Source organism: Odocoileus virginianus, chromosome 18 (genome assembly GCF_023699985.2).
Source record: "Odocoileus virginianus isolate 20LAN1187 ecotype Illinois chromosome 18, Ovbor_1.2, whole genome shotgun sequence".
NCBI lineage: Eukaryota > Metazoa > Chordata > Mammalia > Artiodactyla > Cervidae > Odocoileus > Odocoileus virginianus.
Window position 1 is genome coordinate 30,834,301 of NC_069691.1, and position 144,179 is coordinate 30,978,479.

Consider the following 144,179-nt stretch of genomic DNA (forward strand, 5'->3'; position numbering starts at 1 on the left):
ATGATTTAAAAACCTACATATATATATACTTACAAACTAAAACCTTGAAATCGTAAAGAGTACATGCGGGTGGGAAGAGCTTTGTCTCACTCACTTTACCCTTGCAGTATTATTTTATTTATTTTATTTAAAAATGCAGTATTATTTTGACAGATATTAAGCAATGTGGTAACTCTCAAGTACTTTTATCCTTAAGTACTATGTTCAGTAACATTTCATTTTCTTATAAAGACTTCAAACATAACTTTGATTACATATGTTTGAGTTTCTAATCATCTATCATGTAGATTTCAAAATTTTAACAACTTATTTTAAACAATCAAAATGCAACACTGAGGGCTTACATTTGAAATTTCTTAGCAAATGCACACAAAACACTGCTTTTTTTAAGGTTGCCTTTAGCTTGTTGCCAATGCTGCCAAGTAATGTTTTAAAACATAGTTTTTTTCTTTTGATAAATAGTCCTGCAGCAAACTTTCTGAGTCCACAGTCGCCTTACAAATATCTTTCAGGGCTTTACTATTATGCGAATTCCTTTCAAGTAAAACACTTACTTCTGACATGAAGATATCCTCAAAAAATGGTAAGTAGAGTTTTTCAATAAGTCACATGTATTTTTGTATTAACATGACTAAAGTACCATCTCCCAAGTATGATTGTTTTTTAATGCTGAGTTGTAATATATCTGTATTGATTTTGAATGGCATGTATATGAAGCATAGTAACTTGTCTTCATCAAAAAAATGATTAAAGTCCTAATTAATAGGTTATCACAATAACACTATAAACAACTATGAAAATTATTTTTTAAGAAAGCAAAGCATTTAAGTAAGCTAATATCTAACGTCTCTATGCTAAGGTAATAGGCCACCTTGCTCTTTCAGAATTTTTATTAAAACACATTGGCATTCAGTAATTCTTTCTCTTTTCAAATTTCCTTTATTGAACTAAACTGATAAAATAAATAACCTAGTTACAAATTTCAAATATAAAAGTAAATAGTCCTAATTCCACTGGAAATATTTATTTTTCTTCACAGGAACAGTGGTCTCCATGAAAGGGATGGAAAATTAGACCAATATAGAGGTAGAAGAGTAAATACTAGATGTTCTTGGAGCACTGCTATTTAACAATAAACCATTTTTATAAATGTACCTTCAGAACCTGAAAAATAGTGAAAGAAAAAAAATTCAATACAATCATTCCAAGTGAAAGTTACATTAAGGGTTTACATTATTTTTAGCAAAAGCAAATACAAAATCCTATATGATGCTTAATTTTCTTTTTACATCTGATTTATACTGATGTAAAAATACAGGTTTATATCCATGTACTGATAATTCTGAATAACACTTTGATAAATATCAACTATAGCCTCTTTTGAAACTTCTTTCTAAAGCCTAGATATCTTATTGCAACAACAAAAGCACTTTGCAAAGTTTTCAATCAATTAAGAATGTTTCTCTATTTTGTATTTACATAATCCTGAAAAATGTTCTGCTACAGCTATTAAGTTCCTGTAATACAAAACTAAACTATCGGTCTGATATCAAAGCAACATTGTTAAGATTACTTCTGCAACACCTTACACTAGCTATAAAGTCACACAGATACTAAAGGGAGAATTCTAAAGCTAAAATTTTTTCTTCTAGTCTAGGCCTTAAATCCCCAAAACAGTTTCAATATGTCAACCTAGATTTACATTATTAAAACAGTAGAGAAGATCAGTCATCATGAATTAGTGTTAGTAAGTATGTATCCTTGAATACTAATGGGATAGTTGAATGACTATATTGTATATGCTCCTAATATTCCATATGTCACGATGCTACAATATTATTTTTAACTTACACAAATTTAGATAAAGCTAGTGACTTTTTGATTCATATCTAGAGGAAACCAAAAATGCAATGTAATTGCTCGCAATGATTCTGAAAATTCGATGCTGGAAATATGAACCAATACAGAAAAACAATCATTTACAGGTGAGAGCAAAAGTGCAGCACTTTGCACCTGAAAAGCTTACCTCAATTTGTTTTATTTGAACTACGCCTCAATGTAAAAATAATATCAAATGGATGTGGTTTACCAGAAAGAGGAAAAAATCCTGCTGATGGGTAATATGAAAGGTAACTTTTGCAACTGAAAGCAATTCGTTATACCTGAAACAGTTTCATCACCATATTTATTGGCCATTATTCACAGCCTTAAAAATACAAATAGGTCAGCAACTCATTTTTTCCAGTTTTGTCAAATTAAAGTGCACGTTTATTTGCTGAAAATAGCCATATCTAAGTTAATCATACTCAGATGCCAAACAAAATATAAACAATAAAAAATGTGTCAGCCAAAAAGCTACAGGACTGTATCCAATCACTGAATAAGCCTTATCATTGTTTTCATCTTCATTCACAATTTATGAATGCCTCAGTCCTTCTGAATCACAATAGCTTCTAATTGTCATACAATTGAAATCTTAATCATTTGTCCATTACAAAAATGCATCATCATGATACTGGATTTTTTAAAACTTGTAACACACCTAAGACTAGGGGACACTTCTTAAACTGTTTATAGTTTTTAAGCCATTGTCAAAGAAAATGGTTATCAATTACTAATCGTGACATAGCCTCCTAAAAGCTGCAGTCAACTATCCCACACCTTTAGAGGTTTAAAAAACTGCTTCAAATAACAACTCTAGGCTAAGATATTTAGTTAGTTCGTCTGTTGCTTAGTTAGCCGGGCAGCGATGAAAGCCGCCCCCAGGTAAGTCTGTTCGGTCTCTCCACTTTTCCATTTGACCGACCGGTTTAAAATTATATAAATTGTGTTCTTGTAAAAGTATAAAGCCAGTATTTTATTTCATAACACTGTACCTGAAATCTTAGGACAAATTTCAAAGTGAATTTTTGAAAATGACCTTACTTTTCCAGCACTCCTTTCTAACCTACGCCCCAATATCGTCAATGAACAGGTCTCCACAAAATGAACATGTTTTAAAAGTCCTTTAACTTTCATCCCGACCGACTAACTCGAGTCCACGTCTAGATCGCCTTTGTGGCGTGGTCACTGGAAACCTCAAAGTGCGGATCGCGATGCACTAGAGTTTCAGATCCCCAAATTAAGCAAAGGAATGGGTCCCCGGACCACAACCTTCTACTCGCTTGTCTCCCGCCCACTGCCTGCAGCGGAGTCCAGAGGCGCCCACAAGGACTCCTACTGGAGTCCCCTCGCCCAAGTTCACTGCTTGTTTATTAAGGCTCAGTCCCCCCCGCCCCCCAAAGCTCCTCTAAAGCCGGAGTCCACCTCGGCGCGCAAGCAACCAAAAGAGGCAGCAGGCACCCTGGGCAGGGGCGCAGCAAGCACTCCAGGGGCCGCACGGGGGCTAGCTCTCGCGGGCCTGGGCCCTGCCCATCCCTGGCGGCCTCGCCCGGCCCAGCCGCCCTGGCAGCACGCGGGCACCCGCTCTCCGTGCCCAGGGCGCCGGGCTGGGCGCGCACGGTGACTGTGAGCTAGGGGCCGCGCGCCGGCTCTGATGCCGCCCTGCAAACCCCGCCGCAACTCCGGACCACTTCTTCTGCTGGGTTACACCGGTGTGCGGAGGTTAACTAGAACCATTAGTTGTCCGCGGACGAGAGCAACAAAACAAAGGCATTTCGGGCTAAAGAGAAAGCTCGAGAGAGCGACTGAGACATGTACCTGAGTGAGACAGATGGGAGAATACATCATGACTTCGCCTTAAAACGCACTTTCCCGGAGATGCCCAAGAAAATCTTCGAGAAGCAAGAATTTCATCTATTCATTTTACAGTCATCTGAGCCCCGCGATGCGATCAATCAGGACAGGGCTCTGCGCTGGATCACCGCAACTTCACAACAAACCCAGTCCTCCTTAAATAGCCAAAGATTCAAGTTCACTCGGCGTGCTAGATTTCCCGGGGTGAAATCCAATCTACACTTTTAACCCTCCTGCAGTCCGAGCGCGCTGGCCGTGCTCGCCGAGGCCGCCGCCGCCGCCGCCGGTGCTGGCTGCTTTTCGCCTGGGTTTGGGGATTTGTTTTCTGTTTTGCAGTTGTTGTTGTTGTTGTTGGGGGCTAGGGGGTGCGCGAAGGTTCGATGTGGGTCGGATTGGGGTGGTGGTTGGTGGTGAAATGCTTTTTTAAAAAAGGCGGGGAGGGGGGCGCAGGAGAGAGGGCGGGAGGGAGAGCGAGGAGAATGTGTCACCGCGCTGGGAAAGTTCAAGGTTACAGCCCCAAGCACTGCGGCAGGATCCCGGAGTGGCGATCGCAGGCGAAACTTTGCCGCGAGCCGACCATGTGTGTGCGCGAGGGGGGAGCGTGAGCGAGTGCGCGCGGGTGGCGGGGCGCGCGCGGGAGAGGGCCGGGGTGGGGGCGGGGTGGGTGGGGGAGCCGGCAGAGGCCGGGGTGAGGGAGGGGGCGCGAGCGCAGGTCTCCCGGGCGGAAGAGGTTCGCGGCGCGCGGTCCCCGGCTGCAGCCGCCGCCGCCCGCGCCGACTCCTCCACGCCCGGCTGCCCGCCCGCCGCCCGCCTCGCCCCGCGTCTGACCCGGCCGAGCGAGGAGGCTGCTGCTGCTGCCGCGGCTGCCCAGAGCCCGGGGGTATCGGAACGCGCTCCTGAAAAATCCCAAACGATAAATCCCGCTCTCCCGCTCGGCTCCAAACTCCTCTCTTTTCTGCTCTGGGCTCTTTTTTTCCCCTCCCTCTCTCGCTTTCTTTCGTTGCAAAACTTGGAAGTTGAAAAATTCACCGGTTCCACCCTCTGGACCCCGCTCGAGCTCTCTCCAAATCAGACTTAAGGATTGTTTTATTATTTAATTACACAATCATCGCTTTACTCCTCCTCCTGCAAACGCGCATTCCTTTTGCACCAGCCTCTCCACACCCCCCGCCCCCCACCTTCCTCCTCCTCCTCTTGCTTCTCTCCCTCTCTCTCTCACTCATTTGTTAAAGCTCTCATACCACTGCAATAGAACCACAACTTTTTTTTTTTTAATTTTAAATAGATGATCATTCCGCCCTTTGGGCAAGTCCCGCGCCCTTCCCCCAACACGTACACACCCCGAAAACCCGCCCTGGAAAGAGGTATTTCGGTGCTCGCTGCGGACTCTAAGCCGCGGGAATCTCCGAGTGAAAGAAACCCTGAGCCGAACTGGGCCCGAGAAAGGAACGAATGGAAAATTCCCTCACACCCAGGCCGCCCCGGGGCCCAGACTGGGGCGCCGACTCTCGCACCCGGGGCGGGCGCGGTCCGCCGATTCCGCGGGCTGAAAGGAGGAGGGGGAGACGGCGGGGGGATGGCTGAACGAACTTGGACTTAAGATAGTTGGGGCACGCCGGCGCGGGTGGGAACGGGGCCCATCCGGGGTCTCCCAAGCAAGGGCCCGCATCCCGGGGCAGCTCCGCACAAGCGGCGCGCCTCGCCGCGGTTTGCCGCCCTCCCTTGGGGGTGCCCGGTGCACGTGGCCTCGCTCGGAGCGGGAGGATCGGGCTGCGCCGCCGCCTCCAGCGCCCTCCTCCTAGTCCTCCTCCTCCCGCGGCTCCTCTGGCTCGCTCCCAATCCCCACCCCTCCCCGGGGCCCGGGGCGCCGGCGGAAAGCGGCTCCCGCGCCGCCGGGGTGCAGGCAGGGCGGGGCCGCAGCGCGCCTGGGGCTGCGGGGCGGGCGGGCGCGCGCGCGAGCCGGGTGCGTGTGTCTCTGGAGCCCTGCAGAGGCCGCCGCGCCCGCCTCGCTCCCGCGCGAGGCCCCGCCCTCACCCCGCCGCGAGCCGCGGGCCCCGAGTGAATGAACTTGATTTCGGAGATGTGGAGGCCGGCGCTTTGCCTCGCACTTTCTGCGCGCGCGCGCGGGCACACACACACACACACACACACACACACACACACATACAAACACATACACACACACACACCCCGCCCCCCAAATTCCGGTTTTCGGCCAGGGGTGGGTGGGGAAAAGGTGGAAGCAAAGACTGTGCAGACAATGGAGAGAGGAAAAGTGAGTGCCACGGGCTACGCGTCTACCTAGCTGGGGGGCCCCCGAAGGGGACTCGAAGGCCCCAGCCCGGGGGCGGGGCCGCCCCCACTTCCAGCTGTGCTCTGGAGCTGTTTGGAGGTTCTCCTCTGATTCCCCTTTCCTCTTTTTCTCGCTTGCCTCCTCTCGATTTTTTCCCCGCAACTTTCTCTGTCTCGTTTTCTCCGCTCTTGCCACCCCTTCTTTACGCCGCCCCCCGCCCCCCACCAGCGGACTTGAAGGAACTAGTGACTTTTTCCTGCTCCGAGTGGGAGTTATCCACATCAAGCATTTCACAACGACACATCAAGAAAAGTAGGCAGGTTCAAGTCAACCATGAAATGGTCACTTTTTAACCCCGTCCTGTCCTCATTAGGGAAATGCTCAAACACAGTCCGTTTTCAAAGAGCGCTCTTAATGAGGCGAGCCTGCCAAGTCCACCAGCTGCAGCCTCCGTAAACCAAGAGCCTAAAGAAGAAAGGCGGTGGGGAAGGAGGGGGAGTCGAGGAGGCCAGGGGTGGAGGGGGGAGCTTTGGTTCTGGGAAGACAGGTAAAGTCGGGGAAATTTAGAGAACCCACCCCCGCCCCCGAAGTTAACCCTTTAGGGCACACCCCACTGGGAGCGGCCTCCCTGCTCCTCTGGAGGCAAATCCCTAGTCCGAGTTCTGACAACGTTAATTTCTTTTGTGTGGGTCATTTCTTCTTTTTGAAGAGCCAGAATAAAGTTGACAGTCTTTAGCGATGAAAGAAATGAAGTGACAGCCCGGGTTAATCCGAATAAATATTAATTTCTCTCAGAAATGTTTAGGCAATCTCATCCTAGATTTAAAAAAAGAAAAAAAGCCCCAAACATCAGTTTGTATTGCACATTCTGCTGCATCCCTTTTCTCACCCTCTTACCAGGTCTGGGAGGTGGGGGGTGGGTGCAGGGAAGCGCTACTGATAATACCAGCTTTAACTACTGGAGTTTCCCTTTGAACAAATATTCAATTTAACCGGGGTTAATTTACCATAAAAGACATTCCCGTTGGCACGAATGCTCTCCTGTCCTTGAACACACCTCTTTGAATGCCTGGACTCTTACAGAAGCCATTATTTCGGGGTCTCTTTAAAAATCGAGCGCCCATCTCTCTTTCTCTCCCTCCCTCTCTTCTTCCCTCCCTCCTCACCACGCCACCCCCAGTGAAATCTTGGCACCCAGCAAGTGCTCCGTTTCAGCCAGAGATCCCAGAACCAGCCGCTGTCCCCTGGCAGAAGGGGCCCAGTGCTGAGGCCTGGGCAAGTGTCTGTAGACTTCGCCAGCCCTCTTCCCTTCCTAGTTTCCCTTACCAACACAAATCCTTTCCTTTTGCCACCCAGACTAGGTCGCCTCCAAAAGTTTCTCACGAGCTTAGAAAAGAAGAAAGAAAGACAACTCTTAACACAGAAGAGCCCACAAAAGCTACAGCAGCATCAGGGGTGATGAAGCAGCGACAGACCCAGGTAAGACCCCCGAGACCTAAAGATGTCTGGGGCCTCTCAGGCCTATCACTGAGGGGCTCAAACCTCTCCCTGTCTGTAGGGTACTTATGGATGAGCATGGAGGATACTTGGTGGTGGGGCGTTTGATTTCTTTCCAAGAAAAAGGAAAACAAGAAAGGAGGGGGAAACTCAAAGGGAGGAAAAAATGAGCATCAGAGACATCGGGTGCTCAGTATGGGGTGCTCAGTGGATATGGCTTTGACTGTCTTCTTAGGCCTTGGAACCATGGGTGAAATGGCTGACATCCCCCCAACCTCACCCTCCCCAGAACTCTGCTTCTTGTGCAGCCAATACCAGGGTCACTGCAAGTCTTCTCAAGATGAACTCTAAGAGAGCCTTTTGTAAAGAGGGACTGGGGTGGGTGTAGAGCATGACTTCTCAGCAGGACACTTCACCGTCTGTGGTTTCAGAAACGCCCATCTTTCAAACACCAAGTAGAAGAAAAAGAGGAGGAAGTGAGAAAGTACATATAGTATTTTAGCCACTTTCCCTTTTACCCAGCATTTCTGTGCCATGGCATTAAGAGTGGTTTGAAAGTATCTCTGAAAAGCTTCTGATGCTATCAAAGTGGGCCAAACACTTTTTAGACTAGTACTTACCTCCCCTAACTTCTCTCTCTCACACTCACTGAAAGAGTTAAAACAAACCAATTTCATTCACCCCAAAATCTGGCTGGAAGAAAGAAGTGAAAACCTTCTGTAGCAACAGGAAAATCTGATATTTCAGAATCCCTAAAGACCTCCTCCCTAGATCACCTATTCCCTGCCATGCCATCTTATAGAGGAGAAAAGGTTTGTTTTTGGTTTTGTTTTTTTGACAGTTTAATTTCAAGAAGTGCTGGAGTGTCTGTTCTTCAAGTGACTGGATTTTTCAAAACTCAGTTGTATATTTGAAAAAGTAAGCAGTATTACCCAATTGGAGCCTTTCACTGACCTCCAGAGAGGAGCATAACATCTCTAGGGTCTTCCAATATTGATTTCTTTTTAATCTTCTCCTTTCTAAAGAAATTCAGTGACAGGGTGTGAATCTTGAGTAGTTTAGGGAAAAGTTCTTGGAGCTTAACAAAGCTGTCATTTTCAATACACTCGATGACTTTTTTTTTTTTTTTTTTTTTAGCTCTTGCATGTGACTAGAGGGGTGGCTCAACAATTCCACACACCCTGGCTGCATGGCCAATATCAATATTTTAAAACTAAATACAAAAGAGACAGATGACCTCCTGACCCCAGGAAACAGGCCTGCAAGACTGCAAGTATCCACTACACCATGCCCAGGGACCTTTTCTTCTTCCAAATGAACCACAAAAATCATACATGTGTATCCTGGAAAACACAATTTTATATCCACAAGCAAGAACATCAAAAATCCACTCAACAGCACATGTATAAACAACCAACAAGTACTGAAATTGCCTGCACTTGATGGGAATTGCAAAATCATGCCCAGCTCTATCAGCCCTTAAACTACTACTGTCAAATTAGGGTAGCAATTTTTCCCTACTACAAAATCCACAACCGGTTAGCTTCCCCACCCCCCATTGCCAGCGCTTTGCCTTTCACTGAAATGAATAAATAACTGTGGACTTTTTTTCCATCCTCCGGGAGCTGTTCGGTGTCCCCTGAGGACAAAACTAAATGAGAAAAATGACGCTGTTAATAATGTCACTGCTGAAATGCCTGTACTCGACTGTTTTAAAAAAAAACACCGTCCCGCTAAGTGTGCCTACATTTCGGGCACATTTTCAAACCACCACTGAATCTGTATGTAGACTGGCCAGCATTAAGTTTAGCTGGTTTTCACTTCTGTACAGAAATGAGGCCAGTTCATCAACAGAGATTCCCAACTTCTGAAGACATTGCTTTCTGGGATTACAAAGTCAGCAGTTGCCCTGTAATTTTTGCATGATTTATTTTAAACTTTGAAAATCACAGTAATAATTGTCTTGGTTCACTCACAATACTTCAAAACTTACAGGCACTTTCACACACAAACTTCTTTGCTGAGCCTGTGAGAGTTGGAGCTATTGTCATTTTTCAAAATAGCTGACACTTAAAGTAAAACTATACCATCCTTTTATTTCTACGTGTAAGTTGGTTTTTGTTTCCTATCTACATGTACCTTTGTGACATGAAAAAAAAATTGGCTTTAATGAGCTGTTTAGAAAGCTTTTATGCAAAATGGCTAAGTTGTCTTTATATTGTTCATGAAGAAATGTAGAAAGTGCACTGCAAACCAACGTAAACTTTCTGCATCCCTTTCTGTAATTCTTTTCTCGAAAACTGCCTTTCTGTTTCAAAACCAAAACAATCATAATATCACAACTGTTCGTTTTAACTTTCAAAATAAAATTTAGCCAACAATTGCATGATTACAATGATAGAAAACAAACCGTTGGGCCGATACAAAATACATATTGATATTTTAAGTAAACTTTATCTCTGAAATACATCTGAAAAAATTTTACAACACACAGTAAGTTAATAAGTTCCAAAGCAGTAATATTGTCAAACTGTGTGATGTCATAAGCTCCAAAAGCAAAGTTACAGATGTTCATGACATCACATTCACTCATAATTATGTTGCTGCTGTCTGACCATCTTAAACGGATGACTCTGTCTACTAAAGAATAAAAAGAATTTATTTTGGACATCAAACAATGAAACTGTCACCATTTATTGTATGAAACACTCAGCTAATCAATTTCCTATTAAAACAGCTTTCAACAATACTCAGCTTTAAAATTCATCAGGGCCAGTAAAAATCTTTTCCCAGTGCACAAGAATGCAGTCCCAACCACGTACAATAATTACCCTTCTAATACTTTTATTGCCCAAGCGCTTTTTCCTGTGCTCCCCATCAGTGAGGCAGGAATCTGCAGTATATTGTATCAGTGAATTGGAGTGCTTGACCTTTGCCCACATATGATTTAATAGGGACTTTTCAGCACTGGCGCTTTCTCCATCTCTCATACCATTAAATGAAAACATCAAACCTCAAATGTAAAACTGGAAACCACACGTTTTGTGTTTCACAACTCTTTGCAGTTTTTACTTAGATTGCTTAAAGGTCAGCTTCTTCGCCTCACTGTGCTCTGCCCCATAGAGTAAATGTACTCAAAAGTCACACTCATTCTGATTTTGATTAAATCTTGAACTCCCCAGATACACGCTTGCACCCTGCTTATTTACATGTGCATTCTTTCCTAACCACATAAGCATGCGTGTATGACTTTCTGGATTTATTCCATTTTAGGGCTGATTTAAATGTCTGCTCAAGTATGGGTTCACAAGTTAACTTTTTCCCACCCATTGGAAAGTTAAAATTACAAAGGATGGTGTTATAGGATCCTGTCAAAGAAAGTTAGAGTTAATCTTGTGTATTTTGGCGCCTTTTCCCTGCCAGCTACTGTACTTGGGGGGGGGTGGGGGGGCGTTGGAGATCTTGTCTGTCCTGTCTCAAGTTCAGTGGCAGTTCTTCAAACCAAAGGAGAAGATGGCCATGCTCACAGCACTAATAATAATTCCAATCACGCCACTTCGGCATCTTGTGTCAAAGTCGAAACGGGCTTCCCCGCCCCCTCTTCAACCTGAAAGCTGCCAAGTCCTCACACACTCTGCATTCAACCACAGCTTAATGGATGGGATATCGTGCATTAAAATATGTCCCAGACATACTGGCAAAGAGAAGACAGGGAAGAGGGAGACAGACAGACACATACACGCGCACGCACACACACTTTGTTAGGCAGAGGGGAAAAACTACTAGAGTAAAAACACTAGGGCAGAAAAAAAAAATAACAGGAGCGGGAAGAAATACATCATCTTTTTTTTAAGTAGAAGGAAGAGTGCGAAAGGGCTAACAATTTTATCCTGCCACTTCAGAAACAAGGGGGTCGGGGGGAACTACACTTTGGAATGAAGCATGATTTTAAAAACGCCAGTACACCAATCAGAGCTAAATAAATACATTTTTAAGTGAGAAGATGTAACAAATCTGTGCATATTCAATTTAGGGAAGAAAAGAGTGCTCCGAAAAGAATGGACTACAAGGTACAACTAAAGTATCATTTGTACAGTAATTTTTTCCATCATGGGGAAGAGGGTTAGGGAGATGAAGCAGGGAAAATGCTACATTTCACACTGTTTTGGATTTACAGTGTTATCCACGGATTCCCATCATAAAAGTGTGGCATGTACACTAAGGTTGACAAAGTTTTTTTTTTTTTAAGCATTAGGGCTGAAAATCCAACATATGGCTCAACCGGTAAAGCAGAAATGACATTTAGGTTCTCTTTACAATGTACAAAGAGGAAAAAATCTGTGTCTGGGAATAGAAAGGGATGCAAGAGACAAATAAGCAAATAAAATCCTTCATTTCAAAGCTACATACCACCGCATTCTATTGCAATAAATAAGAGATGTTAAGTTTATAACAGAACCCTGGCCCGCTGACTTCACATAGGTACAGATTTGTGGATTTTTCTCAAGAGTTGTTTTAGTGTCGCTTTTGGTTGGTTGGTTTGTTTTTTAAGAGCGCAATCCAGGAGTAGGCTCTTACTTTTGTTTTTAACGATAATTTCTGCGATGCCACAATTCCTGGCCCGAAGAAGAAAAGGCGGTAAAAGTCAAGTCTAAAAACAGGCAACCCCTCAGCCTGTCTGGATTTCCACTTTGCTTCCTCTCACTTGGAGAAGACGTGAGCTTGACTTGAAAGCCGTCCAGAGTGCCGGGTGTGTGTTTGTGTGTGTGTACGTGCGTGCGCGACTGTGCGTGGTGGGTTTTATTGTTGTTTTAGCAGGGCCGCTCCGGGGGTGAGGGCTGCCTCCCCGCCCGGGCTCGCAACGCGCTAAGGCTGATGCACCCGGCGCGGCCGGGAGGTCGCGCGCTCTCCTCTTCCCCGCCCTGGGAGCCTCAGGGCCGCCGGCGGCGCTACCCCGGAACCGCCGGCCATCCGCGCACCCCTTCCGCGCCCGGCCCGGCCCGCGCTCTGCGGCCGCCGCCTCCCCGGCTTTCTCTTTCTCCGGCCCCGCCCCAGCCAGGCCGGCTAGGCGCGCGGGAAGCGCGGCTCTTCGCTTCCGCCTGGCGGCGGGAAGGAAACCGAAAGGAGGAGCCGGGGGCGGGCGCGCGGCGATGCATATTCATCAGGGCGCCCGCGGCAGCGGAGGCGGGAGCGGGCCCGAGTGGGTGTGGCGGGCTGCGCGGCGCGGGGGCCCCTCACGAGTGGCGGCGCGGCTCTTTGTGCCGCCGGGCGGGGCCCGAGCGCCGCGAGGGCGGGCGAGGAGGGCGGCGCCGCCAGTCTGCGGGGCCGCCGGGCTCCGCGCGCCTTTGTGCTCCCGCGCTCTGGGGCCTCCCCGCGGGCGTGCGCGAGAGCCGAGCCTGGCCGAGCCGCCGCGGGAGACGCGTCACCAAATAATAATGGGACGGGATTGGTGCTCTTCCCTACTTGACGCCGGGCTGCGGAGTCCCGTTTGCCAGGCCACGTTTGTTTCGTTGTAAAAGGAATTCTGAAGTGTTCCTCACTGCCTAGCCTTATCATTAAAGCAAAACAACCAGAACACTATTTATAGGCATGCAGATAAATGTCAATAATTCAGGGGTAGGTTGAAGAAATAATTTGGAGAAGGGAAGGGCTACCCACTCCAGTAATCTGGCCTAGACAGTTCCATGGACTGTGTAGTTCATGGGGTCGCAGAGTCGGACACGACTGAGCGACTTTCACACTATTCACTGAAGAAATAACCCCAAAGGAATATGCAGCCCAGAAGTAAACACTCTAGGTGAGATGTTGCTGGCGGGTTCATGTTCATAAAGCTGTTTGGATGAGTGTTTTTTAAACTTTATGTAATTTTTGCTTAGTTTTCAAGTAATGCAGTTATTTTGCGTTTTAAGCATCTGTAGTGTGGTAAAACAATGTTTAACGGTTAAATCAAGTTCTATAATTCTGATCTAAAACTGAAGTATTAAAAGTAAAAATATAACACCCGCCCTAAATTTACTTAATACTAACCCACCTGTGTTGAGAAAGATTTTATTACAGAGATCCTAATTATGTAAGCACAACAGACAACAATAGCTTCAAATATCCTCTAAAAACCCTACTCAATTAGTGATTACTAGTGGGACCGGAATAGCTCCCAATCAATCGTTCTTATCTTTCTACTAAATGTGAGCAAGTCAGTGTTTTAATCCCAATTATATTTATCCTCAAAGTCGGAGAGAACTTAAACAATATTGTTCAGGTTCTTTATTCCTACAGTACACATTATAAAACAAAGACATTTTGGCCTCATTATCAAAAAAAAAGTTTTTCTTTTTTTCTCCCTGTTCCGACACCATCATACACACATATATACATGCATATATTACATACATATAGTATGTACATATTACATATATGTTTGTGAATAGTGTACATGTCTAATTTCAGTAAGTACAAAACTAAACCAGGTTGACCCAGGTGAACTTTGGAAAATGCCAAACTTTAAAGTGGGTTATTACCATTTCCCCATTTCCCTTCAGAAAAAAAGCAACAGTGTATATCTATACAGCTTTGGGAGAGAGGTGAAGGAAACACACATGTATGTAACTCTGCATGTAGCTATAACTTCCCAAGGAAAATTAATTTTTAACATCTATTTTGTTCCAAGTTAGGTAATTTTAACCACTCGGGTAGTATGGCTAAAATTCAGCCTACCCAGGCACAAGCAGCTCTGTTTCCATCCTAGGATTTCCTAATAGTAGTTTCATGGTTCATAAAATCACATTTAGTAGTAAGGAATCAAATATAAAATATGAAAATTCAATGCAGCTCAATTAAAATATATTATTTAGGGTGGTGGAAGAAGTGTTTAAATGAGCAGTGCTATCAAATTATAAGACTTTTATATATGCCTGAGAAAGCTTCTCTGTTGTAATTATTTGAAGTCCATACCAGAATTTCCAAAACTTGCCCACATCTATTTCATGCAAAGAAGAAAAGATGTTACAGAGAGAATCCAGTTTCCTTTAGGAAATATCCTAAAACACAAAATGGAAAAAGGAACAGGAAAGGGGAAAGGGAAGGATTTCCTCTGCTCCTAGTGATGACTTGAATGAATCTCGATTTAGTGTCACCTGTCAGAGAATTTCTTTCTAAGCATATTATTTAGTAGTAGAATGTAGCATTGTATGTCATGTTCAGGATTATAGATTTTCTTTTTCTATTTGCATGTCATTTGTTTCTTTTGACATGTGAAACTCACGAGAGTACTTACTCCTATACCAATCACTCTTCTGTCTGTCAAATATGTACATATATTATAATTAAATGATATCTAAGGTTTATAAACTAAGGAGATTAATTTTCAATCATGTCCTATAGAAATTGGTCTCACTAATTTGTAGTCACTTCAGCAGGTCATTTCTCCTAAATCTTTCAATGGCCTAATAATCGTGGTCTTCTAATCTTCAACACTGATTGATCTTCCAGTTTTCATACTTTCTGATATAAATAATTATATAGAAATTGGAGTGTTTGAACATAGATGCTTCTTCTTAAATTAAAACTACCTTTCTTAGAAGTCTTTCCTAATATACTTAAGGTCCAATATCTTTTTTTATTTAACTTTTTATAAGTTATAACTAATTATTCATTAAAAAAATCAGGGGTATCTAACATTACTTAGGTGTTTTAGCCTTCTGACACATCTAACTGAAGTGATTCCAGTAGAAAAGCTTTTTGTTTTTTCCCTGCCTTTCATTAGAGGCATGGTTCATTCCTTAGAACTTAATAGTTAAGATTCTCCACTACACTGAAACTTTAGATTTTCTATTTTTTCCTAAAGCCAGCTAACTGGTAAAGCAATTTCTGTATTTTTTTCAAATCAAGAATTTTTTTTTAGTGTACAAGCAACATCTGCGTGTGTTTATCTGAGAATAATCACTATATAATTATTTCTAAAAGGCATGCATTATTATAATGCTTTATGTCATAATTGAAGTAATTCCTCTACCCCATCTAAACCAGTAATTTTCAGTCATTACTCCAAAGGTGTTTATTTTATCTTACTTCCCTATTTCTCAAAAATATAGGAAGTGTGTTTTTATTTCTATTATTTTTATTATTAAAGGTTGCACACTAATTTATTAGATTATTATATTTAGTCTATTATACTAGCAAATGTGCAAATTTAATGTATATAATATAGTGGAATATTTACAATTCAATACTAAATAAAACATAATACCAGCTTTTAAAAGAATTGAATGATTACATTTACAATGCCAAAGGGATAAACCTGTGTAAACATTTATATTTCATATTACCCCCAGAAAATAGTTTCAATTACTTCTTAATTATTTTAAACATAGTAGAGAGGCTTAAATTAGGACATTTATAAAGTGCCAACTTCTGGCATTTTTTGGTGTTCCGTAGCTGAGAGCTACTCCATGCAACTTTTATTGAGTAGAGAAGAATGGATATCTAATATATTATTGTATAAGAAGGATCTGGTGACACTTTTTATTTTTCAGTAATTATAGCAATCTTTAACTATACTCCGTTATGCCTCTTCTTTAGACATTGACTGGGAAAATAAACACTGTCTTTGCCACAAGACATAGTTGCTCATCATACGGAACTATATCTGTGGAAAAGACTTCAAGAGATTATCAGATAAGGGCTTGCAATGGAGTCAAAACATCACACTGCCTGGGACAGGCACACCAGGTCACTTTCTAACTACTGAGAGTATGGGTACAAAAATAAATATACATATGCAGTGTTTCTTCTTTCACTAGCTGCATGCTGCACCTGTGCACACATATATCTGATGACATCTGCTAACATAATAAATCTCAAGTGGTTTGTGGTGTCATCAAAAATCTGAGATGGTGGTGTGGCTCACAGCCTCACCAACCCCAGGCTATGGTCTTGTTAAATTTCACAGGCTAAATAGAGACAGACTCAGACTCATTCTGTACATGAATCAGAGGTTTTCAAGAGTGGGTTAAGGTGGTTTACCAAAAGGAAAAAAAAAAAAAAAACCAGCCTCTAGTTATGACTCAATGTGTGAAAAAGCTGCTCTGTGATTCAATGGGGATAAATCAAGGCTATCTTCCAGCTTCAAAAAAATCATTTTTATCTCAATTGTTATGAATTCTCAATTTCAAGGTTAAATTCTCAACCTCTCTTAGCCAATTTTTGGTTTTAAGACTTACTTAAAAAAAAAAAAAAAAAAAAGAGCAATTAAATCTTCACAACTTGCTTACTCACACTTTTATGTAACTTTAGCATTTCAACCATCAAAATGTCCATGAAAAGAAAACAATAAATTTGAATGAATTTGGGCTTCAGCAATGATTACATTAAGCAAAGAAAAAGCAAATGTTTTCTCAAAAAATTTTCAGGATATTTTGTGCCATATGTAAGGTTTCTGAAACAACAGAATCCCTAAGGTATTTTTTTAAACCATTTTCAAAAAACAGAAGCATCTGGCAATCCAGAAATCAGTGAGGCAACAGGATGCAAGAAAGCGCTAGACAGTCTACTGGTCCTTCTCTACAATGCTGGCAGAGGATCATCCTGCTTTTTGCTCAGTGGACCATTTTCAATGAGAAAGTGAAAGTCATGTCCCCTGCATCCACATCCTGGGGCTGATTGTCCTCAGTGTCAAAAGGTACTTCTTGATATATCTAGAACATGGTGGGATTATTTTCACTTTCCCACTACTAAAGAAGATCAATAACCACATTTTTGTGGATTTATTCCCCAGCTACGAAAGTCTAGATGCAGTCCAGGGAGTAGAGGAAAAATGCAATCTTTGTATAGACATGCATCGCATATTTAGTATGGGGTTGGATACTACCCTGCAAAGAGGGATAGATTTTTGAGAATTCCTGCATTTGTGATAAAAAGACCTTCTATTCCTTTGTGCTAATATTCTCCTCTAAATTTGTTTATAAGAAAGTAACTTTCCCCCAGGGTATCTTGAAAGCCTTCAAATAAACACATTAAATAACAACCTTTGGTTTTCTGCTCACTTTATGGGTAGTTGATGTGGATTTATAGAATGAAAACAGTGTTGATAGAAAGCAAAGGAAAATGTAATTAAGGACAATAAATTACCCTTTCTATCCTACCACCCAGCAAAAGCAAAAAAAAAAAAAAAAAAAAACCACACAGAAAACCTTGCATATTATATTCAGAAGCCAAATTAATAATGTTACGAAGCTTTTGATACCACTCTACTTCATGATGTGGGAAATATTTTTATAAATAACCAGGTTGGGGGGGGGGGAAGAATAGTACTATTAGGTGGGACATTTCAGGCACATGGAGTTTACCTACGTGCAACGAAACACTGTCTGCTTTTAACACATTATTGGTTAAGAATGGTTAACAAGCAAATACAGAGATCAGGACAGAAATATAAGTTTTAAGAACATAATTTAATATCAATCACGCTCCCTTTTTCTCCTTTGTCTGGTACCATTCTGACCCACTCTTAATATTTCTTTTACTATGTTTTTCTTTTTTGTTGTACAAGCAAAAAAAGAGCAGAGATATTTTAAGTGTATACTTAGCAAATACAAATGACATCCCCCTACAGTCTCATCACCTATAAATTTGTTTCATTTGTACATATTCCAATCCAGTATTTGCTTTGCTTCCATGCACATACTCTATGTGCATGGTTATAATATTAAGGTGGATAGAATTTTGTCTTTTAACTTTTCCACTTAGTTCTATCATTGGCATTAGTAAAACACAAAACTTAAAATATCAAAACTAGAAGACACTTTTGGGGCTTCCAGACAAGAGACAGAAATGAAACCAGCAACATCCTGCATATTGCCCCCTCATATTTTTAACGTTGGATGTCAATGTCAACATTTGAAAGTTGGGATGTCTTACTTGAAAATCCAAATATCCTCCTGCCCTTGAAAAAGTGGGAAGGAGAAGAGACACTCTGGGGAGGAGTGTTGCACACAGGAGCTTAGGGCAGAGCAGCCCCTGCCCCCCGCCACTCCCATCCCTATTAGATGGCGTGTGGTCTCCACGGCCCCACCACTCCGGTCCCCTTATGCTGGTTACCAACTCGCCTCTTCCTCCCCATCTTCTACAACCTCTGATCTCGGCCAAATGCTCTTCTTACAGTTGAAAACTGGAAAAGGAGTTTCAGAGAGGTCAAGTGACTTGCTCAGGGTTGCAAAGCTAATGAGTAGCATTGCTCACATTGTAAAAGAGACTCCTGACTCTAAAAGAAGCACCCTGCGTATTCACACTCATTCCCAAGCACGTGGGGCAGTGGGATTCTGGGTGCCAGTCCGACAGCCTCACCAGAACTTCCTTGACCACAACCTCCTTTACAGACTGAAATGTCCCAGGTCAGCCACCCGCCACCTATTTGCTCCAAGTCACAATTAACATTTGATGTGCACAAGCCAGACATCTGCACCTCCATAAGTCCTGGCCCTGCTCACACGGTACTCCTGATCTTTCTCTTATTAAAAACAAAACATCAGAATGCAAGCACAGGAAGCTGATCACTTACGGAGGTAACATTCAATCTGCTGCTGTTAATAAAAGTATTACCTAATTAAAAAGTGAAAAACTTTATGATATTCTTATCAGACCTGTCTCAGAGAGGTGTGATGAAGTACCAATACCCTAGCAAACAACCACTTCCTAAAAAATATAAAACTCCCATATCTGTACAGAGACTATTTTTAGACTGTTAAACCAGGACACATGAGTCAACCAAGAACCTGTGTGTGTGTGTGTGTGTGTGTGTGTGCGCGCGTGTGAATTTAAGATTCAGGGAAGTTTTACAAACGTTTTAGAAAATGAATCATTGTCAGCTGTGGTTTAATAAATGGGCTTTATGAAAAATAATAAAAATGTAGACCATTTAAGAATGCCTAGTGTCTGTATCTGTGTGGACAATTCTTAGAAATTTGCCTAGAAAGAGGGACTTGGAAAACTAACTGCTGTGTTTTCACTGCCTTTAAGTGTCCCATGCAGTTTGCACTTGCTTGGAGTGCTTTGACCTCCAGACATAACACCTGCTCTCTAGGTTTTGCTCACAGTGGGAGAAGGCCCTAAGAACACACAGGCAACGTCATGGAGTCACATGTAAATAGTAAATAATTGAGAAGCTCATGCATTATGTACTTATTGAGTCTACAGTTACTTTCTGGCAGACACGAAAGTGATCTATATTCAATCAGGCTCTAGGCTCATTCACAGAAATGGTCTTTTTTGAAAAATTTTATTTTATATTGGAGTATAGTTTTTTTTTAAATATTGTGTTAGCTTCAGGTGTATAGCAGAGTGATTCAGGTATACATATACACCTATTCTTTTTCAGTTTCTTTTCCCACATGGGTTACTCCAGAGAACTGAGTGGACTTCCTTATGCCACACAACAGTTCCTTACTGATCATTTTTTATAGTAGTGTATATATGTTAATCCTAACCTCTTAATTTATACCACGGGGGAAAGGTGGGGGAGGGAGGGATAAATCAGAAGCAGTGTTAATGGTTCTTATTCTGGCCATAGCAGCATCTTACTTGAACATCAATAAGGAGGCCAGACTCTCTGGGCCCATTTTCCCTTTCCCTGAGGACCAGATAGGCACTGTTCTTCTGGAGTATTTTAAATAAGTATCTGCAAACTGAATCCTCTCCTTTGCTGTGACCAACCGCAGCACCTTAATTAAGTGAGGTCTCCCTGAGGGCGATAGTTTTTCCCGTTAGGTTAAAATGAGAGTCATGACAAGTGATAATAATTACCACCTACTGAGGCCCAACTATGGTTGTGCTCTCTGCTCAGAATGTCATATATATTATTTCAGCCCTTTTAAAGATGCGGAACCTGAGGCCAGGAGAGGTTAAGTCACCGATGGAAGGTCAGGGTGTTCCTAATCTCAGGGTTTCTAATTCCAAAGCCTGTGGCTATAGCAGACCAGTACTTGCAGCAAGAACAAGGGCTAGACTGTAGCCACCTCGGTATCACAGGCGTTTGCCTTGGGATGTTTTACAAGTACTCCTTAATGCGTTTTTATCACTCTTCTTTTGAAATTGTCTTTAGAACCCCAGGCACATTCTTCTTAAAATATTATCAATGGGATAGATCTTCCTCCTTTGAATGTGGATTTGAGTTTTGGATATGACCATGATTCATTCAGTGCCCTGTAGTGATTAAAGAACTTATCAAGCTGGGTAAACCAGTTTGGGTTGAAAATAAGGCGAGATGGAATGTAGCGAGATGATTTTCATTCTCCAGCATGTTCTGAAAGTAATGGGATAGAGGCTTTACACTTGGACATAGAGGCACTGAGGTTTGGGGTTCAAATCCTGACTTAGTCACCTAAAAGCTCTGTGATTCTGGGCAAGGCATGTAATGATTCTTAGCCAAAGTTTCCTCACCTTCAAAAAAATGCATAAGAAAATAATTCCCACATCAGGATTACTGTTTGAGAAAAGAATATCTAAAAATACTCTGCGTCAGAATATGTAGGAAGGTGTCTGAAATTTAGTCCTCTGTCAGTAAGTATTTTCTGAATCTATCAGACTATTATTTGTCTCTGTCCTTGTTCTTCCAATGTGGTGAGAGATGATAAACAAAAGTTAACAGAGTTTGTGATAATCACAGGACTTCTGAGGGCCTGTGGGCCTGGTATATAACATTTCTTTGCAATCACACTTGAAGAATCAAGAGTGATGCTTCTAGCTCTCTGATGCTAAGGGAGATGGGTTGAAAGGAGGCTATAATGTGAGTTGAAGTTTCTGGGAGGCAGTTTCTGTCTCAAGTTTACTCCTAGGCGATCTCTAGAAATGTACGAAACATAACCACTTATTAATCAAATGCTCTTTCCGACACGAAGTGCCCTTTCCAGCTCAAGGTGAAACAAGGGGAACTGCTCTTGCGCTCAGGTACAGTTTCCAAACAACTGGCTTAGTGGCAGGCCTAGAATGATGCTACCCAAATGGGAAGCACTGAGAACCCCCCAGAACCCAGCCATATCCTTGGTGTCACTAATCAACTGAATGAGCTGATGTGACTTTTAGGCAACAAAAGAGCACCTGCTATTTCCAGAAGACAGGGTGTGAATAAACCAAACACTTTTCTAGCATAGAGGAGAGAGACTTGGAATGGAGAATGGAGCAAACAGAGAGGGTTTGTGTGGTGGAATTCCAAACTCATATACCTGCTAGGCTTCCCTGTGAGGCCAAAGGGGTGCTCTGAGAGTTCTGGAAACCTTGAAGGAAGATGTTTATTGAAAGAAGGAAAGAGAAGTGTGCAAAGCTTTTTACTGCGTACAATCAGGTGCATCTAGCAGGAAGTGGAGACAGAAGCAGCCTCTGAGGGCTGGAGAGCTCTGGCAGCTGATCTAGAATCGCCCCGGGTTCTCCTTTAGAGCATCCTGCAAGTCTGAATACCTAGGGCCATGTTTCTCATTTCAAGATGACATGTTCGTTTTCACACTGTGACCCTTAATTAACCATCTTAACTCATTTAATGTTGTGTTGTTGTTTTGTCGCCAAGTCACGTCCAACTCTTTGTGACCCCATGGACTGTAGCCCGCCAGGCTCCTCTGTCCACGGGATTTCCCAGGCAAGAATACTGGAGTGGGTAGCCATTTCCTTCTCCAGGGGATCTCCCAACCCAGGGATTGAACCTGCATCACCTGCATTGCAGGTGGATTCTTTACTGTCTGAGCCGCTAGGGAATCCTTAATCTTCTTACCCATCTTATGAGAACAGGTACAATCCTGTTTCCATTTTACAGATGAGAAAATTAAGATACGGAGAAACGAACTTACCTAACCAAGGTCAATAGCTTCCAAGTTTCAAAGGTAGGTTTTGAACTTCGGCAATCTATGCCAGGCCCTTGACTCTTCACCACCAATTTCATGCAAACGTTTTCCTCTACCCTGTACACCCTTCCCCCCCAATACAGTGGCTTTTTGCCCAACTTTAAAATCTCTCCTCTTTACCTGTAGGGCTCATTCTAGGCCCCGCAACTCCATAACAGGAAGCCATAAGTGTGGGTACAACTTAGCATAACTACAGAGTGAAACTAAAGGCCCAAGAAGACTTAGTCGCTAAGGAGAAAAGCATCTTTGTCTTTGTTCTTTGGATCTCTAAGTAACTAAGTGACCTAATGACTACCTCCTCTCTCTTCTCAGCTTTTAAAAAACAAACAATCAAAATTAAAAAAAAAAAAAAATCATCCAATCATTCGGTGGAATATTATATAGCAAGGAAAAGAACAAACTTCTCTACAACAGGCATGTAGAAAAGTGCACATCAGAAGTATATATTAATAGCTAGGTGGATAACCCATACCACCACTGTTCATTTTAAGAAAAAGAAAATGACTGGCAATTAAAAAAACCACATCCTATTCTCTGCCAATTACTACTCCCACCATCTTTCCCAAAGACAGCCCTATTCTCATCTTTAACAATACAAAGTTGTATTGTCTGTTTTTGAACTTTATATAAAAAGGAAGCATATGATATTTACTCTTTTATGTTTGAATGATTTTGTTCAACATTTCATGTGAGAGCTCTTCCTGCTGTTGCAAAAAACAAAGTTGTTTTGTTTTTCCACATTGCAGTATGGAATTCTATTGTATGCACACAACACCACTTATCTACTGTAGACTTGACAACCACTGGGCTGTTTCCAGTTTAGAGCCAATACAAATAAAAGGAATAGAAGCATTCTTCTACATGCTTTCCAGTATATATATGTATGCATTCTCTTAGGTGTACACCTAGGAGAATTTCTGGGTTACGAAGTAGCCTATGAAAATTTTTAGTAGATAATGAGAAAAAATGTCCAATGTGATCGCATTAATTTACACTTCCACTGGGTATAAGAGAGATTTGGTTGTTTCACATTTTCACCAACACTTTGTATCAGTTCCTTTTTATTTCTGGAGAATCGAAATATCTAAATGTGATTTTTTAAAAAGACTTTTTTTGAACTTTAAAAAGTATGTATGTATTTATTTGTGGCTGTGCCGGGTCGTCATTGCTGTGAGTGCTTTCTCTCCTCACAGGGAGTGGGGGCTACTCTCTAGCTGTGGTGTGTGGGCTTCCCATTTTGGTGGCTTGTCTTGCTGCAGGGCATGGGCTTAGGTGCTCAGGCTTCAGTAGCTGCCGCGCGTGGGCTCAGCGGTTGCGACTCTCGGGCTCTAGAGTACAGGCTCAGTAGTTGTGGCATTCCCCCATGGCGTGTGGAATCTTCCCTAACCAGGGATCCAAGCTGTGTCCCCTGCACTGGCAGGTGGGTTCTTCACCACTAGAAGTCCCTCTCAATGTGGTTTTCCTTTGCACTTTGCAGTTGATTAATGAGATTAAGCTGCTTTTCACCTGCCCTCTGACCATTTGGATAGTCTCTTTCGTGAAATGTCTGTTCAAATATTTTATCCATTTTTAGCTGGGCTCTCTCCTTTTTTCTTTTATAATTTGGAGTTCTTTACACATTCTGGACATGAGACTTCTGTCACTTCTGTCTGTTGCAAATTATCTTTCCACTTGCAATTTTGCTCATTTAACGTTATAATATTTTTGTGAGTTTTAAAAAATATATATATTAAGGATTAATTTGCATATAATAAACTGAAATATATTTGAAGTGTACAATTTGATGAGTTTTAACGTAGGTGTAAATTCCTGAAATTATACCACATACAATATAGGGATAATTTTTGCATCTCCAGAAGGTTTTCTATCCCTCATGGTAATCCCTCTCTCCTGTTTCCCACGTCTTGCAAGGATTGATCTGCTTCTGTCATTATAACTTGGTTTGTATGGTCTAGATCCTTATGCAAATAAAATCACTCAGCTTGTACTCTTTCTCACCTGACTTCTCTCATTCCATGTACTTTGACATTTACTCATATTGTTACGTATATCAACAATTCATCTTTTTTATTACTGAGCAGTGTTCTCCTGTGTGTTATGTCACAACTTATCCATTACCTGTTGATGGGCAATTAGAACGGTTAGGTTTGGGGCTATTACAAGTAGTGCTACTATGTACATTTGTATACTAGTCTTTGTATGGACATAGACTTCTATTCTCTCAGGTAGATACCTAGGAATGAAATTTGAGGGCATGTGGTAGGTATCTCTTTAAAGGGTCAACTTTCTAAGGAACTGTCAAACTGCCGCCCATAGTAGCTGTACCATTAACAATTCCATCAGCAATGTGTGAGAGTTCCAGTTTCTCCTTGTCCTCAACAATTTAGTATGATCAACTCTTTTCTCCTTAGCCATTCTAACAGGTATGTAGTGCAGTCGATTGTCATTTGAACATTTGTTTCTCTAATGGCAAACTCTGTTGAACATCTTTCCATGTGCATATTAGCCATTCTTAAATCTTCTTTTGTAAAGTGTTCAAAATCTTTTGCCCATTTAAAAAACTGAGCTGTTGTTTATTGCTGAGTGATTAGAGTTTTTTCTGCATATTATGGACACAAGTCCTTTATCAGATATTTGATTTACAATATTTTCTCCCAGACTGTCGTTTTCTTTGTTCCTTAACTGTGTTCTTTGAAGAGTAGAATGTTAAAATTGTGAGGAGGTCAAAATTATGGATCCTGCTTTTGGTTTCATATCTTAGATATTTTGCTGCATCCAAAATCACAAAGATTTTTCTCTCTGTTTCTTTTGGAATTTGTAGTTTTATGCTTTACAAGGAGGTCCACTTTGAGGTAAATTTTATATATTGTGTAAGGTATGGGTTGAGGTTCATTTTTTCCCATATGGATACACAGCTGTGTCATATCATTTATTGAAAAGACTATTTTTTTCTCCACTGAATTGCCTTTATACTTTTGTTGAAAGTCAATTGTCCATATAGTACGGGTCTATTTTCTAGACTTCCTATTCTATTTCACTGATCCATTTTTCTCTCTGGAGGTCAATAACACACTGTCTTAATTACTATAGCATTATAAGAACACTTGAAATCAAGTAGTGTTAGTTCTCTAAATTTGTTCTCTGTAATATTATCTTTGGATGAACTCTTCTGTTGTTCTTTTGATGTACTCACCTAGTGTTTTGTTTGTTAACAAGTTTTCTCTAAGAAACCTTGAGTACATTCAGACAGATATTCTTCTTACTTAGAGCTGGAAATAACACATGTGCATTTTAATTCTTTCAGTCCTTTGGGCTTAAATGTCACCTTAATTCGAAGATCTTTGATACAAATGCATGAACCCCAAAACGTGTGCAGTTGTTGTAGTATTAATCCAAACCATCATCTGCTATAATGGCAACTGACGGCCAGCTGAGAACCTGAACTTTTTTGGAAACAAACTCTGTAGACTGACCTCTTGGGGGCAGGAAAGCCCAGGTGAAAGGTTAGTGGGAAGGTTGCCTCGATTCATAGTAATTCCTACAAGTTATCAGTCACTGGACCAGCTTTTTGCATATAGCATCTTATTTTATCTAAGATCTCTGTAATTTCCCATCTAGGAATACACTCTGGAACAGGGTCCGAAAACCCTTTTTGTAAAGAACCATGTTTTAGGTGGGGTCAACTTCCCAGTCTTGGGTCAAGGTATTTGCATAGTACCACACAATTAGAAGGGCTTCCCTGGTGGCTTAGAACCTGGGTTCAATCCCTGGGTCAGGAAGATCTCCTGGAGAAGGAAATGGCAACCCAGAGACCCCGGTTTAATCTCTGGGTCAGGAATATCCACTGGAGAAAGGGAGTGGCAACCCCATTCCAGTTTTCTTGCCTGGAGAATTCCATGAACAGGGGAGCCTGGTGGGGCTCCCCTGATGGGGACAGTCCATGGGGTTGCAGAGAGTCAGATATGACTGAACAACTAAATCTTCCTTCTTACACACTTAGAAAAGTTCTGTGCTTGGTTGCACACTCGGCTGTCCCCATGTTGAAACTATTGAAAGCTTTCTTCCTTAAGTGAGCTTCCGAATTTTCATTTTAAATGAAATATTCTGCAGTCAACCCAAACTGTAGGCTTTGCAGGTCTTACAAGTCTCTGATGCACTGACTTGCCTCTGTCCACATTAGAGAAAAGTAGCCACAGATGACATATAATAAGTGAGCCCAACTGTGCTTCAATTAAACTGTATTTATGAACACTAAATTGGAATGCAGTGTTATTTTTATGTATCATGAGATGTTTTTCTTCTTTTATTCCTCTCATTCATTTGAAAACATGAAAACCTTTCTTAGTTCCAAGACCATAGAAAACAAGAAGTGGGTTCTCCTCGGCCTGTGGACAGTAGGTTTCTGGCCCTCCTTGGGGAAAGGCCTGCGCATGTGCAGTAGGTGACGTGGACAAAAAGTTCACATTAGAACAGTTCGTGAATGCTGCAAACCAGAAACAAGCCAAAAGTCCCCACAAAGATAGAATGGTTCAATATACGTTGTGTATTTATATACAACATATGGTTGAAAGAAAAGAAGCAAGTCATAAAAGAGTACATGCAGTGTGATTTTATTTATATAAAGTTCAAAAATAGGCCCGCATAAGCACTAAAACTAAAGTACAAAAACAAAAGCAAAGAAACAATCATAGGAAAAAGAGGACCATGATTCCCTCTCAGGAGGGGGAGATGACGGGGAGGCGGAGACTTCTGAGGTTCAGGCAACGTTGTCTTTCTTGACTTGGGTCATGTTTACATTGTTGTTTATATTTATTCTTCTAACTATACCTTTGATGCAGCTGCTCTGAAATGTACATCTCATCATTTTTAAAAGTTCAGGTCCTGGCGCTAATCCTACATTGGCATTTGGACCCCCATTCCATAGTGAGGGTGGTGGGACGCCCAGGGTGGGGAGCAGTTGCATGCCCAGGCCACATGTTTCCAACTTCCTGAAGCTCCTCTGATATCATTTTGAAGACCTTTGGCATCCATCTGGCCCTGGGCTTCCACATTTGCCAAGAAGAGTCTTGGCTTTTATAGCATTCAAATGTTTTTCTTTTCAGTTTGCTTTCGTCTCAGACACTAATGCTCTCTGCCAAATTCCCTCAAGGTCAAATCTACATTATTATGGGTTCCATTGTCTTGAAGCCTTTCTTGTTTGCAAATTCCATTTTTCCTAATTTCAAAATATAATTATAAATAATTCAATCAGATTGAATTGGGCAGTGGATGTGTGTGCTGGCTACTTTCCCTTTATCCCCCTGCTCTTCAGTGTTTATTCTCTTCTTAATATTTCTACCTTCTGGCTTTCTGTGTGTGCCTGTATGTTGTCACTAACTGGACAGGGCGAAATTGAAAAAAAGAAAACATGTATTCAGGGTTGGAAAGGACATGAATTTAGGAGTAAACCAACTGGAGTGTGAACCTCACTCAAGCTAGCAGCTGTGTGTTCAAAGCGGGTGACTCAACCTCTCTGAGTCTTTTCTTTCATTAACAGAGTGAGGGCTGAAAACTACAAGAGAAAATCATTGTGAGAATGAGAAGCCTATGAAATGTACCTAGCTCTGCCCCTTCTTCTACTGCAGGACTTGTGGAAGATGGGCAGTATATTTTGGTTTTCTTTCTCTTTACCTCCCCCTTTCTATTCTCCTCCTTCCCTTCCATCCTTTCCTTTTGCATGATTTTTCTGCCTACCTCATTAACCTCATTAATCCAGCAATTCTCGAATGAAAGAAAAAGATGGTGGAAATGTTGGGGACAGGAAAAACTAAAGGTGGGAGATTTTTCTCTGAAGCCTGGGGAAAGAGCACTGGACACTTGGATGATCCGTTTCTCTCCTTTTCCCTTTTGCCTCATAGGTCTATTCACACCTAGAAGCCCATGAGCTGTAGCAAGGCTGCAGTCAGAATCTTTAGAGAGGTTAAGAGAGTGCACCATGATTTGAGGGATTAAAAACTGTATTAATAAAACACTTAGAACCTTACCTGGCATACTCTCAGCACTCAATAAATGTTGAATATTATTCTTGTTATTGTCTGATGATTATTATTGCTATTAAAGATAAGCACCCCAAACAGGCAACCAAAGTCATAAGGCCATTAGCTGTCTTGTTTGCCAAATGCCTACCCAAGTTACAAATATAGCAATAGTTGTTTCTTTCAGCATTTCCCAGCCTCCTGTGTCATTTCCCCTGCTAAAGGTTTCATTCTGCCTTTTCCAGAACAAACATCATTATAATCACTTCTTGTTCACATCTCTGATATCCCCATGGCTCTTGTTGCTCTCACTGGTAGTAGCAACACCTCTGAATTTACCACCATCTGCAAATATCATTAGCTATTGTTTATTCCCTCTCCCACACTATTAATGAAGATGTTAATTAAGACCAGAACTAACACTGACCCCAGCAGCAATCCACAAGACATTTATCCAACTGGATAAACTTCTGTTAGTCATTACCCACTGCTCCTAGACATTACCACCACTCCATTCCCTTCATCTGCTAATTTGTAAGAGAGTAGGGGAGAGAATTAAGGGAGCCCAGTATTATTTAAAAATTAACACTCTGATACTTAGGGTTTTGTAAAGAGATTTGGTGGAACATCAGAAGGGCACTTGTCAGCAGTATGTATGAGTGAAAGGAGCCAGCCTCCGAAAGAATTTGGTAACTGCCTGGCTCAGCTCATGGGTGTCAGAGAATTTAGCAACACGCTGTAAGGCTGGAGGACACCGGCACAAATATTAGACTGCTTTTCAGTTGCTTTCTTTTTCAGATGATCAGACTGAGACCCAAAGAGGCAAAGAGACTTGTCCAAGGTCACTTCCCTGGCTCATGCTAGAATCTGAACTGAAACTGGGAGTTCTAACTTCCTGTCTCATGCTCTTTGCAGGAGCCAAGCTGATCATGCTTCCCAGAGGTTCTGTTCAGACATCTATGTTGTTAGCATTTGCCCACTAAATCCTAGATGCACAGAGCAGTGTCCATCAACTTCATCTCTTTGTTCCCAGCAAACCATCTCCTATAGTCTCAGTTCTCTGTACACTTATTAAAGGAATGAGTATTATTCACCATGATGCACTGTGCTCTCGGCCTATAAATTAGTAGTTCTCAACCTTGGTTGAACATTACAATCACCCAAGGGAGCTTTTAAAAAAATGCCGATGCCCACACCACACCCCTTGAGATTTGAATTTAATTGGATTGAGGAAAGACCAGGCACTGGTAATTTTTTAAATCTCCCTAGGTGATTCTAATGCATCCAGGGTTGCAAGTCACCTCCCAGGATAAAGTATTTTTCCAAAGATTCCAAAATTGAGAAGTTTCTTATTCTATAGAATGGGATCAGTACAGAACCACTGTAACTTAGCAATTAGGAGCAAACCTTTCTTTTAAACAGGAAATTGAACTGCTCTTCAAACCTTTTCCTTGGGAAAAATGCAAATTACATTGCCAACTCAGAATAATGTAGTTTGGAATCTATTAATCTGAGGCTGGTGTTTACACGGGGCAATTTTTCCAAACTTAACCTTCACCATGTGGGCAGTAGTGCCAACTGAAAACTCTAAGGTGGTCTCAAAGGGACTGAGTCCTTTACTACAAAATCTGGCCCACTAGAAGCAAAGTCAAGCAGAGGACAGAGAGAAGACTTATCAGTGTTTAGGGGTTTGCTCATTTAGACATTAATACCCATTGTACCCTCTCAGTAACAAATGCCTTGCTGCCACTGGTGTGGCAATGAGGCCTTAGTAGAAGAAGAATGTAGGTCAAAGACAAAATAAGGAGACATAGTCTCAGGCTTCCTGCTGGACAGGAGCCCAAGAAGAATAGAAGACAAGGCTTTGGAAGGCCTCAGAGGCTGCTAGCCTCCTGGCATCATACTTCACGGTCTTTTCCATTTTAGGGGAACATCCCCAAATGACTAAGTGCCCAACAACTGGCAAAGAGGGAAATTCAGAGTGCTCGTGTATGTTGGTACAGGCTGTTCACTGCCCAAAGGGACCTGGTGTATGGGGGTGGAGATCTGAAGTGAGAAAAGGTGTTTTCAGGAAGGACAGAGGGTTCTATTTGTAGTTCACAGAAAGGCCCCACCTGGAAACTGGGATGACTGAAGAGGGAGGGAGACAAAGACCCAACCATACCCTGGTTATAGGTAGCAGGGGGCTGGTGATGAAGACAGAGAAGAAGAGAGGAGAAAGGATGGAAAGTGTTGGGGAGAGGTTGTGAGGAGCTCTCTACCCTCACAGAATATGCTCCAACATCAGTGCCTCTCCATGGTTGGGAAGGTGGAGATAAAACAGGAAAATGTACAGGAAGCCAGAGAAACATGGAAATGGAGCATCTGTAGAAAAGACAATAAGATGCACAGAGAAAGGAAGTCCAAGGTGGGAACATTTTTCACACATTCACTCTCTCACCAGTTGAAGTTAGGGCCCCTGCCACGCATGGCTCATGGGCTTGCCTGCCGCTGTCACAAGCTGGTTCAGCTTTGGGGAAAGAGAGGGAAGAGAAGGCGTCCTGGCAACAGTCCCTGATGGAGGGTCAGGACAGGCGCCTTAACCAGTGAATGCTTCCAGATGCACTGAAGTGTCCTCCCAAAGCACTGCCCAAGAAGCAGCTTAACCAGAGAGTGACTCCTCTAGAGGGGGGAAAAAAAATCAGTCATGTTGACAAGGTCAAAATACCAAGAAAACAGCCTTCCCAAGTGAGCAATTCTGGGTCAGGATCACAGTTCATTAGAACGTACTCTTTTCTGCTTCTCCCTTCGTAGACCTCTTGGTCAGGGTGTGATTTTTAATATATGCCCCCACACAGAGGCTCTCAGGGTACACAGTGTCTAAGAAAACATGTAAAAGATTGGATTTGGGAAAAGGATTCTCTCCCTGCTAACTGTTCAAAAGAAAGGCTCTAAGGACGTGCTGCAGTAGTAGCCAAATACTGCCATCCAAGGACAAATTAGCCCAGGTGGTATTTGGGCATAGAAGGAGCAAGTTACGGTGTGGTCTGCCCTGTTCCAATATTGGGACTCAGCGAGCACTCAAAATTCCCTTAGGGTCTGGAAATTGAGGCAATTTGGATGAAACCAAATCCCTTTGGTTGCACCATAGAAAGCTCAGGGAGAGAGCCAATGGAGTGAGAAAGAAGGAAGTAAGGAAGGGAGGGAAGGTAGGAGGGAGGGAGGAAGGAACACAGCTAGGGAGGACTCACTTATTGAGCACAGACTGCTTGCCAGACATTGCTTTTGGCTTTTTCATTCACGCAATTCCGCAGACACTTTAGAACACCACTGTGAGGTTGGTATAGTTGCCCAGCTAATGAGTGGCCAGGTTATATTCAAGTCAGGTTTGTCTGATTTCCAATTTCCTCTCTTTTCCATGGACTAAATCTACATACATGTACACCTGTGTATATGTACATGCATATGTGTTTTATCACATCAGTGTTTCTTAAACTGCCCTTGTCACCAAGCAACCAAACAATGCAGACAAATTTCCTGTTACATTTCTGTTTTTTATCATGTCCTCAAGCTAATTGGTTTTCCTCTCTTCAGAGTGGCCTCCAGTGTTGTCACCATCAGACTTTGCCTGTATATTATTGAAGCAAGGGAGATCATTTGTCCTGGTTCTGTTGCCTACTCGGCAGGATTTGTTTTCCTTTTTAGTGGGAGGGGCAAGTGCCACTGTTTTTGCTGCCCTGGGACTTCTCAGATCTCCTTTAGATAAACAGCTCAGCCCTCTTCAATCCACAAACTTCTGATAGTTGGAATCTTCCCTTTGCCTTCGTGAAGCTTGGAGAAGCCTTGGAGAAACTTGGAGAAGCCTGGAGAAGCCTTGGAAAGCTTCTTTTCAAGCAGTCATCCCATACTTCTCTTAAAGAGGCACCTCCTAAACAGGCATTGAAGACCTTGCCCCTACTGCCAACAACCTTTGTGTTGTTTTCCTGAGAGGAAGTGGAGAGGGGCTGGGTAGGGGGCTACAGAGTCATGAGGCTGCAGCCCCCCCCCCCCCCCAGCTGAGGCGAGATGACCAGGTTCTCCCCCACCCCGATCCCGAGTCTCCCTGGAGCACACACAGATGCTTCAGGAGGAGATACTATCACAAAAGGGTTTATTAGGGAGAGAAAAGTGTGAAAAGCATGGAGCTGTTGGCAGGGACGCCTGCTCCAAGGTTCAGCCTCTGCTGTCTGCAGGCTCCGTTGATTGATCCTTCCCTTTTTTCCTCCACTCCCTACTTTCCAAGGGTTTACATTCACTTTACAAAGAAAAGCCATCACCAGGCAAAGATGTTTATAGCATTGTATTAAAGTTTGGTGGAGAGGAGGGGAAAGGAAGGAAAAGGCTGGATTGGGGGGGTGGGGGGAGACCGTGAGAGAAAGCAAAGGCAGGCATGCATGAGAGGCCGGAGCAGCGGCCAAGAAGAGGAAAAAGGACTGCCAGGGACAGGCAGACAAAGTGTGCCTGGAGCCTTATAGAAAAAGCGCAAAGACCTGAACCGGAGAAGCAGTTAAACACCCAAGTGCAAATGGACTTTGGGATTCTCCTGGCTAAAAAGGGCTGCCAAGAAAACACAAAATAGGCCACCTTGACGACCCAGAGAAACAAGTTCTGAGAAGGCCGGTAGGAGATGCCCAGAAAAGGGCCAGCAAGTAAATATATAAAGGGCAGAGTATGCTAATATGCTGTGAGCCTTTAAACTGGGGGCGGGGGTGTGAAAGAGGGGGACAGGGAGGGAGAATATGAAGGTCTGAGACGGAGCAACATCAAGTGAAAACAAAAGCAGCACAGAGACAGACCGGGACAACACACACACACACACACACAAACACACACACACAGCCAGACCCCAAGAGAAGGACGCAGAGTCACACGCAGAGACAGACGGGAAAGGACCGGGGAAGGGGGGTGGCGAGTGGGAGTGGGGGGAGAGGGAAAGTCTGCAGCCAAACGCAGCAGACTTGGCAGTGGGACAGCAGGGCGGGCCAGGCAGCGACTGCACTTGCTGCGTCTCGTCCATTGTGGTCTCCGAGGGGGGGAGGGGGGAGTTGTTTGTTTGTTTTCTTGTTTAGGCTCTTTGTCTCTTTTGTTCCAAGTACTGACTTTGCTTCTTTCCCAGACCCTGGGCTGATGGAAGAGCTTTATGGATTTTTCTTAAAGAGACAGGATTAGCTAGTGTCCTAGTATTGGCCGTTTCTCAGTCTTAACCAGTTCCTGCCTAAGTGACTGTTTTCTTCATTTTTTTTAAAGGATTATACTAAGAATGGAGAGACAGTGTTTATGCTGCTTTTTGTGATAGTAAGAATGAACCGGTCAATTTCACCCTCCCCACTAAAGCTCTTCCTGTGGGGTTGCCAATACTGCAGGAGGGGAAAGAGAAAACACAAAAAGGAGAAGAAAATCCTACAAACAACAGTAATAGGGAACATACAAAAATAATTCTAAACACATTGGTAAATGTTCTACTTTAAAAAAAAATAACAACAACTAATCACCAAGATTTGAAATATGAACTTGAAGTTGTTAATAAGCAGAAGAGGGGCTTTGAAGGAAGAAGGATGGCTCCTCATCCCTCCGGTGACACTGCCAAGGCACTGCCCCGTCTCTTGGTGTCACACCGGGGCTTTTCTCAGGCTCCATCCCAGAAGATAAACGGCACAGCCAGCAGGCTCTGGGTCACTCCCCAGCCCCTCCTTGGCCTTCCTGAAAGGAAATGACCGTCCACATGCTGGGGCAGCTAGGTGTCACCACGCTGAGCGCAGAGTTGCTTGCTATTCACTTGAGGAGAGGCAGGGGAAAGGGGTGTCCCTCAAGCCTTTCACTTCTTTGTTTCCAGAGAGACTTCTAGCTTCCTGTCCCAGTAATGGAACTAGGTTTTGGTCTACAGCAGACAGCTTCTGAAGGAAATGAAATTTTAAAACACTCCCAAATTCGTCTAAGTTGGGTTTTCAATACCTCTCTAGTCCTCAGCCAGCCCTTTTCTTAATCTTACCTTCCTCCTCTCCTCTCCTGCCTTAAAATCTCCCAGTGAAATCTCGGGTGCCAGAGATGAAAAACAAATAAATACAGCCCTAGGACTATGGAAGGGTAGGTGGGGGTGGGGATGGCAAAGGGAAGTGGGGGTTCCTTTGTGCAGGGATCCTTTAAACTCAAAGTAAACACCGACTGCAGTGGGTTCTCCTGCCCCCAAGCCAAGTGTGGCTGGGTACCGCTGACTCTTGGGGGGTTGGGGTGCCTCTCCTCCGCCGGCCCTTGAGAAGTTTGGGACTTAAAAGACTGACAGTTTTGTCAACTGCTCACACTCGGGGGTGGCAGGATGAGGAGTTAAGAATCAGGGCAGCTTACACCCACAACTCTATCCACTGCCTTCCTCCTTCTACCTTAATTTTTCTCCTCTCGCCTCCCTCTTCATCCCCACTCACCACGCCTTTTAAAAAGCCGCCACAGGCATCTCACCCGCCGCTGATGCGGTTTTACTGTTACTGCTGGGCTGCCGTTTGAATGGGCCGGGAAAACTCCCGCCTTCTCAGGCCACCCTCCGCTGGGTTTTCTCCTACATAAGCTTGGTGGCAACGTGGGCCAGAGCAGGCAGGGACCAGCCCGGGGGTGGGCGCGGGGTAGGAGGGGGGTGAAGGGGAGAGGAGGTGGGACCTTGGTCCCAGGCAGCCGAGTCCTAGCGGGGCCTGTGTGAGGAGCGCCCGGAGGGAGCACCAAACGAGTGGGGCATGCAGGGCATGTGTTCCCCAGCGCACGGAGGTCAAAGGGAGGAGGTGGGAGGGCGCAGGTCTCAGCTGCTCCCTCCGGTAGCCATTTGTGGGCACCTTTGTTTTGCGTAGATTTTCATGTCCGTGGTCACGCAAGGTAACAGGCAGCCTAACCTTGAGTGCCTGGCAAACTAGAGTCTGATGTTGGGGACGCTAAGGTGGCCGGGCTGAACCCATTAGCCCCTAGGGATGCCCGCAGGGCAGGCGTCGTCTGCGAACGACAACAGGACGCACCCAGCACGTGGAAGGATTGAGGCAAAATGTTGGCCCCATCCTTGGGGAGTAGGGGAAGAGGGGTTAGTACGATCCTCAGCCCAATCCAGTGGGATTCAGAAATGACCCCAGGACCAAGCGTCTGCCCCGCGCGGTGCGCAGAGGATTACGTTTCTCTGCCCCGCACCCGGCCGGGCAGCGCACCCGGGGATCCAGTTTCCTTCGGAATGTTCCCGTTGACTTGGTTTGAAAGTTGAAGCCCCGGGGTAGTAAGGCTGGCTGCAAAAATCTCCAACCACACTAATCCTAGACAAAATAAAAACACAATAGGCCGCAAACCAACCAACTTGGGGCATTTCTGCGGGGGTCTCCCGGCAGGGCGCACGTCGCTGCGGAACCTGGAGGGAGGCAACCTTTCTACCTCGAACTTTCCATGTGTAGGAAGACCTCAGGAAGGTGTTAGAATAGGGTCTCCCCTCTACTGCCTACTCCGTCTCCTAAACTGGTATAAAAACATCCCCGGAACCAACTGCAGCCGCAGCTCTGGCGGGGTAGGGGGCGGGGTGGGGTGGGGTGGAGGCCCAGGAGGCTTGCCTTGAGGCTGAGCTCCGCCACGAATTTGCCCCACGCCAGGATGGAGGGTCTCCCAGGGAGACGAAACCCAGCTGGAGAAATCGCGGCCTGGGAGCCCCTGGCCCCTCTCGCAAGACAACCCGCCCGGCGCGAAGGATGCGTCTCCCGATCCCCGCGCAGGGAAACTGGAAGGCAGGCAGACTCTTGAGCTCTAACAGAGTAATCTCAAAGAAGAAGGAAAAAAAAAAAATCTTTAAAAATGAAAAGGGGGGGAAAAAAACTAAATTTGAACAAAACTAAATTACAAGCCCACAGGTCCCTGCGCCGCAAACGAGGTGGGGGAGGAGGGGGCGGAACGGCCGAGGCGCTGAGCGTGGGGGATGCAGCACGAACTCCGTCCCCTGCAGAGTCGGTGCCTTCGGGGGCTCCACCGCCGCACGCTCCGACTTGCAAGGTTTGGACTCACAAGGGAGGCCGAAGGTGGGAGGGAGAGGCGAGAAGAGGGGTGGAGGGAGGGAGGGTGGGGGGTCTTTTTCTCCTCTCGCCTGCTCCAGGAGAACTGGAGGTGGCAAAGCGTTAGAAAACTTTGGAAAGTTTGGGTAGCGTGGTTAGCGGTGGAGACGCACGGCAAGCTAGCCGTACTGGGGAAGGCGTGGGGGAGCAGGCTGGGTGTAACTGGGACACCAGGTCCTCAGGCGGTTAAAAATCCAAGTCTCCCGGGTCAGGTCCGCCTATGGCCCCAGAGGCTTCTAGGGGCCAGTACCCCGGGAAAGTTTGAGAACGTTTCTCTAGGAGACTGAGCAGGCAGAGCCGGAGTTCCGCGATTTGTGTCGGTGCGGAAAGCATTACCCCATGACAGCTCAGAGCTTGTCTGCCAAAGCGGGATTAGATCCGCTGGCTCAAGGGTTCGGTCCCCCACCTTCCCTCACCCGGCGAGGGCCTTGCGCGCGCCTGGGATCTTTGGGGTGATATGCGCGGTTTCGAGTTGCGCGCCGGGTCTCCATGTACCACGTGCGTCTACGGACTCCGGCGGGCACCTTTGGGAGAGTGCCCCCAAAGGGGAGGGGGCCACGCAGCCGGGATCATGCTGCTGCTACGACATTCCAGCTGGTGCACATCCTTGCTGGAGGCAGGACACTGTGGCCCAACCCAAGTTCTCCCCGCGCCCTGGGAAGGAAGTGTGGTGCGCTCGTTGGAGCGCGAGGCTGCCGCCGCCCATTCCACATACTGCCTGGCATCCTGCTTTTCCTCACTGCACACCAGGGAAAGGCATAATTCAATTATATCATCCAAGTGCAACACAGCCTTTTCCTCTTTTGCCCTGGAGCCTACGACGTTTCGAAGGCGAATCTCCCAATTCTCAAATAAATACCTATCGCTCCAAAGCCGAGCTGGGTTCTCTAGTAACTACTGAGGGGAAAAAAGAATTCAAATCGGATATGAGTTTACAGCCTGAAGCGGCTTATTTAGGCTCATTGAGTGCCATTCCAAATGGCACAGCTCACGCTATTTCGAGAGAAGTTGGAGATTGGAGAGAAAACGGGGTTATTTAAAGTGACTCCCAGAAAGCAACTTTTCTTCCCCTGGCTCCCTCGGTTACCGCGTCAGTGCTCCAGCTTAATGCAGCCCGTGCGACCCAACCTTTGATATTTAAGCCTTGCCAGCTCCTGGGTGAAACTACCTGTTGGGAGATTCCGCAGCCTAGACATTCGGCCCTCACTTCCCCGGTGCAATCCTGGCAGCGATGGGATGGCTCTGGGGTTGGCACGAGAAGGGAGAGGAGCGGAGAGCCGGGAGCAGCGGACGAAGTCAGCTGCGCCTGGCAGTGCCCAGTGAGCTGCGCCCGCCCTTCTGCTCGCTCTCGGAAAATTGGAAATAGTACGCTGAGAGGGGCCCCTGGCTTCAAGGATGGGCCCAAACTCAGCTCGATTCTCTAAATTAGGAAACCCCGAAACGGTGCCGTTTGTACTGGCACCTCGGTGCAAGTCTAACTTTAAAAGACAAAATGTCTCCAGGCGGCTTCCTCGGCGCCCACCCCCACCCCGCACTCGCATACCCTGCACTTTCTCCGGCACCAAAATTCCCCTTACTACTTCTGGAAATTCGGAAAACTCCTCAGACGCTTGGACGCGCTGCAACCCAGAGGCTGCTTAAAGCTCTTGCAGGAGTTGCTTGAGGGAAATCACTCTGTTCTTGCGAGCAAACAGAATCTCTGTATTTTAACACAACCTAACTGGATGAGGGAGTGGAGCTAGGAAGGACAATTTGAGCAGTCTTTGCAGCCTGTTGGAGGAAATTTCGGAAGTTGCGGACAGGGGCTTGTCTCTCACAGGAACCTGTGGCAGGGACAATTCGGGCCGGGCCCTGGGTTTGGAAGTCTCGCTTGGGAAGCACACAGCCAGGGTCTGGCTCACGCGGTTTAATAACATTCTTTCTGGCAAACTCTCCGGCAGATCCCGCCCTGACATTAAATTGGGGTGGACGTGGAGACGCAGGCTGGGCTAAACCGGAAAATTTTCCCCCAGACGCGGAAGGCACGCCGGGTTGTATCTCCGATGCGGGTTTCTGCTTTTTGATAACGAACCCCAGGCTGTTTGGGGAGCAGTGGAATTGGGAGAGGCCTTACGAAGGGGCCGATGTGGGGGGTGGAGGGGGCGGAAAGTCTCTGTAACTAGGGGTACGGTGGCGCTTTATTCTCGGCGCACGCGCTTCCATCCCCGTGGTCACAAAGCACTCGGCTGAAAACGAAATGGGGAGAAATATTAGGCAACTGCAGGGAAGAAGGGGGGTAACCCTCGTCTTGTTTAGGATGCTCGTTTTGACAGCAGAGACTGAGGGGTTATGTAGAAGAAAGAGAATTTATTCGTGAGAATTAATTGCACGGGGATGAGTATTGAGACTTCGAACCTAAAAGACAGCTCAGACCCTTTCCCGCGCCACAGTCTCTTTTTATGATCCTGGCAATATGAGACTGGCCCTTAAGTCGCACTCCTAGTCCCAGACCTTCGTGGCATCTCCAGGCCCCGTGTGTCTCCCTGTGGACTCCTCTCGGCATCCTTGCCCAGGACCTAAGGGAATCTGGAACGACTCTTGCAAGCTTGCCCTTCGCAGGGCGCACACGCATGGGTGGGCTCTCCCCACGCGGCTGTCTCCTCTGCCCCGCGGACCCCTCAGGGGCCTGGGAAACCCGAAGTATTTTCCAGCGCTCAAACTCGGCACTCCTGTTCTATTTCAGTTCAGTCCCAGGGGCACGGACCCAAGGATAATAAACAATGCTGCTTATTAGAGATACAAACGGGCACAGAAAAGAACCACACAGAAAAGCAAGCGCAGAAAGCATTTTAACAAGTGGCCAGACGTTCAGAATTGCCATTGAAATTGACTTGTAATGTACAACAGAAGGTATTCCTCTGAAAGACACTGAAGTTGGAGGAATATAGGTTTGTCAAAGTGTGATGACTGATGGAGCAGTTTTTATTTACTTGGTTTTTCTCTGGAAATCAGGCAGGGCTGCTGCTACCTCTCTACAGGAGAGGTGCCTCCTACCTCCTGCCTCTCTAAGGAACCTCCTTCCTGCTCCCTCTCCCCCTGCCCCTTAGATCGCTAGCCTCATAAAAAAGGGAGCATCTTCCAGGTCTCCCCATACTTTGGTACCCTTATTTCAGATCCCACAAGAATAGAAAACACTACCTTCTCTTTAGGCAGTGACAACACAGGCTTTGGGGGGAGATGTTATTGTAACAGGCATGGTCAGATAATTCAGAGATACAAAAAAAAAAAAAAAAATTTCCACTTTTTCTTCTTTTTTAAAAAATAGAAATGTAGATACCTTTCGAGTCTGACCTCCCTAGTGGGGGGGTGGGACATGGCTGAAGATTCCTCCTGGGGAGCGGGTGAAACCAATTTCTGCCCTGCAACGGCCTTGGGAAAGGGCCTCCCATATGGTGTGAACACCCCCCTTACAATGTCAGAAAATATTCCTGCCTGCAATATTGGCAAGAGGCTGCTGTGACAGGCGGTGCGGCTTTAAATAGGAAGAAGACCACAGGGTGAAAGGAGCCTCAACCTTCCTACCCATCAGACTACCTGCCATCCTGTCCCCAAAGGCCCAGCGCTAAGGAGACTATGAGGAAAAATTTGATTTTGAGCAGGGTGGGAAAGGAATCCATGCGTGTTCTAGAAACAAGCCTCCATTGGATTCTCAGGAGCTGGCTTACCACAGAATAGGTCTCCCCAATCCAGCTGCTGAAGCATTGTCTGAGCATCTCTTCCTTCTATGACCCAGTCTCCCCACTTATGTTGTGGTGATGGTTCAGGTAATGTTGGAAGAAACCTCAGAGGTGTTTTCGTCCAATTCTCCTGGGCAGCTGTCCTTATGGTTGTGTTAAGGGGAGGGTCTAGTCTCCCCAAGGCCAGCCCTGCACCCACACAAAACTCTCAGCCTAGGAGACTGGACTGGGGCTAACCCTGGCTGGGCCTTGAATTTCATCCCCTCTGCCAACCACTGGCAACTCTTTTGTCTGGAAATCATCATGGTGCCAACTGCACCCAAAGAAGAGCCTAAACTATCTGTTCCCACCTCCTCCCACCTCCGTAAACTGATGGCCTTCCCAGAGTGTTGATTCCTGTATTATTTTAGAACTTGTTCAGGTGTGTCTGGCCCTTTCTGCCTGCGCTAGTTGACAACTTTTAGGAAGGGTCTCTGATGAACTCAAGCTTAAGAAACCCCCTTTGCAAAGTGTGTAGCTGAGTTTTAAAAGGTGCCTCAGTCACTTTGGAGGGGGAGGTAAGTTCTGCTCTGTCCTCCCCATAGTTTTCCAAATCAACTGACCTGTACCTTATAATTTTATAGGTGAGGAAACAAAGGCTCAGAGAAGGTAGTTGACTTCCTAAGAGCACACGGTGAGCTGAGGGCAGAGTCTGCACTATACTCTGAGATTCTTGATTTTGAAGTCCGTTTGCTCAGTTTTGAGGGTGTTGTGATCGCTAAAGTAAACTACTGTTCAGGAAGCATCGACTCTGTGCCAGACCACGTGCATGCCAGACACTTTACGTAAGTCATCACTGCAGCAGTTCTGAAGAGCATCATTAGCTCCAATAAAAATTTAAAAATCAAATTATGAAAATAATATGCATAAATCAAAATACAAAGGGGCATAAAATGAAAGTAAAAGGCTCCCACTCTGCTCTTCCCCCCTGCCAAGAATACCACTGACCTTTTTTGCCCTTTAGTGACTCTCTCCCATATCAGACAGACCTTATCATTACTTTATGAAGAAGGAGAAACCAGCTCACATTAGGTGGACTGGCTGGGGCTACCTGTCCCCAGGCTCAGCAGTTCCACTCTTCTGCATTAGCTAAGATGAGTGGGGAGAAAATGGAAGTGAAGAAAGCCAGAGATAAAAAGAAGGGTCAGGTTAGAGTTAATATCACCCCTTCCTTTCCTCTCTTCCTGCCCCATCTAGGCACTTACTCACGCTACAGTTTTTCAGGAGACCAGACCATGGCTCTCTCGGTGCAGATATCCTGAGGCTCATCTGTGACAGCAATTGGGCCAGCAGCTCTCCTCGGGCCCTGGTCGCCTGAGTACTGCCCGACAAGTGCTGCCCCTACCCTGTACTAGCTCTAGGACTGGAGCAGATGTCTTAGGCTTGAGACTTTCCTGCTTGTCTCTGAGAGTTGTTCTGAGGCTAAAATGAGAGGCAGGGAAAAGACTCTGTAAACTTGAAATCTTTCCATGTAAATAGAGCAGCTGCCTTTCAAGGGCCTGGATAGGAACCCTGTGCCCGACTCTTGCAGAACAGTAGATTTTTAGGGATCTAAAGGTTTGCATTTTGTCTGTGTTCTGTCTGTATGTAGGGGCAGGGCTACAAGTGTGTTTTAAAGTAGAAAGGGCTGTTTTTTTAATCCCTGAAAGATGATAACACTGAATCTTTGGTATCTGAGCGGATTTCTTTCTACTGGAGAATAGGTACAGCCAAGCTGTTGAGGGTAGGAGGAGGCAGTTACCTTGCTTGGGGTGCACAGTGGGGTGGTAAGAGGTGTGGCTGAAAGGATGCTTCAGCTGCTCCCTGTGGGTAGGTGTCTACCTGCAAAGGCTGATCTGAGATTGTTCAGGGGCAGGAGGGTTGGTGAAGCTGAACACTGCCGGGGGGGTGGGGGGGGGGGGGGGGGGGGGGGCATGAGCTTCTCAAACCGGTCATTACATTTGTTTGTTATTATTTCTTGAGAGGAAGTGGAGGGCTATTAGAGAATGAATGTGATAATTCTTCCAGGGAGCTAGTCTTGTCTTTGAGGCTCCTTCATTCTGGAAGAATCTTTAGAAACATCCTCAACTGAGGGGCCTCCATGTGACAGCAAATGATAAGCTAGGGCCCGGGTCTCCTAAGCTTTGCAGAGGAAGAGCAGCTGTGGTTGGGCTGGTGCCTCTGAAAAGCCCTATTAGAAACTTGCCCAGAGTCCAGTAATGTGCCCAGATCTGAGATGAGATGGAGGGAGACTGTGAGCATCAGGGAAGAAGGAACGGTTTTAAAATGAATGAAGGGGGCCGGGGAGTGGGTTGGTTCCAGAGAGAAACCATGAAAGGAGTGAAAGTCAGATTTTCGGGAAGGCCCAGCCAGCTGCACAGCCTGCCTTTAATGCCTGTGTCAGGACAAAGGATGCTGCGCCCCCTGGTGGCAGACTGGGGGTCGGCGCCCGCGCGCTGCGGCGGAGACCGGCGGCCAGACCCAAGGACCAGCTGGAAAAGTCGGCGGGTCAGATGCCTTTTCTTCTGTTTGCTAAGGGAGTTGAAGTTGAAATAGCCTTTGCTTTCTCAACTCTGCAGTCTAAATAGAGACGTTGGTGTTAAGTGAGCGGGTTTTGTAATTCTGGCATGCAATTTAGGCCGGCAGGACAATGCCTGTTTAGAAGTAACCTAGTGGGGTGGGAATTGCCCTGGCCGGGAGAAAAGATCGGCATTTAAGCGGAGAGCTGGTCTGAGGAGAATCTTGAAAAATTAAAGAACCTCCCTTTCTCAGTCTTAACACAAAAGGGGCTACAGTAAGATGTTTTAAAATTCTTTTGCTGGGATTTATGAGATAATCGTTACTCTTTTCCCAGAGCCTTGCACATTTGACATTATTGTTATTATTATTTTCTGTTTATGTGAGGGTGCAAATGTTAGGTTTCAGCATCCTGAGTTCCCTGATCCTGAGCAAAGATTTGTGTGGCTCCCCTCCTTTAAAAATGCAAAACAACGCTCTCTTCATCGCAGAAGCCATCCCCTCCACCTTTTGTGGAGCCTCCTGCAAAAAGCCGCAGTGAGTGCAGGTCTTTAGTCTCCACTCTGTTTCTTTTAAAAATAAAGTATGAAAGTTGTGCTGGAAATTATGCTGCTAAGTGTTACATGTGGTAGGTGTGAATGTATGTTTCAATAGTTCCAGGCACAAGACCAAAAACTTCCCCAGAATTAGCAGAATTTTCAGCTATAATCTGGCTAACATTTCAGCAAATAGGTCCAAAGGCCTGTTGGGAGCATGCTGCCTCCAAGGAGCTGTAGAGTTGGGTTTCCACTGACATGCTGAGCCGTCCCTTGTATGGTCAGGTGATGTTCAGTGCGATCAGCCCCAGGAAGAGCTTTGTGGTGGCTACAAGTTTCCTCTCCTAAAACCTGCAGATCAAGTCTCTGAGTAGTCAGTTGTACCCCCAGGGCCATTATTTTTGCTCTGCACTTGAAGTCTTAGCACGATAGAATGGGTACATTTTTTGTTTTTGTGTTTAAGAAACTGATTATAGTGCTTTCAAGGACCACTTGAGTAGCGACCTTAGTAGGCAGAGCTTCAGGGAGCGTGTAGCCAGGCTGGATAGTGTCACTAGGCCATATGCTTCCCCGGAGGAGCAGGGCTGCCTCTCTGAGAGGAAATGGGACGCAGAACAGAGCCCACACATTGTGGATGGCGGCTGCTGAGCACAGGGCTAGCTTTGGCCTGGAGCACTGTGCCTCCCCTTCTCTAAAGTGAATGTGTGAAAATGAAAGTGTTGGTCACTCAGTCGTGTCCGACCCTTTGCAACCCTGTGGACTGTAGCCCGCCAGGCTCCTCTGTCCAGGGGATTCTCCAGAGTACTGGAGTGGGTAGGCATTCCCTCTTCCAGAGATCTTCTCAATCCAGGGATCGAACCTGGGTCTCCTGCATTGTAGGCAGATTCTTAACATCTGAGCCCCCAGGGAAGCCTGAACAGCTTTGTACTGGACCGAACGGTGTTGGGTCCCCTCTACAATTTTAGATGTTGAAGCTCTAACCCCCAGTATCTCAGAATGTGACTGTATTTGGAGATAGAACCTTTAAAAATGTTATTCAATTAACAGGTCAGTAGGGTGGGTGCCCATCCAAGGGAACTGGTGTCTGTATAAGCAGAGTTTAGGAGGCAGGAAAGTACAGAGGGAAGACTCTGTGAAGATACAGGGAGAGCGTGCTCATCATTGAGAAGGAAACCTCAAGACTGAGGCCTTCGAAAAGCCATCCTGCTGACACCTTGCTCTCAGATGCATAGCCTTGAGAACCGTGAGAAGATAAATTTCTGTCATTGAGGTCACTCAGTCTGTGGACTTGGTCACGGTAGCCCTAGCGAACTAATGCAAATGGATTCTCAGCACCAACCAATTCTGTGTTCCATTTGGGGAAAAAAACCTAGAGCACCAAATTTTTCTAGTTTTTGAGAGGGGTTAAGAGTCTTTTGCTCTTTAAATGTTGGCAGCAGGGCTGATGGCTTCACAGACAAGCAATCTGTGTAGTCCCATGAGACTGGTACTCAGCAGGCCTCGGTGCTCGGTGTCACGTGAAATTCTCCAACGTTGAACAAGGGGTTTGCATTTTCACATTGCCCCAGACCCCACAAGCTATGGAACCCGTCCCCACAAGCTATGGAACCCGTCCAAACATGAAGTTTAAATAAAATTTAAACATGGTTAATTAAGAGTGTAGGGGCTGAAACAGAATATGTCTGAGGCTGAATACAGCGTGGGACACAAGTTTGAACTTTTTGTTGCTAAACAGATTATGACTTCCCATTCCCCCGACATCCCTGGGAAGGAATTTGTGGAGCCCAGAGGTTTCTGGGGCGGGGAAGAAAAGTGCACAGAGATACTCCCCAGGTGTGATTCCCTGAGATTCTAAATACATGAGCTGGTGTAACAACATCAATAACAACACAACTTTCTTTTTCCAGGGATGGGCGATCAGAAGCTCAGAATAAGAATATGTTGAGAAGCGGTCTCACAGGAGGAATTAAGTGTTTGGTTTAGGGCGGAGAGCTGGGCTGGCCCTGTGGATGCCTGATGCTGGTAGCTCTCCCAGAGCCATGCACCCGGGCACCTAGCTGGGCTCCAGGAAACTGAGCTGAGTATGTGCCCCACTGTGACCTCCATGACTCTGAGGGGCAGTGCGGCTCCCTGGACAAGCAACATGGAGACTCAACAAGTGACAGGGGAGAGGGCCTGGCTAGACCACACTTTTCCGCCCACAACTGAGGAGCAGGACTCTTTCTCCTTTGGGCTGAGCCAGTCTCAAGATTCTCGAGAGGTTTCCCGTTGGGTTAGAAGGGCTGAGCTGCGAGAGGGAAGCTGGGCTGCCTGTTTGAAGGTGGGCCTCAGCGCTCAACTGTAAGTGAATGAGGTTCCTGAGAGTCGTGGTGCACGCCATGCTGGTCGACTCTCATTTGGAAGGGAAAAGTTTGCCCCTGTGGAAATGAACATCAGTCATCAGGGAGCAGAGTCCCGGGGATATTATGGAGAGATCCTGTTTTTAAGGCTCTGCACTGATTTATAGAAGCTCACTGAAAATATTATAGTGGAATGTTCAGTCAGGAGGTCTGCTTTTCTAGTTCTATTTCTGCCCAGTACTGGCTAACTGGAGAGTGTAAATTTTAAAAGAAATAATTTCATATGCACATTTATGCAAACTCCCTCAGGGGAATGAGTGAAAGACTGTTTGAGACACTCTGAATTTCTTGGAAGAAAGCTGCTGTATAAATTAATATGGAGCTTTTTTTTCCCCCCATCCCAGGTCTGCAAGACAGAACTGGAAAGAACTCCTCCCTTCACTCATGGGTGAAAATGAAGCTCTCTACTGGCCTCTATCAGAGAAGCTAAAAATTTCCCTCTTTCCTGCAAGTCTCCCAAATCCCATGACTCTGATTTCCAGGTCAGAGACTAAGATTTAATTTTTATTATTCTTTTTTATTATTTTTTATACCCGGCTTATGAAGAGTGCCCGAATGATTATGAGCCTGCTGTGGGCAAGGCCAGGCCTTGGGTGTGAGAGGAAATTGTATCACGCCTACTTGGTGATTTGCCCAAGGTCACCTCCTAAATTCTTCTGACAAACAGCACCCTCCTCCATCCTGGAGTTGGCGAGCAGAGTCCTCCTCTGGACTGAACCAGTCCCAGGATTCTTAAGGGATTGAGGTAGTGACCCAAAATCTAAGAGAACTAGAATTCGGTATATGACATTTCTGATTTCATTCCTAAATGGTAGTTCCCTTCAGCATGTGGAATATAAGAAACCTCACTAAAAATTTTTAATTAAAAGGCCACTAGGTTAAGACAGATGAAAATTATGTCCATATGAAAACTTGTCCACAAACATTCACAGCAGCGTTATTCATAATAGCTAAAAAGGAGAAACAGTTTAGACAGCCACCAACTAATGAATGGATAAACAACTTGTGGTTTATCCTTACAATGGAATACCATTTGGCAATAAAAAGGAATGAAATATTGACACATATTAAAACGTGGATGAGCCTTTAAAACATTATGTTAAGTGAAAAAGCCAGTCACAGAGGAACAATTATTATATGATTCTATTCATATGAAATTCTTAGACTAGGCTAATCTAGAGAGAAGATAATAACTAGTGGTCACCAAGGGGAATAGGTCAGAGTGCAGGCATTGGAAGATGATAGTTGAGTGGTTCAGAGTTTTTGTTGGGGGAGTGATAAAAATGTTCTAAAATTAATTGTGGTGAAGGTTGAACAACTCTGTGAATATACCAAAAAAACAGTGAATTTTGCACTTTAAATGGGTAAATTGCATGATGTATAAATTGTATCTCAATAAAGGTTTTAATTTTAAAAAAAGATACTCTAAAAAAACCATTGGTTTATGTCTTTTTCTGAAGTTTATTGCCTTGGAATAGATATGAAAGTGTTAGTGGCTCAGTCATGTCTGACTCTTTGCCACCCCATGGACTGTAGCCTACCAGGCTTCTCTGTCCATGGGATTCTCTTGGTAAGAATACTGGAGTGGGTAGAAGATCCAGGGATCTTCCCAACCCATGGATTGAACTGAGGTGTCCTGTATTGCAGGCGGATTCTTTACCATCTGAGCCAGCAGGGAAGCCTTGGGATAGATATGTCTAGGCTTAAAAACAGATTGTATGAACCAAGAAAAATGAGAATGTGAAAACTGATTTTTATCTTAGGTAGAGAGACTGATTTGCAGAACTACAGATAGCCACAATACCTGTAACAGTTTCAAACTGCTAAAAATTTTTTTCTAAGCCTGAAATCATTAATATCTCTGTAAACAATGATGGGAAGTGGCTTTGTCTTTTTTGTGTTTTCCATATTATTTTCCCTTTCTTAACTAATAGCACCCCAGCGTTCTCTTAAGGAAACACCCACCTCATTTACAGTCCGGGTGATTTGCATGTTGCTCACCCTATGTTTTAGGCTTTATGACTCTGACCTGATCAGGTAGCAGATTCTACCCAGTGGTATTGGTGCTGAATCACACCAGCTCTTCTGAACCCGCCGGTAAATTTTCAGAAATTTTGTGAGCCAGTTGTCAAACATCATCACAATTAAAATTTAAAGCATATGAATATATAATTAAATAAATTATATTTAACATGAAGTGAATAGGTCCTCAAAACTCACCACTTTCTAATTATTTGAATTCATTACTCTATTATCTGTGCTCTTGAGGCTTTTTACATCTATTGGATCTGGATGGTGGAAGTACTATATATATATAGTGCTCCGCTACTGTGCATCTTTTCCCAACTCCAGGTTCAGTGACTTCCAGTTGACAGCTTGAAAGTGAACGTGGTGGCAGGATATACACCACAGAGGTAGGCAAATATCTTATATAAGGACTTTTTCTTTTTTGTCAAGGAGATTGTTAAACATTTACTAGCTAGAGTGGGTTGAATGGTATCCTGGCAACAGTTATGTCTACATCTTAGTCCCAGGAACTTGTCAATATGATCTTATTTGGAGTAGGACTCTACAGGCGAAATTAAGGTTCTTGACATGAGATCATCCTGGATGATCCAAGAAGGCCCTAAATATAATCACGTGTGTTCTTACTTGGAGAGAGAGGAACACAAAAGCACAGAGGAGATATGCAGATCTGAGGAGGAGGCAATATGGTCTTTGAAGCAGAGATCTGAGTAAAGCTACTCTAAGTCAAGGAAACCTGGAGCTACCAGAAGCTGGAAGAGATAAGAAACAGAATCTCTACTAGAATCTGTGAAGGGAGAACAGACCTGGTGACATCTTGATCCTGGATTACTGACCTCCAGAAGTGAGAGAGTAAATTCCTGCTTTTTAAAGCCACCCAGTTTGTGGTCATTTCCTTTGGCTTCCACAGGAAGCTAAGGTACCATCAAACCACGGCAGCACTATTACCTGGTTCAGTGATGGGCCTGGGACCCATGCTAAGACAACGGGAGCTCAGCTTCTATTGTAAAAGAAATATACTCCTTCTCCTAGAGGTTGCTAAGTGGTACAGTCTTTGCCAGAATATTTGCCAAAGAAGGAGAACAGTACAGAAAGTGGTAAAATCGGGATGCAGAAACAGAAAGAAGAGAGAGAGTCAGAATCCAGATAATGTTATTTGAGAAGCTGAATCTATTCTACTACTGAATTTTTAAAATTCTATGAACAAATTAATTTCTTTTCTTTCTAAACCAAGTTCTTAACCAGTTGTTGTTCAGTCAATCAGTTGTGTCTGATTCTTTGTGACCCCGTGGACTGCAGCACGCCAGGCTTCCCTGTTTATCTCCCAGAGTTTGCTCAGACTCATGTCCATTGAGTCAATGATGTCATCTAACCATCTCATTCTCTGTCGCCCCCTTCTCCTCCTGCCCTCAATCTTTCCCATCATCAGGGTCTTTTCTAATGAGTTGGCTTGACAAATATAGACATGTTAATTTTCAGAGCACAGATAGGATTGTAAATACATAAAATTGCTATCATTTCATTAGTTACTATTTAAATCAAGCATAACTATATGTCAAACAGTGAACAATCTGAGATTTATCTGAACAAAGCATGCTTATTTGTTCCACTGATAATTACTGAGCCAAACATGTCTCAAATATTCTACTCAGGACAGATATCCATCTATGTAAGAGCTAACAATTTATTTGCCTGTAAGGAGTTCAGTGTAAGCCACATTAATGAGATTACCAGCAGGATTAACTTTCCATTTTATAGTCCATATTTTTCCAGACAGTACTAAATTCATGTAATTTCATTATTCTTCCTAAAGAAAATTTGTTTAATGCACAGCTAAAATATTTTAACTTGTTTATGAGATTTACTTAAATGTACTTAATTTACTTAAATGTACTTAAATTTACTTAAATGTACTTTTAAGTACATTCACAGATCATAAAAAAAATCTTTTGGAGTTTTTAGGTTGGGAAAATATTCTTATAGTTATTTCCAAATGATGTTGTACCTTTGGTAATTTTGTACATTTCAGCAATTTTCACTTTCCATTATCCTTAGTAATTTTTTAATGTGGGCAAGCACATTTCTGAAAGGAGCAAGCCACAGAAAATCCTAGGGACAGATATACAGTACTGGACTATTTTTAAAGCAAAATCTTTTTTATCTTCAGCTTTTCTATCACTAAACCATTTTTCCAGTTCAAGAAGTTTAAAATTAATTTCCCCCCCATAATCCTATCTCTTACCTCTACTTTCAAATACCTTTGTCTTTTGATGAGCACATTTTGGATGAATTCCCAGTCAACTTTTAAAATTTAATTAAACTCAGCTAAGTTTAACTCAGCTTTAACAGATAGTTTTCTAATAGCTGGTTAACTGGGAGCCCATCTTTAGGAATTCTAAGAAAAAATGGTTGGTCAATGTTGCACGTTGATAAAAGTTCTAATACTGATGTCACGAGCATCAATAAACAAATGCCTGCTCGTGTTGATCTAAAAAGACAATAAACTTTCAAATGCAAGTATCCAACTATTACATTATTCTGAGTATTTTATATTTGTTAGTAGCATTGCTTATCAAAAAGAGACTGAGTATTTTCAAGTCAAAAAACTCACAAAAACCAACAACCAGTTAAAGAACAAGAGAGTAAACCACGCATACACACACACACAGGAGGCACAGAAAATAAGAGATTGTTCTGAAGACAGATACATGAATTAGTCGATAACAACTCAAGCCTACTCTTCTAGGAGAATTCTCCTTCTGTACAAACATGTAGCCACCAATGGGGAGAGACGGATTGGGATTTGGAGGTTAGTAGACACAAACTGTTACTTATAGAATGGATAAACAAGATCCTACTGTGTACTCAGGGAACTATATTCAATACTCTGTGACAAACCATAATGGAAAAGAATATGAAGTGTGTGTGTATCTGAATCACCTTGTTGTGCAGCAGAAATTACCACAACATCATGAATCAACTATACTTCCATAAAATACATTTTTTAAAAAGTAGCTACCAAAATTTTGGGGGTGAGTAGGTTCATTATCAACTTAGAATTACAAGGAACCGTGGGGAAATTAAAACTGTAGCTTTCAGAGTCCCCATTTTTATAGACCCCTAGAAGCCTAAAATAAAAATTGGGAACACATCAAATTGAGTAAAAACAGAAGTAAACACTCTCAAAATAAGTGTTTAGAAAGCTACTAAATAATTAAATATTACTCATTCTTGATAACCCTGGCTATGGAGAATTCAAGCAAGTTTGCTTTTTTCCTAAAGCTAAAAAGAAACTCACCGCCAAAGTTGAAATACAAGGAACCGGAAAAAATCAGTGATTTGTTCCCTGATGGCAACTTTATGCCAGAGATACGAGAGTTTCTTTACACCGAATTGTTTTCTTCCTGTGGAAAACATCGATAGGAATCTAGGTGAATGGATATAATTAAGTAGTTGTGTGGCTCTAAAATGCTTTTCTCCCCCCCATCAAAATGCCTCAGCGTTTTCCCAGGAACCAGAGAGGAATAGCCTTCAGAAGAGTTAGGCCCTCGAGATGTTTCCAAACTGCCTGGAGGAAGGCTTGGACCGACTACAATAGGGAACCATCCTGCCTTGGACACGAGTCTAAATTGATGACCTAATACGTCTTTTCCAACTCTGACTGCCATAGTTTTATGAGCATCAAGAACTGGGCATCTGCCACAGTCAACAAACAGAGCTTCTCCAGCGCTTATACATCACTAGAAACTCAAATATACCAAAATTGGGGGAGCACAGTCTCCCAGGGCTCAGGGTGCCACCTCTAGCTTTCACCAGGTATGAAATGGAAATGCTTCTCTGGTAGGATTATTCTTAAAGAAAAGGAAGTATGTATCACTCTCCATGTTACCTTGCTTTAAAAACTCTAAGCCGGAGCCGACCCAGTTGCTGAGAAACTGGTGAAGAACAGCTTAAGGGTCCCTCTTTCTCAGGTGGTGGTGTCCAATTTCTGCCCTGTAGCCCGCCGGGCTCCTCTGGCCATGGAATTTCCCAGGCAGGGATACTGGAATGGATTGCCATTTCCTCCTCTAGGGGATCTTCCTGACCCAGGGTCTTGAACCTGGGTCACCTGCATTGGAGGTGGATTCTTTACTGACTGACCCACCGGGGAATCCCTCTTTCTCAGGGGCCCCCCTCCAAAGCCCTGTACTTAATTTTGTATTTGTAATTTTGCATTCTTTTGGTTGAGTCCCCTTAATTAAAAAGCTGTAGACCCTTCCCCTGTCCTTATATATAAGGAATCTGTCCTTATCAGTCAGTCAGCCAGTTCAGTCGCTCAGTCGTGCTCGACTCTTTGCGACCCCATAAATCTGTCCTTATAATAACTTGCATCAAATCTTAACTCGATATGAGTGTGAAAATTAAACACCAAGTCCCCTTCATCTTTTATGGCTATCCTCTACCTCGGGCAAGTCACTGTTGATGATGAGGCCTCTTGGTTTGAGTCTCTCGTCCTCAGTCATGCTCTCAGCCACAGCAGTGGTTCAAAATCTGACTGCCATTTAAGCTTATTCTCTTTAGCTCCTTCGTGAAATAACCCTCCACTGTGGGCTAATTATTACAATGGCTTATAGACTCTAAAGGCCAGAAGATTTTCCATGCATGGTCCTCCTTTTGGTTAAGCTACATCCCTGTTCCAACATCAGCTAAGTTTTGTTTTCTGTTCAGGTTGAAGGATGTGGACTAGGCTTCCACGCTTTCTCAACAGGCTCTCTTGGCTCAAGAGACCAAGCCACAAAAACATTTACTTTTTTTTCTGATTACAAAAGTAACAGCATGTATATAATATACATCCATAAATAACTTGAAACCTTGTAATATATAGCACAGAAAGTGAAAATCTTTCCTAATCCTACACAGCTGAGAAAACCAGTTAACATTTTTTTCAAGGCATATATTAACATTTTATTTATTATTTTACAAAACTGGGATTATATTCTCAACTTTGAAGCATGCTATTTTCCACCTAGCAATATGTCTTAGACATATTTCCCTGCCAGTATGTAAAGAGTGATCTTCCTTTTAATCTTCTTTTTAATGGCTCCATGTATCGTATTGTGTGGCTGAACCAAACTTTCCTTAACCAATTGCCTGTTAATGCACATTTGGGCCCTTTCCAGTTTTCCCTGTAAAACAGATTCTTGCAAACATCATTTTACACTTACATCTTTGAGCAGTTGTAGGAGTATTTCTCTATGATGAATTCCCAGAGGGTGAATTATTATCAGGTCAAAGGGTATGAGCACTTCATTTTTAATAGCTATTGCCAAATTGCCCTCCAATAATTTTATACCAATTTACACCCCAAACTACACTGTAAGGAGGAGCCTGTTTCCCCACCCCACCCCCTTAGCAACACTAAAATCGGGCAATTTAGGGATGTCTGATGTGAGTTAGGAGTTAAGAGATTCAGCCTGTGGAGTTTTCTCCCTTTGTGAACCGCTAACAAAGACATCAAAAGTCTCCCCCTTTCCTTGATGAGCCCTGTGCTCTCAGTGAGCCAATACCCAGACAGACATCTAGCTAAGATGAGAAGCAAAAATTCTAACACCTGATCCTTGCGCCTAGCTGGATTAGAGATGATTCGCAGTGAATGTATAAGCGAATGTGTTAGTTCTATAATACTTAATAACTTAATCATGAAAGAAATATAAAGAGCGATCTTGACTTGGGCAGTACTGTTTTAATGTAAACAGCACATTTAATCTTATAGCATCAGAATATTTACCTCTGCACAATTCCTGGAATTCACCCCTATGTTTAGTGGAGCAAAGTCATTTGAAGAATCTATTCTTTAAAGGTATGTGATAAGTGACTCTGAGTCAGCCCATTTAAGAAGAGCACCATTCTCCAACATCCAGTCTGACAGAGCTCATTTTGAGGATTACTATGGTTTATGTGTCCAGAATTAGGACCGCTGGGCACTAGACTGGGAAGAAACTTCAGGATTTATCCAGTCAACAGATTTTGGAAACTCTAGCTCTACAAAGCCTTGGTGTTGCTTCCAGGAGACACAAGTTGACAGAGGAGTAAGGTTGAAGGTCTTAAAGGTTCATGGTATTCTAACCCTAGTTCCACAGGAGCCTCACTTTGATCTGCTTCATATGGTGGGTTATACAGCATGTTATCTGGAGCAAGCCAATCCCTTCCTCTCCTCAACTATAAAATAGACGTGAGAGCAGAGCATGTTAAGAGTAGTGAAGATTAAATTAAATAATTCTATGCATGTAAAGGCCTCCCTCGGTGTCTCAGACAGTAAAGAATTTGTCTGCAATGCAGGAGACTTGGGTTCGATCCCTGGGTCAGCCCAGTGCCTTGCACATCCCAAGGACTCAATAAATGTTTACTAATTTATCATGTGTGATTCTCCTTTGAAAACGGATTCCGCTACTAAAACATAGACTTTGAAACCACCCATTTATTTGTTAGTCTTTCAAACAAAGTGATTCTTTCAGATGGAGTAGTGTTAAATTTTATTTCCCAAGTTCTAATCCAATGATCCTACTCTAAGACCCCAGTCCACTTTCATGGAGACTGCTGGAGGCACTGAGAATGATCGGCCTCCCACACATCAGGTGGTTCCACTCACAAACCAACCAGCTAAGATCACAGCTTCTCCATCTGCATTCCTATTGATTTCTAGAAGAAGTACCAAATGTATGGAAAAAATGGTTTTCTTTGCCTTGTGGGAGAAGGTCCCTGCAGGTTCACCATGAGAAATGATCATAAAGGTTGCAAACTGTTAAAAATATTTCCAAGTTGCCATCTCTTTCATGACTGTGAGGACAATGGAAAGGAGTTCAGAAAGGGACACTTCAACCTTCTGAGTTTGGCTGAAGTTTCTCTTCTTGGCCAGATGTTTTGAAAAGGAAGAACTCAGTCAACAAATGTACAGTCTTATCAAGCATTTTCTTAGGAAAGCTTGTCTTTGTGTAGGGGAAGTTTTCCTAATGAATCACAGACACGGGGCTGGAGGGGGAGAACATTTTCCTCTTCGGTCCAACACAAGACCAAAATCCAGGGAGTAAGGAGCAAAACCTTCCAAACTGTGCATCATTTCTACCCAGGAACGCCTCCCAGCCCCTCACTGCTGCTGTGGGAGAGCCAGACGTGGGTCTGGGGAGGGGCTTCTCTGTGTCAGGGTTGTTTGGGGTCTGTGCTAGACTTAGGAACACGCAGACATAAAAGCTGTAGAATTAAGGGCTGAAAACAGCATTTAATGAAACCCCTCCCTCCAGACGCTCTTGATCAAAGTCTCTCCTTGCACTAAGACAACCGAGCTACAGTTGCATACATAAAACTTTGGCAACACCCTGTCCTCATGGTTTTCAACAGAGGTTTCTAGACCTCTGAAACTGGGCATCGTCCCAGAATTGAGATCCAGTTGCATTACGCATACCAGAAGACACACCACCACAGCCGAAGCCCGTGCAACCGCTTTCTTTTAACCTCGCGTCTGTGAAAAATTACTTTCCAAAAAAATAAGTGAAACCCGATGTCTTCTCCGGGTGGTTATTTTTGCGCCTATGAAGTCAATAAAACTCTCCAGATTTATTAGACAGCCCTGCTGCGGGAGACAAGACCGCTTCCTATTCCCCAGCAAAAATGTGTGCCATGCCTTTCCGTAACCTTCTGACCACAGATTTTCATTTTATTCATTTCTTTTATTTTTTCCCAGAAAATTTGTCAAAACCTTCTAAGATAAGTGGCTTGGCCTGCACCAAAATCCCAAACTCTGGCATCCGAAAGTGACAAAATGAACACATTTCAGGCTCCGCTAGCTTTTCTTCTTTCCTTCCTATTTTAGAGAGACCCCCGTTTCTTTTCATCAGAAACAGCAAGGAGTCTGGCTATCTTTCCTTCAACCTCTCTAAACACTGAATGTAACACCTACCAAGTTACACTCCTGTGGGCATTCACTAACCATGGAATGATGACCATGATGATGACAACTGGAATCGGTTCTATTTACTGTCACAGTATTTACTGAGCCCCTACTGTATATGCTGGGGTTCTCCTGGGTATGGAGATTAAAAAATGTAGAGGATGATATACATTCTTCCCAGAGCTTAGCATTTACTTGGAGAAATAAACATGTAAACAAGTACAAGTCATTTAGTGCGACAGATTTCTTAATAAACAGAATCTTGTGGGATACAAAGACTAGCACATGGAAAGGTAATGAAGGGTTTCTCAGAGGAGATGACTCTTGAGCTGTGTGTTTAAAGATGAGTTGGAGTTTATCAGATAAACTTAGGGTAGGGCATGTCATACAGAGAGGCTACTAACTGCCAAGGACCAGAGGTGTGAAATAGCATGCTACATGTGGGACCTAAAATGTTCTCTGCATTGGGAATGAAGGTCAAAATGTTGTAAGCAACCTGTGTTCATGCATGAATGTGGGTAGGCTTTTTAGGAGAAGGATAAAGATTTGGTGCAATTGTGATAGCATGTTCTGCAGAGAGAGCACAAGGGGTTGAGTGCTATCCAGGAGGGAAATGAAGAGAGCCTAGACCAAGCCAGTGTGATGGTAATGAGAATGAAGATTTAAGAGTGATAGCAAAGTGGAAGACATAAAAAGGTTATAGAATGAAGATTCCCACTCCAGAATGACTTTTAAGCAGTTGTATTTCATTATTTAACAGTGAAAATTACTTCCAAAATACTTATAATATTAAATTATTGACTCACTAAATTTCTTTCTCCATCTACTTCCAAAAATGATTTGCAGTAGGAAAGAGATTGTAGTAGCAGCCGGGACCACCACGTGTGACTATGTAACCTTGGCCATCTACAAACTGACAAGAGCATTTGTAGGGAATCATCTTTAGCTCAGTTATTCTGAATATCATTTAAAGAAATTCATACCAGCACTATCTTGACTACTTTGAATTTTGATTATCCCCCTGTTAATAGGAAACATTTATCTCAACTTAATTGGTACTTTCTTAGATGATAACTTCTAGTTCCCTTACTCATATTTTCAGGGAAGTGAGAGAGAAGGTGGGGCTTCCCAGGTGGTTCAGTGGTAAAGAAACTGCCTGCCAATGCAGGAGACAAGAGATATGAGTGTGATCCCTGGGTTGGGAAGACTCTTTAGGGAAGGAAATGTCAACCCACTCCAGTATTCTTACCTGGAGAACCCCGTGGATAGAGGAGCCTGAAGGCCTACAGTCCACGGGGTCGCAAAGAGTCGGACATGGCTAAGTGAGCATCAGTTCAGTTCAGTCACTCAGTCCTGTCCGACTCTTTGCGACCCCATGAACTGCAGCACGCCAGGCCTCCCTGTCCATCACCAACTCCCAGAGTTTACTCAAACTCATGTCCATCGAGTCGGTGATGCCATCCTGCCATCTCATCCTCTGTCGTCCCCTTCTCCTCCTGCTCCCAACCCCTCCCAGCATCAGGGTCTTTTCCAATGAGTCAACTCTTCGCATGAGGTGGCCAAAGTACTGGAGCTTCAGCTTCAGCATCAGTCCTTCCAATGAACACCCAGGACTGATCTCCTTTAGGATGGACTGGTTGGATCTCCTTGCAGTCCAAGGGACTCTCAAGAGTCTTCTCCAACACCACAGTTCTAAAGCATCAATTCTTCAGCGCTCAGCTTTCTTCACAGTCCAACTCACATCCATACATAACCAGTGGAAAAACCATAGCCTTGACTAGACGGAACTTTGTTGGCAAAGTAATGTCTCTGCTTTTTAATATGCTATCTAGGTTGGTCATAAGTTTCCTTCCAAGGAGTAAGCGTCTTTTAATTTCATGGCTGCAGTCACCATTTGCAGTAATTTTGGAGCCCCCAAAAAACGAAGTCTGACACTGTTTCCACTGTCTCTCCATCTATTTCCCATAAGTGATGGGACCAGATGCCATGATCTTAGTTTTCTGAATGTTGAGCTTTAAGTCAACCTTTTCACTCTTCTCTTTCACTTTCATCAAGAGGCTTTTTAGTTCTTCACTTTCTGCCATAACGGTGGTGCCATCTGCATATCTGAGGTTATTGATATTTCTCCCAGCAATCTTGATTCCAGCTTGCGCTTCATTCAGCCCAGCATTTCTCATGATGTACTCTGCATATAAGTTAAATAAGCAGGGTGACAATATACAGCCTTGACGTACTCCTTTTCCTGTTTGGAACTAGTCACACAAACACCCAAACACACGTGAGAGAGAGAGAAGGTGTTCTTGGCCACACCTACTCATTCGGTTTTGGCAAAGGAAAGAAGATGAAGTGCAGCATTTTGGGAATCAGACGACTCTTAATTTGTTCCCTATGAAACTAAGACATACCTAAGCTCAGTTTTCCCCACTGTATAGTGGACCAACATTAATGTCTATCTCGGCCTGGTGGGCTGCCCTCTGTGGGGTCACACAGAGTCAGACATGACTGAGGTGACTTAGCAGCAGCAGCATAGTTTTGATGTCAGAATTAAATGAGCCTATGAATAGCAAGTACTTGGTACTTGGTACTTGGTAAGGTGACAGGTCTCAGTACTGTCTATGCTGTGCTGGGTGCTTGGAATAGTTTGCTGTTGTTAATTTGGTTGCTAAGTTGTGTCTGACTCTTAAGCAACTCCATGAACTTGTAGCCCCACCAGGCTTCTCTGTCTGTGGGATTTCCTAGGCAAGGAAACCGGAGTGGGTTGCCGTTTCCTCCTCCAAGACATCTTCCCAACCCAGGGGTGGAACTCATGTCTCCTCCTTTGGCAGGCAGATTCTGTACCATTGAGCCACCTGGGAAGCCTGCTTGAAATGGACTCCTTATAATCTTCTTGTTTTATAGAAAAGGAAATTTAAGCTCTTTGAGGGCCTTTATTTATCTTTGTATTTCCCGTCCATAGATTAGCATCTGCCTCAAAACACCTATGTGTCTTGCTAACAGGGATTGCATAATAACCTGTCCAAAGTCAAACATCTAGTAAATAGCATGATTACTATTCAAACCTATGTGTGCATAATTCCAAGGCTGGTGCTCTTTTAATAATTTCCCAGTTTTATTGTATAAAAAAGGACATGGAAGCTGATTGAAGTGCTGCTTTGTGCCTTTGTTTACTACTATTTGATTATCATCCTTTAGGGCTCTCAGTATGTGCTGGGCTGGCCAAAAAAGTTCATTCAGGTTTTTCCATAAGATGTTACAGAAAAACCCAAACAAACTTTTTAGCTAACCCAATAGTTTCCATTCATATCATTTGAAGCTTATTTCCAGAGCATTTCTACATGGGTCAAGATCATGGTTTGTATTTTTTGCTTGAACCCCATATCCAGTTTTTACTGCTCTCCAGAAGTTTCACCTACTAGAATCTATAAAAGACACTTCAGCCTTAACATCCCCAAGCCAGAGCTCATCTACCAGCTGCCCCTCTTCCTTCTCCAAAATTTACCCTCCAGAAACCCTGCTTTCCCTTATGTTTTGGTAGATGACATGTTCTTACACCCAGGCCCTCAAGGTAAGATTTCAGATTCAATCTTCACCCCTCCTATTTTCCTTATTCAACTGGTCACCAAGTTCTATTGTTTCTACCTCAAAAAAGGTATTTTCAGATGTGGCTCTCCCTTTTCATCTCATCTGTTACTGTCTAATTCAGTACAGTGGTCCCCTCTGTACCTGTAGGGGATTGGTTGTAGCCCCTAGCCCCCGCCGGAATACCAAGCTCCATGGATGCTCAAGAATTTTATGTAAAATGACATAGTATTTGCATATAACCTACACACATCCTCACATATACTTTAAATCATTTCTAGATTACTTATACCTAATACAATAGAAATGTTATGTAAGTAGTTGTAAATACAATGTAAAGCTGTGTAAATTGTTGCTGGCAAATTCAAGATTTGCATTTTGAAACTTTATGGAATTTCATATTTCAGATATCATCCATGGATACAGAGGGCCGACTGTACTTCACCATCTTTTGCCTGAAGAGTCTAGACAGCTTCCAAATTGACTTTCTTAGCCTCAGTACTTTCAGTCACCAGCCTTTTGAAGGCAAGATGGCCTTTCTCTAACTTAAAACAGGTCGGACACTCTCCAACTCTAAACCCTTGGGCAGTGCCCCTCACCTTCAGTGTAAGAGGTTATACTCACTACCGTGTAATTATTTTATTTAAAACTGAGCCCAGTCAGGTTTTCCTGCCACTCTTCTCGTGTGTCCTTGGCTTTAGCTCTCCTGAACCACTTGCTCTTCCACAAATGCTGAACACACTGTGGGACTGCCTTTCTGCCAACTGCTTCCTCTGCCCAGAATGACCTTCCTCCCCTTTTTGGCCTTGAAAACGCCTGCTCATTCCTTAAGGCTCAACCCAATATCACAACCAGGGTGAGGCTCTCTTTACATCTCCCAGCTGACTCGAGGAAAATTAATTTTCCTTTGCATTGAACAAAACGCTTCCAACATTTTTATTAAAATTAGTTCTTTATGTCTTAATGGTCCACTTAAGGGCAAGGACTACTTGATTCACTGATACAAGCTTTATCCCAACATTAGGCTAGTTAAGGTTTTATTTTATTTTTTCTGTTTAAGGAAAAAGACCACATTGCTTGCTTGCTTGTTTGTTTTAATAAATGATTAATAGGGTAATTGGGCTTCGCTGGTGGCTCAGCCAGTAAAGAATTCACCTGCAATGCAGGAAACGTGCAGGAGACACAGGTTTCATCCCTGGGTTGGGAAGATCCTTTGGAGAAGGAAATGGCAATCCATTCCAATATTCTTGCTGGGAAATCCCACGGACATAGGAGCCTGGTAGACTACAGTCCACAGGGCTGCAAAAGAGTCAGACACGACTGAGCAACTAAACAACAATAACAACATAAGTGGTAAAAGGAAGATGAGTCAGATATTTGAGACTTTGGTCTGGGACATGGTACATACTCAATATATGTCAGTTAATCCATGAATACCAGGGATTCCCTGGTGGCTTAGACTGTAAAGAATCTGCCTGCAATGCAGGAGACCTGGGTTCGATCCCTTGGCTGGGAAGATCCCCTGGAGAAGGAAATGACAACTCACTCCACTATTCTTGCCTGGCCAATCCCATGGACAGAGGAGTCTGGTGGGCTACAGTCCAAGGGGTCACAAAGAATCAGACATGACTGAGTGACTAACACACACATCCATGAACAAACCTACGTTATAAACACTTAACCTCCCTCCAGGTGCAACTTTGCTTAATAACAGAGGTAAAGAACAGCTATGACAAGGACAGATTGGTCTCAGGATCATATGAAATCCATTAAAGCCAGATCACTCCTAATAGTGAGGTTTCTTTTGACCTGAAGGCTTTCCTACCCTGCTATGGGCCACCCTCAACATAGGATGTTTTAAATGTTTTAAAACCTTTCTTAGAGTTCTATCCATCTCTTCGTTTAAAACAAATGTTCCTCAGTCCTTTCCAACCTGCCAGAGGCCCAACATTTTCTTGAAGTTGTAGATTGCCTTTAATAGCTGAAACCTTTATCTTTTTCTCCTCTATATGTCAACTTTGTAAATGAGTTTTTCTTTTCTGTTGTAGGAGAAAACACTAGTGTAAAAAACCATAATACTAAAAATATCAAAGTTCCTGCTTCTTAGGGTATATAGTCTACAAATTCCTCTTGAAAGGTATTCAGTGGTTTATAGGACTGTTGAAATGAAAGTCAGGTCTCACTGGATAAGGAGTCAGAAACTCCAGATTCTAGTTCTAGCCCCCATCTAGAGTCACTTGAGTGATGGTTGGGCAAGTCACTTAAAACACTAGGTTGCAAATTTGGAGCACCCAGGCCAGACTTGGGCCACAGAAGGGTGTTACTTACTGTAGTGCTTGAATGTGGTGACATTTAATTGGGAAATTCCATATAAGAATGTAGGTTTTTATTTTCTCTCGAGAAATCAGATCTGGCCATAGGGGTCCCAGATTTCTACTCATTTTGTAGTAGCAGACCCCCTGAGCCCTCTAACGTGGCATGGGCTCTCCCGGGCTCCCGTAACTTCATCATTTTCTACTACCTTTAGTCTGCTCCACACAGAGGCGAAATACTGGTTTCTGTTTGTCCATGAACTTGTGCTCAGGGTGATAGTAAAAACATTTAACTACTAAGGCAAGGGACTCATCAGAATGGATTACCTTTGTGCTAGAGCAACATCCCAGGGATATCCTGCTCTCCGTGGCTGACTGATTGTTGGGGGAGGTTCAAGAGCTTCTAGGGCAAGGGCAAGGGTGGCATCACTGCGTGGGCTGAGAGGCTGAGAGCGGTCTCCAGATGCCAAATCTGGTATAAGGACTTTGCTCACCTCAGGAGCACATCTCCTGAATTTAACCTCTGCTTGATCTGTTGTTTTCTTGGAGAGATATATTCCTGTACCCATGTCTCTTATTGAAAACAAGTAAATGAAAGAAAACTAGATTTTTTTTTTAAAAAGCAGAATGGTTTTTCTTGCCCTTCATTGACTTGTTCATTTACCAACTGGCCGCTACAGCATATGCGTTTGATTTCCTGGTACTAACCAGTCTACAAATTCTTTTCCAGCCTAAGCATAAGGAACCTCTAATTTTATCCATTTTATAAATGGAGTGAAAATTTTGCAAAACATCTTGAAGAATTTTGCAAATCATTGTACAGAGTTTATATAAGGTCTAAAACACTATTCGAAATAACAAATCACCAATAAATTATCTCCATTTTCTTATTGGGCTTTTCAATTTTAAAAGTACTCTGATGTTCTTTCTTTTTTCTTTTTTTAATTTAGCCATGGCTATTTTTCAAATGGAATTAATGACCAAAAGCTAGCCTCATTCTCTAATTACAGTCAGAGACACTAGACAGGAGTCGTTCCAGACACTGACCCATCTTGGCTCAGGGAGACGCTCTGGGCAGTTTTACTATGTGCTGGCTTAGTACCTGGGGCCAGGAAACATCTGTTAGAACATGCGGTCCAGCGGGCGCTCTGCTTAATTATAAAATGGCATTGCAGAGTCCCTTTGAGTTGGCTGGCCTTAGCTTCTAATGCTATACAATCAAGCAAAATGCAATTCTTGATGTTCTGTTAACTGAGTATCCAAACTGAGTATTGCAATGCTTTAAGAAGAGTGAAAAAGTTAAACTTTTGCCCTTGCGGTAAAGGTATGGGGAAAAAATGAAACAAAGAAGTGATTTCTAAAAGCAATTGAGAAGCTTAGATCTGAATGGGTATTCCTTAGATAGGCAATGGGGGAGCTGAGGTAGGAATGACTCACGCTTCTAGAATGAACTGTTTATATAGTACTTCCTCCTCTTCATTCCAGGGCTCCTGTTTGGAAGGTCAGGGACAGTGACAATTGAGAAGAAAAGGGAGAACTAGAGAAGAGAGTGAACGCTGGGAGCATCCGGAGTCGTTCACCTTGAATGAGACGACACGCTTCTGTACTGAGTTTATCAATCAGTTATGGCCCAGGACTTAGGGTTAATATTTAGAACACATACACTTGGGAATTCTTCCTAATGACATGAAACTCGTATTAGTCCTTTCGAGAACTTACCTTCCCAAATCCTCTTATACAGTGATGAGAGAACAGAGCCTATTGTCAGCAATGTCTGCTGGAGTACCTTTTGTCTCATAGCTTGTTGTAATCACTTCCAGACCAGGGTATATTTATGATTTACATAATGTTATAGAAGAAGAGGTCTTAAGGGTTTTTTTCCTCTAAATCTTTCTGAATTATTTTAGACTCATTGCCAGGTTTTTTTTTTTTTTTTAAAGGGGGAAGTTGATGAACTTTTAAACATGTCATTACATGCTCCGAAATAGCAACTCTTTGTTCTGGCAGAGTTTCTTGTGGAAATTTTAGGACGGTGTGTGTGTGTGTGTGTGTGTGTGTGTGAGAGAGAGAGAGAGAGAGAGAGTGTGTGTGTGTGTGTGTGTGTGTGTATTTAGAAACAGGTAGAAAAGGAAATGGGTGAAAAGGAACACTTGAGGTTCCCTGATAAAATTAAACACATATTGTGTGTTTCTGTTAGAAGAAAAGTTGGCAGATTTGGGAGACTCTTACAGAACATTTGGAGTAGGTTTTGGAAGGGCAGCTCTATGTTCACTTTTCATCATGTTTCAGTAATTAGGGGTGGGAGCTGAAGGGTTAAGCCCTAAAGCAAGAAAATATCTCTAGTTCAGAAAACAAAGGGAAACTTGCATATTTCTGAAGATGACATCGGATCAGCCTGTGGATTTCAAGCAATTATGCGATATTATGATCCCCACTGAGCATGCATTAGTTGGAATACTGTTCTTTCTATTTCTCCATATCCCAGGGTTGTACACTGAAAGAGCCCTGTTCAACTTTGCATGTCAGAATTTTGAAGGAAAAATTATAGTAAAATATGTTTAAAACAGTGGGGCCTTATGTGAGTGAACACAACATTTTCCAAGGCTTTCAAAAATCCTTCTGCTAAAAATATGGTTTTTATTTTGTTTCTTTCTTATAAATTTTTTTTCTTTTCAGTCAAGATTTTACCTCCCCTCCTTCCTGGAGAAAATCAGAAAGAAGTTTCAAAGGATATCCATAACACAGCCTACATTTAGGGCCTGGGGATGTACAATGGATTTGTTTTAAATGAGACACCCCATGTGGAAAATAAACAAGTGAGAAAAGTTCATCTGTGGATATAACTCCAGTTTCAACAACTGTGGTGACAGTCACACTGTCTGAGTAAATGTCCCCCAGAGTCATCTTGAGAGCAAAATGATTATTAATTGAGGTTTCTGTGAGTTGAAAGATGGGTTGTTCATAAAGGGGAGGAACTTTTCTAGACCTCGAGAAGCTGAAGACTCAGCTCCTGGGTTGTTCTAAAAGGTGAAGTATCTTTTAAAAACTGAATTAATTAAAAATAAAATAAAACAAAAAGCAGGCATGGCAAAGTATACAGATTAGGAATGATGGTGACTGAATTTGCTATTTATTTTATTCCATGACATTCTTTCTCCCAAAGGAGAGAAGTAATTTGTTTGATCAGTTAGGGAAAGCATTTCACAGTTAATGACAGAGATCCTGCCTCTGGATTGCTGCGGCTTATAGGGTGATTTCTCAAAGTCACCAGGGACCCAGGCTCTTTCTAGCTCTCTGCCCTTTCATCCTGCAGCCATGATGACCCTCTAGACATTGCATGTTCTCTCCAAGCATGAAAGAGGAAAGGGTAAGGCAAAAAGGAAAGCCCTCCTACCCTGATTAATTCCTTTTAAGGAACTTCCACAGAAGTACATCAGAACATTTCCACTTACAATTCATTGACCAAACCTTTGTCACAAGACTGTACCTAGCTTCAAAGGAACCTAGGAGATGTGGTCTTTTAGGAAGAAAAATTACTCTCCTAAATGAAATTAGGATTCTATTATGGTAATAAGGGAAGAGCAGGTATTAGATGTGAAACTTGAGGTCTCTATCATACATATATAAAATATCCTTAATGCCAGTATGTTATCTAAGAATTACTGATGCTTCTGTTTGAATTATATGGTGTTTAAGGCACTAGCTTAACAACCCAATTTTGCATTGAATTGTCTCAGTGCACATGGCCAAATTGAATTCTTTTATACATCTCTGATCTTTTTCTCCACTATTAGTGAAGTTTAAGCTACAGAAGTCTGGGAGTACATAGCTAAGGAGCAGAAAATTCCATCACTCTTGAGCCTTCAAATTTAGCAAATAGTTTCTTGTCTAGAAACTATATTGAGAAATTTTTGCATCTTCTACAATCTTTTTCTTCCCCATACTACTGGAGCTTAAATTTCCTACATTTTAAAAAGGTGAACATTTTAGAAAATTTGTGGGTTCATAACTGGAGAAAAGGAAGAAAATATGAAGACTGGCACCAATTTAGAAGACACTATTTCCTGCATGGTTGATTATTCTCCCGTGAATTTCTTCCCTCCCCTCTTAACATTCTACCAATTAAAGATTCACTTTGGTTCCCGGGCATCCCTTTCTAAAAATGTCAGTTTCTAAAAAGAGATGAAGTTATTAGTCATTCAAAAATCAGTGCCAATTACTTTAATCAGGTTGCTTTCTTATTGGCTATGATACAACTTCACTTAATGGGAGGTATTTATTTATCTAGTTTGTTTATCTTGAAAAATAATACACACTGGTGGCAAAAAATTCAAACTGAACAAATAAATATACTGTGTAAATAAGTCTCCCTTTCACCCCAGATTCTAGGATTCATTTCCTTGGTGATGGAACAATCACTAAACATTTCTTGTGAGCATTATCTAGAGATATATTCTGCATGCAGAAGCATACCTAGGTGTAAACTCACATATACATGCAATGCAAATATATAAAAATCCTTTTGTTTTACCCAAATGATCAAATTTTGTGTATATTATTTTGTACCTTTAAATTTAAAAAAATAGTCTTTTTTAATCAGCATATACACCTAGTACATTTAAAAAAACTCTGCTAAAATAGGAGTTTTTAGGAAGGGAAGTAATTCTGTATTTATGGACCATGGAGCATTTGACTTCAATATTTTATTGTGAAATAACTGTGTCCTGGGGCCTATGAAGGAAAATGTTAAGAGAAGAAGAATGGACTGGCCTGGAGTCTTAATTCCTGTGTGTGACATTGCTCCTAGTTCTTAACAATTAGGTTGAATACACATCTAATTTCCCTGGAATGGTCCCTATTTATGCTTGTTGTCCGGGCGTAATGTTTGACCACTTTCATTTGCAAAATGGCCCCATTTTGGATGACGATTATGTAATCACGGTTGTAATAACTAATGGACAAATTGAGTATTATATAGAATCAACTGCAAAGATTAAAAAGGCACCTGATAGTGGGGGTTTGTCTGCTTGGGACCCTGCTCAGCTCCTTACAAGCATTATGATCTGGGTAAGTTCTTTCACTGCTCTTTGCCTTAGTTCCCTCAGCTTTCTAAAGGGAATAATAACGGCCTCATGGTGGAATCATAAGTGTTCGATTAACTGCTGAGAGGGGCTGATCACAACGTCTGCTTCATACTTGCATGTCTTCCTGCTCATTGTGTCTCACTTTTTGCGACCCCACGGACTGTATGTAGCCCACCACGTTCCCATCATGGGATTTCCCAGGCAAGTGGGTTGCCATTTCCTACTCCAGGGGATATTCTTGACCCAGGTATCAAACCCACACCTCCTGCATTGGCAGGTAGATTCCCTTACCACTGACCACCCAGGAAGCCCCACTTCACATGTAGGGTTCAATAAACACTACTTATTATTTTCACAATTTTCCTCCCTTCTCCTGCTAGACCACTTCATGCTTACACCGTATAAAACTCTATGAACTGAGATTCATTTAAAGGAGCAGTCATCATCTCCTAATGATGGACTGTGGTAAAGACATTTAAGAAGAAAAAATAGACGAGTACAGTGACAGTGATTGTTGATTGGAGGGACCCATCACTCCCACCCATTCACAGCCCTACAAAAGAGGGACATTGGAGTGTGGTTTGAAGGTACAGCAGCACTTTGAACTTCAGACTTGATTTGATTTTGGCTTTGATATTAAATGTTTTTCATTTTAATAGCATTAGAAAAGGATGTGTGCATTTTCTCTAGCAAAGAGGAGATATATTTGAAATGAAGAGAAGACACTATTGTAGTCACTTGTACTTCACAAGCAGAGTGTATTTTCTGTTGAAGGAACTACTTCAGAAAGAGGGCTCAGGAGAACTTATAATAGTCATGCAAGATGGTACATATTAACATCATGTGTAACTTTCTATATATTTACTATTTCCCCCCAGTGCATCCCTTCATGGATCTCCTTCTGGCAGAAGCTACATATGAAGCAATGAAGCAACGAATGCTGATTGTTTTTCAGACAACCTGGAAACCCCTGAGGACTTTTCAGTTCAGTTCAGTTGCTCAGTCATGTCCAACTCTTTGCGATCCCGTGGACTCCAGCATGCCAGGCTTCCCTGTCCATCACCAACTCCCGGAGCCTACTCAAACTCATGTCCATTGAATCAGTGATGCCATCCAACCATCTTATCCTCTGTCACTCCCTTCTCCTCCTTCCTTCACTCTTTCCCAGCATCAGGGTCTTTTCTAAGAATCAGTTCTTCGCATCAGGTGGCCAAAGTATTGGAGTTTCAGCTTCAACATCAGTCCTTCCAATGAATACTCAGGACTGATCTCCTTCAGGATGGACTGGTTGGATCTCCTTGCAGTCCAAGGGACTCTCAAGAGTCTTCTCCAACATCACAGTTCAAAAGCATAAATTCTTTGGTGCTCAGCTTTCTTCACAGTCCAACTCACATCCATACATAACCAGTGGAAAAACCATAGCCTTGACTAGATGGAACTTTGTTGGCAAAGTAATGTCTCTGCTTTTTAATATGCTATCTAGGTTGGTCATAAGTTTCCTTCCAAGGAGTAAGCATCTTTTAATTTCATGGCTGCAGTCACTGTCTGCAGTGATTTTGGAGCCCCCAAAAATAAAGTCTGCCCCTGTTTCCACTATTTCCCCATCTATTTGCCATGAAGTGATGGGACCGGATGCCATGATCTTAGTTTTCTGAATGTTGAGCTTTAAGTCAACTTTTTAACTCTCCTCTTTCACTTTCATCAAGAGGCTCTTTAGTTCTTCAATTTCTGCCATATGCAGATATGTCATCTGCATATCTGAGGTTATTGATATTTCTCCCAGCAATCTTGATTCCTACTTGTACTTCATAAGCAGGGTGACAAAATACAGCCTTGATGTACTCTTTTTCCTATTTGGAACCAGTCTGTTGTTCCATGTCCAGTTCTAAATGTTGCTTCTTGAACTTCATACAGATTTCTCAAGAGGCAGGTCAGGTGGTCTGGTAATCCCATTTCTTTCAGAATTGTCCACAGTTTATTGTGATCCACACAGTCAAAGGCTTTGGCATAGTCAATAAAGCAGAAATAGATGTTTTTCTGGAACTCTTTTGCTTATTTGATGATCCAGCGGATGTTGGCAATTTCATCTCTGGTTCCTCTGCCTTTTCTATAACCAGTTGAATATCTGGAAGTTCACGGTTCACATATTGTTGAATCCTGGCTTGCAGAATTTTGAGCATTACTTTACTAGTGTGTGAGATGAGTGTAATTGTGTGGTGATTTGAGCATTCTTTGGCATTGCCTTCCTTTGGGAAAATGGCCTTTTAGGGAAGGTCCCTGGTGGCTCAGAGTGTAAAGTATTTGCCTGCAAAGCAGGAGACCTGGGCTTGATCCCTGGGTCGGGAAGATCCCCTGGAGAAGGAAATGGCAAATCCACTCCAGTGTTCTCACCACACAGAATCACATGGACAGTGGAGCCTGGTGGGCTACAGTCCATAGAGTCACAGAGAGTTGGACAATACTGAGTGACTAATGCTTTTAAAGGAACTTTGACTCAGAGTGGGCGTAGGAGTAGGAGGCTGGAGCTATTCAAAGAGCAGGAACAGGTATTTTCCCTTCATATTCATTTTCTTAAAATTGAATTAGATTTCTATGAAAAGCTGTTTTGTAGAATAACAACCTCCTTATGGTTTTACCAGCTGAGACATAAAAGGCTATTTGTGGTGAGCTGTAAGTTCTGAACGCAGGTGAAAATTCCCTACTAGCTAGTTATTTGAATGATAATGAGAATAATATTTTACATAAACATGACCCATTTAACCAGGGATCTTAAAATCCTTAGGTCACTGTGGTATATCATCATTTTGACTCTGGGTGAGAAGGTTGCCTGAGAGCTTGATTAATTTTCAAATTACAAAATTCCCTTCTCTTCCTTCTAAAGTAATTTATTTTAATTAAGGTAAAAAAAAAAAAAGAACACCATTTGATCCTTTGAGGGCAGGATATAGGAGTATTTCTGGCTTCTGCCATTACTTCTTATCCAAATAAGGTACAATTTTCTGGATATTTTTGCAAAGCAAAATGAACTCAATTCAGTAACAGACTCACCTCTGAGCTACAGGCTAATGGAAAATTTTAAATAAGCTCATAGCACCACAATAAAGAAACAAACAAACAAAACAAACTTCCTTTCACCTAGATCAAGAATGCATCAGGGTCTTTAAACAAGGGGAAACCTGGAAGAAGCAACCGAGGAAATCCAGTTTAACCATACTCCTTACAGTGGTACCGGAGTTATAAAACGTGAATTGAGAGCTTCAGGGCTAAAGATAATGAGCCAAAAACAAACCAGGGACCAGTTGTTGCCTAAAGTATTAGGCAACAGATTTTGATCAAATGAGTTGGTGATATTAACAGAAAAGTCTCCTGGGCAGGTCAGAATGAAAGGGAAATGGCTTCACTCACTTGAGCTGATCCTTAACTCATCTGTCTCGAAAAGAATACAGAAGATGAATCCTCCCAGAGTCCAGGCTCTTTCTCTCTCACTGTACAAGGGAGATGGTGAGAGGGAGTTCTGCCTGAGAAATGCCATCACCCCCAGACAGCCCCTGACTGGACCCTCACACCAGATCACTGAGTCATTGACAAGAGCAGTGGTAGAAGTGGTACCATCTCCGGGGATCTGTGCAGGGCTTGGTGTTTTTCATTGTAGCATCTGATCCGCATACCTATGGTGCAGAGAAAGCTTTTCCATCCCTGCGTCTCAGAGCAGGAATCTGAGTAATGCACACAAAGCCACACAACCAGGAAGGGGCAGAGCAGGAACTCACGCCCAGGTACGGGGAAGCTAAGTGTTGCCACCAGCCCTCCCCGCCTCACCCAGATCTCAGACTCACTGGGGCCCAGGTTCTCTGACCCTGGATTTTGCTAAGTGTGGCCACCTGATTTCCTGTGCTATAGGTCATCAAAGCATCTGCAGAGTGAATCCCTTCTCAGCAGCTTTGGATACAAACTGCAGTGGGTGGTTTAATGCCCCCAGCAGGGCAAATCTCACAGTGCTTGTGGTTTGTGGCCACCTCTGACTGGCCCACAACTTCCAGTTTATTTCAATTTGTTCCTGTTCCTTTTTTTGTCTGAGAAACAGGGTTTCACATCTTGGCCCTTTGTCCTCCTCCCTCCTGTGAAGAGCCAACTGACTGTAAAAGACTTTGATGCTGGAAAAGATTGAGGGCAAGAGAAGAAGGGGGTGACAGAAGATGAGACGGTTGGATGGCATCACCAACTCCATAGACATAGTTTGAGCAAACCCTGGGAGATAGTGAAGGACAGAGAAGGCTCACATGCTGCAGTCCATGGGATTGCAAAGAATTGGACATGACTTAGAGAATGAAAACAACAACAACCCTCTCTTTTGTTCCCAATCTGTAGCTTATCCTCATTTAAAAAACAAAACAAAACCCATGGACCTCAGTGCTCAATCCCAACGTTCTTTAGACTAAAACCCACTTATGAGCAGGTGGTTGTCACAGCAGCACTGATGGACATGTGGAGATTGCTGTAACTAACATCATCCAATAGAACCTTCCTGATGGAAATAATTACAACCTGCACTGTCTCACACAGTAGCCACTTGAAATGAGACTAGTGTGACAGAGGAATTGGATTTTTGGTTGAGTTTTAATTTCAATTTCCTCTGTCCATGGAATTGTACAGGCAAGAATACCAGAAGGGAATACCATTCCCTTCTCCAGGGGATCTTCCTGACCCAGGGACCAGACCCAGGTCTCCTGTATTGCAGGCAAATTCTTTACCATCCGAGACTCCAGGGAAGCCTCTCAATTTAAGTAACTAGTGGCTACTATAGTGAATAGTATGCACAGGATGGGCATCCAAGGAATGTTGAAAGATGGCTACATTTCTGGATATCTCAGGATCTTAGGTTATGCCTGGGGTTCACATCTTACTTCTGGGAAACCCAAGGAAGGGCTAGTTCATTAGTAGGAAGTCCCCAAGGATCCAGAGTCATGCTTAAAAATAAAGACCTAGGTTGGCTTTGAACTGGACATGGGAATGGTAGAAGAAGCATGTCTGGTCTAGTTGGGACTAGAACAGTCTGTGGGATGGGAGATTAGGTCAAATTATAGAGGGAAACATGCAGGACAAAACTTTGAGCTTTTTACTTACTAGCTGAGTGATCTTGGGCAAGTTACCTACCTTCTCTGAGCCTTGAAATTCTCATCTGTGAAATAGAGAATAATCTAATAATGATATAAAAATGCCTATTTGTGGATCTTCTAAATTTGATGTGAGTAAGTACACCGCTGTGGATGCAAAAAGCATTTTCTAAACTGTTGCTACATACTAAGTTGCTTCACATGGCCAACTCATTGTGACCCTATGAACTGAAGCCCATCAGGATCCCCTGTCCATGGGATTCTCCAGGCAAGATACCTCTCTTTAAATAGTAATTATCGTTATTTTGGGCCAATGTCTGAAAGCTCTAGGGAAGCTGTATACACACAAGGCGTATATCCTTGTGTAGGATACATCCAGGTAGCCAGTGGAGCTTTGTAACCGACAGCAAGTGAACACCATGGGAAAAAGGGATGTAATATAAATGCAGGGGCATGGGGAATTTTGCCCCAGGCTCAGGGAAGGTCAGTAATATACTTGGGGTTCAGTGTGGTTAAGGTGACACATCAGGCAAGGAGACAGACAGTGAGAAAGCCCCTGGAAGTGTGGGCCCATAGGAATGTAAGCTTCCAAAGATGAAGACAGCAAAGTAGTGGCTTACATGTAGCAACCATTCAATAAATATTTGGTGAATGCATGAATAGACAAATAATTGTGGCGTGTCTTAAGTCCTCCCAACTCAATCCACTTACAGAGGGGAATGAAATAGCGGTGCCACAATGTTTGGCACAGAGCACCAGCCTTTCATGTCTGTTTCAGCTGGAATAAAGGCAAAAAACCTGAGCATTTGCTGTGTTTTTTTCAAGGGCATTTCAAATAGGCTCTTGTTTATTTCTAACTATGTAGTTTGTCTCCCTTATTATAATCTACAGTGTCTGAGGGCAGGGACAAAGTCACCTGGCTCCTAAGAGTTACCGAGGAAGGGTTTGAATTATCTTTATGAAAGAGTTATAATCTAGGAGACACTTTTCAGATGACAATCCTTTTCAATGCCAAGAAGAGGCCTCCAGACGAGCAGATGGATGACCACACCACTTCAGAGAACTCAACAGAGAAGCTGGCACTTCCGTCCAGTCGCTGACCACGCCAGGCAGACGAGGAGCGACCCCAGAGAGAGAGAGGAGATGGACATCCCTCCACTCTGGCTCCAGTTTATCAGGACAGTGACTCAGCAGAACCACTCTTTCCACTAGCATAAGTGAGCACTGTGAGGCGAGGGATAGGACTGCGTTTTGCTGGCTACAGGGCCATCACAGAGCTGGGCACACAGGAGCCCTTCAATAGGCAGTTGCTTAGCACAATCTATTTGGAAGATAGTTTGGTATTTTCGAGTAGGACAGGCACACCCAGGGCAGAGCAATACCACTCCTAGGACTAAATCTTTAAGAAAGTCTTGCCTAAGTGTATCAGGTTACATGTGCAAGAAAGTTCAAAGCAGCACAGTTTGTGAGAATCCCCAGATGGAAACAACCTAAGTATCTTTCGATGGGATTAAAAAAAAAACAAAAAACAAAAAAAAACCTGTGACATATTCCCTTAGTGAAATATTGCACTGCAACAAGAATAATTGGCATAGATGAACTACAGTTGCAAGACTGGAGATATGCATTGAAAAGAGAATGAAAGTCCAGTAAAGAAAAAGCAGGCAAGAGATAGAAGAGAGAATAGACGTTTCTACAGACAGGGCAACCCTGCAATATTAGATGTTTTACTTACTGAGTTTCTTGGGCTGGGTATCTGGAAGCCTCCCAATGGTGTACAAGTTGGAAGGAAGCAATGAAGAGATATCAGTTTAGCCTTGGGCTCAATAAAGCAATGTGTAACTCTTAAAAAGAGGATTATTAGGCAAGAGGAAGATGACAAAAATTGAAAACAAAAGGTAACAGGCTTATTCCATTCCCAAAACACTTCCTAACAGCTTAATGAAAAAGAGCTTGGGAGCAAATTCACTTAGAAATGTCTGTAATCTGTCACCTATGTGAAGTTTTACTGCTTAGTTAATCTGTGAACAGTTTTATTCATAAAATGGATACTGAATTACTCTCAAGTAAATCTTTTATTAAGGATCCAATACTGAAATAGAAGTGAATCCTAATATGCCATTGATTACTCTTCTGATGCCCAAAATGGGTGGATCTGTTTGCCTTCTAGAGAGGAAGGAGGTATCCCAGAATTAATAATTCAAATAGGGCTGTTATACCAGGAGGAGAGAAAAAGAGTGTCAAGGCAGTGTTAAGAATCTGGGAAGGCTGCCAGCAGAGTTTGCATGATTAGGGTGGATAAAACATAAAGAGAAATATGGTCCAGCGAGTATTGATCTGTTTCCTTTTCATTTTTAAAGGGTGGTTTACTTTTAAACAAAATTGTGTGATTTTCTAGTTACTATAAGAGCATAGATGATTCACAGATTTCTTCTAAAATCAGTTTCTGCAAGCAGCATGCTAACAATCAGAGAATTTGATTCTTATGCTTTTTTTTTTTTTTAAAGCATCTTTCATGATGGCAGAGAGTGCAGTCTGAAGATTTCCACGGGACCTTCTCATCTATGGCCACCTTGCAGAGCGTCACCTACATTGCCATATCTAAAGCCCATTAAAATTTACAAATTAAAAGCCAGTGGGAAAGAACATAATCTTGGCAACTGCCTCTTGGGAAATCTTACAACTGCAAGAGTGCCATGGAAGAGTGCTTTAAATACCATCGTGGTTCATCCAATCTCCTCACAATTGTATAGGAGGGCATGTGGCCAAGGCCTTGCAGGGAAGAGACCAGGGTGCCCAAGCTCGTGATTGGCTGGGGGCGAGTGATGCTAAGCGAGCCACTTAGCCCACTCTTGCTTCATGAGGAGCACGCCACATGCTTCTTTGCACATTCTTTTAAATCCTCGTGTGGCTGGCATTTGGAAAAATATCGACTGCAACCAGACGTGGCAATCCTGATGACAGCTCTTGAAATCCCATCTTTCTCACAGCAACATCTACTGTCAGCTCCCCACCCCTGTCACTAGAGAGCCTTCCCCACCCAAGTTGTGCTCCAAATAGAAAGAATTTCAGATGTACTTGTTCGGCTGCCTCCTCTAAAGGCCTTGACAAATACTCAGGTGGTAAATAGCCGGAGAGAAATGCTGCTGATAAAATTAGTTCAAATATTTCACAGAAAACAAACCTGACACCATCATGACACTTGATAGCTCAGCACTTCCGAACCTTTCCAAGCCCTCTTGCCTTCAAAGCCCAAATGTCTTGTTTTAAATTGCCTTTATTATTTTCCCTTTCCAAAGCCCATCCTTGCCACCTCCTTCCTTCAAAAAATAAAATAAAAAAGAACCAGATGGTTATAGGATTGTCTACCCCAGAATTTTAGATTACAAATAACTGTGTTGAAGGTTAATATCCAAGGTCAGGTGTTATTAATATCTATTTGAATTTTGTTCTTCGGGACTATGATATCATCTGAGTCACCTCATTGATTTATAACATGGTAATCCCAGACCATCATTCATATTCCTGAAATTCTATTCAGGGCTCAGTATCAAACCCTCTCTTTAATACCCTATTTGGTTTTGTCTGATCAGTAACCTTACAGCCCTTCCTCTTATCTCCTCCCCACAGGTAACACTATACCTGCTGTCCAAGATCATTTGATTGATTTTTTTCCCCTACCATCTCCTTTTCCTGCATTTTATTGCAGAAAAAGATTTAACCCCTTTCTTTTCTTTTTTTTTTTGAGAAGTATTTCCATGAGATTTCTCTCCCCAAAGCCTGTTCTCCACTTCAATTTTCTGGTAAATGGCCTCTTGAAGTTACACAGGGCTGCTAACTTGTCTGTATCCCATATGAGGCATCTATTTTCTCCTATGTAGCTGAAAGTCTTGGGCTCAAACCGCCAGCAGGAGCTGACAATCCTCAGGACTTACTATGCACATGCCACGCAAAGGGCTATGATTCTCACCTAATCTTCACAATAATTCTACGGGGTAGCTGCCATTATTTTCCTCACTCAGCAGATGAGGAAATCGAGGTTCAGGAAGGTTTCAGAAACTTACCCAGGGTCATCCAGTAATAAGTACTAAACTTGGGAACTAAGATTTCAGTCTTCTGTTTCTGAAGATTGTGCCTATTATTACTTTATAACTACTTTCCACTAATTATGAGGACTATAACTGATGGGCAGTTTACACAATACAATTATTATACAAAAGCGGGCTCGGTGATCTTTGCAAAACACGTATTAACACTAAAATTATATCAGCATCTGGTATACTTAAAAACTTTTTTTGGTACATCTGAAAATAAAATTTATTTTTTTTTAACCATTTGCAGAGTAGCATGTGGTGATACAGAAAGTCCTTAATTAGAGGAGGGAAAAACCATCAATCTCTTTAGCAACTCAAAGACCACTATAGTTAACACCTTAATAGATATTTCTTGCCATTTTTTCTATGCATAATTTATATATTTGTGATCTTCTGTATACATAAATTTGAATCCTGTATTTCTTCATCAGTATCATAATAATCATTTCCCCAGAGGTATTTCCTAACTTTTCGGTTGCCATAGTTCCCTAACTGCAGTCAGAGACATAGTAAGATCCTGATAACACATGCTGAATCATAAGATAAAATCTAGTCATTCATTATTTTTAAGTCTTCATTGAATTTGTTACATAATTCATTCTCTTTTATGTTTGATTTTTTTGGCCATGAGGCACGTGGGATCTTAGCTTCATAACCAGGGATCAAACCCACATCTCCTACATTGGTAGGCAAAGTCTTAACCACTGGACCACTAGGGAAATCCCTAATCATTCATTATTAGTTTCATCAAGTTATCGAATTGACAATACATATGCTTATTCAAAATTTCAAATGTAGAAAAAGATGAAAAATAAAAGTCTGCCTGTCACTCTTGACTTACAAGCATACCTTCTTATACAGAGTTTGAAAGTACAAGCTCCCAATTTTCCTCCTACCTACTTCTTGGACACGTATATCTGGATAATTCAGTTCCTTAAATTCTGGACTCAAGAAATCAAAGTCCAAAGACATATTTTTCCTCTAGCAAAGGTCCATCTTCTGAGTTTTTGTCTTTTGTCCTGGAATTTTAGGTCTTCAGGTTAGTGACAGGTCCTTCCAAAGAGCCATACTTACAGACTCAGTAAATAATCATAATCCCATACACACAATAATTCTCACATTTTAAAGAGATGCACACATAAAGGACAAGGAAAGAGTTTCATAGAGTAAAACACAAGATTCCACTAGGAAACAAAAGGAGCCTTAAAATTTCTCTTTGCTACAGATCAGTGCGTGACGTTCAGTATAACAGATGTTGGTGTTTCCGTATTCATGCATTTACTGTATTGTTCAGGCAAAGGACCAGCACAGGAGAAGGCAAGCTTGGAGATCTGAGATGAATGTTTTCTAGTGTAGAGATTCTCAAAGTCTGTTCTATAGGATACTAGTATCTTGGGATGTTATTAGATGTTCCACAGAAATGGGAGATTTCCACAGATCAATAAGTATAGATATTTTTAAAAGGAGGAAATGAAGGATGAAATTGACCAAATAACACTTTCTAAAGACTAGAACCCCTGAGGACACACTTTGGGAAAGGATGTGCCATTCTGGCAGCTTTGGCACTAAATAGGTATATGTTTTGGGATTAGGTCACTAAATTATTCATTACTGTTTGGCTCAGCTTACTTAGGTAACCATTTAATTATATTCTCACAGAAAATAAGTTTTTACAACCATTTTGCCAATAACTATTAGAAAGAGATCTTGAAGACTTCTGTAATCTTGAGTTCAGACCTGTGTTCTTTTCAATACGGCTACATCGTTTACAGTGGTGAGCATGATGACACATTCCTCCAGTATTCTTGCCTGCGAAATCCAATGGACAGAGGAGCCTGGCAGGCTACAGTCCATGGGGTTGCAAAGAGTCAGACACACATGAGCACACATGCACCACTGAAATACTATTACTAGGCAAAATGAGGCTCAAGTGTTTTCATTGGAAATATAAACTAGAAAACAAAAAACTTTTAATGAAGAATAATCTTAAAAATAAAAGGTAAGCTATAGCTTGCAAATACATATAACCAACACACCATTAATATTGAGAAAACAGACAATCATTGAAAATCAGTAAGAAGAAACAATTCAATGGAAAAATGAGCAAAGGACAGAAACAGCCAATTCACAAATCACAAACATATGCCAATAAACATATGAAACGACTGCCTGCTTTATCAAGAAAATGCAAATTAAAACAAGATATCATTTCATGTCTACGAGACTGGCAAAAAAATTTCAAATCTTGCAACACAGGCATGTAGATTGGTACAGTTATTTCGGAGAATAATTTAGCAATAATTATTGACTAAAATGTGCTGACTCTAAAATGCAGGACTTTGACATCTAGGTACATTTCACGTTTCACGTTTTAGGGGGCAGTGTTTACCAACCCCCTTTCCATCATGGCAAGTTAGAGAATGATGATATTCATATAACACACTGCAGGTAATCTGACGGGGGGAGGGGGTTGCTCACAGCAGGAGGTGACCCATCCAGGGGTCTGTGCTCCCCTTAGGTCCCACTTGGCTTCCCTGAGGGCTCAGGGACCCCAGATCTCCTACTCAACTGTGAAGCACTGCTGTACCACATTGGCTGGAAAGCTCTGCCCTAGAGAAATATACTCAAAGAGATATGTACAAAGATGTCCACCATAGAGATTTTATTATACCCAAACCAAAACAAAACAAAGTGGCTACAACAGCTTAAAAGCTCATCAGTAGGGAAGTGAATAAATAAATTTTGTTATACAAGGGAATACCATATAGCAGGTAAAATTCACGAACTTGACTACAGGGATAAGTTGCAAAACTGTCATGTTGAGTAAGGAAAGCAAAATGCAAAAGGATCCATATACTATATATCAAAATATATGCATGGACAATTGTAAGACAGTCAAAACTGTACATACTCACATATTTATTAGGTAAAGATATGAAAATATGCATGGGCAGGGTATCACCACCTCCAGGGTAGCGAATGCCCTTGGGAAAGGACAGATGGCAATGGGATTTGAAAGTGAGCGAAGGACTCAAAGGATATGTGTGTCGTCCTATATCTTAAGAAACAAAAGCAAATGAAGCAAATGTGACTAAAAGTTATGTGTTAAATCTAAGTAGTAAATACATAGGCTTCTAATATATTTTCACTGTATTTTTTTGTGCATTTAAAATACCTCAAAAAAATTTTTTTTTTTAAAGCTAGACCAATGGTTCCAAACCTGGAAGCATATTAAAATTACTGAGGAGTTTAAAAAATTTCCCATGCTAGGACCACATCACAGATCTACTAAGCCAGAAACTTAAGATGTGGAGCCTGGGCATCAGTATTATTGAAAACTTCCCCAGTTACTCCAATGTGCAGCCCAGAGTTCAGAATCACTGAATTAGATGATCTCAAAAGTTTCTTTCAAATAATATTCTCTAAGTATTTTAATTGTACTGTTTCTTCATATGGTTTCAAGTGAACACAACTGAGTGAAAAGCCAGGCTCTGTTAATATTCACTGAGACTTCTCCTTCTATCATAACCAGTTATCTTTTATGGCTGCTTGTGCCTCTTTTGTTTTCTAGAACCACATGTTACTCCTCTCCCATTTAGTCTGTTCATCTCTCCCCCTTTCTCCTACCACCTTCCTGAGTCCATCCCAACAGGCAATTGATCCAAGCACCACAAACTTAAGGCTTTGAGTCATTCATATGCATTGCTTTTGAACATATTAAATAGATCCATATGCTTATCTACAGTAAGATAGAGGTTTTTCCTTCAGAAAATAGAATACAAAAAAATCATTCCAATGTGTACACTTAAAAAAATTTTAAATAGGCATCTAAAATGAAGCAGAAATTAAAAGTAACTTGGGCCAGAATTTTGAACATTAAAACATTACAGCAAATTGGTAAAACATACACCAAATATATATGTCTACTTTATATCCAAAAAAGTTACTCTTTCCCTGCCACATACACAGAGACAGCTCTCATAATGGCTCCACTTCAGTCAGAGTTGGATCACGAGTATAACAGTAACGAAAGTGGCCTTTTCCAACATTTCTACCCCTAAAGACTCTTTATTATCCTCTCCAACTTCAGAAATTCCTATGAAGTCATCATCAGCCAATCAGTTTCAAATGGTTTGAAACAACTCATGTAGTCAGCCACACTGAGTTGATACAGAATCAAAGAAATGTGACATTCTCCTTAGCCTGGGCAGTTGTGTCATGGTTAAACGTATGATTTCCATTAGATTTCCCAAAATGTGGAAAAATCGCTTTCAGACCCTCAACACTACCTCCAGGGATACTTATTTTAGATTAGAACCCTAACTAAAGGGCCATTGTCTTGAATAAGCCCTACCAAAATCTGATCTCAGGGACTGTAAGAAAGGGAACACGAAATACAATATATGTCAACAGACCAGGAAAACTTCCAACACTACTTAAGTTTCACTGGAAAGCAGACTGATATCCCAAGGGGAGGGGGGGCAGGGTCAAAGAAAGAAATCATGTCATAGCTACAAGATTAGACAGACCCAATTTGGAATTTAGGTTCTACAATTTTCAAAGGCATGACCTTGGGAAGGTTACTTCATCTCTCTAAACCTCAGTTTCCTCATGTATAAAGTACAGAAAATAAAAAGTTACCACAACCAAAACCCAGATCTTGGTTTCTAATGGTGGTGTTTTAGTCGCTAAGTCATATCACACTATTTGTGACCCTATTGACTGTAGCCTGCCAGACTTCTCTGTCCATGGGATTTTTCCAGGCAAGAATACTGGAGTGGGTTGTAATTTCCTTCTCCAAGGGATCTTCCTGACCCAGGGATTGAACCCAGGTCTCCTACACTGCAGGCGGATTCTTTACTGACTGAGCTACCAGGGAAGCCTGGTTTCTAACACTATTCTCCACTAGGAGGAAACAGGAGTCCTCAGAAAGATGGCTAATTTCAAGGGTGGGGCGAGGACTATCGAATTATGAGCCTGGAGCACCTTGCAGTGTCAGAAAGTAAGAAAATGCTCCAAAAAAACCAAACAAGGGTGAGGGAATGCCAAAGGGATGTAAGAGCCGACTGAAAGAGCTCCCAATGGCCAAAACTGAGATCATTTAATCAACAAAATAAACAATGTGGTATTGGATTATAACCAAAAGTATAAAATAAATATCCTTGAGTCCATAGTGATATAAATAAATGATTGAATAAATAAATGGGAAAGAACAGGCAAATCACTCACATGGAAAAATTCCAAACAATTCATGTAGCTTCTGCCCCCTCAGACATGGGCTATGCACAGAGATTTTCTTCTAGAATATACTATTGTGGCAAGGAGGTAGGGGGTGGGAGAAAACCACCTTTTTTCCAGCAGAGAAAACCTGACAAACACTACTTCAGCCAGGAGTTCAAGCAGCTTAACATTATCAGTGGTAAATCATGTTGAGAGCAGGCACTCTTTTTTTCTTTTCTCACACTGCACAATTTGTGGAACTTCCCCAACCAGGGATCAACCCTGTGCCCACTGCAGTGGAAGCCCAGAGTCTCAACCACTAGACCAGCAGGCTCTCTTGGCTACAATGTGGCAAGAATGGCACTTTACCTCTACGGTCTTCCTCCCAGGGATCTATTACCCAATATAATTATGAGAGACATCACAACTGAGGGACAATCTACAGAAGAAACTTGACCAGGGTTCTCCAAAACTGTCAGGGCCACCAAAAACAAGAAAAGTCTGAGAAACCGTTACAGCCAAGAGAACCTAAGGAGACAGAATGACTAAATGTGCTATGAGATTGTAGGACAGCAAAAGGACCTTAGGTAAAACCTAAGGAAATATAAAAAGTATGGACTGCGGTTAATAATTATGTATCAGTATTAGTTGATTAATTGTGACTAATTGTACTAATTGAACCTTACTAATGTAAGATAATATGGTGAAACCAGGTGAAGGAGTACTTAGGAAACCTCTGTACTACCTTTACAACCTTTCTGTAAGTCTAAAACTATTCTAAAATCAAAAGGTTAGTATGAGAAACAGTTACCTCATGGGGTGGGGATGAGGGTTAAAGTAAATAACAAATTTAAAGCACCTAGCACAGTGCCTGGCACACAGTACAAGCTAACACCTGGGAATTATTGTTGTTTAGCAGTTTTAAGCAGAGTTATTTCATGAACAGTCTTACCAATTCATTCCAAAAGCATAATACTCATATTACTTGGGGAACATTAAGAAAGAACTAATAAATTTTCCACCACCTTAAGTATTTGTGTTTATAAGCATCAAGAATCTTGAGCATCTATGATTTTTATCTTTGCTGGGCAAGTCTATCTCGTTCATTGCTTTAGTTTTCTAACATTATTCTGCATGTCAGGATAGAGCTCCGAGTAATGCATTGAACAACGCTTCTGAATTATTAAACTTGCTCTACACAGAGCTGGGCAATGTTCCTTCTAATAACTTTCCTCCAACTCTGCCTCTTTATCCAATGAATTTCACTTTAGTTATTTGAGGAGAAACGTGTTGCATATACCTCCAGCATATTGGACCATCTCTGCACTGATACAACCCTGCATAGGACCTGAAGATTGCATTTCACCATCTGGTGTTTGCTCCCCCCCACAAAAAAAATCTCTGGCTCCTACTTATACATCCATCCCTGCTACTTTGTCCATTAAGCCTCTGTGACCCTGCTTTCAGCTCCAATTGGAAGTTGCAGTAACCTTCTCTGACTGTTTGATGTAGATTTGCTTTTGAGCACTGGAGCAGTGTTGTACTGAAGGTATCCACGGGGATTCTGCAAGATCTCTCCCAGGATGTCAACTCCCTCTGGGTTGAGGCCAGCTTCAGCTCCACCTGGTAACCTTTTCCACATTTAGCACCAAGCTGGACACATCCAGTGCTCCAGTAAACATTTATTAAAGTGATACTAATTTGGATGCTATCCAAAAAGTAACTGAGGCACTCAAAGGTAGTGATTCTTCTCCCTTCACAGAGATTCCAGAGAGGGCTTTCCGGAGTTGTCTAGGGACTATTCCAAAGAACCTATGATAAAATAAAAGGCTCCAGTGATTGCCTGCTTTTCCTAAGCAGTTTTTTTTTCTCATAGTATAATTCTCCCTCTTCATTTATCAGAATCAGTGTTCTTTTTGTTTCTTATTAACACCAGTTACCATACTCTTGGCTAACTAGCATATATAGAAATGGTTAAACCCAATACATTCCATGTTCTCAACACCACCAAGGAAGGGAGTTTTGAGATTGAATTGCTGACTGCTAAATTATACAAATAGCAAAAATAAGACCCTTATCATCTATCCATCCATCTACTTTCAAGAGCATTTACTGATTGATATATGCCAGCTGTTGTTCTGGGTACTGGAGATTTAGGGATGAATAAGAAAGTCCCTGCCTTCAAAGATCTCCCAATGCAATGGCAGAGGGACAGACAAATAAATACAAAGGCAACATGACAGGTGTCATCATAAGAATAACGTGGACACTGGTAGGTGGAACATACTTTTAATGATGCTTGGCCCCATAAAAAAACATTATTTCTTGGATTTCTTCAAATATTCCCTTGTCTTGCAGGGGGTGTAGAAGGCTGAGAATGAAACCTTGCCTCTGATATTTCCTAGCTTTGACCATCAGCAAGTCATTGAACCATCCAGAGTCTTAGCTTCCTCCTCTGGACGATAGTATCATTGCAATTATCGCCTAAAAGTACTTAAATTTACTGGGAAGATCAAATGACAGATCTCTGCAAACTCTAAAGGGCTGTAAGAATGTGAATAACTATTATTGCATTTAATACAAGACAAAGGAGAACATTTTCAGCTTACAACCTCCTCTACTGCCCCTCGACCCCTTCAAGAATGGAAAATTTTGTATGATCTATTTAATCAAGTTTTACGTTTCTGCTTTGACTCGCCTGATATTGGGTGGCTTCCTCAGATCTCTGGTGCCCAGGTTTCAATGCATTATGTGAGAGAGTCACTGCCTGGCCAATTTTAGGCATCATTAGAGGCTCCACCCCTGTGGCCACGCAGCCACCTGGTTAGCACCTTGGAAGATCTGGTAGGCTTCCAGACCCCTGTTTTTCAGTCTAGTTAGAGATTAATTCGTATTTTATAGCAAAAATAAAAAAATTAAAATTAAAAAAATCAAGAGATGCTACATCTTCAAAAAGTAAGCTTGGATCTTGTTTGCAAAAGGGAGTAGCGATTGAGAAGGTGAGGGAAGGCGAGAGCTGGAAAGAGTGTCGGAATACCCTTTCCCACTGGCTGGCATGGGCTTGGGCGTCCTGGATGGATCCAAAGCAAACAGGCCGACAGGACATGGAAACACATGCTTTTCTTGTGAGCCCAACAAATGTAAAGCTCCCTTAATCCACACCAAAATAAAACTGAAATGTAAGCCGACAGGAGCCCAGACCCAGCGTGACCTCTGCCACAGGGTCCCCGTTCCATCCTCCACATACTGAGGTCCCTGGCTGTGCAGATATTTCACCTAAAAAAGTGCTCCCTTGTCCCGCCCCCCCCCCCCCATATTCTTTTGACATTTTTTGCCACCCAAACAGCATCCCCAAATGCCTCCTTGGGTGACATCACAGATAGCCATGGGTTGCTTCTGGTATCCCATCTGTTCCGGCAGGCCTGGCCTCCGCGAGGGCGAGATGCGAAGCGAGTGTTGAGTGGAGGCTGGGTGGGGGCGGGGTGGGGATCGGGCCTTTGAAGCTGTTTTCTTCTATCGGGCGCTGCAGCTGTCGGCGTTGGCTGCGGAAGCCCGTGATTGTCCTTGCAGCTCCCGTTGCCGGCGGTGCACTGTGCTTTGGGATATTAATTGGGCTTTCATTATGCGAACGTACCCAGAGGCTTTTGCAGTTGATTCCTATATCTATATTGATTCATAAAAAATGCCAATAAATAACAGCTCTCTCAAAGCAGCTCTGCATGTTTTGGATAATGAGTTGGTTTATGTCCCTCTCTGCCCAACCCCCCCCCCCCATCCCCCTTTTTCTTTCTTTTTTTTTTTTTTTTCCTTTTTACCCATTACCGCATAATAGATCACAGAATCTTTAGGACAATGGACAAGCGCATTGGCTAAATCACCTTATTACAGTTCCATATAGTTGAAAAGAGGCTTAATGCTAAATTATCAGATCCCAGCTATTGTGGAAACCAAGGAAGAATAATGCTTCCAAATAACCTGGTGGTGCCTCTGTGCGCTCATTGTCCAGGGAGCTATTGGCACGCCTGCCACCGGAGCGCTCCATTGAGTCAGCAATCCCCTGAAATGAACGGGGGTGGGGATGGGGGGGCAAATTCAGGCTGGGAGTGAGTCTCTTTTACTTTTTGATATATTCGAGGTTATAGGATATTTTAGTGCCTGAGCTTTTAAAAATGTTTTACATTTGTGGGTAACTGTGGGCAAAATTGTTATTAGATTCGAAACGCCCCAAATTAGGCATGTCACAGACGACTTCGGCACGCAGAATTACCGTATATTATCCCACATAAAGTGGAGATGAAAGCAGAAATTGCACATCCGTTTCATTTCACTGAAACTTTTCAAAGGAAGGAAGGATGTTCATTAAAAGTTAACAGTGACACAGCTGTGCAGAACTCTCAGAGAAAATGTCATTGTCACGGAAGCCTGACTGTGACCAAGTATCATTCTCCATAGCAGAATGTGAGGTTCCTGTGGTCTGTTGATCTGTTGATGGCATTGACAAAGAAGAGCAGGGGCCCCAGGAGTGTGGGGATGCAGATGGGTTTTGGAAGACCATTGTTCTAGCTTGCGTGCCATAACTTTAACAGGAAGTAAATCTGATTTTGTTTCGGAAAACTAGGTAGAATCAGAGATCCTAAGAACACTCTTCCTCTTCATTTCTGGGAAGAGGGGTGGATATCATTTCTTTATGATAAGCTTCTATGTCCCATTCTCTGTTTTTGTCTCTCTCTCCCTTCCTCTTTAAATAAAAGGCCTATGGATATTAGATGGGCAACAGTGGAAATACTAAAGAAACGAAACAAACAAAAAAACCCACTGCCTTCTAAAACTGAAGCTTAATAAAACTGCTGTTGCCCTGCTCCACTGCATATTGTTTCTGCGGTATTATATTTGGTTGTCTCTCATACAATCTTTGAAAAAAAAAAAAAACAACAGTGTAAACAACAGAGGCTTAGATAAATATGCAAAGATAACTGAGTATTCCTGCTATTAGATAAATTCCTCTTGAAGAGCTTCACGATGATTCAGTGATGGCAACGGAAATTTGGATAGTAAAAACAATAAGTGCTAATTTTGGAGAAAACAATTCATATTTCTCATTTCCAAGAGATTTAAAAATATCCAATGTGATATTTCTCTTTATAATTTGAAAAATGGGTTAGAAAATGAACATCTTTTTTTTTTTTCAAGATTTGAGAAATTCATCACAAATCTCTATCTGAGGCTAAGAAGAGACTCAGAACCAATTTAAGAAAACCATGATATTCTTCTTCTAAGACCATATGAAGTAATGATTATACCTTGGAACTGATATTCTCTTTAGTTTCATGAGGAAATAAGACAGCCAGCAAAATCATCAAAACCTTTAACCAACTGAGATGTTCCGCTGAAGTTGTTATACAAACGTACCTCTATTAATTAAGGTATATTAATAAGAAGGAAAATAAGATTCCATTCAGAAGGGCACAAAGAAGATGTAATGGGCACGCACTGTCTCTCAGGGCACACAAGATAAAACAGACAAATGGCAGATATTCAAGGGATGATGCCATTCTGTCATTCTTACGGTTTTCTCACGTTGCTCAAATCATTCATCACCAGTATATTTTTTTGTAATGGCCTTCATTTATTTAGTACTCACTATGTCCCAGATTCCATGCAATATACTTATTTGATATAATATGAATGTTTCTCCCACCATTATTGGAAATGTCAAACATCAATGGCTCCCTATTTATTTTTGATAAGGACTTTGGAGTGGGGTATAATAGCAGAGGTATGAAAAGGACAAAGAAAGGTATTTATCTGCATTTTGTAAAATTGTCTCCAGTTTTTAGCTCAATTTCTTCTTAACTAAACTCACAACAATTCAAGCCTTGTGGTAAGGCGATAAACCCCGGAATATCTGTGCTGTTTGTTCGCGGTGAAATAGGTAGTTTCTCCCCCAGCCTTTTCTATTCTTTCCCTATACCATTTCCACACAATCCTGTGCCAGCTCTGTGAAAGCCTGGAAAACCAGCCCTGCAACTGGAGGAACACTTGCCAGAGTGGCCATATTTTCTGAAACTCAAATTGAGACATGTAGCCTAAGAAATAGGGGCATGTGAAAGAAAAACTGACTGAACTTTGTGAAATTTAGACCCTCCCAGAAAAACCTCGGCATGGAGTTGACTTTCTTTAAAGAATTCCTGGGTTAAGACTCAGGACCGCACCCCAGACAACCCCCACGTCAGTAGAAACTGGAATTCGTGCCGCGTCCTGAGTGGATCTCTGACTAGATTCTTGGAGGCTCTGCTTCCCTCAGCTGGGCCATTTGAGAACGTTTGCTCCAGGTCACCCTCACCTGAGTGACTATCTCAACTTCACAGGCGCGAACAAAGAGGGTCCCACAGTTTAAGGGCTGTTGATATATCCTTACAGAGCAAAGCAAGCTGTTAGAAATGAGACAGAACAGGAACAAAGAGTTCCTGTACACGCAAAGTCTCTGCTCCACTCAGAATCAGGTTCTTAGATCCGTATCAACTCAACAGTAACATTCTAGAAAAGTCGTTCAGCCAATGTGTTTGAGAGGTAGGGATTTGATAATTTAGCCACTTGCCACATGTGGCTACTGAGTACTTGAAATGAGGCTGGTGTGAATTTAGATGTGCATGAAGTGAAATACGTGTAGGATTTCAAAGATTTAGGACACAGGGAAAAACTGTAAAATATTTCATGTATAATATTTAAATATTGATTACATGTTGAAATAATATTTTGGATATACATTACTGGAATTGATTTCATTTATTTCTTTTTCCTTTTTTGAAAGTGGCTATTAGAAAAAAATTTAATGATGTGTGGCTTATGTGTAAATTCACATTTAAGGCTTGCATTATACATTTCCATTGAACCTCATTGGTCCAGATAGTTGAACAGAGAAATAGAACACAGTTTCATAGGCCAACGCAACACACTTTTAGAAATTACCTTTGCTTTGCTCTTAAGTTTGGAGTTGACAATAATATGAAACTGCTACACACACAATGAGAAAATATTTTACATGCACACGTTTGTATAGATACGTTTTGACTAGCACCGAGTCACTTTTTCCAATTAAAAAATAGGCAAAGGATTTTTAGATACTTAAAATATCAGCTTGAAATATGGGCTTACAGATATATACTCTTTAGTTTTTAACTTTTACTTAGCATTCTCAGAGTCATAAAAAATGATTTTTCCTTCCAGCCCTCAAAAGATTAGTAAAATAAGTTTACCTGGATTAGATTTTTAAATTCTTTAAATGCAGAAGTTACGTTCAAGTAAAAAAAAAAGTCAGTGTTATACATTTGGGGAATCCAGTCACTACTCTGGAAAGAAATAAAATATTCAGCGGGAGATGTTTAAAGGTTGCATATATATTCTAGGTTTTATTGCTAGTCATAATTCAAGAAAGTTCTTGCCTTTTTGAATTAAGCAACTTGGTAAATAAATATTTAACATTTAATTTAAGCAACAGAGTATTGCCCAAATGTACTCTGTGACCAGCCAACGTGCAGGCTTCAGATTCTTTCACCCGCGTGTTGAAATCGTCTTATATGACAATTTACCTTGGTGCATATAACAGCTAATCGTCTATAAAAAACAAGTACTAGATCAAAGGCAAGAACACACATTTTTCTTCACTAGCAAGTCCTAGGATTTAAAACTTCAGTATCACCTCCGAGGCATGCTTTCATAATGAATAGTATGCAAATAGCAGAATGGATTATAAACAGTAGCTATATATTTTGTTTACTTAAAATCATTTCAATTTATACTTCTAATAAATACTTAATCTTTAGACATAAAATGCTTTCACACAAGGACAGGATTCTTGCTTGATAAGTGGGCAGGGATGCTATTATTTCTTACTCAGAAAACTTAAAAATATGTGCATTCAGAAACATTTTGCCATAGTACTTGCAAACCTACGCTTCTTCATGCTGAAAGAGGTCAGTCCAAGGCTGATACCAAAGGGATGGTTTTGCAAGGAAAAAGCTCCATTTTTTTTTTACTTTGGAATTTTTTGTTGTTGTTTTGGCCCAACTTTGGATTGCTGAGGCATCAGGTAAGAATCTGTAAAATCACCCATCCTCCACACGCTGGGTGATATAGAGCACAGCTGTAACTTAAGTTAACCATCAGCTGAAAATAAAAGCACGAGAAAGCAAACCAACCAAAACCTAAAGGAAACAACATGCTGATCATATAGTCACCTTTGAATAATGCAAATATTAACAGAGAAAGCCAAGCCGGGGGCCTCCATCTCAGGAAGAAGAAAAGCCAGCAAGGAGAAGGCAGTGATTGGGAAATCAGATCGGCTCTTCCTCCTCGGTAGAAAAAGTGGATCAGGACTGACATCTGCTGGCCTCGCTAATGGGATGTACCCATTGAAACAGGGTCTTGGAGAACAAAACATTCTGGTGGGGTGATATTGCATCACTGGGGTAGGGAGGAGGCAATGGCTTGGCAAAGCCTTTCTAGGGAGCCCCCTGCAGAGTGGCCAATCAGCAGTCTTTCCTCCTGTCAGGAGTAGCCTCGGTTTTTTCCTATCTGGTATTTCACCTTCGTTTGGATCCATGAATGTCTTTTAAAATCACCCCAAGAGGGGACAAAACACTGTTTACACAAGTTTCAAGAAGTCGTGGTCAATTAGATATTCAACAGAGATGACAATTTTGAGTCTTTCTCCAAAGGCTCATTGGAAGTTAAATTATTTTAAAAGGCTAAATATTTACCCACAGCATGATAAGATTGGTGGCTTTTAGCAGTACCAAGCTAGTGTATCACTCTCTCAAGCCTTCATCAAGTCATTGTCCCAACTCTGACCTTTGTCATCCCCTCTTCCACTCTCATCATTACTCCCCTGAAATCTTTCTGATTGGGAGATTTTGTCCTCATGAGACCTTGCTTACAGTCTCCGGAGTCTTAGATTTCTAAGCACAGTGTTATCTATCATTGGGAAATGCAAGTTTCCATTGGCTTGGAAGGCATGAGAAGCCTGGGACAGGGTCTACCTTACTCAAGTCATCTTCTATGTACCTAGCATGCTTCCTACTACATCATAGTCACTCAACAGATATTGATCGCCTTACTTAGAAGTTGAATATTCTATGTGCCTTCTTGTTGCTTTTAGGAATGCAATTTCTTTTTGATGGATCTGAACAGAACTAAGTAGGCAAGTGTTAATTAGATATGGGGCTTCCCTGGGGCTTCCCTCAGATGATAAAGTATCTGCCTGCAATGCAGGAGACCCAGGTTTTATCCCTGGGTTGGGAAGACCCCCTAGAGAAGGGAATGGCTACCCACCCCAGTATTGTTGCCTAGTTTTCATTGGAAATAAGCCACGATGCTGAGTACTCTGTCTTTCCCCAGTGCTCACTTCCTTGTTATTTCAGTCTCATCTCTTATACGGGAGGCACAGTCCTACTGTTTGTAATAGTAAAATTAGGTCATGGATTATAGAAATTCTTCCCCAGGAAAATCCTTAACAGGCTTTAACTCAATGATAAAAATGGGACTTGTGGGTCCGAAAGCTTTCCCCCTTTACTCTCTGTGACATTTAAAGTGTGTTGAAAGTGTATGTGACCGCTAGCATATACAGGTGGGTGCCTTCTGGTGTGTGTCTGCATAAATCTCCGGACATAAACAGCTTTATATTTTTTTATAAAACATAGAAAAAAATGAAACCTGGGAAACTTTCCCCAAAGACAGAAGGAGGATAAAGACTGAAACTTTGACTAGCAGGGAGTTTCAGAGGCATAGTAATGACACACCATTTTTAAAAACACTAGCAAAAACTTTAGCCTAGGACAAAGCTGAATCAAATTACCACCTCAAAGTGCATTTTGGAAGGTGGAGGCAAAGTAGTGCATGCAAAACATTAGCTTTCAGATGAAAATTATTAGCTTATGCCAAATGTATACAAATCCCATTTTCCCTTTTCACTTTCTTTCAGTTTCTGTACTTTGTTCCCAGTTAATGCAAAAGAAGAACAAAATAGTTTCACTATTCTTAAGTATAGTTGGAGTAAAAGTTTCTTTTTTTTTTTTAAGATAAAAACTCCAAGGGGGGTAATTCCAAGTGTTTATTCCAGTGGTTAACACTGTTATGGATTTCATAATTTATGTAAATATATACATATTTAAAATCCTCTAAACCCCAGTATTATTCTCAGATTTAAAATAATAGATCTTAAAGAAAATAAAGGGCTTAAATTATTGGGTCATATCATCTCAATATTTATAACTCTAACTTCAACAGTTTTATTGAAAATATGTTAATTTATATTTTGAAAGAAATCAAAGGGGGAAATAAAAATCATCTTGCTCAAAACCTGTGCAAAGCATTTTGCTTTTTATATACCATGGTAACCTAATAAAGACAACGTCACTTGGCAGATGGCGTGGCATGTTAGCCTGAAAATAAAATACTAGATGCCAAAATTATTAACTCCAACATGCTCAGAAATTTTTTAAAAATCAAAAATTAATTTTTAAAAACATTTTTCTCTTCCCTCATGTCATCCTGGAACAAAAAGTACTCAACTTGTTAAAAAAAAAAAAAAAGAAACTCTCAATACATATTCAAAGGCTAGTTGCAAATACCAAGAAGCATTTGAAATATGGAACCTGGAAAAAATCACCTGGGTTAGTAGTCTCTCAGTCCTATTTGAGAAAATTTTGTCCAACACAGAGACTTTCCACTTTCACATAGTTTGAGCAGAACATCTCTTTTGGCTTGTTCTCACAGCTTTATTCCTGCGTGCCTCCCCATATATTGTCAGTGGGATAAAGACTTCCCTCAGCTCTGTACTCCTGAAATCTAAGCCTCTTGGCTATGAAATGGTGTAGTATGGGTATGGTTGGCTCTCCAGCCCGTGATGAGCCCTTCTCAAAGTAAAGTCCTGTTTCTTTAGGAAATAACAGGTTTTTACATGTGGCTTCAGCGCATTCACACTAGTTGACAATGAGCCTATATCCTGGTTCAGGGTGTAAGAGAAGATGTGGGGTACCCTTTCCACTAAAATTTCTCATGCTGTTTTGGAGGCTGACATTGTTATATTTTAATTTTTTTGAATCTTCATTCAAAATCTAAATGATATGAGTTCTTTCCACTCTCTTCCTTTTTTTCTCACTTTCCTAACAATCTCATCCAGTACATCACTTTTTAACCTTGTCTACATCAGTGCAAGTTCTTCCCTTGTGGCTCAGATGGTAAGAACCTGCCTGCAATGTGGGAGACCTGGGTTTGATCCCTGGGTTGGGAAGATCCCCTGGAGAAGGGCTAACCTATGGCGGGTTACAGTCCATGCGGTAGCAGAGCTGAACACCACTGAGTGACTCAGCACCATACATCAGGACAAAAAAAAGTGAGAGAGGAATGCATCTCATAACTTTTCTTGCTAACTAATACAGAAACAAAGATTGTTTTATCTAGAGAGGGAAGGATTAAATGTTTTTGCCCCATGTTGGCTGACTGTTTTTCAAAATATTGTCATGTAATTTCAGTGCCACCCAAAATATCTACAAATGCAAACCTTTTTTTGCCCAAGAGATGTCATAACTCAGGTTCCCAGAAAGGAATTCTATGCTCAAGGGACACAAAGAGATTCCCATGAGACAGACTCAAAGCCACTATCTTATTAAGCAGAAACCTCAAGGAGAACTTTCCAAATAAATGTGCCAATGATATGAATCTCCTTGGATATATATATTTTTTTAATTTCCAGATTTAAAATCCAGTATGTCCATTCCAAAATAGGAAACTTAGAAAATCTTAAAAATAATCTGGCAATATTTACTGGTCTTTCCTTCCACCACTGGCATTCACTTTCCTTTCTATCATGTAGACGAACGCCTCTATCAGAAATCAGGCAGACACCTCTGAACTGTGAGCTTGCTATGTAATACTGAAGCTCTATTGCTCTGTTTGATGTCTTTATAGGTTTCATCAGTCCCTGCTGGCCATCAGAAGAGCCAGGAACAGATGCACTTAAAATAAGCACACTTACTGGGCCAGGGATTCTTTTAGTCAGTAAATATTTGTTGAGTGACTACCAAGTACCAGACATTATTCTAGGCATCGAGATATAGTGGTGAACAAGAAAGGTCCAGATGAAGGCAAACTCAAAATTCTCGATGGATAGGAATCAAGATGATATATATATGTATCATCATATATACCATATATATTATGGCCTACTTTATTCTTTATGTATGCATTTGTGTGTATATACATAATTAATACATATGTATATACTTGTGTATATATACATGCATACAGAATAAAGTAAGTCATTTCCTAAATTTTAAAATACTATCTTGCCAGCTTGCCATTTTTGGCTGAAATTTGCATCACAGAATTGATTTCTTTGATTGAATTGATTCTCTGTGTTTAAAGAATATCTCGTCCTAGGAGCTATAATTGGGGGCAGAATCTGTTGTTCACTATATGATGTAAAAATGGAGAGTTGTTTTCCTTGTCTTTTTTTCTGTAATAAGAGAGTTGCTACATGATCTAAGCTCAACCTCTAAGCTAACCTCTAATATGTTTGCTCTGGCTTTGATTTGGGAGCTAGTGAGTTAAATTAACTAGGAACACACAGAACCCATTCTGGGTGTGGATGGTGTAAAAATAGCAGCAACATTATCCTTTTACCGGCATCCATGTACTAATGACAGCATCCTGCTTTGATGCTGGAGGCATCCGTGGTGAAGCGTCAATGTCCAGCCTTTAGCAGCGATGGCTGTGGCACCCTCACTGTCTTTTGTTTGCCGTGATTTGGGCAGTGGTTTTAGTGTATAGGGGAGACTCTTTGTAGTTTTTCATCCATTTATCCATTCCTCCTCAGCATATCGCTGGACTCCATCTTTCAGCCTCCGTTCTAAGCTAGGTGTAACCTTATTACTAAGTTTTGGCTAATAATTAAAGTGAAAGTTGCTCAGTCATGTCTGACACTTTGCAACACCATGGACTGTCCATGGAATTGTCCAGGCCAGAATCCTGGAGTGGGTATCTGCTCCCTTCTGCAGGGGATCTTCCCAATCCCGGGATCAAATAAAAGGTTGGTATCAAAAGAAAGATGCTACTTCCAAGGTGAATCCATAAAACCTCCCACCAGATCCTTTGTAATCTCTCTGCTTCCATCTGTTAACTGACTGACAATGCCCAGAATAACCTCAGCACAACCAGAATAACCAGATTATCACATGTTGAATATGGCACAGCCTCCATCAGCCTGAGTTCCCAAGTGACTGCAGGGAGTAGATTTTAGTAAATATGAAGCTTATATTGTATTATGCCATCATGATATTAGGATTTATCTCTATAGCAACTAAATTTTCCTAACTAATGTACACATTTGTACCAGAAGTGTAGTGTTTCCATAAAAAAAATCTAAATTCATGATTTTGGGTAAGAAATGAGGACATAAGTGGCAAGGAAACTTCACTTTGGAGGCTGGAAAGATGAAGATCTAGGTTATGCAGTGGAAAAATCTTTGATAAAACTGTCTCTTTATGTAAGTCAGAAGACAAGTCACGTGTATGCTGATCCTTTAGCTCTAGGGGAAAGGGTTGGAAAGCAGAATGTTAGTAGCAATTTGCAAAAGAGTGAATGAACTCAGGCAAGAATTGGCTTGCTTTCAAACAAAAATGAAACTGAATGTCAGAAACTAGAGGTGTTGAAAAGTTGGAAAAATTGACTGTTTCCAAAATTCAAACAGTAAGAAATCAGATTGAATAAGACTCAGCCCTGCAGCTAATATCCAATCAAGGGTGTGGTCTTCCTATCTAAGCTTGATGGCCTTAGGCAGTAGATGGAGAGAGTCATAGGCTCTGGGAAGCAAAACCATAAATCAGGCTTGAGAATTATGACCAGGAAAGAACTTTGGGTACAGTTACTAGCACATGAAACTGATTGGAAGCAAACAGGTTAAAAGTCTACTAGGTTTTTGATGGAATTATACTGCCAAAGAAACCATGAACTTGGACTAAAATAAGGCTTTGAGTATCAAAATAAATTTTGCACCCCTAAATTTATTAGCAATGTATGAGCTTTGAAAGCTACACAGTCTCCAAGGAGGACATACTTTCTTCCAAATTAATTAGAAGTGGCCAAGGAGGGAAAGAACAAAGAAGAAACTTACTGATGGTGGAGCAAGAAGTCATTATGAACAACGGATGAGAGTCTGTCTCAGGAAGCAGATCTAGAGTTTATTCTAGAAGCTTTCCCTACTCATTCCCAGGGGTAGGGTTTTCAGGAAGCCTGCCCATTAGCATTCAACATTTTTATATACCAGTGATCACTGACTATCTTCTCTTTTCCACAAGGGTGGGTTTGCCACAACTATTTTTATTCTTGTTCTATCATTGTATATCAGATGCTTTGGTAGGAGGCAGTAGGTAATTTGTTCTTCCAGGAAGAGGAAGCTGAACCATGATCAGCCATGAACCTGAACCTGATGGAAAATACTGAGCATCCTTAGAGAATCTGAGCTTTGAGCCAAATTCAGTGACAGTTCATGGCAAATAGATGGGGAAACAATGGAGAGAGTGACAAACTTAATTTTCTTGGGCTCCAAAATCACTGTGGACAGTAATCGCAGCCATGAAATTAAAAGATGCTTGCTCCTTGGAAGAAAAACTATGACAAACTAGACAGTGTATTAAAAAGCAGAGACATCACTTTTCTGATAAAGGTCTGTATAGTTAAAGCTATGGTTTTTCCAGTAGTCATGTATGGATGTGAGAGTTGGACCATAAAGAAGGCTGAGTGCCAAAGAATTGATGCTTTTGAACATCAGTTGGATGTTGGCGAAAAGTCCCTTGGATTGCAAGGAGAACCAACCAGTCTATGCTAAAGAAAATCAGTCCTGAATATTCACTGGAAGGACTGATGCTGAAACTGAAGCTTCAATACTTTGGCCACCTGATGTGAAGAGCCAACTCACTGGAAAAAACCCTCATGCTGGGAAAGATTGAGGGCAGGAGGAGGAGGCAACGGAGGATGAGATGGTTGGATGGCATCACTGACTCAGCGGATGTGAGTTTGAGCAAGCTCCAGGAGACAATGAAGGACAGGGAAGCCTGGTGTGCTCCTCTTCGTGGGGTTGCAGAGTTGGACACAGCTGAGCGACTGAACAAAAACAACAGTGACAGTATTTGAAGTTATCTTTCTCAGGGAGGAGGTGATTGTATTCTCTCTGTGGGAAGAAGCATGGCATATATATTTGGTGATAAGAAGATGGGCTGGAACAGAGATCGACTAGCTGTTCCTCTTTCTTACTGGGTCCCAGCTGGACTGTATTTCCTGACCTCTCTCACTGTTAAGGGGGCTTCCCAGCTGGCTCAGTGGTGAAGAATCCACTTGCCAATGCAGAAGTCACAGGAGATGCCAGTTGGATCCCAGGGTCAGGAAGATTCCCCTGGAGGAGGAAACGGCAACGCACTCCAATATTCATGCCTGGAGAATCCCATGAACAGAGAAGCCTGGTGGGCTATAGTCCATGGGGTTGCAAAGAGTCAGACATGACAGCTCACACACACTTACAGTTAAGTTTGGTCATGGGACTGAGTTCTGATCACTAATATGAGAGCAAAAGTGATGGATGCTGCTTCCAGTCTTGGCCTATAAAACCTTCACACGTGGATCTCCACTCCTTCTTTTCTCCCATTTGCTGACAAAATGTTGAAGCTCATGGTGAGCTTGAGAATCAGGTGTGGAAATTGCTAAGGCTCTCATCAACCCCAGTTCATTAGTGATTGCATGGAGCAAGGCCTCATCTTCTCTCCTTTCAAACATCAACTGAAATTTGCATGAGAAATATAGCATCTTGTCTCAAAGCATTGAAATGTTAAAGTTTATCTATTAATACTGATAGTCTGTCAGTATTATAACTGATATACTCGTTGCTGCCATATCATTTTTCCTGCACATATTCTAAGCCTGGTGTGGTCTTGGCCGTTCTGTGAGCCTCTGAATATCCTTCCAATTTATATTTTTATTTGTCACTCAGAATTGTTTTTTCTCATTTGCAACTAAAATCTTTGATTGGTAGATTAGTGAAAAGTTAGTGTCCTTTGCAAAATGGCTGATGCCTAACCATTTTACAAATGTTAAATTTCCCTTTGGTTTAACTGGAAAGGCCAGTTTAAAGCTTCTATTTTGTGAGTCAGTGTTAGAACCAATAACAGAGTCAGATAATATCTCAATGAAATCAACTTGTCTCTGATTCACTGACCAGCCTTGAGGAAAATGTTATGTTATTGGTAAATTGTGATGAGATGGGGAGAGGAAGTCTCCAGTGTTGCTGGGTTGGGGGAGACCTGATGACTAGTTAATCAGGTGCACGCCCCTGCTCAACTCAGGGGCTGAACTCAGGTTGGAATGAACATTAAAAGGAATCAGATGAAAAGCAACTTTGTCCACTTAATTTTTCCCAAGAGGATCATTAATTATAAATAACATATAAAATCCAGATAGTGTATAATAAAAATTCAGAGCCTTCTCAAGATGGGAAGTGACAAGTGTTACTTGAGAATGAAACTTGATACCCAGAAACCATACTAGGATGTAGAACATTTACAGAGGAAAAGAAAAAGCCCTCAGTTCTATGGTATAAGTTTGTCTGCACAGCAAAATTTTAGTAAGAAAAACATGCCTGAAGGTAGGTAGAATTATACCTTTATGGTTATATTTCAGACCATAAGGTTTAGTTAGTTTCACTCCTGGTTGCAAGGAATAGCCAATTACATTAGTTCAAGTAATTAAGGCTTATTATAAAGATTCACATGATAATAAGGGATATGGAATTTTCCAGAAATCCAAGAATAAGAGCCACAGTAGCTAAATTTCATAGATCTAGAACTATGAGATCAGTCAGAATCTTAGTTTATCTCTAAAGATCTCTGAAACCTGATTCTGTATATCTTTCTAATTCTAAACCATGAACATATTTCAGCTACTTTTTATATCTTCCTTCCCATCAACTATCACTGATTTATTCCATATTTCTTTGTCCTATCCCTAGGGTATAGCTTTCTTCCTCAGGGTTCAATATCATGGCTTGAGTTCCAGCCATCACATCCAAGATTCAGAGACCAGGATAGAAGAGGAAATGAAAAAGACAAAAAGAATATTCCACTGTCATTGTAAATTCTTGGAAGCTACCATATAATACTTTTGTTTATATTGTCTTCATCAGAATTTATTTATGGGAGGTTGACAAGTCTAATCTTAATTTTAGATGGTCATGAATCCAACAAAAATCAGATGTTTTATTCATGTGGGAAAAGAACATACTTGATTTTAAGAGGTGAGGAAACAAATGAGAATTGAAGAGGGAATAATAGCCCTTAGAATTGTAGTTTATTTTATTTAACAAACACTGAAGTAGTACTTATTAGCTTTCAGGCACTCTTCCAAAATGCTTTACAAATATCTACTCTTTTAATCCTCATGGCAACCCTATGAAATAGGTGATGTATTATCTCTGTTTTACAGATGATGAGACTAAGACATAAAGAAGTTAAGCAACGTGCCCAAGTCACCTGTTAAATAGCAAAACCTGGCTTTAAACCAAGCCAGTCTGACTCAAGTACTTCCACAAACTTGGGATTAATAGAAGGATGTTACTAGCAATATACTGGTAAATATTTAACAACTGGTTCTCTGGTGGGGAAAAATCCCTTATTTATACTGTTGGCTGTTATCCATGGTGCAAATGCTCTCATCATAGATAAATAACCTCAAGAACATAGATAATAGCAAAATGTAGCCAAATAATTAGGAAGTGGTGAGCTTTGAGTATTTATTAATGTTTTCTTTTTAATGTAATTGATTTAATTGTAAGCTTATATCACTTAATTTTTTAGCACTGGCTATGTTTAATCATAGGTTCACAAATTTTGTGAAAATCTAACAACTGGCTCTTATGAGCAAGTGCAAGTTACCTTCAGCACAGTTTTGCACTGAAGATTGTAGTGACAGAAAGTCAGGAGTCAGAGAAAACAAAGAGGATAAAAGTTATGAGCAGAGAGAGGGTGTGGCTATTTCTGAGTCCCCAGGTAGATGCTGCTCTTGCCCACTAGGGGCATCCATCTACCCTGACGCAGCCATTTGGACACAGAGCAGCTTCCACTTTCTCAAACGTGACATCTCTCCTCTGATCTGTGGCCTCGAATACTTAGCTCATCCTGATTCAGACTCAGAGCACAGATGCACACAGAAAATTATGAATTTAAAGTCGAGTCTCATTAATTTTCTTATCATTTCTGTTGATATAGGGAATATCGGTTTTAACAATAACCAGTCTTTGGGGCTAGTGTTTTGTTAGAGTTCTGTTATCTTGGACACCTTGCAAATGTCAGCAGTTTTTACCAGACCTCTGATCCTTAAAAAAAATGTTGATTAGTGATAAGTAAAAAGTAATGTACTATGATTCTTGGAGATGTCTGTTTCCATTTTGACAGTTTATAAAAATAAGCAAAAATATTAAGATTCTATTCATTTAGAAATGTAAACATCCCTGACCTTCTATTACTTATCACAAAGTCACTGTTAAATGAAGACAAAAATAGGTTTTAGTGAACACATATTACTGGATATTAGCAATTTTCGAAGATAGTTATGGATACTGGTTCTTAGACTTTCTTGGTCTCAACATTATCCATATTTATGATCTACCTGTTGTTGTTGTCAAGTCACTATGTCCAACTCTTTGTGACCTCATGGACTGCAAGATGCCAGGTTTCCCTGCCCTTCCCTATCTTCCAGAGCTTGCTAGAATTCGTGTCCATTGAGTCGGTGATGCCATCCAACCATCTCATCCTCTGTCACCTCCTTCTCCTCCTGCCTTCAATCTTTCCTTGCATCAGGGTCTTTTCCAATGAGCTAGCTCTTCCCATCAGGTGGCCAAAGTACTGAAGCTTCAACTTTAGCATCAGTCCTTCCAAAGAATATTCAGGGTTGATTTCCTTTATGATTGACTGGTTTGATCTCCTTGCAGTCCAAGGGACTCCCAAGAGTCTTCTCCAGCACCACAGTTCAAAAGCATCAATTCTTTGGTGCTCAGCCTTCTTTATGGTCCAACTCTCACATTGTACATGACTACTGGAAAAATTATAGCTTTGACTATAGGGACCTTTGTTGGCAAAGTGATGCCTCTGCTTTTTAATACTCTGTCTGGGTTTGTAATAGCCTTCTTTGCAAGGAATGATAGAAGGATTAGTTCAGTTCAGTTGCTCAGTCATGTCTGACTCTTTGTGACTCCATGGATTGCAACACGCCAGGTTTCCCTGTCCATCACCAACTCCCAAAGCTTGCTCAAACTCTTGTTCATTGAGTCAGTGATGCCATCCAACCATCTCATCCTCTATCACCCACTTCTCCTCCTGTCTCCAATCTTTCCCAGTATCAGGGTCTTTTCCAATGAGTCAATTCTTCACATGAGGGGGCCAAAGTACTGGAGTTTCAGCTTCAGCATCAGTCCTTCCAATGAATATTCAGGACTGATCTCCTTTAGGATTGACTGGTTTGATCTCCTTGCAGTCCAAGGGACTGTCAAGAGTTTACTCCAACACTACAGTTCAAAAGCATCAATTCTTGGGTGCTCAGTTTTCTTTATAGTCCAACTTTCACTTCCATACATGACCACTAGAAAAACTATAGCTTTGACTAGATGTACCTTTGTACTGGGTCTCAAATTTTATTGCTCCTTGTGATCTTGGTTTCTGTTGGTGGCCTTTCCCAAAGCTCCTGGACTGGTGTGGTGGTCAGTCTCCATAATGTCCTCCCAAAGACCCCTCCTGGTACTTATGGTTTGTATAATTCCCTCTTACATGCGTTACATCTTTCCTTATCTGTGAGCGATGGAATATAGCAGAAGTGATGGTAAGACATTTTCTGCTGTTAGGTTATAAAAACACTGTAGCTCCTGGTTCCCTCAGATCACTGATTCTGGGGGAGTCTGACAGCCTGAAAAAGAGGCCCATATGTGAGGAACTGATGCCAACAGCCCTGTGAGTGAGCTTTCCTGGGAGAGGATCCTTCAGTCCCAGTCAAACCCTCAGATGAGTGCAGCACTGGCTGACATTTTAACAGCAACCTCAGGATTGTGTCTAAGCCTGGATTACCCAGCTAAGCCGCTCCTTGATTTCACTCTTTTACTCTCAGAACCTATATGAAATAATAAATATTTGCTGTTTTAAGTTGCCAAGTTTGGGGTGATTTGTTATGTAGCAGTAAATAAGTAAATTAGGGGCTTAGGTTATCTTTCCCTGTGTGTGTGTGTGTGTGTGTGTGTGTGTGTGTGTGTCACTCAGTCATGTCTGAATCTTTGCAATGCTATGGCTGTAGCCCACCAGCCCCCTCTGTCCATGGGATTCTTTTGCCATTCCCTTTTTCAAGGAATGCTCTTGACCCAGGGATCAAACCTGGTCTCCTGCACTTAAGGAAGATTCTTTATGGTCTCAGCCACCAGATAAGCCCATCTTTCCTTATGGTCCCAGGTAGTTTATTACCCAAGATTGCAATCGCTCATTCATGGGTCTGACTCTTCCCTGAACCTTTTCTGCCTTGAGGAAAGGAATTTGGTTGACTACTGAATCTCCATACCTAGAATAGTGCTTCACACAGTAGGTCTCAATAAATGTCATGGAAGAAATGAATAATATGAAATGAGAAAATGGACCTGGTTTCAGACCACACCAGGATTACTGCTAGCTAAAGAGTGAGTCAGCACAGGGCAAGTTGGGTCATTCTCTTGAAGTGTGAGAAATTCACGCTGAACATTCATGTCCTTTCTTCTGTTTTTACTGGCCTCCCTACCGTCCTCCCACATAAGTCACAAGTCAAGTTCTATCTTTTGTCACCAGTTGGAGATCTTGAAGTGGTAATCTGGGGTCTAAGATAGGAGCAGGATTCAGGAGAAAATTACTGCCATAGTGGGTTTCTCCCAACTCTAAGTGAGAAAGAAGAGTTTCTACAATTCTCCAGACTTGGTAGACACTACCTAGAGGCGACTGCTCAGGATGTGGGGTATAGCATGAAACTAGACCAAGGGACAAGACAGAATTAAGGGTGGGACATGCGGCTTTTAGATTTTTTTTTAATTTAGGAACTTTTAAAAAATGCTTGTTAAGAAGAGGCGTAAAGATCAGTTGCTGCTCCAAGTGGAGTGGTGTCTGGTTACAAATGTTCTAGGACTGGAACTTCTGTTTCAAGACCCAGCTCTGCTCACTCCAGGAGGGCCATGTCGCAGACCAGCCCTCTCCTCTCCCTTAGACCATACCTCTCAAACTGGCAGGATACACATGGGGGGAGGTTTTCAAAGAACACCCGAATGGCTCTGAACAGCCAATTACCATCAAGGCACCAGTTCTCACAATCTGTTGATAAAGTCTCAAGGAAACATTATGAAAATTCCAAAAAGCCTTTATTTCTAAAGGACTAAATCTCCAGTGGAGTGCATGATAACAGAGATCCCATTTTAAGGCAGGTGGAACCTTCCTGGTGTGCTGAAAAACCACATCATTTGGGGAAAACAGAATCAGGCACAGTTAAACACCTTCTACTTTATTTTTTCACATACTCAAGAATGTGGGGGAAAGGATGGCCCATCTTGTTATCATTTCCCATGTAGAACTTTTTGGGGAGAAATATAAAGCATTCAGCTTGGTATTGTGTGCAGAGTCCTGAGCATGGAGCTGGATGGTTTGATTTCAAATCTTTCATCTGTTATTTCTAATTGTTTAACCACAGGCAGTTAGCTTTTCTGAATCTCAGTTTTTTTAATCTGTAAAGTGAAAACACTAGTAATTACCCCCAGCACTCACTAAAAACATGTTAGCTGAATCTGAATAGGTTTCTCAAGGCCAAAAGAAATAAAAAAACTGCAAGTGGAACTTAGAAATGCTTGATTAAATCTAAGGCCTGGAGAAAAAAGTAAATCATAGGATGCCTACCCACTTAGGATGTTGTGCAGCTATTTCCAAAGGTAATTTAATATCATTGCAGGACGCATAAAAACAGCATGACCCACGAAAGCCACAAAATGGTACTTCCATTGAACATGTCAAGCTCAGTCTTTTGTTTCTACAATTTCAAAAGAATATTAATAAAATTGAGAATATGTTGGTAAAAGTCACTAAAATAGAGACAGCCCTACAAATGTCTTGCCAGAGTTAATAGGCCTCAAATCCTATTTGGTCCAAGAGTCTGAGCTTCTACTGTTTCCAATCTTAACAGAAGTACTGTTCACTTCTGTCTACTTGGCACCTACTATTATCATTAGGAAAAATATCTCTATCACGAATTCACACAGGCCCCCTCAGAAGTCTAATGAGGCCCAGGTCATGTCCAGGTTTCCTAATAGCTAGACATCATTCTAAAAATGAAGATACACGGAAGCCTAATTGGATATCAGCAGGCGAAAATAATTGTTTGCCTTTTGGGCCCCCTGTCCTTTTTCAGATTGGATGCTTGAGACAGAGTGCTCGGGGCTGGTGCACTGGGATGACCCAGCGGGATGGGATGGGGAAGGAGGAGGGAGGGGGACACATGTACACCCACGCCTGATTCATGTCAATGTGTGGCAAAAACCACTACGATATTGTAAAGTAATTAGCCTCCAATTAAAATAAATAAATTAAAAAAAAGAGGTGACCTGATAATTTTACTTGTGGGTGCCTCTGTTTCTTCATCTGTAAAATGGGGTTTTTTACAGGACAGTTAAGAGAGTTAAATGAATTCATTTACATAAGCACTCAAAGTGTGACTGCTATATAGTACACACTAAATAAATGAGAGCTGTTATTCTAATGATCACTATTAATTTGTAGCGGAAATGGCTTTTATGCAAATATTAGGGATGATTTCAAATACCTTCTCATCCACTAAAGTCCAAAATATTTACAAGGATATACAATGCTCATCGCAGCATTGTTTATAATAGCCAGGACATGGAAAAAACCTAGATGTCCATCAGCAGATGAATGGATAAGAAAGCTGTGGAACATATACACAATAGAATATCACTCAGCCATTAAAAAGAATACTTTTGAATCAGTTCTAATGAGGTGGATGAAACTGGAGCCTATTATACAGATTGAAGTAAGCCAGAGAGAAAAACACCAACACAGTATACTAACACATATATATGGAATTTAGAAAGATGGTAACGATAACCCTGTATGCGAGCTAGCAAAAGAGACACAGATGTATTGAACAGTCTTTTGGACTCTGTGGGAGAGGGCGAGGGCGGGACGATATGTGAGAATGGCATTGAAACATGTACATTATCATATGTGAAATGAATTGCCAGTCCAGGTTTGATGCATGATACAGGATACTTGGGGCTGGTGCACTGGGATGACCCAGAGGGATGGGATGGGGAGGGAGGTGGGAAGGGGATTCAGGATGGGGAACACATGTACACCTATGGTGGATTCACGCCAATGTATGACAAAACCAATACAATGTTGTAAAGTAAAATAAATAAATAGATTAATTAAAAAAATACTTACAAGGATATAAATACTAGGTCCCCTTCAATCCTGGCCCCCCAAGGCTAAATGTTTCTCTGGAGGCCTTCTCTCATCAGCCTTGTATAGTTCTCCCTACACACTGCCAGGTAAGTAAAATCAGGTGGTCTTTCCATTCATTTTCTATTGCTGAATAATAAGTTATCATGAAGTTACTGGCTTAAAAGAATACATTCTTGTTATCCCACAGTTCATGTGGGGCAGAACTCTGAGCACAGCTTGCATTGATCCTCTGCTTAGGGTCCCCCAAGGCTGCAATCAAGTCTCACGGGAAGGTTTGACCAGGGAAGAATCTGCTTTCAAGCTCATTTAGGTTGTTGACAGAATTCATTTTCCCAAATTGTAGGACTGAGGACCCTAGTTTCTTGCTGACTGTTGCCTGGAGACTGCCCTCAAGTTCTCAAGGCCACCCATGTTTTTTTGCCACATGAACTTTACTAAACCAGCAAGCTGAGTCTCTGGGGCCATGATCGCTAGGCAGCTGGGGTCTCATAAGACATGACATGGTCATGCGAATGACATCCCACCAGCTTAACTGTATTCTGTTGGTGAGAATATGGTTACAGGCCCTGCCTGCACTCAAAGGGAGTTGATTATACAGAACATGGATGTGAGGAGGCCACCTCGGAGGTTTTCCATCACTGCCACAGAGAAGAAAGACCATGCCCAGCTTCCATTTAAATTCTCCAGTTCATTTTTTGTTCCAACCACAGAGGTCAGGCAAGGTTTTATAGTCTGTTAATTAGAGGGATGGAACATAGGGATGGCGAGGGAAAGTAGAAAGAATTGAGTTTAAGAAAAGGTCAAAGAAGAGACAGTTACTCTCTCCATGTAAACTGTGGAAGTGGTGATGACAATATCCAAGAACAACTTCTTAAATTCCCAAAGTCCCTCCAAGATGGCTTTGGGGAAGGCAGTCTGAGCAGGCGGGTACCTGAAGTATTTGAAGTCCAGGCCTAATTCAGCCATCCTTGGACCTACAGATTGGAATCATAAGAATGGAAACTGGCCCATGACCATGAACAAAACTATTTGCCATGTGGATTAATGAGAAGATACATTTGACTTTCTTTAAATCCTTAAAGGATTATTATCAAGATGTGTGTGTGTGTGTGTGTGTTAAGTTGCTTCAGTTGTGTCGGACTCTTTGTGACGATATGAACCGTAGCCTGCCAGGTTCCTCTGTCCTTGGGATTCCCTAGATAAGAATACTGGAGTGGGTTGCCATGCCCCTCTTCAGGGGATCTTGCGAACCCAGGAATTGAACCTGAATCTCTTATGTCTCCTGCATTGGTAGGAGGTTTCTTTACCACTAGTGCCAACTGGGAAGCCCTATTATCAAGATACTACCCAATTATTCTCTATATCTTCTGAGAAGGGAATAGGGAGAAATGCGCTCAAATTTCAGCAAGAGATTTGTATAGATCTAAGGAAAAAAGTCTTAACAGTAATGATGATTAATCACTGAAAACAGGCTATAAAAAATGCTATAAAATATCTGTCCTCTGAGTTGAAAAAAATAGGCTAGACACCTATCTAGATGGTGGTCCAAATTCAGTGAAGGAGATGGTCCAGACCTTTCCTTATGCACATAGTAACACCTCAAAAATAAACACTTCGTAATGCCTTAGTCATTACAGGATGCTATAAACTAGGCTGAGTGGCTTATAAAGAACAGAAATTTATTTCTCAGTTTTGAAGGCTTGGAAGTCCAAGATCAAGGTGTTGGCAGATTCGGTGTCTGGTTAGAGCTTGATTCTTAGTTCACAGTGGCTGCCTCTCCTTGTGTCCTCACAGGGCTAAGGGGCAAGAGAGCTTTCTGGGGTCTCTTTTTTAAGGGCACTAACTGAACTGAATCTCACTCATGTGGGCTCCACCTTCATGACCTAATCATCTCCCAGTGGCCATACCTCCTAACACCATCACATCGGAGGTTAGGTTTCAACATATGAATTTACAGGGAAACATTTAGTCTACAGCAATTAAATATAATGAAAATGGTTTGTTGTTGGTGATGGTCAGTCCACTAGTAGTATTTTTAAAACTGAGATCCTTGGACAACCTGTGTCAATTTCACCTGAGGTATTGTTTAAAAATCTGATTCCCAGGCCCATCTGTGGATATAATGAACTAAAAATCTCTTGAGGTGGAGCCTGGGCATTGGCTTTTTTAACAAGTACCCCAGGAAGTGTTTATACAAATTGAAGCTTGTGAACCACTGTAAATGAAATACAATTCATATCTGAACTTGAATTCCTTCATTCCAATCTTCCAATCTCATCCTTACACCACCACCCCCAACCCTAAATTTCAAATGCACAAATATTGTCTCCTCCTTTGAGCAGCCAGAAAGCACCCTGGATCCCCCTGACTTCCATCCCAGATACAGTCAAGCAACCAGACTACATGGATGTATTCAATGCTGCCGCCATGCTGGTTCCCCAGGGAAATTACGTAATAGGTTTCTGGCACATATCACAGTTACTAGAGTTACAAATGAACCTCCATCCCATCTCTCCAGGAGACCTACGTTCTGAGCAAAGCCACAACAATACGCCTGCTGCCTAGACCTCGGGGTGGGAAGTAGGGGCATGCTTGGAAAAGTGTGTGTGGTTTGCTGCATGGAAACGTGGGGTACACCGTGCTACCCACTGCAGAGCTGTAGTCTGAAGTGTGTCTCTACAGACTCTGCTTGAATTTTTGCAGGACCCTATTACGGTCCCCAGGAGAGTGCTCGTATGAAGTCCAAGAAATCGGAGGAAAATGTGGAGCTTACATGATGGACTAATTTCATTTCAATAAAATTCCCATATTACATTCAATGCGCCTGGCTTTATTAAGTTTTGCCATAAACGCTGGGAACACTTCCAAATTTAGGCTTGCACAATTATTTTTATTGGTGCGTTAACTAAAAATGGTATATGCATAAGTCAGAGTGTACATTTGACTTCATCTGGAGAGCTGAAATAAGCTTTAGTTTGATTTATAGTCATTTTACCCCTGTAAATGAGATACAGGAAATCGGGGTTAGAGTTTCTGATCACAGCATTCCTAAACCCTCTGCCGGTTCCATCCACAACTCTGCCATGTATCTAATGAATTTAAATTCCAAATGTCTATCGGCAACCCACAAAGTCACCAAACAAAGAGGCTGGCTTGTTTTCAGACCCAGAGCCATCCAAACTGGTCCAAAAAAATAGAGGTTTGTTGCACTAAAGTGAGACTGGGGAGCTCTCGGTGCTTTGAAAGTTTTTAATTGCTATGGAAAAAATCCTTTCAAAGATTTTTCCCTTAACATGGGCCCCTTGGAAACTTTTCATAGGGGAACTGTAAAATATTTATACAGCTAGCAGCACTGTTGAAAAAAAAAAAAAGCAAGAAAGAAAGAAACAGTGCTGAATGAGAAGCAGACTTGAAGTGAGCCCTGCAGATTCAGGGCGTCCAGGGAGGGGAGGTTCCTGGGATTTCAACCCCTGGGAAATAGAATTAATCCCTTCCAGTTAGGCCTGCAGACAGGGTCGACAGGAGAAGGCCCTCTGTTTAGTTTAAAGCTCTGCCAGTGCCATTTTGAAATGTTTCGTCTTGAAACAAGGAGCCCCACATTCTCATTTTGCACCCATTTTGCACCCAGTCCTGCAACCCAGTCCCAGAGCAGCCGGGCTGGTCCGGCTCACAGAACTCCCCCAGGGCTTCTGTTTTCAGGCACGTCAGTATGGTGGTCCCTTCTCTTCCATGTTGGCTTCTCTCTTGCTTTTCCTTTTCTGCAGGAATCCGTGATTTGGACCCACCCCCATGCCAGTCCTCAGAGGCATCAGCTCCACTTCCCATCGGTCCATGAGGCTGGCATACATTCTGCCTGCGCCTCTCTGTCACCCCAGGGCATAGGAGGTGAACCATCCATATTGAGAGTTTCTAAAAAACATGGCATGGTCTTTGTGACTAGACCAAAAACTGGAGAATTTTAGAGTTGAAAGGAACTGTGGTGATCTCATTTTATAGAGTAAATTTAGTCCTGGAGAGAGGAAGGAAATTTGCCAAGGCTACTTTGTTTGTGAATATCAGGTTAGGGACATGGCTAGCTCATTCTACAACATCTGTAAAAAGGGGTTAGCATGGATGGAGTCTCCAAACAGCCCCCAAACTCCTGCCAACTCCTGCTTCAGTATTTTCTCAACACTTTAATCAACAATGACTTTATTAAAGAGAAGGCTGAAGAGATAATCACTTTCTCAACATCAACCTCTCAAATAATTTTACTTCCTCCCCCACACACTTTATCTTTTACTGGTGAGGATATTTCACAGTTAAAAAAAAAAAAAAGCCAACAGATGTAAATTGCATGACCTCTTCATGGCTCCACCCGACCCATCAGTGCTGACAACCAAGTAACCAATGGAAAAGGAAAAGAAGAACCCAAGAGCTCAAAAAAATCCACAAAGTAGATAATTAACATCAGAGAAATCAAGATTTGGCTACTTTCCATTAGCTAAAGTACTAAGGGACAAGAGGAGATTTGGTCCTGAAAGTTTCTAACAGAGGAGAATGGGTTACAGAGTTACCACAATCTCGTCCATCAGAAGGGACTCTCTTGTCTCAAGGCTGACTTACTTGCCATAATTCAATTAACATACTTCCACTAATTATATATAAGCTTTTAAATGACAGTTTAACAGCAGCACCACAGAGAGTAAGCCATTTTTTTTTTTTCGTTTTTAACTTAATCTTAAATTAATTATAAGTAAATTGCATTGATTTCTTTTTCACATCCTGCCTTTAACTGTTTTGTTGCAGAACTAGCACATAATTTAAAAACTCTGGGTCTCATGTAACACATTTAACACCATGTGAAATAAGTGAGGTATTCATAAACATAGAAAGGCAAGCTTTTCCCTTCCTTCCTTTTTCCTTCCCTTCCTTCCTTTTTCTCTATAGATGACAGTTCTAATCAAATGCTAAATGAGATAATAACAATCACACCAATGGAAAGAGCATTTACTTTGCAAACTCTTGACCTAGAAACAGTATTTTATACATGTCAAGAAATATTTGTTAAATTAATATTGATTATTGGATAAGATGCTTTGGGCATGATAGAAAAAAGCTGAAAAGGCATCAAATCCCTAGTCCCTGATCTCAAAAGCATAAACATTCTTTCAGGGAACAATATGTGAGTATATGAACATGACAGGTCATTCAAAACCTAGTTGAAATTTCATACACTAAAGGAGTCCATAGCATATAGTATATAATAAAAATATAAAAGGAATGCATTGGATGCTAAGAGGAATACCTAGTATACAATATAAAAATGGTAAATCAGATTACCTCTTCCACTGAGGAAGATAAGAAGATGGGTTATCAATATGAGTTATCATATCTACATACAAATGAGAGTTGACAAATGCAAATTACTTGCTAGAAATCAGTGGACAGTGGATGTATCACAACTAGAGATATTTTAACAAAGCAAAGAATGCCATACTAGGACTGAGCAGGTGCTAATTTGAGCAGAAGCACAGATTCATTCTTTAAAAATAATTTTTATCAGAGTTTAGTTGCCTCCCAATGTTGTATTAGTTTCTACTACACAATAGAGTGAATTAGCTATATGTATACACATATTCTCTCTTTAGATTCACTTTTCAAGAAAATATTTTTTATTGAAGTATAATTTGATTTACAATGCTGTGTTAGTTTCAGGCTTACGGCAAAGTGATTCAGTTACATATATGAGTGTGTGTGTGTGTATATATATACATATATATGTATGCTATATGTAAATAGTGTGTATATATATATATATATGTATATATAGTTTTGGGCTTCCTTGATGGCTCAGGCGATAAAGGATCCACCTTCAGTGCGGGAGACCTGGGTTTGATCCCTGGATGGGGAAGGCCCCCTGGAGAAGGGAATAGCAACCCACTCCAGTATTCTTGCTTGGAGAATCCCATGAAGAGAAAGGCCTGGTGGGCTATAGTTCATGGGGTCGCAAAGAGTCAGATACAACTGAGCGACTAACACTAGATATAGTTCTAGCAGATTCCCTGTGAGATACCTTTAGGGTTGACTTCCAACAAAAGTATATATTCTTTGTGCCAAATTATACTCTGTTTTGTATATTTTCATGATTTTTGATTGAATAAAAAATATAGATATGTCAGAATTTTTACAGGTACTTAAGACTCCAAAGACAATTAATTACAGAAGAATTCAAAGAGATACTTTTTTCTCAAAGGTTATTTGTTCCACTTTTCTATCTACCACTTCATCTTATTCAGATCAAAATTTTCTCTTATGCATTTTCAACTTAATAATGTTAGAGGAAGTATGGAAAGCACAGGAAAACTCACCTGCCCAGTAATGAGATCAGATAAACTGGCTGATGTCACTCAGTAGGTCGAAAAAACAAGAGACATTTTTAAACCAAGGTAGCTACCAGGTTATGCGAGGTTTGAATAGCAAAGGAAACGTTGGACAAAGAGGATGGGCCTAACCCCTATCAGGTCAGACTCACCATCACTTCCTTGTGGAAACTGCCACCTCTTCCCCACTCAGACATAAGGCCTCTAGTTGTTGGCTACTTTTCCTTATAGAACACCAAGCACTTGAACTTGATTAATTATTAGCAATCATTAACTGCTAGCTCTTCCCAATAGGCCACCATCTCCCTGACTGTCAGTAGAGCTTATGTTTGCTCACCACCATATTTTCAGTCTGGCACATGGAATGTCTTCTGTAAACATTCTTAGGGAGTAAGAAAAAGAAAGTAGAGGTTTCTCGCTCTGCTAAGGTCTCTGTGTTAGTTGGACATCTTTCAATTTCACCTGATAAGCATCCTTTTAAACTTTAAAAGGCGATAAGGCTTAAAGGCCAATAGGTTCATAAAACCACACCTTGGAAAGGCTGACCTAGAGACAACATTGCCTCACCTTCATTTCTAGACATTCCAGGGAGGGATTCCAGCTGGACTCAGCGCAGATCATGTGCCTAGACCTTGGCTAGAAGGACATGGTCCTTACCTGGCCCAGTCTGGTCCAGTGACCACCTCTGTGGCCAAGAGAGAGTGCAGAGTGCCGTTCCTATCTCCCACCAGTTGTAACACTGTGCTGCGAGGGGAGGAGGACATTAGGAAGCAGAGAGGGGAAGCTGATATGTACATTAAGCAGTGATGTTCACTGCTTGCAGAGCAGGCCAGCAGAGGCTGTGTCTCCATAGTTCTGGTTTCTCAGCAAAACAGTAGTCTTGGTATAGATGGCTTTTATCTTACATATTTAACAGCCATAGGGGTTCATGACAGCTCAAATTACCATTCTTATTTCTATCAACCCTTTCTTGAGGAGCAAGTATGCCCACAGGCCAATAGCAATTTCATTATACAAATTAACTCAAAGCATGCTACCAATATAACTACTTTTGATTGAATGACTTAGAAAATAAAGCCCATATCATGTTTTTGTCTTGAGGAAGACTGAGGGAGCAGGAAGTGGCAATAGGGCTAGGGGGCAAAAACCTTCTACTTCATTCTGAAGTATGCTTTATTGCATCTACCCATGAAAGCACAGAATGACCAGTAATATCTTATTCTTCCGGGACTCTGGAACTCCCACCTGTTTTCCTGGGTGCTCACAGTGTTTTCTCATGCTGAAGCTACTCATGTAAATCAATCCCGCTTGCACAGAGATGTATATGATGGGAGGATTTTTTTCTTTGTGAGTTATACTTTCAGCCCACATGTGGCTGCACATGAAATATCAATTTTTGCCCCACTTTTACTGTGCATGGAGAGTCAGGCCTCTTCTCTGTTTATACAAGGACAGAAGAAAAGTTTGAGGAAGGTAAAAGGGTCGCTGGGCCCATTATCCCGGCCAGCTACGGTTTTCTCTTGCCATTTCCTCTCATCCATCATTGTCCTCCCTAGAATCTCATCTATATCCCTTGAGATCTGGTTGTTTTTCCTAGGTAATGCTCCTTTTAAGGAACCTATTTTAAGATCATTATGTTCTCTGCAAAGCACTTTTGCCAGAACTTTCCTGTTGATACCAGTTTTCTCTCTACTCAGGTTCTGTTTTCACTGTTGAGGCCGTGCAGGGAATATTTGCATTCTTTCTGATTGTGGGGAACGGTGCAGTAATTTTACACCATATGTATTTTTATATTGAAAGTCATAAGATCTTTATTTTGCATTCCTTAACCATGAGCCATCATCCACTTCCCATCCTTCAAAGGGGCAACTCAGGAAGGCCTGTATCTCCACTAGACAGTTCCCAGAGAAGACCAAGAATTGGGTTTTTTTACTTCTCATTTTGGCATAAGGGGATTATTCTTGTTTACTTTGGAATTGTTGTTGTTCTTTATTGCTAAATCGTGTCAGATTCTTTGAGACCCATGAAGTGTAGTTCCTCTGTCCTTGGGACTTCCCAGGCAAGAATACTGGAGTGGGTTACCATTTCCTTCTCCAGGGTATCTTCCCCACCCAGGGATCAAACTCGTGTGTCCTTAAAATTTCTAGCATCTCCAAGTATCTAATTCCCAGGTATTTTGTGCTTACAACACTGATGTCAAAGCTGTTGTCATTAAAAATAAGTACAGGACTTAAAGAGGGTAGAGGGCCCAGTTAGGAAACAAATAAGATATAGAGATATGGGACTTTCCTGGTGGTCCAGTGGTTAAGAATTCGACTGCCAGTGCAGGGGACATGGGTTCGATCCCTGGTCCGGGAAGATCCCACATGCCATGGGGCAACTAAGTCCTGTGCCACAACTGCTAAGCCCATGGGTTGCAACTACTGAAGCTTGTGCACCCAGAACCTGTGCTCCACAACAAAAGAAGCTACGAGAAGTCCAAGCATTACAACTAGAGAAAGTCCATGCACAGCAACGAAGACCCAGCATAGCCAAAAAAGGATAAAAATGCTATGGAAACAGTTGCCTTAACACTTTGCTTTGCTGCCTTAAGGAAGGTAAGATGGAGGAATAGAGGTTTCACTGATTCTGGGGACAAAAGATTTCAGCATCTTTCATCCCTATATTCTTCAGGACACTGTTTCCAGATGTGAAAAACAGTGTTCCATGGTTAAATAGTTTTGGAAAACAGTGTTGCAGAATTCCCAGAACACATTAGTGTATTAAAGGCTCTGCTGGTTTCCCATTAAATAAACCTATTTAAGTTTATCTCAGCATTCCCTAAACTTACTTGAGCTTGAAACACTCAGCACAGTTTACTCAGAAACCACCTGTAGAATGGTATTCCTTGGACCACCAATTAGAAGACAAGGAAATACAATTCTATTATCTTAAAACTGATAATGCTCTATGTAGGTATTGAAGACATGAAGAATTTAATTGCCTTCTTAAAATCATTACATCACTACCTCTGTCAGAGACTTCAGCCCAAGGGTTTACTGACTTAGAGGCAGACCTCTGAGGGTGGGTTCTTGGCATCTTCAGCAAGATAATAGGTGGGGAAGACAGGTGTTACAGAGAGGGAGAGGATTTTTAAAAGTTTTCTTTACCTCCAGGTTGGCCCTGTCTGGGGTTAGGTCTGATGGACTAGGTAGAATTTTACCTAAGGGACATCTAGGCAGGAAGAGGAAGTAGAGAAGGGAAGTCCATTTTTCTAGGGCTGGGAGCATTTCCGGGACAGTTAGAGAAAGATGAAGGTCAAACTGATCAGATCTGTCCCAATTTCCCCTCATGAGCCTTTGTACTAGAGAAGGGGGAGGAGACTGAATAAATAGGGAGTGCTCAGGTCCCCAGTCCTTCCTCAGGGGAGGTGGGGCTTATCCTGCGGCGGGATCAGGTGGAGTATTTAGAATGAGTACTCTCTGCTCTGAGTTTCTGAGTGACACAGATGACCCCCAAATTCCTACTGCACCCAGATGAGCAGTGAGTCTCCCATAGGGCCAGATAGGTCATGTGATAGGGCTTTAAAAGTACCCTCAGCATCCGAGAGAGCCAAGATGTGGGTGGCCAAGTCAGCCAGGAAGGCCGTAAAACCCCGACCAAGATGAGAGGAGTCAGAGTACAAGGCTTACCACCGTTACCTTCAGCACATGTCCCAGCAGGAGCGGAGGGCAAAACAGGGACACTGTGTGGTCCATCCCCCTCCTTCTACTTAACAAGATCATGTGAGCCCTGCTCCCTGCCCCAACTATGTACCTGGGCCCACTCTGTAGAGAATTGGGAAGAAAGGGGCAGAAAAAAAATGAAGACTAAACCACTGCTCGGAAAGACTGAGCTTTACCTATAGGGAATATCTACCTTTGGGGACTGGACTAAAATTTAAACTGAGTTAGACAATTATTTCCTGCCTTTCCACCCATAGGGTGGGGCTTACAAGAAAGGTCAGACTGATAATAAGCAATATAAATAGATTACATTTTCTCTGTACATCTAGATTTTAGTGTGATTGAAATTTCAGATATTGCTGTATCCTTTTTTGTGCATATATTCACAAAGCTTATCTCAGGCCACCTAATCCCTCGTTTTATTTTACCTCAAACTGAAGGATTGCCATAGTACATCAAAAGTTTATTGTGTGAAACTGTAATATTAGTCTGCTTGGCTGTCTGTCTTATTGGCGATGAGCTACTTCACTGCAAAGGCATGATTTCATTCATTCCCTACCCTGAAACACACACATAGAATAACACCTTACTAGATACTCAGTAAGTGTTAGTTGAAATGAATGAATGAGTGAAAGAATGAAAGAAATATGGTCAGCCTCTGCATCTCAGTTGATTCTCTACAAATTTGTTGTTAATTGATGTATAGTTGTTTTACAATGTTGTGTTAATTTCTGCTATACAGCAAAGTGATTCATCATATTTATATATATATATATGTACATTTTTTTATTATCTTCCATTATGGTTTATCACAGGATATTGAATATAGTTCCCTGTGCTATACATCAGCCCTATGCTCACAGCAGCACTATTCACAATAGCCAGGACATGGAAACACCTAAATGCCCATCAACAGATGAATGGATAAATAAGATGTGATTCATATACACAATGGAACATTACTCAGCTATCAAAAAGAATGAAATAATGCCATTTGCAACAACATGGATGGACTTAGAGATTATCATATTATGTGAAGTAAGTCAGATAGAGAAAGACAAATTCCATATGATATCACTGATATGTGGAATCTAAAGTATGGCATGAGTAACCTATCCCTGAAATAGATTCACAGACAGAGAGAACAGACTTTTGGTTCTTGGAGGGCAGGGTGGGGAGGGATGGAGTGGACTTTGGGGTTATCAGATGCAAACTGTTACGTACAGAATAGATAAACCTGGGTGTTCTTTATGATTGCAAAAAGAGAAATGAGGCTTCCTTGGACAGCCTGGTGCAGCCATTTTTCTTTATAACCACAATGTCTTTTCTTCTATCTCCTTCATCTGTTTTCAATGGTTTACTTTCTTTGCCTTTCTTCCCTGGGAACTCTTTGGAAATGAAGGTGACACTGGCCTGGAGAAAGGAGAAGTTGTCTTGTCTGGGAGGGCTCCCAAATCCTCCTGAACTATGACTCAGGAAGTCTTAAATTTGTATGGCAATTTTTGGCTTAAAGTAAAAAGAGAGTATTCTATTTGTAGTCTGATAACTTGCTAATCTCTACATAAATTTTCTGCCTCTGCCTTCATCTTGCACCTCCTCTCCTTTTATCATTGTGATCTCTGTAGGTCAGATGCTGGCTACATGTCTTGTCTGTATGACTTCCGTACCTCCTCTGTGTTCCCATGAGGCTTTATGATGATACATTCTGATGGACTGCAATTGAATTTATGCCTATTTTCTCCTTTAGATTGCAAGCTCACTGAGAGCTTTCTTTTTCTTCATTATTGCATCTCCAGGTTTTATAGCATGGGCACTTAACATATGCTTGCTAAAAGATTAAACCAGGTATTTTGAATCTTTAAAAGCAGGAAAAAGAAAAACTTAATTTCCATTGCATATAGGTCTTTATACATCTAGCTGCTTCATCAAGCCTACCACAAATCAGAGAATGTCCATCCTCATCCTCACTACTCTAGTTGAAGAGATGCCCAGGTATTTCAGGGAGTGCCCAGGAAGACAATAAGAAATAAGTCTATTTTCACCTTCTCACTCTGACTGCTTTTATATGTGCCTTGTTCTGGGAGCCTCCTAGAGTTCCTAAAGATCCAGAACCCCAAGTTGTTCAGTTGGGCTGGGCTCCCTTCAAGACTCACTGCATTGGAGCTAGGCTGAAAACCCAAGAAAGACGGGAACAAGGTTCCCGCCTTTCTGTTTATGCCCCTCCGACAAAAGCTGGAAGAGATGTGCGTTGGTAGCTATCTCTGAAAAAGTCAGTCCTTGACCCCTTTTGGGTCTCAGTGCCAAAGGGAGCCTTTCTCTAGACTCCCCACTGGGGGTAAAGATCTGTGTGTACTGGTGTCAGACCTGGTGTTCCTTGACCTCATCTTATTATGCTGCATGGTCAAGTACCGGTTGACTTAATTGTTTCTTCTATTAACCTGAAAGCTTCATGGAGACAAAGATATAGTCTATTTGTATACTCTTACCATCTCTTTGGGCTTCCTTGATAGCTCAGTTGGTAAAGAATCCACCTGCAATGCAGGATACCCCAGTTTGATTCCTGGGTCGGGAAGATCCCCTGGAGAAGGGGTAGGCTACCCACTCCAGTATTCTAATTGGGCTTCCCTTGTGGCTCAGCTGGTAAAGAATCCACCTGTAATGTGGGAGACCTGGGTTCGATCGCTGGGTTGGGAAGATCCCCTGGAGAAGGGAAAGGCTACCCACTCCAGTATTCTGGCCTGGAGAATTCCATGGACTGTATAGTCCATGGGGTCACAAAGAGTCAGATGCGACTTTCACTTTCACTTTTCACCATTCTTTACCTTCGTTACTTATCATTGTGCCTGGCATATTATAATAGTAATAATTTAGCAGTTATGATAATAACAAAGCTACAGTGAATACTATACTCTTTCTGAACCAGACATTCTTCAAAATGTTTTGCTTATACCAGTTCATTTGATCCTCGCAGCAACCCTTTGAGGGAGAGAAAGGTTAAGAAGATCCCCTGGAGTAGGAAACAGCAACCCACTCCAGCATTCTTGCCTGGACAATTCCCATGGACAGTGAAGCCTGGCAGGCTACAGTCCATGGGGCTGCAAAGATCAGACATGACTGAGCCCACAGTGCACACAAACAGAGGCACAGAGAAGCTTACTAACTTGTCCAAGGTCATTTTGAAAGTAGTGAGTAGAAGTGGAATTTCAACACAGGAATCTGACTCTATGGCACATGTGCTTCACCATTAGACCACACTCCACAGCACCAACTAGAGAACGCAGTACTACAGTCTACATTGTTACCTGGGGTGACAGGCTCATTTGTGAAAGCAGATAGAGTCAGACTGGCCTGAGGACACCACTTTCAGGGGGTTGAGGGGACTCCCAACATGTCAGAGAGCATGGAGTTTATGAGAGAGATATGGAGTCCAAACAGGATGTCATCAGAGTAGAGAAGAGTATAAAAGAGTGAATGGTTTAAGAATATTAAAAAAAAGTAAGGAAGGAAAGTAAGGGGTACAGTTAGAGGTTAATATAAATGTGTGAAATAGGAAGGGTACAGAGATATGTCTAAAGGAGATTTTTTTTAAACAAATTTCTATGTGAAGCTATCGCTAGAATTCCCCCACCACCTCTTCTAGAAAACCTTTAGTTAGGACCTTTGTTATTTTTTAAATTTGGCTTTCTTTAAGTAAGATCCCTTACTGAAGCTGGGAGTCTTACTACACGGAGTTCCAGAATTGACTTAACTTTATAAGCAGTCTGAGTTATGTGAGTTAACTGTCTGCATCTCTTGGGGGAAGAATGAGAAATGGTGATGGTTAAAGCTTGAAAGTGGCTACACTTAGGATATCTGATCAAATTCCCTCTTGTTTTGGATTTTGGGATATGTGCATTCAAGAGACTTTGAAAGGAAAAGAGGGAAGGAAAGGAAAAGATGTGCCAAAATAAGAATAAGAGAAAGTGAGAGAGGATGTAGAAAAACCCGCTTCTTTGATTTGTATGGTGTGATTTCTGAAACTGCTCCAGCCTCTACATAAATCTATAGGATTTATGTGGCTTCATTAATCACACTTTCTTTGAAATGGAATTCTCTGCCTCGGAGCCTTTGAACGTTGACATCCAAATACAATATATTCTTTTAAAATCACCTCTGGATAAAGGCAACGCTGTTGAGGTAATTCCCCCAGATTGTAGGTGGAGTCTGTTTGGTCCTCAGATCTTGATGATAATATGTTGAAAATAGAACCTCCCTTCAGAGAACAGAAGAGTTCTGGCGTGATTAGGATCCCAGTTGCAGACACTCTGGGCCAGGAATCCATGGAGAGGAAAAAAAAGAAAGAAAAAGAGTTCCTTGTCTTTGATGAATAACGACAAGCAGCGCCATCTAGTGACAACTCAAGTTTATATTGGAGTCACTTGGTGACCTCTGCCAATCTCTTTGCTCATTATCAAACAGGCTTGAAAACAAAGAGTTCATCTTTCTGATGGCAAAGTGACTTGAAATCAAAAGCCAGGGCTTAGGTGAAGACATGAGTGTGTTAAAACTTCTGACAATCAGAGTTCGCATCCAAGGCATGCTTTTCAGTTTGCTTTGGCGGGGCTGACTTTTGAATGCTGTTAAGTTCAAAAAAACAACAGAGAACAAAAACTGCATTGCTGGGAAGGGATGGAAGGAAACGCTGTCATCATCACCAGGAGTCACACTAGACATGCATTGCCTTCTCTGCCTCCTCGTATTGCCCTTGTTCTGCTAATCAACTGAAACACAGAGAGGTCAGGTGCAAAGTCAAACTGTCAGAGCAGCAGCAGTGGGATTTGAATCCCCACCTGCCCAGAAAAACTTTCTCTCTGATTCAGCTTTTGTGGGAATTTTTCATGAGTCAGCTCCCAGGAAGGCTCACATTTCCAGGCCTGGCCACAGATCTTCAGCTTTTCAGGGTGACATGATTGAGACAAGTCACAACACCTTAGGACAGGTAGGGGAACTGGAAAGGTGTATCATACTTCCTACTGGTTGAGCTAGAGAGACCAGAAACAGCCCGCACGTCGGCTCTCTGTGTCCGGATCCTGTGGATGAAGTTACAGCAGCTGGTGGTGGATAAGTTAGCTCTTTCTGCCACTCCTGGGGACGCTGCTGCTTCAATGAGTTGGGCCTTAAGACCTCCTGCCCCCACAGAGGAGATGGAAGTCACATCCTAGCCCTGCAAGGCTCCCTGAAAGTGAATTCCACCTATTTTGATTTGGTTCTAAGAAATCATTTTCTATAAGTTAGTGTATTTTTATTGTACAAAACAAACTACCTTCTTTATAATCAGGGACTAGATAGAGCTTCAGCCCGTTTACTGAAGACTTTTCAATTAATGACTTGACCAGAAAATGCCAATTTGTTTTATTTATGGACACTCACTAAAGCATGGAATCAAAAAGACTGGAATATAAACTCTCTTCAATTCAACAGGTTAGTGGTAGAGATCAAGAAGATAGGGTAAACAAAAAAAGATCGGTCTGGCCTACTATATTGTAGAGAGCAAGAAAGAGGCATTCAGCTAAAGCCATAAGCTTATGGTAATAAAGCAAGCATATGTAGTTTTGCCTTTTTAGTCACTCAACTACAGTTACACAGGTAAAATATTTTATTTGAACAAACTCCATAGGCCACTATAGAGATATACCAACATGAGGGACATAGATAACTTATACAGAGAATTAATACTTCCTCTTGCTATTTTAGTTGATGCCCAAGAAAAGAAGTACAAGGAATTTTTCTGACTTTTCAGTGAGCAAAATCATTTCACAATTTGAATAAAAGCTATGGTTTTTTCCAGTAGTCAAGTACAGATGTGACTGTTGGTCCATAAATAAAGCTGAGTGCCAAAGATTTGATGCTTTTAAACTGTGGTTCTAGAGAAGACTCTTGAGAGTCCCTTGGACTGCAAGGAGATCAAACCAGTCCATCCTAAAGGAAATCAGTCCTGAATGTTCATTGGAAGGACTGCTCCTGAAGCTGAAACTCCAGTACTTTGGCCACCTGATGCAAAGAGCTGACTCATCGGAAAAGACCGTGATGCTGGGAAAGACTGAGGGCAGGAGAAGGGAGCAGCAGGACATGAGATGGCTGGAGGGCATCACTGACTCAATGGATGAGTTTGCGCAAACTCAGGAGATAATGAAGGACAGGAAAGCCTGGCATGCTATAGTCCATGGGGTCACAAAGAGAGGGACATGACCTAGGGACTGAACAATAACGAGACAATAACACTGTCATTGATTGGTGAAAACTATAGCTGCCAAAATCATGTGATCCAAACAAGGATTCTGTTAGAGTATAATATTTCATCCATAAAGTTAAAAAAGTTGTCAGGGACTCTAGTTTATGAATGGCTTACCTTTGCCCTGCAGTCCTTTATAGCTGACTTTTATTTTTTTAAGTTAATTTTTTTAAAAGTTGGAGGCCAATGACTTTACAATATTGTGGTGGTTTCTGCCATACATCGACATGAATCACCCATGGGTGCACATCTCCCCATCCTGAACCCCCCACCTCCTCTATCCCCACCCTCTCTCTCTGGGTTGTCCCAGAGCACCAGCTTTGAGTGCTTCATGCATCAAACTTGCACTGGTCATATAGTTGACATTTTTGAGAGATATTTTTTGAAAGATTAGATCAGAGTCACTCTATATCAGCAGGTATGCCTGCCTGCTAAGTTGCTTCAGTTGTGTCCGACTCTTTAAAATCCTATGGACTGTAGCCTACCAGGCTCCTCTGTCCAAGGGATTCTCCAGGCAAGAATACTGGAGTGGGTTGCCATGCCTTTCTCCAGCAGGTATAGGCTTTGGTATAAAATGCAAATGAGCATGGAAGCAATAATGGGGTCTGTTGAGATATTTGTAAAATGCTTTTTAAAAAACCAAAAGTAGATATTGTCTTAAAGTTAATATAACTAAAAATTAGAATTTATTCCTTTTTTTATCATCATATTTTTTTTTCCATTTATTTTTATTAGTTGGAGGCTAATTACTTTACAACATTGCAGTGGTTTTTGTCATACATTGAAATGAATTAGCCATGAATTTACATGCATTCCCCATCCCGGTCCCCCCTCCCACCTCCCTCTCCACCCGATCCCTCTGGGTCTTCTCAGTGCACCAGGCCCGAGCACTTGTCTCATGCATCCAACCTGGGCTGGTGATCTGTTTCACCCTAGATAATATACATGTTTCAATGCTGTTCTCTTGAGACATCCCACCCTCGCCTTCTCCCACAGAGTCCACAAGTCTGTTCTATACATCTGATCACTCAGGCTTTAACAGTTCTGAAAACCAATTTGATATGGGTTTTGGAATTAGAATTCAATTTATTTTAACATGAGCAAGAAAGTAAGATAGGAAACCCAGTGTCAGCAAACTCTCTGTTGATGAAAACAAGCCCTGATATTTATGATCTGCAATCATGGTAACATGTGAAGAGGAATGAACCAGGATGGTAAACTTGAATAATTATCTGGTCTCTGAGTGGATTCTGACTTGTGCTATCCCTGGTTCAGAGTCTGTATTATCACTTTTTAAAATTTCTGAAACCATGGCAAGGACCCTGTTTCCTAATGGAAATCTCACTCTAGAGTTTCTACCAATGGAGGCTGATGGAGGAGGACAGCACCAGGCACCTTGAATGAATAAGAATAAATATTATTTGTTACAACCCTACTACATGCCAGTGTTGAATTTGTATTACAAGCCTCAGTACTACATGTTTTTTATTTGTTTGTACATTATTCTTTTAATTCTTGCATGAACTGCCTCCTCTTCATTCATTTATTTAACTCTGAGTACTTAGGTAGCTTGCCCAAGTTCAAGGGGATTTTTGTCAGAAGACTCAGAAGACTTCATACTCTCACCTGGCCAAGGTGGGAAAGCAGTCAACCAGGGCAAGAAGTCCCCGTTTGGTGGACACAGAGGAGAGAAAACATAAAATGGTCTCTCGTTCAGGCAGTTCCTCCAACTATGTCCCTAAGCCAAAGCAAATCCGGAAAGTCTGACACCCTCCCCTCCCCACTCCCCAACTGCTTTTCTTTTTTCACAAGTCAGCAGAGATGTTAATAGTTTGGGAACTGAACTCATGAAGTTTGTTGGATTAGACAGCCACCAAATGGTGAATCAAGTAATGCAATGGGAAAAGAGTGAGGTGGTTCCAGGCCTGGCAATTTCCTCACTTTGGGACCGGCCTTCAGACCAAGGGAAGGGCACCTTTTGTGCTATATCACTCTATCCCTGTGGACGTAGCTGATTGGTCCAGAAATGGACACCTGACCCAAACTAAGCCAATCAGATCTTTCCCCAGGACTTCCGTGTACCAGCACTCAGGGGCTCTCCTGCAGACAGTAATCCTGTAAGTGTAAAGATTAGGTTTTGCTGCCACCTGCCTCACTTTCTGCCACGTAGAAGTTAGTTTGAGAGAATAAAGATGACGTGCTGAAACTGACATGGGATGAGATGGAGAGACTGTGTTTTGATCATCTTTAATAGCCTGGTTCCTATTGTTTCTGAAGCCCCATTGTTCCTATGCCTCCATCCATGCCTCTCTTTAAATCAGTACATGTCGTGTTTCTGTCACTTGCAACCACTGAATCTTGGCTGACACAGTCTCCTTCCTCAAATAATTAATTCCTTGCATTTTCAGTCTCTTAGCAGAACACAAATAACCTTCAGTCAGTTCATTTCAGTTGCTCAGTTGTGGCCAACACTTCGCGACTCCATGAATCGCAGCACACCAGGCCTCCCTGTCCATCACCAACTTCCAGAGTTTACTCAAACTCATGCCCATCGTGTCGGTGATGCCATCCAACCATCTCATCCTCTGTCGTCCCCTTCTCCTCCTGCCCCCAATCCCTCCCAGCATCAGGGTCTTTTCCAATGAGTCAACTCATCGCATGAGGTGGCCAAAGTATTAGAGTTTCAGCTTCAGCATCAGTCTTTCCAATGAACACCCAGGACTGATCTCTTTCAGGATGGACTGGTTGGATCTCCTTGCAGGCCACGGGACTCTCAAGAGTCTTCTCCAACACCATAGTTCAAAAGCATCAATTTTTCGGTGCTCAGCTTTCTTCACAGTCCAACTCTCACATCCATTCATGACCACTGGAAAAACCATAGCCTTGACCAGATGGACTTTTGTTGGAAAAGTAATGTCTCTTCTTTTTAATATGCTATCTAGGTTGGTCATATCTTTCCTTCCAAGGAGTAAGTGTCTTTTAATTTCATGGCTGCAATCACCATCTGCAGTGATTTTGGAGCCCCAAAAATTAAAATCTGACACTATTTCCACTGTTTCCCCATCTATTTCCCATGAAGTGATGGGACCAGATGCCATGATCTTAGTTTTCTGAATGTTAAGCTTTAAGCCAACTCTTTCACTCTCCTCTTTCACCTTCATCAAGACTTTTGGACTCTGTGGGAGAAGGCGAGGGTGGGATGTTTCAAGAGAACAGCATCGAAACATGTATATTATCTAGGGTGAAACAGATCACCAGCCCAGGTTGGATGCAGGAGACAAGCGCTCGGGCCTGGTGCACTGGGAAGACCCAGAGGGATCGGGTGGAGAGGGAGGTGGGAGGGGGGACCGGGATGGGGAATACATGTAAATCCATGGCTAATTCATTTCAGTGTATGACAAAAACCACTGCAATGTTGTAAAGTAATTAGCCTCCAACTAATAAAAATAAATGAAAAAAAAAAAGAGGCTCTTTAGTTCCTCCTCACTTTCTGCCATAAGGGTGGTGTCATCTGCATATCTGAGGTTATTGATATTTCTCCCGGCAATCTTGATTCCAGCTTGTGCTTCTTCCAGCCCAGCGTTTCTCATGATGTACTCTGCATATAAGTTAAATAGGCACGGTGACAATATACAGCCTTGACATACTCCTTTTCCCATTTGGAACCAGTCTGTTGTTCCATGTCCAGTTCTAACTGTTGATTCCTGACTTGGCTTGGGCTTATTTTTTATTTTCTTAAAGTGTTTTAAATTAAACAATAATTGCAATTCAACAGTCTTCTTAAAAGCATTATTAGTACCAGCCAGCTGAGAAGGTCATTCAGACACGAAGCAGAGGCCAGGCTCGACCCTTTGGAGATGGGGGAGCAGAATTCCTGAGAAATATGGGCCTGAGAGGTGGGGTGGGGCAGGGCAAGAGAATAAACCACAGGAAGAAGAGATTCCGAGTATACAATGGTTTTGAAAGTGAGTCTGGGAGGAAACAATAAACACATTTTTTAGAACATTACACTCTGAGGCTTATCAACCTATGTGTGTATGCTAAGTCACTTCAGTTGTGTCTGACTCTTTACTACCTTATGCACTGTAGCCTGCCAGGCTCCTCTGTCCATGGGATTCTCCAGGTGAGAATACTGGAGTGGGTTGCTATGCCCTCCCCTAGGGGATCTTCCTGACCCAGGGATCAAACCCTCATCTCTTATGTCTCCTTCATTAGCAGGTGGGTTCTTTACCACTCTCACCACCTGGGAAGCCCTGGTCAATCTAGGTCCAAAATCAAATAGAAACTGCTCTCTTTTTTTTGCTTGTTTTGGAGGAGACAGACGATATTTTTTGCAATTTTTTCTAGAATATTATTTATAAGAATTCACTGATTCTGGAAGAACTAAATAGAATCTGTGCCTCTCCTGAGCATGTATGTTTATTTGAAATGCTTTTTAGTGTTACATAAATAACAAACATGAGTTCTTGATAGGCCATCCATGAAACAGAGGCTAAAGGCTTTAAAAAATACTTTCTAGTGAGCAGTAAACTTCATTATAACATGCTTACATTTGACATTTTCAGGCAGTATTGTTCATGTTTTTAAATCCTGGAGAAAGACCCATTAAAGCTGTGTTACTCATATTAATTCAACATTTAGCCATTTATAATACAAACCCCAGTCTTTTGGAAAATGTCATTAAAAAAGTTTCACCATATATGGACATTATTTATTGCTTGAGCCCCATTGTCTACTTAGAATATGCCCTTTATCAGACCCAAATGCCCACTTCAGAGAATCTCATTTTGAGCAACAACTGGCTCCTTACATTATCCAATGAGGCAGGAAAGTTAAATTACAGCCAGTTCATATCATAGAAACAAAATGTTTCCTGCAATTACTGATAAGGGACAGTTCATTTTCTCTCTGTCATCCTGAAAAAAAAAAAAAACCCTCCTAACAACAATTCATGCCTGGTTAAACAGGATTTCCACATCTACCGCTGATATCTTTCCAAATAATTCAGGGTTGTTATTACTGTACAGCCCTGGCAAGGCTCAAAAGCAAGCAGACTTGACGAGTCTGCTCAAAGCAGAGCTTAAGTAGTTGTAATTAATAATAATTACATGCCCACTACACTCCAGTCTTATCATATTATCCGTCAAGGCAAATAAAAAAACCCACACACAACACACTTGCAATAGGTTTAATGCATTAATAAAGACACTCTGCATATGTCATCTTTCTAAAGTTTAAAATCTTTTGCAGCAGTTTCTGTTTTATTGATTTTTATTATTTATTCTATGTCTGGTTGCAAAATTTTATTGGATGGACTTCAGCTTGCGACCTGTGCTATCCTCTTCCAAAAGTTCTCTCCCCTCCTGCCGTGACTCGGATTCGAACCGAGGTTGCTGCGGCCACAACGCAGAGTACTAACCACTATACGATCACGGCAAGCTACAGGGGAGCTGAGCACCAGGCTGTCTTTAAGAGCCATTGCAATATTAAAATTTGTGGAAACACTGCCATCTATTGCCTAAATACATACATTTTCTTAACACTAGTGAAGAGGTTTCAGTAATCTCCAATTATTGAAAGGAACAATAACGAAGTGATTGAACGTGAAATGAATCTTGTCTCCTTGGCTGATGGGCGAAATTGTATTATATAAGACTCACTGGACTCACTGTCAGGAAACGATAATCAAAGTAATCGGACTGCGAGAACCCAGCCTACTGACTCATGCTTCCTACTTTTAACCAATTATGAATACAGATTTCCCACCCTCAACCGCCACCACCAATTACATTGCATTAAATGACATATGAATCTGAGCCTCTTTTGTGGTTTCTCCACCACAAGCCTTCTTTCCATATGCTTAGGCAGCAGAGATATAAAAAAAATATGGCAAGAACAAAATGGACTGAGGACCTGAGTGAGTCAGGAAGACTTGCTCTTCCTATTAGAAGCCAGGGTGAGCATGCTCTGATAAAGGAAAGGCCTTCTTTCAAATCCATTGATCCTTAAAGTTGTTGTTTTTTTTTTCTAGAATATTTGGGTCTTGAAGTCACAATAATGCAAAAAAAAAAAAAAAAAAACAGCTTCCTAATAACATTAGCTTCCTAATTTCTTCCACTCGAAGAAACTGGAGAGCTTCATGCTAAGTAAGATTCAAGGAGGCATTTTTAAGAAATTTCTTTGTTTCAAAAATTAAAGTAGTCTGGACAAGATATTCCCCAAAGGTTGAAAACCATAAAAAAAAAACACATCAACATCCTCTTTGTAATCACTGGAGTGTTATGGGGTGTCTCCTTTAAGCCTTCTGAATGGAGAGGCCCAGAATGGTTGGGGTAGCTGGCACTGTATATAGGGCGGCAAGAACTGAATTCATCTGTTGAGTGGGTGCCAAGAAATCCAGTGCTTCTGAAAAAAGGGTATTTCTGCAGATAAAAGCTTCAGACACAAATGGTCACTCCCTGCCTCCCCTCTGACACCTATATAACACTGCACATGTGCATGCTAGTCTTTTCAGTTGTGTCCAACTCTGCAATGTTATGGCCTGTAGCCCGCCAGGCTCCTCTATCCATGGGATTCTCCAGGCAAGAATACTGGAGTGGGTTGCTCCCCTCTTCCAGGAGATCTTCCCAACCCAGGGATCAAACCTGAGTCTCTTATGTCTCCTGAATTGGCAGGCGGGTTCTTTACTACTAGCACCACCTGGGAAGACCACAGTCCCTTCTATCTTCCTTCAAGCTCTCACAAGTCCATTTTCTTTCCACGGTCACGAAAGTACTGCCCTGAGTCCCTGAGCCTTGTATAAGCAAGGCACGGCTCTCTGGCCTCAACAGGAATACAGGTGGGTGAATCTGGTCAAAGGTCACTCTGTGGCAGGGTGCAGAACACGTCTCCTTGCAGGCCAAAAGGAGGTTCCTGAAACACCATCTTTCATGTTCCACCCTCAAACTCTTTGCTATGGGCACATACCAACAGAACAAACGGGACATCTCTGATTTTGTTTTTGTTTTAATTTAAATCAACTGTCAGAGTACAAACTGTGGAAACAGATTTTCTAAAGTCTGCATGCAGGTCAAGAAGCAACAGTTAGAAATGGACACTGAACAAAGGACTGGTTCCAAATTGGGAAAGGAGTACGTCATGGTTGTATATTGTCACCCTGCTTATTTAACTTATATGCAGATTACATCGGGAAATGCCAGGCTGGATGAAGCACAAGCTGGAATCAAGGTTGCTGGGAGAAATATCAATAACCTAAGATATGCAGATAGCACCACCCTTATGGCAAAAAGTGAGGAGGAACTAAAGAGCCTCTTGATGAAGGTGAAAGAGCAGAGTGAAAAAGCTGACTTAAAACTCAACATTCAAAAAATTAAGATCATGGCATCTGGTCCCATCACTTCATGGGAAATAGATGGGGAAACAATGGAAACAGTGACAGACTTTATTTTCTTTTGCTCCAAAATCACTGCAGATGGTGACTGGAGCCATGAAATCAAAAGACGCTTGCTCCTTGGAAGAATAGCTATGACAAACCTAGACAGAATATTAAAAAGCAGAGACATTACTTTGCTGACAAAGGTCCATCTAGTCAAAGTTATGGTTTTCCAGTAGTCATGTATGGAAGTGAAGAGTTGGACTATGAAGAAGGCTGAGCATTGAAGAATTGATGCTTTTGAACTGTGGTGTTGGAGAAGACTCTTGAGAGTCCCTTGGACTGCAAAGAGATCAAACCATCAATCCTGAAGGAAGTCAGTCCTGAATATTCTTTGGCAGGGCTGATGCTAAAGCTGAAGCTCCAATACTTTGGCCACCTGATGCAAAGAACTGACTCATTAGAAAAGACCCTGATGCTGGGAAAGACTAAAGGCAAGAGGAGAAGAGGACGACAGAGGATGAGATGGTTGGATGGCATCACTGACTCAATGGACATGAGTTTGAGCAAGTTCCAGGAGTTGGTGATGGACAGGGAAGCCTGGTGTGCTGCAGTCCATAGGGTTGCAAAGAGATGGACACAACTGAGCAACTGAACTGAACTGTGGCTCTGTCACTTATTAAATGGGGGAATTTGGGTTGCTTCTTAGCCTATGTGCCTCGGTTTTTTCATCTGCAAAGTGGAGATATTATGGTACCTACTTCATAAAATTCTTCCGATGATGGAATAGGTAATGACATGTCTAAAACTTAAAGTTGGCCTGTCACATAGTAAACACTGTAGAGATGGTAGTTCTTTTGTTTAAATAAATATATTCTCAAAGGAAATTTTGTGACATTCCATAAATTAAGAAAAAAAAAACAAAAACGAACAGGATCATGTTCCCCAGAGACCATTATAAAATAATCTATGAAAACAAAATAAATTAAATTCTGGCCAAATATTCTGAGCCCAAGCTCAGCTCTCAGTTCAAAAGGAAGGTGGGCAATAGTAGGAAAGCTGTTAAAACATAATAGCCTCTAATCTAATCTTTTCCTCAACTCATCTGAATAGCTGGGAGGAATGTGAAAAGGGAAGAACTTTCCCTTCAAAGGATGCAATACTATGGTGTCACAGTCATTACCACCCTCAGATTACCTCACACATTATACCTGTCAGGCTAGGTTATGCTATGGTAACAAAACCCAAATCTTAGTGGCTTAGAATAAAGAAGGTTTTTCTGTTGCTGGCGTTCCATGTTCACTGCTCTGTGTCTCCTGACTCGGAGACTCAGCCTAAAGGAAGAACTTCTTCCAGGAACACCCCTCACTGTTTTACACATGGAAAGAGCTCTTCAGTGTCTGGAACCAATAACTAAAAGCTCTTCTGGAAGCTCATTGGCTAGGACTGGTCACATGACTGCTACAGAAGCGCCAGGAAGAGCGCTGGGCCAGATGCCTGCAAGTCAGAATTGAAAGTCTTGGGTGAACAGCATTCTTGACTTCCAGCCACAGTACTAGTGGAAAAGCAGCTTGGGGAAGTCTGGGAGGATGCAGATTGAAGACAGATATGACTACAGAACAACATTTCCAAACACAGGAGCGAGGCCCAGCCTCTGAATGGGGTTCACCACACAGAGCTTCTCTTTGGTGTGTACATGGGCTTCCTCTTAGTTAGAAATGTCAGTCGTCTTGAGGTAGACTCCGAAATGTTCCCGCCTGTTAAAGTGGAGTGGGCTTTTGTACAACCTCCAGGCTTTCCTCCTGACCAGCACTGCCTTGTTAGAGATATACACTCAGATTTCTTCTATAAACACCAACACGTACAACCCACCTCAAAGGGGTTAAATTGATGGAATCAAAACATGGCTTCTGATTGCCTTTTCAGCTTCTTTGTAATTTATTGATGACTTTACTGTGTCAGCACTCATGTTATTTTCACCCTCCCACTAACATATCTCCCACAGACTTTGACTGGGGACCAGCTATAGTTCAGTCATTTTTCTGAATATTAAAGATTCAAGAGAGAATCAGAGAGATATGTATCACTATTTCATGCAGTTCTGTTTAGTGAGACAGTTACAGGTGAATGACAGATAAATAACAAGATAGAATATATAAGGTGATGTCATGAAAAGGAACACACACATACACCGCACACGTATGTTGCTTAAAGTTAGCTAAAATCAGACTGAAGTAGAGAAAGCCAGGGAAGGCGTGGTACCACTTGGTGGAGAACCAGAGTGAAAGAGGGAGAGTGAGTGAGACTGCTTTGTCCCGTGTCCTTCCTCCAGTCCTTCTACCTGTGTGACCTTGGGCTAGTGACTGGACCTCTCTGGATCTCTATTTCCTCATCAGTAAGGTGAGGGGAATTGGTCTAGAGGAGTTGTCATATTGTTCACACTTCGAATGCAAACACACATTTAATTTAGAGAAATACAGTCACAATCTGTGTGTAGTCACTGAGTCATGTCCAACTATTTATGACCCCATGGACTGTAGCCTCCCAGGCTCCTCCGTCCTTGGGATTTTCCAGGCAAGAATACTGGGGTGGGTTGCCATTTCCTCCTCCAGAGAAACTTCCCAACCGAGGGATTGAACCTGCATCTCCTGCATTGACAAGCTGATTCTCTACCACTGAGGCATCTGGGAAGCCCTCACAAAGAGTACCCAGGTGTAAAGATTTTGAAGTGAAGAAATCAATCAAAATAGATGAGTCCTTATAACTATACTGTTTTCCTTCTCACTGAAGCTGTCCTTTTTGTCAGCTTCTAAATGTCATGAACCTCATTTCCCTGCCCTGGCAACATATTTTAAATACAGAGGGGTTGGTCTTTTGATTTAAGTTGTGTGTAAAGAAGAATTTCTTGCTGGTGAGGAGCATTTAGCTACAGATTTCATTCCCAAAGAAGAAGGCAGGCTTCCCTTTTCAGGAAGTTCTTAAAAATAAGACTTTTAAATAAGAAAATAAGATTTTAACCAGCATTGTCTCACTGCTAGAAGTGATAGAGCAACAGCCTTCCTGCCTTTCCTCTCACTGCCGGAACACAAGACGCTCTTTCTGATGGAGTCGTTACTTCCCCTGATTTTTCATAATGGATTCTAACAGGGGAGCGGGGACTGACAAGAGGCTCTGGGGCTGGGGGAGGCCTCCACCTCCCCAGCTGAGTCCTTCCTCCCGTGTCACCCCTCCTACCTTTTTCCCAGACTCAGCTCTGCTTTCCTCCTCCTCACCCCTCTTCTTAGCTTGCCTCCTCCCTTACTGGGGCTAGGGAAATGACAGTCAGATCCATCACTGGGCTGGAGGCCAGGCAATCCTCTGGGTTGGAACTGGCCCAGTGCCCAGTTTTCAGACAAAGACAGGTTGGGAACCCCCTGCAAAGAAGTCCCCTCTGTCCCCTCCCCTCCCGAGCCCCAACCCGTCAGGCCCCAACCAGCCGTGACTTTATAGGGACCTTAAAACCACTTTTTTTTTTTCCCCTTGGGTTCTTTCTCTGTAACTTCAGCCCCATACCAGGGAACAGGGTTTGTGTGTCTGATGCGTGTGTGTATGTGTGAGAGAGAGAGGAGGGGCGGGGAGGAAGGGAGGGAAGAACGGACGGAGGAGAAAGCTGAACAAACTGGCTACACACACACACAAGGGCATTCGGGATCTGTGGATGGCTCATACACAACCCTGAGAATATTTTCAGGGGGAAGAAAACAGTGGCCGACAGCAGAGGAAGACCAGGTAAATTGTAGCTGCTGGTTTTAAACTTTCAGGCATGTTATCATTACTGTAAAGAATGCTGAAAGTGAAATGACCTTGCTTGTGACCATCTCCATAGTGTTCCCTGCATGTATCAGAAAATCTTTGATTATGAGATATCACAAAACACGAGAAAAAATGCGTTCTTTTTCATAATGCTTGTAACCACGAAATGTTTTAACAGTTTACATTTTGAAGGGTAAACTGCCTGGAGTGTTTGTCCCCCTTGCTTATTAATGAATTTGATTTAACCAAGTCAGAAATCTTGCTGTGGGGAAAGCAGGAATGGGGGGGGGGGGGAGTGGAGGGAAGGGTTGTTGGTTTAATTTTAATTTTTTTGCCTGAAGGCACCATTAGAAAACTCCAGATGCAAAGCTTTCTAATAGAATTCCTCATCTGACACGGCCCTCTGGAATATGTGGGCCTAACCTTTACGATCTGGTGGGCCAGGCCTCTGTTTGGAAACCTTATGAGGGGGGCTGAGCCACTAGTGATCATATGAACAGCTGAAGGCCTGGGGCAGCAGAAAATTAGGGAAAGTGGTGGCAACAGGACCCCCGAGGAAGGGGGAGGGTAGAGAATGGGACTGCCTAAAAGTGGAGAGCCAGGGCATACCCACATCAGATTTCCTTTTCCCATCATATTAGGAACTTGAGGTTTTAAGGAAAAGAAGTGTTGGCAGGATGGGGACCAGTTAGCATACTGGAGTTATGGCCATGAGGGTTCTAATCAATCACCATGGAGCTATTTTTCTTAAAGAAACTTCAACATAGGCTGCTGAAGGTTCTGGGGCTGACAGTTTTGGAAATGATTTAATCTCTCTGTGCTGAAGTTTCTTTTTTTTTTTTTCCATTTATTTTTATTAGTTGGAGGCTAATTACTTTACATCATTGCAGTGGTTTTTGTCATACATTGAAATGAATCAGCCATGGGTTTACATGTATTCCCCATCCCGGTCCCCCCTCCCACCTCCCTCTCCACCTGATCCCTCTGGGTCTTCCCAGTGCACCAGGCCCGAGCACTTGTCTCATGTACCCAACCTGGGCTGGTGATCTGTTTCACCCTAGATAATATACATGTTTCGATGCTGTTCTCTTGAAACATCCCACCCTCGCCTTCTCCCACAGAGTCCACAAGTCTGTTCTATACATCTGAGTCTCTTTTTCTGTTTTGCATATAGGGTTATCGTTACCATCTTTTAAAATTCCATATATATGTGTTAGTATACTGTAATGGTCTTTATCTTTCTGGCTTACTTCACTCTGTATAATGGGCTCCAGTTTCATCCATCTCATTAGAACTGATTCAAATGAATTCTTTTTAATGGCTGAGTAATATTCCATGGTGTATATGTACCACAGCTTCCTCATCCATTCATCTGCTGATGGGCATCTAGGTTGCTTCCATGTCCTGGCTATTATAAACAGTGCTGCGATGAACATTAGGGTGCACGTGTCTCTTTCAGATCTGGTTTCCTTGGTGTGTATGCCCAGAAGTGGGATTGCTGGGTCATATGGCAGTTCTATTTCCAGCTTTTTAAGAAATCTCCACATTGTTTTCCACAGTGGCTGTACTAATTTGCATTCCCACCAACAGTGTAAGAGGGTTCCCTTTTCTCCACACCCTCTCCAGCATTTATTGCTTGTAGACTTTTGGATAGCAGCCATCCTGACTGGCGTGTAATGGTACCTCATTGTGGCTTTGATTTGCATTTCTCTGATAATGAGTGATGTTGAGCATCTTTTCATGTGTTTTTTTGCCATCTGTATGTCTTCCTTGGAGAAATGTCTGTTTAGTTCTTTGGCCCATTTTTTGATTGGGTCATTTATTTTTCTGGAGTTGAGCTGGAGAAGTTGCTTGTATATTCTTGAGATTCTCAAGTTTCCTTTATTAAAAGTGGATGGTGATAACAGTGGGCTGTACTTAGCCACTCAGTCATGTCCAACTCTTTGCAATCCCATGGACTGTAGCCCACCAGGCTCCTCTGTCCCCGGGGATTCTCCAGGCAAGCATATTAGAGTGGGTTGCCATGCCTTCCTCCAGGGGATCTTCCCAATCCAGGGACTGAACCTAGGTCTCCCACACTGCAGGTGGATTCTTTACCATCTGAGCCACCAAGGGAGCCTGATGATAATAATAAAAAATAATAATGTCTACTTTACAGGTTCATCATGAGGATCAAGTAAACTTGCATTGTGCTTTGAAAGAGCACTGGGCATATAGTCAGTGCTTAATAATTATTAGCTATGTTTGAGTCAGACCAGACATGGGAGGGAGCCACTCTGAGCTTCAGATCAGGATGAGGGGTCATCAGAGGAGTGGAGGTATGCCAGGACCCAGAGGGGGCCGAGGTTTACACTGGGCTCTGATTCAGACGATAAGTGGCTTGTCAGACACCAGAAGGAAGAACGCCTGAGGGTCTGTCAGAACGGGAGCTCCAACCCCAGAGCTGGGGACACACAGTGCCCAAGACACACAGTGGGAATGACAGAGGCACAGACGCAGCATCGGAACCAAGGGGGCCCCCAGAGCGCAGCCTGCTGGCCCTGGTTTCAGACAGTCACGTTGTCCCTTCTGCCCAAAGAAGCCAACACTGGGACCGGTTTAGTCAGGAGGTAAGTGTGAGGATGGAAGGAAAAGAGCTCTGGGGTGGGAGCTGGAGGAAGAAGGGATAGTTTAGACATGTAGGGGCCATGAGTCATTCCTCAGAACCCCTCCGCAGAGAAAGCTCAGGGCCCTGGCTCACCAGCTGGGCCTCTTTCTCTAGATCTGTTCCTTACAGTGGCGATGATAAGTTGCTCTTTTTTTTTCTTGTAATAACTTTTAATGGAGTTTCCAGTGGTCATGTATGGATGTGAGAGTTGGACTGTGAAGAAAGCTGAGTGCTGAAAAATTGATGCTTTTGAACTGTGGTGTTGGGGAAGACTCTTGAGAGTCCCTTGGACTGCAAGGAGATCCAACCAGTCCATCCTGAAGGAGATCAGTCCTGGGTGTTCATTGGAAGGACTGATGCTGAAGCTGAAACTCCAATACTTTGGCCACCTCATGCGAAGAGCTGACTCATTGGAAAAGACCCTGATGCTGGGAGGGATTGGGGGCAGGAGGAGAAGGGAACGACAGAGGATGAGATGGCTGGATGGCATCACCGACTCAATGGGCATGAGTTTGAGTAAACTCCGGGAGTTGGTGATGGACAGGGAGGCCTGGCGTGCTGCAATTCATGGGGTCACAAAGAGTTTGACATGACTGAGCAACTGAACTGAACTGAATCTGTAAAATTACTGAGTCACTATGTTATACACATGAAGTTAATCTAATAATGCAAATTCATTATACTTTAGTTAAAAAATAAAAACAAAACAGTATTTACTACTTACTGTTGTATGGATTAAATTGTATGTACTGACCTAAATTGTTATGTATGTTAAACGAGATAATGCAGTAAAATATTTGCATAGATCCTGAACCATGTTAAATATACAAAAAATTATCACATTATGGCATCAATATTATTATAAGATAGCCCTACTCTAAAAAATTTTAACATAACAATATTTGCTCTTATAGTGACTCAGCTCTCATACATACAAGATACTTGGCACTGGTGAGTGTGGGGTTGGGACAAATCCATGACGCATCTCTGCCAAGGTGTGGCCTATATCGTACTCATCTTTCTCTCTCCCCTACACTTAACCTTAGTGCTTAGGACAGAGCATAGGCTGACTAGATTAAAAAATTAGTTGGCTTGGGTGTGGATTGGAACTCTAAAGTTCGGTCTCCCTTTAGAGCTGCAGAATGAAGTACTAAATATTTAAGACCTTTTAAATTGACCTCTTTTCCTTAAGTTTAGGTGTTTTGCTATCAATGAGCTTAAGTTTGCCTTTCCTGAAATAAATTTCACAAGTACACTCTTGTTGAATGGCATATGGATCTTTGTCCAACTCTGACCTCTTCTGTGAATGTCAATAATTCGGGGGGCCATAATCTCCCTGAAGTGGGGCTATGAAATAAATAAGCACCACTGAAGATCAGGAAGGGACTGCCTACCCAACAGATCAGACCTCAATAATATGGAGATTAGAAATATAGGAAAATACCAATAGCATCCCCTGATCTCAATTCTTCGATCACAAGAAAGACAGACAGACAGACCAGGGAAATGGACAGCTTGATGGATGAACACTATATTACCTGTTCATGCTTTTTTCTGCTTTATTCATGATGAAGTTTCTAATCTGAGAATATTCATTTAAACCTCCTCTGCCTCATTGACTTTAAAAGGAATAATAAATCTGCTCCTTGTCTACTACACAAAAATATTAAGAGAAAAATGTGAAACATTGACAGTGATTTGAAAGATGCTACACAGAACATACAACTTCAATTATTTTTACTATTATAATCATTATGGTAGCCACTGCTGATGTGGAAGATGGATATTAAGTTTACAAGATGAAACCAGATTTCTACACTAGGTAGCCCTAGAACCATAAGAAATTTTGGATGAAATACCTGGCCTCCTGACAGCTTTCCCTTAATTATCATCAATTCTTTGAGTGGGCTGAAACAAACAAACAAAAAGAGACAGAAAGAAAAAAAAGGAGGGAAAACCAGCCTAATTGAATGTAGGATAAACTATTCATTAGCAAGCTAAATAGCTACGACATTTAATAACCTATAGTGCCTCATGAAAAACCAAGACATTGCCAAAAGTAATTGAAGATTGTGATTCTCTAAACTGTTATTTAAAGCAGGGCTTGGCAAGGCTCTGTGGGTCTGCACCACTTTTAATTGCATTTTTAAAATTCAGGATGGTGATTGAGTTCCAGTACTTGTTATTTGTGTGGTGAAATCCCTTCATAGTAAACTTGCTTATAGTGAAACCTTATGCAATGATTTTAAAGTTCAAAGCATGTAGGATCCATCTATATCAAAAACTGAGCTTTACTTCCTGACCTTTTAACTGATTGATTCCCAGCTGCATATAACTTCCAATCCTTTCCCTTTCTGTCCTGACTGATTTCTAATGTGATGGCCTGAATACTTATTCCTACCACAAAGTGTTGCTGGAAGGTTACAATGGACTCAACCCAGAGAGAGAAAATCTCCCATTGATGACTGAATGGGCCCTGGGGCAGAATCACCACCTAGCTGGGTTTGCCTGTGGAATAAGGAGCAGTTGACATGAATCCTAGAGACCATTAAATATACATAATGCATTTAGTACAGGTCTTTCACACAGTACATTTATGAGAGGCATCTATGAATGCATGACCCTCATAATTACTGAAGGGCTTCTTCACTCCCTGCAATTTCCCATGAATAATTATTTTAAAATAGCTACAATTTGTTGAGCACCTATTAATATAGCAGGTACCACATGAAACATTTCACAAGAATGAGCTCATTTTATCCTCATGGGAACCTTAGGTATTACCTTGAGCTGCATGCCTGCTCAGTCATGTCCAACCCTTTGTGACCTCATGGACTGTAGCCCACCAGGCTCCTCTGTCCATGGGATTTGCCAAGCAAGAACTAGAATATGTTGCCATTTCTTTCTCCAAGGGAGCTTCCCAACCCAGGGTTCAATCCCACGTCTCCCCCATTGGTGGGTGTATTCTTTACCACTGAGCTACCTGGGAAGCCCAGGTATTACTTTAAATGTTATTATTTTCTCTTTGGTACCAAGGTGCAGAATTGGTTAATGACCTTACTCAGGACCACACAGCCTCAGCCACCAGAGCTGGAAGTCAAACCTACAATGTGCTTTAGCAACATACTCCACTATTTCTTGGGTTGGCAAAAAAGTTTGTTGGAATTTTCCCAGAAGATGTTCTGGAAAAACCCAAAAGAACTTTTTGACCAACTCAGTACCATTCACATAATGCTGTGCCCCATGGGTAAAATGTCCTAACTTTCCATTAAAATTTTTATGCTTCTTTCCATTAAACAGATTTAGTTTCCTCTCCCAGAAAGGAGATCGCTAATAACGGCTTCCACAGGAGACTGCAAGGATTCAAAGAGAATAAGCAAAAAAAGCATTTGATAAAAATTTGAGCAGTATGCAACCATGTGTTGGTTTTCTGAGGCTTCTATGACAAAGTAGCACAAGCTGGGTGGCTTCAACAACAGAAGTACGTTGTCTCACAGTTGTGGAGTTCTGGAAGGAGTCAGCAGGGCTGGTTCCTTCTGAGGCTGTGAGGGGGAGCCTGTCCCATGCCTTTCCTGCAGCTGCTGGTGTTTGCTGGCAAGCCTTGGCTTTCCTTGGCTTGCAGACATATCACCCTAATTGCTCCCTTCAACTCCATTCTCCACAAGTGCATATCTGTCTCTATGTCCGAATTTCTTTCTTTTCAAAGGCTGCAAGTCATATTGAATTAGGATCTATCCTAGTGACTTCATGTTAACTTGATTTTTCAATAAAGACCCAATCTTCAAATAAGGTCCCATCCTGAGGTACTGTGGGAATTATGACTCCAACATATCTACTGGAGGAGGATATAACTCAACCCCCTAAAACCAAGAGCTGTTATTTTTATTTGTAATAATGGTATTAATAATGGTCCTAACAACAAACATGTAACTTTTATCCAGTACAGTGTTTGCAACCTGCCATGGAGTGTGGCACCCCATGCTTACAGGGAGGGAGTGTTTGTGACTCAACAAATTCTGGGTGAGGTGGCAGGCAGAGTTTTCAGAAGGCTTTAAACCAACTTGACTATCCTGTGATTCTTCTATTTACGTGTAGTTTTGGCTTTCTCCATCCCTGAAGAGGTAACAAGACAGCAGGAGGCAGACTCACAGAAACTGGGGAAGGTAAGTCAAGGCTACATAACTAGTTGTGGCAACTCTGGGACTACCTGGCTTGCCAGTGCCACATTTTTTCTTGCATGTGATGTGAGTTATCACTTTCTTGCTCCTCCTTGGCAATCTCCCACCACCCATTTCCATCCATGATGCTCAGCTAACTTCCTATAGATGGAATCCCAAACCAATACCTCCAGCTTCAGTTGCTTTCCTACAACACAAACCCACGTGTCTAATTAGCTATTCAATCTCCTTACCGGAAGTCCCGGAGTCATCTCAGGTTCAGGGTCTAAGATAAGACAGGTATCCCCAGCCACCCACCTTTCCTCTTTTTCTATATCACCTTCCACAGGTAAAAGCACTCCATTCCCTCAATATCCCAAGCCAGAAGATAACTTGCTGCCATCCTCAGTCCCTTTGCCTAGCCATGCTTCTCATCACATTTGTTTTAACTTGACACCAATTCCAATGCATTCTACTTCCTAACACTCTCAAGAACCTTGACTAACTCTGACTTATACACAGATGTATCCCCCAGTGCCAAACACAGTGTCTAGTGCATACCAGGTCATCAATTACTATTTATTACATGAACTAACAGAAAATAAAAATCCCTCTGTGACTCCCTGTTATCCACAAAGTCCAAACTCTTAAGCAAAACTCTTAAGTATTATATGTCCCCAAACTATTATCCTAATTACACTTTTTTACTTTAAAAGAAATTATTTAAGTATAGTTGACTTATAATGTGTTAACTTCTGTTGTACAACAAAGTGATTCAGTTATACATATGTACATACATTCTTTTTCATATTCTTTTCCATTATGATTTATCAGAAGATATTGAATACAATTCCCTGTGCTATACAATAGGACTTTGTTGTTTATCCATTCTATATATAATAGTTTGCATCTCTAATCCCAAATTCCCAATCCATTCTTCCCCTACCCCATTCCTCTCCCACCCCATATGAATATACTTTTTAAATATGAAATTTATTGTATTTATGTAGAATGCCATGAATATTGTTTTCATCATTATTTTTTGAATTTTTCTTAGCCAGGTGAGATAAAAAAGTGAAAGTCATTAGTTGTTTGCCAGTGTTGAACATGTGTTTATATTTTCTTACTTTGGACTCCTATTTCCAAATTCCTTTCCTGAACTAGTTACATTTTCTACATCCCTGTCCAGTTCCCCACAGACCAGCAAAACAAAACTATTTGCCATTTTCCAAGCATTGCTTATGATTTTCATGCCTCTAGTTATGAAAAATTGCATATTCAATATGCTGGCTTGAGATACCAGTGAAACAGCCAGATTGAGATATCAAGTAGTCAACTGAATATATGAACCTAGAACTCAGAAAAGAGACTTCAGGTTGAAATAAGATGTATAAGAGACATTGCATGTATATAAGTGGTATAAAAATCAAGGCAATGAATGAATTTACCTAGAGAGAGAGTATACTAAGAAGAATGTTCACAAACTCAACACAAGTTCTCAAACCAGAAACTGATTTTAAGTGACAGTAGATCATTCAAGTAGCAATACTAGAAGGCAATGTCCCAAAGTAACTGACACATGGGTGGTGGTTGTTTAGTCACTAAGTCATGTCTGACTCTTTGCAACCACATGGACTGTAGCCTGCTAGGCTGCTCTGTCCATGGAATTTCCAAGGCAAGACTACTAGAGCGGGTCACCATTTTATTCTCCAGGGTATCTTCCTGTTTCACGGATTGAACGCACCTTTCCTGCATTGGCGGGTGGGTTGTAAACCATTGAGTCACCAGGAAAGCCCTACACACATGTTATAGGAAGCAATGAAAATAAAAGATTTGGATGTAAACATCATAATGGTAATTGCTAAAGCTCTGACCAAATAAGAGTAGATTATCTCTGAAGATATTACCAACTTCATGCCAGGCAGCAAGATTTATTTTCATGATCAAGTGCTGGAAAACTCAGAAATGTAACCAGAAAAACAAAATAAAAACAAAATGTAGATGAAACAGCCACCATTTCCTTATGTAGACATTTGACATTGACTGATATTTCTTCCTTATCCCCATTCCCTCTTTGAATTCTCAAAAAAAAATGTGAAATATGTCCTATGTACATTTTTAATAATGAAAAACTAGAAATAAGGTCAACCAAGCCAAAAAAATAACACTGCTGGGACCACCTCAGTCCTTATTGTACATTCTCTGCCTCCTCACTGGGATAATCAATACCCTCATTTTTGTGATAACTTTTTCCTTGTTTTTCTTTATTGTGTTATCACTTATGTGAGTATTCTTCAGCCATAAATTGTTTAACTCTCCTTGGTTTTGAACTTTATATAAATGGGAGTACAGTATGCATTCCTTTGCAGTTTGTTTCCTATACTCACTGTTAACGTATGTGAGCTTCACCCTCGAGGCTGTGTGTAGCTGTAGACTGTTTATTTGCAGCAGTATGTATATAGTGGTCTTTTGTACCCACAATTTTTGGCTGGTATTTAGGAATGTAATTTTTCTATATTGATTTTTATTTAGCAACCTTGCCAAACCTCTCATTAATTCTACTAATTAACCTGTACATTTAGGGGTGAGTTTCTATGTTCATAATCATATATATCAGTCGCAAATTATGATCATTTTGATAATTTCTATTTCTTTTCCTTGTTTTATTGTGTTGGCCTGTGTATACAGTACATGTTTGAATAAAAGGGGTGATAACAGACATTCTTGGTTTTTCCCTGATCTTAAAGAAAACTTTAACATCTATTACTAAATAAGATATTTATTATTAGTTTTTGTAGATATCTTTTACCAGGTTAAAGAAGTTACCTTCTATTGCCAGTTTGCCTAAGAAATGTTTCTCTTTTGTAGAATTTAGATCATGAAATGAATATTGGACTTTAGCAAATACATTTTGTTATCTACTGAGATGGTCATACACCCTTTCTTTTAGTCAGTCAGTTTGTATGCTAATTTTTCAAATGTGAAACCAAACTTGCTTTCCTGAAATAAACCCAACTTGGTCCTTGTGTGTTTTACTTTGAAGGCACTACTGGTTTGGTTTTCCAGGGTTTTCTCTAGGATTTATGCTATATTCCTTAGTGAGATCAGAGAAGGCAATGGCAACCCACTCCAGTACTCTTGCCTGGAAAATCCCATGGACGGAGGAGTCTGGTAGGCTGCAGTCCATGTGGCTGCACAGAGTCGGACACGACTGAGCGACTTAGCCACAGCAGCAGCAGCTTGAGTGAGATTGGCTTGACATTATTCACTGTTTTATGCAGCCGACAGTTATTTCTATTAGCTTACATATTTACCACTTTCTGTGTTCTTCCTTCCTTCTCGCATCTCAGATGTTTTCAGTTCAGTTCAGTCATTCAATCTGACTCTTTGTGACCCCATGGACTGTAGCACGCCAGACCTCCCTGTCCATTGCCAACTCCTGGAGTTTATTTAAACTCATGTCCATTGAGTCGATGATGCCATCCAACCATCTCATCCTCTGTTTTATTTGGGAGCATTTTCTCAATGCTCAAAGAATATCCTTTAGTACTGCCGTTAGAGAGTCTGCTGTTTCGTGTGTCTGAAAAATGTCTTGATTTAATCTCCATTACTGAAGTATATTTTTACTAGGCATAGAATTCCAGATGTCAATTTTTTTCACTCAGTTACTGGGCTGAGTTCCTTCCTTTCTTGAAAGTTCATTGATAGATTTAAGATGATAATATATTTTAGACAAGAATTTTGGTTGTATATAGAAGAAATGTTGATTTAGGTATCTACTTTGGAAATGGAAGTTCTCTATTCATTCTTTGAGCTGTACTGATCTGTGTTTCTGACCAGTAAAGTCAGAGAAAACTTAACCAAAATTCAAATAGGTACATAACTATTTGTGGTTTGACCATGTAAATGGGATTGAGAAAAAGCCTGGTTCTTTGCAAACAATATAGTATTTGAGTATATGGATCTCAAAACGTAAAGGCCAATGAACTGAAATAATTTCTTAGAAGTTAAGTTCATGAGACTTATAATCAATCTCCTGTGGTACATATACTTTAGCTATGTCTTACAAGTCTGTCTTACATCCTCAACTAAACTAATTCTTCCAGGAAAATTTGCCATCTATTTACTTTACATATCTCTTACTACCTACTTACTACCTCTCTTACTACCAGTATGGATAAATACTGGCTGAATTAAGGAGCTAAATTATTGTAGCAAAAAAGTTTTTATTTAAAATCTAAACTAATTTAACTGTTTATGTATTCTAAGGAGTTAGGAAAGTGAAAGTGAAAGTCACTCAGTCATGTCTGACTCTGCGACCCCATGGACTTTGTACAGTCCATGATATTCTCCAGGCAAGAACACTGGAGTGGGTACCCTTCTCCAGGGTATCTTCCCAATCCAGGGATCTAACCTAGGTCTCCCACATTACAGGCAGATTCTTTACCAGCTGAGCTACAAGGGAAGCCCTTGTGGTTTAAGGAGCTGGGAAGGGACTATTGTAATTCCATGGAGAGTGATAGTAAGATTTCCCTAGCACTTTGTTTTCCTTAAAGGATTTTGGATGGAGGTGCAGGGAGGTGCTGCCTGGAAAAGATATTTCCTTGTTTATCAGAAGACAGTAGGAGTCCTTGGATATATGAAGGGGATTCCAAAGCTGAGAATGGGGACTAGGCTGGAAATAACTAGAATGCTCTTTGTAAGACAATGGTAAGAATTTTAATATTGCCTTGCGAGAAGAGCAAAGAATAACGAGATTGGGAGAAGAAAGGTAGATGGGGTGGTAACTGTACAGGATGCAAAGTGGCCAAATGACTTCTCAGACCATCCGTATCTGATATTCCACATTAAGCTTTTCATGTTTCTGCAATGAAAAACCCCTTCTGTCTTTCCAGTCTCCAGCCATGTCAGCTACAGTTGCAGGAGTTTGATATGAGCATGTATGTGGAGTGGGGAGGTGATACGATGGTGGGGTACAGGTGCAAATCAAAGAAATGGAGTGATGCCCTGTTTGGATTAATACTAGAGTAGAATATAGGAAGACCACTATGATAAGACAGTAAAGAAAAGGAAGTTGGTGGAATGGATACCAAAGAGGAAGATTGCCATGAACTTGAAGTCCCTGAGAAATTTGATGCGATTTGAAGTCATATTTTAAAGGGCAGAATGTTTGTCCATAGCACCTCTGTCATTATTAATATTTATACTAAAGTTTAAGAGCATGAAAGGGATTCCCTTGTAGCTCAGAAAGTCAAAGTCAAAGTCAAAGA

At 41.9% G+C, this 144,179-nt stretch overlaps 2 protein-coding genes and 1 non-coding gene across 16 annotated transcripts in view; 1 reads left to right on the plus strand and 2 right to left on the minus strand.

The window, feature by feature from the left end:
* Window positions 1–4,196, minus strand: part of NFIB (nuclear factor I B) — a 244,191-nt gene extending 239,995 nt beyond the window's left edge. For all 9 annotated transcript variants that reach the window (XM_070480519.1, XM_020875051.2, XM_020875064.2 and 6 more), the window contains exon 1: window positions 3,700–4,196. In XM_070480519.1, coding sequence (XP_070336620.1) covers window positions 3,700–3,729 — 30 coding nt within the window. In that variant the 5' untranslated portion in view covers window positions 3,730–4,196. The remainder of the gene's footprint in view (window positions 1–3,699) is intronic.
* Window positions 4,197–36,007: 31,811 nt separating this feature from the next.
* Window positions 36,008–76,646, plus strand: LOC110125789 (uncharacterized). Of its 6 annotated transcripts, none has more exons than XR_011492807.1 (4): window positions 36,008–36,440; window positions 46,030–46,167; window positions 67,488–72,940; window positions 74,231–76,646. XR_011492807.1 is itself a non-coding variant. In XM_070480521.1 (4 exons), the coding sequence occupies exons 1-3, from the start codon at window positions 36,246–36,248 to the stop codon at window positions 48,063–48,065; spliced, it is 387 nt and encodes a 128-aa protein (XP_070336622.1). In that variant the 5' UTR covers window positions 36,008–36,245; the 3' UTR covers window positions 48,066–48,099; window positions 74,231–76,646. The 6 variants fall into 6 exon arrangements, 4 of the variants coding, with proteins under 4 accessions (XP_070336622.1, XP_070336621.1, XP_020730741.1 ...); XR_011492806.1 differs by lacking the exon at window positions 74,231–76,646 and adding an exon at window positions 63,011–63,167 and having other exon boundaries at window positions 36,008–36,466; window positions 67,488–72,525; XM_070480521.1 differs by lacking the exon at window positions 67,488–72,940 and adding an exon at window positions 48,038–48,099 and having other exon boundaries at window positions 36,008–36,466.
* A 49,659-nt stretch (window positions 76,647–126,305) lies between these two features.
* Window positions 126,306–126,377, minus strand: TRNAH-GUG (transfer RNA histidin (anticodon GUG)). Its single transcript has one exon. It is a non-coding gene; the product is annotated as a tRNA-His (tRNA).
* Window positions 126,378–144,179: the final 17,802 nt, after the last annotated feature.

Coding starts and splice junctions, on each gene's coding strand:
- LOC110125789 (XM_020875082.2), top strand. CDS start 36,246: ATGAAAAGGGGGGGAAAAAAACTAAATTTGAACAAAACTAAATTACAA. Junction 36,467..46,029: donor ACTCACAAGGGAGGCCGAAG/GTGGGAGGGAGA, acceptor CCCCCATCCCAG/GTCTGCAAGACAGAACTGGA. Junction 46,168..74,230: donor CCCATGACTCTGATTTCCAG/GTCAGAGACTAA, acceptor TTTTTTTTAAAG/CATCTTTCATGATGGCAGAG.